Source organism: Dipodomys merriami, unplaced genomic scaffold, assembly GCF_024711535.1.
Source record: "Dipodomys merriami isolate MVZ:Mamm:240054 unplaced genomic scaffold, mDipMer1.0.p SCAF_7, whole genome shotgun sequence".
NCBI lineage: Eukaryota > Metazoa > Chordata > Mammalia > Rodentia > Heteromyidae > Dipodomys > Dipodomys merriami.
Window position 1 is genome coordinate 39556682 of NW_027206290.1, and position 140791 is coordinate 39697472.

General features: G+C 54.1%; 2 protein-coding genes across 5 annotated transcripts; one reads left to right on the plus strand and one right to left on the minus strand.

Moving 5' to 3' along the window:
- Nucleotides 1-23483: 23483 nt before the first annotated feature.
- Igsf3 (immunoglobulin superfamily member 3) lies at nt 23484-79777 on the minus strand. 3 transcript variants are annotated; one of them, XM_070006427.1, is made up of 11 exons: nt 79177-79777; nt 48938-49315; nt 46587-46997; nt 42082-42471; nt 40613-40672; nt 37014-37415; nt 34322-34726; nt 29158-29568; nt 28311-28718; nt 27167-27670; nt 23484-25987 (listed from the first exon to the last, which is right to left on the minus strand). In XM_070006427.1, exons 1-11 carry the CDS (start codon nt 79217-79219, stop codon nt 25737-25739), a joined length of 3663 nt encoding a protein of 1220 aa, XP_069862528.1. In that variant the 5' UTR covers nt 79220-79777; the 3' UTR covers nt 23484-25736. The 3 variants fall into 3 exon arrangements, with proteins under 3 accessions (XP_069862528.1, XP_069862527.1, XP_069862529.1); XM_070006426.1 differs by having other exon boundaries at nt 48938-49318; XM_070006428.1 differs by lacking the exon at nt 40613-40672 and having other exon boundaries at nt 48938-49318.
- Nucleotides 79778-119480: 39703 nt separating this feature from the next.
- Nucleotides 119481-127223, plus strand: Cd2 (CD2 molecule). Of its 2 annotated transcripts, XM_070006429.1 has the most exons (6): nt 119481-119711; nt 119812-120114; nt 122793-123029; nt 123150-123230; nt 125256-125378; nt 126034-127223. In XM_070006429.1, the coding sequence occupies exons 1-6, from the start codon at nt 119543-119545 to the stop codon at nt 126345-126347; spliced, it is 1227 nt and encodes a 408-aa protein (XP_069862530.1). In that variant the 5' UTR covers nt 119481-119542; the 3' UTR covers nt 126348-127223. The 2 variants fall into 2 exon arrangements, with proteins under 2 accessions (XP_069862530.1, XP_069862531.1); XM_070006430.1 differs by lacking the exon at nt 123150-123230.
- The last annotated feature ends 13568 nt before the right edge of the window (nt 127224-140791 follow it).

Here is a 140791-nt window from a genome sequence, read left to right on the forward strand (position 1 = left end):
GGCAGAAGAAAGCCCAGCACAGTAGTCCTAGAATCCCAGCTACATGGAATTCTAGTGCCTAGAATCCCAGCTACAAGGAAGATCTGGAGGCGTGTGATTTAAGGCCTGGCTCTAAGCAGAAAGTTAGCAATAGGACCCCAATCTCAACCAACAGCCTGGGTATAGTGGTGCATGCCTGCAATCCCAGCTTCATGGGGTCCTTCCCTCCCTCCTTTCCCTCCCTTTTTTCCTCCCTCCCTTCCTCCCTTCCTAGACACAGGGTTCCAACCTCACCTGTGTACACCTGGCAGCCTCAGAGGAGAAGGTGTGAGCTGCGGGATGCTGTGCATTGCTTAGAAAAGAATAAGATGCTGAAGGAGCCAGTGCCTGTGTGGCCCCGCAGCCGGCCCCCAGCCCAGAAAGGCACCAGGTGAGCAGACACGAGTCCTGCCAATGTCACCCCACAGGTGCCCAACTTGGGGCAGCTCATGGTGTCACCAGAGCTCCGTCTGCTCTTCTCAGGCCTTTAGGTCAGGCATCTGTGCTCACGCCTGTCATCCTAGCTACTCAGGAGGCTGAGATCTGAGGATTGAGGTTTGAAACCAGCCTGGTCAGAGAAGTCTGGGAGAATCTTGTTTCCAGTTTATCAGCAAAAAGCCGGAAGTGGTGGTGTGGCTCCAGTGGCAGAGCACCAGCCTTGAGCAAAAAAGCAAAGGGAGCTGAGTTCAAGTCCCAGTACCAGCACAAAAACACAAATGACTGGGGCTGGGAAGGTGGCTCAGTGGTAGAGCACTTGCCTTGCATGCCTGAGGCCCTGGGTTTGATTCCTCAGCACCACATAAGCAAAAAGAAAAAAGCCGGAAGTGGTGCTATGACTCGGGACAGCGCCCAGGACCAGCGTTCAGGCCCCAGGACCGGACCCTCCCCCCCCAAAAAAAAACACAAATGACCCACTTACAGTTTGAGTAGGAAGCGTGAACCAAAAGGCTGGTGGTGGAAGGCTAAGTCTCAAAGGTGGATGTGGGCCTGGACAGGTGATGTCCAGCAGGCTCTGGCCTATCCAGCGTCGTCCCCAGCAGGGTGACCCATCTCACCACAGCCTGGCATTATTTAGCTGGGAGGCTGGACACTGGGGCAAACCCTTGAAGATATACTCACGTCTCCCATCTCCCTACCCTGTGCTCTCCTTCTCTCTCTCGTTCTCTCTCTCTCTCGTTCTCTCATTCTCTCATTCTCTCTCTCTCTCTCTCTCTCTCTCTCTCTCTCTCTCTCTCTCTCTCTCTCTCTCTCTCTCTCTCTCTCTCTCTCTCTCTCTCCCCTTCCTGGCCACCATGAGGACAGCTGCTCTGCCATGCTGCTTTCCCATAATGCTTTGCTTTCCCTCAAGCCCCAAACACCCACTACTCTGCTCTTTGAGAGTTCTCGAGGGGCAGGGTGGCGGCTTTGTCCAGGTCAGGGGAAGTGCCAGCTGCAGGTCAGTGCCCGGCCTGCCAGTCAGGTGGAAATGACCGGTCCTAGGGCAACCGCAACTTCCAGTCGGTAGTTCTGCTCCCAGAAATGTTTTGTAGGTGAAGTAATGAGTATCAAGAACGTAATGGAGCCTGGCGGATAACTCATATGCAGTAAATTGGAGACACTGCTATGGAAACCAGAGACATACCCCTCCCCCCTCCCACCACCTCCCAAATGCCCAAATGCCGGGCTTCCCACCCACTGTGTACAACAAACAGACACGGTGGAGGGCAGGGAAAGGAGATTCATCGTGTGGCATGGGCCTGGCCAGGGAAGACAGGCCTGCAGCCCACCTTAGGGCACAGACACGGAGGGGACAGGAGCAGCCTAGCAGACAGCTGTGTTCCCAGCATCCCACGGGGCCTTCGCTACCCGTCCTGCTCCTTCTTAGCTTCTAAGAGGGCTGCAGGACAGAATGGCTCAGGCAAAGGACACGGGTACAGAGGAGAGGAGGCCAGAGGCCCAGCTCTTGTCCTGCCCTTAGTTCATCTTTGGGCCCAGGCAGAGCTTTGGTGCCCATCAGGCAGAACAGCGGTTAGTCCCAGTGCTTCCGTCTGTCTCCAAGCTGTCCTCAGACACGTCTGTGCTGCACACTCTCCTGTGAGAGGTGAATTCGCAAATGAAACTCCAGCATGCTGGGCGCGGTGGCTCACACCTGCAATCCTAGTGACTCAGGAGGCTGAGATCTAAGGATTGCAGTTCAAAGACAGCCCAGGAAGGAAAGTCCACAAGACTCTTATCTCCAGTAAACCACCAGAAAACCGGAAGTGGCACTGTGGCTCAAGTGGCAGAGCGCTCGCCTTGAGTTGAAGAGCTGAGGGACAGCGCCCAGGCCCAGAGTTCAAGCCCATGATTGACAAAAAAAAACAAACAAAAACATTCTAGAAATCCCTCTGAAATAAGAACTATCAACCTTTGCATACATTGACCCAGGAACCAAGACGCACAGAAGTTGGGGATGACACCCCTGCAGCTCTGTAACCAGAGCAGGGGCTGTGGTGGCTCCTTGCTGGGCACTGGCGCCACATTCCGTCCCCTCCCGTCTCACAGCAGGTGTCAGGCCAGGCAGCTGCCACGCCACCACCCAGGGAGAGTGATTCCGTGTGGCTGCAGGCCACGGCTGGCCACTGTCCAGTGGGTCAGTGCTCGAGCGTCCAGGCTGGGCTCCCTGGTGGCCAGCGGCCCGGCCTGGCCCCAGCACGTGCGCCTGGCCTGAGGGGCGAAAGCGGAGAAGAGCAAGGGCGGCGAACGAGGCCAGGCCAGGACGCTGTGCTCCCGGGGGCGGGGCCGAGGGGCAGCTGCACCATGGTGAAGAGGAGAGAGAGCAGCTGGCCCCCCGCGCGTGGGGAGTGTCTGCAACCACAGACGGCCTGTGTCCCCAGCCAGACAACAGGCTGCATTCTTCTCTGCTCGGATGACGATGACTCGCTTCGCGCCAAGTCCCCAGCTCACATTGTTGTGGGGTCAGATGATACGCCCCCCCCCTCCACTGCCCCCTGCAGCCAGGCTGCTGCTTCTTGTCTTTGAACACAGAGCTCTGGCGGGCCTCAGCCCTGCCACGGGATTTCAGGGGTCTCGGGACAGCTGCGGGCTCAGCAACTTCAAGGAGCACAAATCTCAGGACATTATTCGTGTGTGTGTGTGTGTGTGTGTGTGTGTGTGTGTGTGCACATGCATGCTTGCCACTCAAGTCCTCAAGAGCTTAAACTCAAGCTCTTGCTTCATTCTTTCATTTGTTCAAGCCTGATGCTCTACCACTTGAGCCACAGCTCCACTTCCAGGTTTTTGCTAGATAACCAGAGATAAAAGTCTCGTGAATTTTTCTGTTCCACTCTGGTTTTAAAAGATCATCTCAGCCCCCTGAGTAGCTAGGTTATAGGCAGGAGCCTCAAGAAATAGTGTTTTTTCATGTTTCTTCATAAGATACCTAGGGTCCAGGGTTGTGTGGGGTTTCTCTGTCCTTGTGCTCTCCTGTGGTGAGCGCCATGCGGGGTCCACGTCTGGACCGTCTCATCCGATGGTTGACAGACACAGAGTCTAGACACAGCCTGGGGCTGTGGGAGGGGGAACAGAGTCCCTGGTTCTGTGTGCATTCTGTGTGTTCTTTGGAGAAGCCCATGGGGAGGAGGCCCACAGGGAAGAGGCCCATGGGGTGAGGCCTATGGCAGGGGGAGGGAAAGATGAGGCCTGGAGCTGAGGGCAGCCGGCTGGGCCCGGGAGTGGACGCTCACCTCAGGTGTCTGGAGGTGGCTCAGCCTCCGCCCCGTCCCCCCCCCTGGCCCCAGGGCACAGGAGCTGGATGTGCCAGTCGGGCACACAGACACTGCCATGCCAGATTGGGGAGCACTGTAACCGCTCCGAGCATGCCCAGCAGGTGGAGAGGGATGGGTAAGTGCCTCCGCCACCCCAGCCCCTGACTCTACCTGGAAGTTGGCAGAGGAAGAAAGGGGAGGAGGAGTGTAGAGGAGTGGGGGCAGGGGGAGAGTTGGATCTTCTGCACAGGGGCCTGCTTGTGTGGACTGAGTCCTCACCCAGTGCTAGCACCTGTGAGCACTGAGCAAGGGCCTGTGAGCACTATGCGGGGCCTGTGAGCACTGAGCAAGCACCCGTGAGCACTGAGCAAGCACCCATGAGCACTGTGCGAGGCCTGTGAGCACTGTGCAGGGCCTGTGAGCACTGAGCAGGGCCTGTGAGCACTGAGCAAGCACCCGTGAGCACTGTGCGGGGCCTGTGAGCACTGAGCAAGCACCTGTGAGCACTGAGCAATCACCTGTGAGCACTGAGCAAGCACCCGTGAGCACTGTGCGGGGCCTGTGAGCACTGAGCAAGCACCTGTGAGCACTGAGCAATCACCTGTGAGCACTGAGCAAACACCCGTGAGCACTGAGCAATCACCTGTGAGCACTGAGCAAGCACCCGTGAGCACTGTGTGAGGCCTGTGAGCACTGAGCAAGTACCTGTGAGCACTGTGCGGGGCCTGTGAGCACTGAGCAAGCACCTGTGAGCACTGAGCAGGGACTGTGAGCACTGAGCAAGCACCTGTGAGCATTGTGGGAGGACCTGTGAGCACTGAGCAAAGCCTATGAGCACTCTGGGAGGGCCTGTGAGCACTGTGCAGGGTCTGTGAGCACTGAGGTTAACGCAGCTCTGAGCACCGCCATCCTGTCCAGTGTCAGTGCCCAGCTCAGCAGACGGCCTTCATGCTCCTGGGACGTGTACTTTACTTTGGAAAAGTTGAGGGGCTGGGAAGGTGGCTCAGTGGTAGAGTGCTCGCCTCGCATGCGTGAGGCCCTGGGTTCGATTCCTCAGTACCACATAAACAGAAGAAAAGGCAAGTGGTGCTGTGGCTCAAGTGGTAGAGCGCTCGCCTTGAGCTGAAGAACTGAGGGACAGGGGTCAGGCCCAGAGTTCAAGTCCCACGACCAACAAAAAAGAAAAAGAAAAAAAAGTTTGGATTCTAGAAGAGCAACTGGGGGGGGGGGAGGTGCTCTGCAGGGTGGTGGGAAAGCAGGCTGGCCAGTGCTCAGTGGATTGTTTTAGCATTCCCTTGAGCCTCCCCTTCCTCCTCCCTCTCCTCCTCCCTCCTCTTCCTGCCTCCACTCTGACTGTGCTAATTGCAGGTTGCTGAATAAATCTACCATCGTTTCTTTTTTTTTTTTTTTCTTTTTACTGTAATTCCACTCAGAGCTTTTCCGCAGAACAAAGTCATTGCTCACAAAGGTCAGCCGAGGCCCAGGCCCAGGCGCCGGGGTTGAGGCCTGGCTCCAGCAATTGTGAGCTCAGCCAGGGGGGCAGGGTCTAGGGTGTTGCTAATTTTTTTTTTTTTTTTTTTTTTTTTACCAGTTCTGGGGCTTGAACTCAGGGCCTGGGCGGCACCCCTCAGCTTTTAGGCTCCAGGCTGCACTCCACCATCTGAATCACACCTTCACTTTCAGCTTTTTGCTGGATCCTGGAATCTCATTCTCCTGAGTAGTCAGCCAGGGTTACAGGTGTACGCGCAGCACCAGGCTGTGTTCACTGAGAACACTCACAGAGCCCCCGCTGCATACAGTGCCAGGCAGGAGAGGTGAATCCTCTTGGTCGGTACTGTGACTTGAACTCAGGACCCTGTGTTCCCACTGGGCTTTGTCCATTCAAGACAGGCTCTACCACTTGAGCCTACAGTCCCGCTTCTGGCTTTTTTTTGTTTGTTTTTTTGGGGGTCCGGTTGTGGGGCCTGAACTCTGGGCCTGGGCGCTGTCCCTCAGCTCTTCAGCTCAAGGCTAGCGCTCTACCACTTGAGCCAAGCGCCACTTCCGGCTTTTTTCTTTTTGCTTATGTGGTGCTGAGGAATCGAACCCAGGGCCTCATGCATGCAAGGCAAGCGCTCTACCACTGAGCCAGCTTCCCAGCCCCCCGCTTCTGGCTTTTTGGTGGCTCATTGGAGATAAGAATCTCACAGGCTTTCCAGCTCTGGCTGGCTTTGAACCAGGATCCACAGATCTCTCTCCTGAGTAGTTGGGATTGCAGGTGTGAGGCACCAGACTTGGCCAACAAGATTTTTATTTCACAGGCTTTATGACTAGAAGGGCCCCCTTGGCCACATAAGAGTTACTGGGAAGACTCACCACTTGGAAACTAGGGTGCCAATCCCTCCTTAGCCTTCAGAGCCACCCCTTATCTGTGTCCCGAGACCATCTCCCTACACAAAGGCCTAAGGCTGTCTCTATTTGCAAGACCAGATATTGGGATATGTAGCTCTGTGAGTGGTTTCAAACATCCCTGGGGAAGCTGGGGGAAGAGGGGGCCAGGGAACTTGTGGCGGCACAGCTGGGCGGGGCTGGGCGGGGCCGTGACGTCTGGTCCCTCAGGGGCCGGCCTGGCATCCAGAGCAGCCTGCCTCATGGATTCTTGACACACCTGTCCCTGGAGTCACAGAAGTCCTGACCTGAGGGAGGACCTGGGGGCTCCCGCCTGTAATCCTAGCTGCTTAGGAGACTGAGATCTGAGGATCGAGGTTCAAATACCCCAGCCTGGGCAGGAAAGTCTGAGATTCTTATCTTCAATTAATCAGAAAAAGTTGGGAGTAGCTGCCGGGTGCTAGTGGCTCACACCTGTAATCCTAGCCATCGGGAAGCTGAGATCTAAGGTTCAAGGTTCAAAGCCAGCCCAGGAAAGTCCAGCAGACTCTTATCTCCAATAAACTACTCAGAAAAATTCAGTAGTGGTGCTGTGGCTCCAGTGGTAGAGCTCTAGCCTTGAGTAAAAAGTAGCTGAGGGACAGCGCTCAGCCCAGGACCGGCAAAAACACACAAAAACATGCTGGAAGTGAAGCTATGGCTCAAGTAGTAGAACACAAGCCTTGAGTGAAAAAGCCCAGTGAGAGTGCAAGGCCCTGAGTTCAAGGCCTCGCATCCTCCTTTCACACACACGCACACTCACACACACACACACACACTCACACCACACACACACACACACACACTCACACGCACACACACACCACACACACACACCACACACACACACACTCTCACACACACACACGCACGCACACACACACACACATCATGGACAGAGCGAGAGGTAGAAAGCAGCACGCAGCAGCTGTGTCTGTTACACACTTCTCCCGATGGTTTAGTGCTGCAGAGCTCCAATGAGATGGATGTCTCTTGCTGACACTGCCAGGCATGTCAGTGGTGAATTTCCAGAAGCAACCGTCTTGGTCTAATGGCAGAGTGGGCCAGCATGGAGCCAGGGGAGCGGGAACTCAGCAGCCCCGAGTGCTCTGGCTGGGGGGGGAGGGAGGGGAAAAAGGGGGGTGGGCGGCCGGGCCCCGGGGGGGGGACAGCAGAAGGGCGGCTGGAAAAACTTCCCAAGCAGAGGGGGCAGGTCTTCACCTCCAGAAAACAAAGCTGGATAAATAAACCAGTTCTGTCTCATCTTGCCAACGGGAGCAGGAAGCCAGGTGTGGTCATGCACCCCTGTAATCCTAGACCCAAGGATCAGGAGTTCAAGGCCACCTATGCTGCACAGAGATACATTTTCCAAAAGAAGGAGTGAGAGAAGCAATTTCCCCAGCTACACAGCTGGGGCAAATCTGGCCCTGGGGTCAATCTTCAGGGCTTGTACTTGGTCTGCTGATGGCAGCAGGAGGGGACCAGCTGTGGGGCACCTCAAAAAGTCAGAGCCCTGCCTCGGCCTTGCCCTTCCCCATGCAGACTCATTTCCAAGGATGTGCGTGCGTGTGTGCACACATGCATGTGTGTGCATGTGTGTTTGTGCATGCACGCGTACATGTACGTATGTGCATGCGCACCGGCACTCAAACTCAGGGCCTCACTCTCACTTTTCCACCCAGGGCTGGTGCTTTACCACTTGAACCACACCACCGTTTCCAGCTTTTTGGTGATGAACTAGAGATACCATTTCAGGGATTTTTCTGCCCTTTTGGTTTCAAACCAGGACCCTCAGTTCAGCTTCCTGAATAGCTGGGGTTACAGGTGTGAGCCACGGCTCCTGGCTCTTCCCAGGCCTTTTGCCAAGCCCCCACGGTGTCCTGCCCGGGTCTCAGACCCTCCTGCTGCCATGGCCTGGCTCGAGGCCAGGGCCTTGGGTGGTGTGCCCGCCGGCCCTGCCCAGCACAGCTGAGCTCCACTCCCGGCGGGTGTGGCCGGGGCATGGGAGCCAGGACGGGCGGGGGAGGAAAGGTCGGTGGTTTGCTCCGTCCGGGGCACGTGAACCAGGCCTGTGCCGACACCAAGGGCCCAGGCAATGTTCTCAGGCCAAAAATCACAGCTTTTCTCTCAGAGGAGTCACTGGGCAGCAGATTCCTGGCATTCCGTGAGGCTTTGTGGACAGGCCCCGTCCTGAGACCTCCGGCCCACACCGCCCAGGGCCAGCCAGGCAGCGTTCCTTGGAGCCTGGTCTCAGATCAGCCCAGAGTGGCTGCCGGCTGGGGCTCAGGGCTCCATGCTGGCTAGGGTGGCCCACGCTGGGGGCGGGGGGGGGGGAGGGGAGGGTCCACGAGGGAGGGAGAGGAACTATAGGATGAAGGCTGGAGGCATGAAGGTATGAAGGTATGAAGCTCATACCTATAGTCTCTACTGCTCAGGAGATACACAGTGTGAAAGGTGAGCAAAACAGCTAGCAAGACCCCATCTCAACAAATCAGCTTAGCATGGTGGCACACACCTGTGATCTTAGCTGCACTGGGAGAAGGAGGATCACATGTCAAAGTTGACCTGGCCAAAGAAAGAAACAAACAGCAAGAACAAGATCCCTGTCTGAAAAAGAACTGAAGCATAAAGGGCTGGAGCCGTGGCTCAAGTGGGAGAGGCCTGCCTAGCCAGTGTGAGGCCCTGAGTTCAAATCCCAGTGCCGAACATAGAGCAATTCGGGAGGACAGTTACCAGGACCTGCTCCCGCCACACCCTCTATAGCCCCGCCTCGGCCTTCACAGGACCAGGGCAGGCATCGCGTGCCACGGTTCACAGGTGTGGAACCCTTGGCTCAGAGCTCCCCAGCTTGCCTGACCCGAGTCTTCTCACACCCAGAGCTCAGCTCCAGACCTGCTGAACTCCGCATCCTGTGTCTCCCCGTGCCCAATTCCAGGCAGGTAGAATTTTCTAGAACGATGGGGTAGCAGGTTTGCCCCGGCACTGGCCTCTGCAGACCCCTCTCCTCTTCCTGGGGAACTGTGTCTCCCCGGGGGAGCAGGTCCCCGAGTCCTGACTTTCAGGGGGGGAGGGGATGAGCGGTGTGATTCAGAAACTCACTTTTCCACCATCCTGGCTGATCTGATGGCGCCGTTTTGCTTGGAGTAACAAGAGATTGTTCTGCTCTGAGACAGAGAAACCACACACTCCCCTTGGAAAGGGGCAGAAAGTTAAGTGGTACTTGGAAATCCTTTTTCAGGTTTATCTTCTGCTCCGTTCATCCACACCAACGCCACCCTTGGTTTCCTTTTCTTCCCTTTCCTTTGGTCTGAACTCAAGTTCTGGAGCGCTACCATTTGAGCCACACTCCCAGCCCAGTGTTGTGCTGGTTTGGGCCCTCAGATCTCAGCCTCATGAGTAGCTGGGATTACAGGCAGAGACACCGGTGCCTGGCCCACACTCAGATTCCTTATTATTTGTTAGATCAAAACACCCCAGTGTTCTGGGACCTTATTTAGCTGCTACTTCGCTTTTCGCTCTTGTTTTCCCTGTGGCAAGCACACCCTGTGAAAGGTGTCATCTTGCCACTCCTGGGTTGATGGATGGATGCTGCAGAACATTCTAGATTATCCCCTGAGCTGCTGGTGGTCCGGGACCGCTCTTCTTCCTCTTCTCTGAGTTCTCTCCCTCCCCATGCAGTCTTCTGCCTGATCAGCAAGGCAAGTCCTCACGGGGGGGGGGGGGGGGGCACCCAGCCCTGACAGAACTGGGCCCTGCCCTGCCAGTGCTGGCTGCGTCCAGTCCTGCCCTCCCCCTCCTGTCCCCCCCCACGGGCCAGTCCCCTGTCCAGCCATGTGAGATTGCCCATGTCATTAGGAGTTAGGGTCCAGCACCACCATCCACACTGCCACGGCCCGGGGCTGCTGCCCGGTGCAGTCCCACATTCCCGGGGACAGACACTGTCCCGTGGCTTCTCAACAAAGTCTCCTTGCCCATCCATGCCATCCCACGTTCCCGGGAAGCCCGGATGATGGGCGGGAGCTGTGGGCGCCCGGCTCCCCACGCCCTCGGTGTGACCCTGGGCATCTGGGCGGGAGAAGGAGGAGGCGTGGATTCATTGAGCCAGGCAGGGCCTAAGGAAAGTCAGTTCCTGCCGCATGCACCGGCTCCCAGGATGGGGCCTCTGCGAGACCCCGGCCCGACAGGCCGGCCAGTGTGGGCAGTGTCCCGCTAGCCTCTGCTTCCAGGCACGGGGGGCTGCCCGGAACATTTCCCAGGAGCCACAGCTCACTCATCAGAATCCAACATAGCTTGAGAGAGACGGATATAGAGACAGAGACAGACAGACAGACATAGAGACAAAGACAGAAACAAACAAGACAGAGACAGAGACAGAGGCAGACAAAGGGAGTTATTACCACTTGGTTGTTTTCAAATGCTGCCCAGCAGTTGTTTTTTCCCCCCGCAAATAGACCAATAATTTGGTTGTCTTAAATACATCAGACGATTCAATCGCGTGTTCTATGTGGTGAAGACATTTTCCTTTGCAGTATCATTCCATATTCCTGACGCCACCCAGTCCCAGAATAAAACCACGATGCTTCAATGCATTCCTTTCAAATATTTATAAACAATAGTGGAACTTCTTATAGCCGACCCCATGCATATTTAATTCTTCTTTTTAAGCAAGTTTTGTTCTCCCTGAGTCATTTATTGACTCTTTTCAAATTCTTCCAAAGTAGTCTGTGTGTGCATGGGCACAGAATGCCTGCACCCCCCCCCCTCACCCCCCAGCCTCTCAACAGAATGAGAGGCTCAGGAGCTACAAATGCAAATTACCCAGCACACCCACTGTCCATTATCACACCTTATCACACACGTGCATGATCAGATTACCATGGCAGATTCACCACGTCCATAAATACCTACACCTGGCCACGTAGAAATGCAGACTTTAAAGGTTTATTGGACAGAGGCTCTATCTAGCGTTCACACATTAGATCATATTAGATGAATGCAAAAGGAAAGCAGATGGGAAATGGGATGTAAGTCATTCACCTCGTTGCTTTCACCTCCATTTATTTATTTATTTATGTGTTGAACAAATACCATTCTGACTGCTGGCCCTGGGGCCGCTGGGCGGGTGCAGTGAGGCCAGCAGTCCAGCAGGGGTGCGGATGGGGCCTGGGTGGCCACGGTGTGTGTGGGGGCAGTCTGGGCAGCTGCAGCAGCTGCAGGTGTGCTTAGACTACCTACAGAGTCCTTCCCAGCTGCCAGCAGGGAGGGTGTGGAGGCCTGCCCCGTGGCCCATGGCCCTGTGGCCTTGAGGCCCACCCAGGACTGGGGTCAGGCCCCGTGTAGTGGACGTCTGTTTTCTCCACACCAAGCAACAGTCTCTTGGATCGTAAGAGCTTTGCCAGCTGCATTGTGAGCTTTAAAGTCGGGCTGATACAGAGGTGGGAGATTGAACAGATACAAGGGAATAGACATTCATAGAATAACACACACACGTGCACATGTGCATGTCCACCAGCACGGAAGTCCTTCAGTCTAGCTTTCATGTGTGAGTGGAAACATGGTATTTCTGAGCTTGGCTCCTGTCTCTCAACATGTTCTCTACGTCCATCCACTTTCTGGTGTGTCATGTGCTTTCATTTTCCTTTTATGGCTGTGTGATATTCCAGTGTAAATGTGTAATTCGTTCATCCACTGGGAGCCTCAGATGTCTCCGTTTGCCTATAGTGGGAAGTCTTGCACTAAACATGGCCTCTTGCCCCAAGAAGCCAGATCACAGGCAGGGTCCCCAGTACCTGGATTCCTACGTGTGTGTGTGTGTGTGTGTGTGTGTGTGTGTGTGTGTGTGTGTGTGTGTGTGTGTGTATTGGTAGTGGGGCTTGAATTGAACTCTCGGCTTTGTAATCTTGCTTGGTTTTTGGCTCAAAGCTGGCATTCTACTGCCACGCCGACCCCAGTAGAGTCTGCTTAGCATGGGAAACCATCTATCAGACCATGATAGGGGCCTCGAGACCCATCTCTGAGTTTTGGGACTTCACCGAAGTCTACCTCAGAGAATGGGGCTTTACAGAAACCTATCTCCAAGTTTTGGGACTTCACCGAAGTCTACCTTGGAGAATAGGGCTTCTAAGAGGCCTACTCCTGGGAAAAGGCTGGCAAAACCCCTGGAAAAGATGTGTTTCTGCCTATCTTTTCCTCATAAGAGTGCCTATTAATCTTTTACTGTTTCTACTGCTTATTGTACTTACTCATTGTCAACGTTCCCTTATTCAAAGCTCTTTCTTAAGAGTGTTGACGACTCCAATATCTGATGAGTGTCTTAAAAATATGACTAACTCACCAGAGTTAAGTGCTACCCTGAAACCCCTCTTATGGAGGCTAGTAGACAAGTTATAAGTAAATATAAAAGTATTGGGGGTTTCACAAAGTCACTCCAGAAGGAATTGTAAGATTTACAAAAAGTTGTAGGCACGGCTAGAACAGAAAGAATGTATGGCAATTGCTGAGATAACTACTTAGGAGAAAGAACTTCCTCATTTACTAAGAGACTTGCTAAATCTAAGTCTCCTTGGTGCTTACTATTAAAGAAGGAACAGGAAAGATCTTAATGGGACAGTTAAGGCCTCTATAGAAAAAAGTAGTGGTTAATTGGTGACAATCATCGAAACCCATTGTATTTCTTAAAAATAGAGGTAAAGCTGGAAACAAGTGCCTATCAGGCGACCAGTTGGTGACCACCCAAGAATGAAGCCCTGCAGCAAGATTATGTAACCTTTTGCCCTTTCTTATGGAGACTTTTGCTATAAAAGTTTGTTATCCTCTGCATTAAATCGCACTCAGCACTCAGCATCCACTCCTAATGTGTGTGAGTTGTCTGTTTGCCATCTCCCCGTCCTATTCCAGGTTCCTCCCCTAGGTATCCTTCGTCGTCCCGACAGAACCCGGTCCGCGGCATTCTACCACTTGAAACACACCTCCAGCCTGGCCCTTTTGCTGATTATTTAGAGGTAAGAGTTTCATGGACTTTTCTGCCTGGGCTGAGTTTGAACTACGATCCTCAGATGTCAGACTCCTAAGTAGCTAGAATTACAGGCATCAGCCAACATTTTTATTATATATATGCATATATAATATAGTATAATATATGATACTATATAATATAATACATTATACATAAATATGTTATATTTAATATACTATATGTTAGTTATATATTACAATAAAATATATTAATATTGATTAGTTAAATTCAATTACAATATAGTGTTTTCTCATCTACATCAAATATCCATTTATGAGGACTTCCATTGGGACATAAACACTTACAATGAGTCACCTGCATTCACTCCATCATCCCTTCCCTCCACCTTCCCTAACTTTTTACAACAACTGCAATTGATTTCATTACTCTATTTTGCATAAGTCCATGTGGTGTGTGTGTGTGTGTGTGTGTGTGTGTGTGTGTGTGTGTAAATGAGGACATTGATCCCAGAGCAACTGGATCACCTAGCACAGGTCACGCAGCAGAGGAATTCAGATCACGTGCTCCGGAGGGCGCTGCCTGGCAGCCGAGCTTAGGAGCATAGCCGCCAGATAAGGAGGAAGGAGATCAGATACAAGAAGCCCCGAGGCAGGACGAGGGGGAGCAGGGGCCATCCAGTGGCGTCCAGTGGCGGAGGGCCGGCCTGCATGGATCTCCTGTCTCAGGCAGTAAAGCCACTGTGCAGGTGGCAGATTCACGAGCTGCTCGCCAGGCCCGGCCCGCGCCCCCCCCCCCCCCCCGGGAATCTAGCAGAAACCCCAAGCAGCCATCTTCATTTTGTGGCTTGGAGGGATGGAAAATTCCAGATCAGCAAGCAGCATTGCCTCTCCAGATCTCCTTCCGCGGGCTTTCAGGCCCGTTAATGTTTCACCTGGGCGCTGGCCGTGCCCTTTGCCTTCCAGCAGCGGCCCTGGCCACAGGGCCAAGGGCGCCTGTGATCTGCAGCGTTGGATTAGCTGCCCACCTCACACAATGCACGTGGACCAGCAGAAGGAGATGTGGGGGACTGGGGATCCCCCCCCCCGGCCTGGCTCCTCAGGATGGTAAAGCTGACTTGTGGGCCGCAGCAGCTGATTGTCCCCCCGCCCCCCACTCCCTAACTTCCCCTCTGACACTGGGGACGGGACCCTCCCAGGGACCTCTTCCACCCCACAGCCTGCACAGGCTGCCTGGCCCCGTGGGAAATGGGTGCCCCTGCCCTCACCCCGCAGTGTCACCCACCGCGAGCGCCTGTGCCTGGCGTCTGGCTGTGTTGGGGTCGCTGTGGGGGGCCGGCGCCCCTCTCAGCCCTGCCCCCCATGGGCTGACGTCCTGCCGGGGGTCCAGCCCGGTTCCTAGTCAGGACCAAGCCGTATCAAGCCCCTGGTGGTCCTAGGAGGCCCAGGCCCCGACATCTGCGGCCCCAGAGCTCTGGGAAGGGCTGGGGTAGGGGGTGAGGTGGGGGCGGGGTGAAGGGGGTGTGTGTGGTGTTTCAGGCCTGGAGACTCAGGTCGGCCTCAGGCCCAGGAGACTCACAGGGCTGCTGAGTATCAGCAAGGCCTTCCCCATGGGGGACCTTGCCCTGCCCAGCCAGTGGGGGGCCGGGACACCTGGTATGGAGACAGGGGGGTAACCTTAGCCCCCAGAACTGCTCAGCTGTGAGGTGTCTGTTCGTGAACTTTCTAGAAGACAGGCTGTGTCTATGCCTTTCTGTCAAGAACTCTGTGGTTGGCTCAGGGCTGTCATCCTACCTACTGAGGCTGAGATCATGGTTCAAAGCCAGCCAGGGCAGGAAAGTCCCTGAGACGCCTTAGCTCCAATTAACCAGCAAAAAGCCTGGGCTGCTGCCAGGCACAGATGGCTCACGCCTGTCATCGTAGCTACTCAGGAGGCTGAGATCTGAGGATCTCGGTTCAAAGCCAGCCCAAGCAGGAAAGTCCATGAGACTCTTATCTCCAATAAACCACTAGAAAACTGGAAGTGGCGCTGTAGCTCAAGTGGTAGAGCACTAGCCTTGAGCTGAAGAGCGCAGGGATAGTGCCCAGGCCCAGAATTCAAACCCCACAACTGACAAAAAAAAAAAAAAAAAAAAAAAAAAAGCCTGGGCTGGCTTTGAACCATGATCTGTAGATCTCAGCCTCCAGCCTCCTGAGTAGCTAGGATGACAAGTATGAGCTACCAGCACCTGGCTAGAAGGATGTATTTGGTGGAAAATTGAGTGTTTTGGGTAGGAGGTTAAGAAAGAAGAAAGGCTGGGCACCAGTGGCTCATGCCTGTCATCCTAGCTACCTAGGAAGCTGAGATCTGAGGATCTCGGTTCAAAGCCAACCCTGGGCAGGAAAGTCCATGAGACTCTCATCTCCAATGAACCACCAAAAAACCAGAAGTGGCGCTGTGGTTCAAGTGGTAGAGCGCTCATCTTGAGCTGAAGAGCTGAAGGACAGCGCCGAGGCAAGGCCCAGAGTTCAAGCCCCACGACCGACCAAAAAAACAAAAACAAATAATAATAATAATAAGCAGCAGCAGTAAAAAGCAAGGCCCTTGGAGGCTGTGTGAGAACCAATTCCCCCCATTCCCTTGCTGCATTGAGGGGTCCTTGGCAGCCCAAAACCCAATGGGGTCCTTTGGCCAGGCCCCAGGGAATTCACTTCGAAGCCAGTTCAATCCCCAGAGCTCTTCCCAGCAGAAAATTAACCACCAGGATTCATGTCCCTGTCCCCACCCAGGCTGGGGTGGGGACACGTTCACTCATAGGGTCACAGCCAGGTGTGACTCCCCCACAGAGGCCTGGCCCCTCGGGGTCTCCCCATATCACACAGGAGCTGTAAAAATGCTCACCTTCCCCCTTACCAAAGTCCCGTCCCCTGCTCCTCACAGTGGATTTTACAGCCCGGCCTTGGTGACTGCGTCCTTGCTCAGCACGCTCAAGGTCTGAGGGCCCTGTGGAGGGGCCTCCTGCTTGTTATTCATGGAAACGGAGAACTTTCCACTCTCCTGGACCCTCGGGGGAGGAGGGGAGGTTCATGGAGCACAGTGGAACTCGAAACTGTTGTAATGATTAATAAACAGGTGAACTCAGTATCACAGGACCTGCAGGCGGGAACCTGGGCTGGGGGCTGAGGTGGTGGGGGATGGCAAGGAGAAAGAGCTACAGGGCCAAAATCGGGGAGATAAGAAGGCACTGGAACGCCCTTGTGAAATTGGTTCTCAGGCTCCAGGCCTGAAGCCCAGCAGTCGCAAGCCAGGCCCAGCCCTGGCCCCCACAGGCCGCAGAGAGAGACAAGGTGAAGGTGGGGAAAGGCAACGGCACCCAGGGCATCGCCAGGCCTCCGGGCGCAGACCTCGGGCACGGGTGGAGTGGGGAGAGTTGGGACCAGGTGAGAAAGGCCGTGAGGTTCATGCAATCCCTGGTCCTGGTGCGGCCGGCTGGGCCCTGAGCTCCGGCTCTGTCCTGGAAGGATCTGGATCTGGAGCCATCCTTGCGTGCTCCTTGGAACAGAGCAGAACGGGGGGAGGGAGGGAAGGGGGCGCTCCTGCCAGACTGTCTGTTCACTTTAACGTGATCAGAAGGAGGCCCTGACCGTGGGGGCCATCCACACGAGGTGCTTGTCTGAATCTTCTCTTTCCTTCTAGAACAGGGTGATGGTGAAGGGTCTGGGACCGAGAAGAGCTCAAGTCCCAGGTAGAGAGAGAGAGCTGGGGCGTTAGTGCATTCCCAGGGCTCGGCAGAAGCAGGTTCTGGGCCTCCTGTTATAATCTAAATTGGGGGAGGGTGCCACATTCCCTGGGGAGCCCAAGACCACAAAGGTGGAAAGGGGAGGCTAGCACCTGCAGAGAGGAGTGGAGGACACCAGATTCTGCGTCCTGAGAGCCAGAGCGCTGGGACGCTTCAGGAAAAGGCACTGCTTGGGGGGTGGGGGTGGGGGGGATTTGGGGAGTGGTGCTGTGCCTCAAAGTGGTAGAGTGCTAGTCTTGAACAGAAAAGCTCAGGGACAGAGCCCAGACCCTGAATGCAAGCCACACAACCACCAACAAAACAGCCAGGCAGCGGTGGCTCATGCCTGTCATCCTAGCTACTCAAGAGGCTGAGATCTGAGGACTTTGGGTTGAAGCCATCCTGGGCAGGAAAGTGTGAGATTCCTATGTCCAATGAACCATCAGAAAATCAGAAGTGTGGGGTTGGGAAGGTGGCTCAAGTGGTAGAGCGCTAGCCTTGAGCCGAAGTGCTGAGGGACAGCTCCCAGGCCCAGAGTTCAGACCCCACGACCGGACCCCCCCTCCAAAAAAAAAAGAAAATCAGAAGTGTCACTGTGGCTCAAAGTGGTAAATAGGTCACTTGTCTTGGGCAAAAGAGCTCAGGGACAGCCCCCAGGCCCAGAGTTCAAGCCCCTCGACTAACAAAACGAAAAGGAAGGCCCTGCATAGTCCTCACCACACCATACAAGCAATGTCACCGCTCCTGACTCCAGTGGCCCAGCAAAACCAGGAAATGGACATCTGTACCATGCGAAGACAGTTCAGACTCCACTGGGTGTGCAAGCACTCTGTGCGCACATGAACACCCACACCAGGGCTTCAACTCTGGGCCTCTCGCTCTTCTTTTGCCTTTTTTTTTTGCTCTACCACTTCTGGCTTTTTGTTGGCTAACTGGAGATAAGAGACTCAGACTTCAACCTCCTAAGTAGATGTGAGTAGGCATGGGCCGGCTCACTGGCTCGGAGTTTGTATATTTCCGCCACTCACCACAGTCTAAGTTTGCCTATGCCCGGGGAGAGCAGCTTCCCTGACTGTTGACCTTAGGGTGGCAGGAAGTCCCCTAGCCTGGCACGGTGCCTCCCCCCCCCCCCCCCCCCCGTGCTGGCGTCTGCAGACATTGCCGTAGGACGAGGTGTGGCTGAAGGAGGGGGCCTGGTCAGCTGGGGTTACAAAGGTTGCCAAGACTCTATTCCTCATCATTTAAAAACCTGCTTCCTTGGCTCTTTGACAAGAGGTGGGAGCCAGAATGTTCTAGAGGGGGACAATAAACCAGTCCTTTTCTTCCTCCTCCTCTTGTTCCTTCTCGCGTCCAGCTCAGAGCACCCTCCCCACCTCAAAGCCTTCATCCCAGACTCAGAAAGAACTCTGTGTTCTGAGTTGGGTGGAGTTTCTTACAGAAAAGCAGGTGGCAGGGTAGGGTGGGGGATGGGGACGGATGTGGATTAGAGGTGGCAGATGGGGGGGGGAGGGAGATTCTCCAGCCACCTAGACAGGAAGGAGCAAAACTACAGTCTGTGTGGGCATAGTGACACACACCTGTAATCCCAGCACTCAGCAGGTGGGGGCTGGAGGACTGAGTTTGAAGCCAGCCTGGGCTGGAGAGCAAGACCCCAGCTGTGAATAGATGACCGATGGATGGATGGATAGATTATAGCCATAGAGAGATAGGTGATAGATTATTATAGCAACAGAGAGATAAATGATAGATAGATACATAGGCAGATAGGATAGCTAGCTAGCTAACTAGCTAGATTCCCCCAAACCCCTCCTCAAAAGAACCAGAGTAAGGCTGGGAAGGTGGCTCAATGGTAGAAAGCTTGCCTTGCATGCATGGGGCCCTGGGTTCGATTCCTCAGCACCACATAAGCAGAGAACCGGAAGTGGTGCTGTGGCTCAAGTGGTAGAGCACTCCCCTTGAGCTGAAGAGCTGAGGGAAAGTGCCCAGGCCAAGAGTTCAGGCCCCACAACTGACCAAAAAACACACACACACCCCCCCCCCCCCCGCACCAGAATAGAGGATCTTGGTTTTCTACCACCACCACCACGCCTTCGTTTGTTGGCCTTTGGCTTGTTATGGGGGCAGGGTGGGGCACCGGCCTTGCAGGCTGGGCTCAGAGGGGCTCAAAGAAGCAGGGTGTTTGGTACTCCCCTCCCCCCAAGGATACCCTGGGCAAACCTGGCCATGGTGGGCATGGGTGCTGCGGAAGGCCCGTGGCCCCTGCTGGCCCGCCCTGGCCCTGCGCTTGGCTGGGTCCTTGGAGCTCGACCTTCAGCTCTGGTGGCCAAGGTCAGCGGAGGACAGGCCAGTGGCCTTGCTCTAGGTGAGCCGCCTGTGACTCAAAACAAAGGACCCCAGTGTTGCTATGTGTGCGTGTGTGCTGCCCTCTGCTGGCCACCAGGGTGTTGCTCAGGGGCCCTGAGCCAGAGACGTGGCGATCAGGCCCCAGACTCCCAACACCAGCTCCTTCAGCAGCCTGGGAGCTGGTGGGGCTGGGGGAGTGTGGAAGCAGCTACAGCAGGGTGGGAGGCTGCCCACCAAGTTGGGGCAGAGGTGGCAGATGAGCGCCATCAGGCCTGACCCCGAGGCTGCTCAGGAGGCTGAGCGCTGAGGATCGCGGTTTGAGGTCAGCCTGGACAAGAAAGTCCAAGAGACTCTTATCTCTAATAACCACCTAAAAAACTTCGCTGCTTCCCCTCGGCTGCTCACTACTGATTCCCAGGGGCAGTGTCACCCCACTTTCTGACTTGCTGTTGGGACTGAGATGTCTCATGGGGTCCCCCACCTCTCTCTGCTCTGGGGGCCGAGGGGCCACAGCTTTGAGCACTTTGCTCACCCCGCCTTCTCCCTCCCCTGCTAAAGGCGGAGGCGGGGCAGGGGGGGCCCAAGGCCCTGGGGCGACAGGGCCAGCACGAGCCACCCTGCCTGTCCCCCGCAGCCTCTCTGTGGGCCTCCGGGCCCGGGGCGTGTGGCAGTCGCCTGGCTGGCCTGCCAGGACAGAGAGAGCATTGTCAGGGGCCACTCAGGAAACCCCAGGTCCGGACGCCAGCATGCGTGGGCCCTCTCCCCAGCCCACAGGTCCCACACGGCGCCTCCGCGTCCCCAGAACCACGGGAGGGGACACCGTCCATGGCCGCAGCATGGAGCTGCCACATGGATCCACGCTGTGGACGGGACGCTCACGCAGGGCAGCTTACTCTGCAGCCACGGGGTCACGTGGGATCTGCACCTGAGCCCACATCCACGCCCTGCTGGCCCCACCCCTCTGACCTCATCAACTGCCCCCTCCGCCTCCCAGTGGCCACACACTCCCTGGGCCCACTCCCCGGGCCCAAGAAAACAGCCAGAGGCCAGTTCGGACAGACCCTCTCCTTCCTGTCTGACTCTGTCTCTGTCTCAGGGCTCCTGAAGACAGTAGTAGTATATAATTAAGCTCCTTGGCTACCCTCAAGGCACATGGGAATGGCCTTTCATGGAGTCTGGAAACTTCTTAGCACCATGAGCTCTCGAGGAGTTGCTGGAGAATGCACGTCGGGTCTAAAATTGCTTTTGAGGAGAGCTGTGGAGTCCCTGTGATTGTGGTAAGCGGCGCCGGACAGAGACCAAGGAGCCAGCGGCTCCTGCGTAATCATGGCCCACTGCTGGCCGAAGGGCTTCCTCCTCCCCAGGTCTTTCTGGTGACGTTGTCCTGCGTGGGCCTCGGCCCTCTGCCAGCTCTGGGAGGAGGCGACCAGACAGGAGGGCCAGCAAAGCAGCACGCCAGGCTTGGTGGCAGGTGTGTGTGTGTGTGTGTGTGTGTGTGTGTGTGTATGCAGGCCTGTGAGTGTGTGTGCGTGCCAGTTGTGATGTGGGGCTTGAACTCAGAGCCTGGGAATGGCCCTGAGCTTTTCACTCAAGGCTAGCGTTCTGCCACTTGAGCCACAGCACCACGTCCAGCTTTTTGGTGGCTCGTTGTGGGTAAGAGTATCACAGGCTTTTCTGACCGGGCAGGCTTCAAACCGCGCTCCTCACTCAGATCTCAGCCTCTCGAGCAGCTGGGATGGCTGTCTGGCGCAGTGGCAGTCTCCAGGTTCCCTGTTTATACCAGCCCACCGGCCACAGCTGTCCTGGCAAGTCCTGTCCTTGCCCTCCTGGGTGCCGGCTTCCTGTCCCTCCGCTCTGGGTAGTGTGGCCATCTTGGAGGGAGAGCGGCCCGCCTGGCATATCTGCTGCCCCGAGAAGCCCCGGGCATTTGGGACTGGCTAATCTGGGACTTCCTCCTGGCAGTCCTTCCCTGCCCAGCCCCTGGCGGCTGTGGCTCCTCCTGGGGGAGAAGGGGGAGCCCTGTAGCCAATCACAGAGCCAGGTTTGCTCCGGCCACACCCCCCCCCCCATGCCAGCCTGGACCTGGGGCTCAGGTCCCGCCCTCTCTCGTCCTTCCTGCCTTCCAGGTGTCTGGGAGCTTCAGGTAGCAGCCCTGCTCCATGTGTCACATGGCAGCCGTCAGTGGAGGGGGTGGGGGGAGGAGGGACAGGAACGGCCTCGACTGTGCTCTGTCCATCAACCTGACATTTCCACTTGAAGCTGCTACGGGGCAACCCAACCGCCTCGTGACAATGAGGACCAGAACAGGGGCCCCCTGTGCGGCACGCTTGTGGGATCACGGTCTGAGGCCAGTTTAGGGCAAAAATGGACCTCAGTGCACGTCATTTCAGGAGAAAGGGCGGGGGGGGGGGGGAATGTGGCCCCAGCTAAAAAGGCCATCTTAGCAATGCCAGGCCCTGGCATCACCACCAGAAACAAAAAAAAAAAAAAAAAAAAGAGGAGGAAGAGAGAGAGAGAGAGGACAGAAGGCAGATGCAGCCGCTCTCAGCTAGATGAGACCGGAACCCAAACTCCAGCCATGGAGGCTTCCGGCAGCCATCTACGAGACAGAGCCACAGCCCTCACATGCCCAGTGGGAGCATGAGACAGAGACCAAATGTTCCCTCACCACGCACCCCCGCCAGGCCACATGCTCCCCCTTCTCTACTTCCAGAGAGTTCTTCCCAAGGGAGGGAGATAAAGCGTAAGGACAGGAGCCTCAGCAGCTGCCGCCCGAGGCTCACTAGCTGTGACCAGCCACAGCCACCTCCCCACGGGCCCAGTCCTCACAGGCCAGACCCCAGGCTCCGGCGTGGAAGTCAGGCCTGGCCGGGGCTGGAGGAAGCGGTGTTCTAGAAGGCTGGGAAGGTTAATAGGAAGCAGTGGAGGCAGAACCCCGCCACGAGGCAGCTCAGGCCCAAATTAGATCAGCATCGCTCCAGCTTGCACGAAAGCACCCGCTCGGAAATTTTTTCGGTGGATGGCTCTAGGTCAGGCTCTCTTGGTGCTTCCCGGTCCCTCTGGAAACTGAGAAATGACTTCCACCCTCCCACATCTTGTTTGGAAAATGATTTTCTTCAGGTCCTGGAATGATGTGTGGGTACTCACACTCGCCTGCTTGATTTTCTTTGCTCAAGACTGAGGCTCTATCATGTGTGCCACAGCTCCACTTCTGGCTTTTGGTGGGCTAACTGAAGATAACTTTCTCAGATTTGTCTGCCCAGGCTGGCTTTGCCCTGTGATCCTCAGATCTCAGCCTCCTGAGCAGCTAGGATGACAGGTGTGAGCCAACGGTGCGGTGTGAGGCTGGAACGCACTTCCTGGGGAGAGGTGAGTACCCTGGTGCCAGGCCCCGCCCAGGCTCTTCATTGAGCCCCGGGGCCGGCAGGCTCCTCAGGAACTGCAGCTGGTCTTGTGCGAGAGTGACACCCAGTGTACACTCACGGTATTGCACTCCAGCTGCAGCTCCAGAACCAGCCCCTGGCTCCTAGGTCCCCACTTCTGAGGTCGAGTTGGTGGGTACTGGTATGGTTGTCTTGAGGAGCTGGGGTGTCCCATCAATGCCCCCCACACACACTCCCAGCATGCCTGCCCAACAGTGCCCACCAAAGGACCTGCTGGATGGCTTCCTTTGATTTCATGTACTTTTGAGACTTTCTTGCCCGGGCTGGCTTTCAACTGTGATCCTCAGATCTCAGCCTCCTGAGCTGCTGGGATGACAGGCGTGAGCCACCTGGTTGGAAATATGAAGCTTAGAATGTCACTTGTCACTCATAGTGGGCAAGGCCCTGCCTGCACACTGCACAAACTGTCATTTTCACTGGGCAGCTCATGGGAAGACATGCGTTTCTCTATGCTGACTGGACTTTCCCAAAGGGACTCCGTCTGCATGCCACTCCATTTCTTTTTTTTTCTTTTTCATTGTGTAATTCCTAGCAAGAAAGTACATGGGGAGAAAAAAAAAATAGGTAAAAATAACACCTAACAGCCAGGCACCAGAGGCTCATGCTGAGAAGCAGAGGATCAAGGTTCAAAGCCAGTCCAGGCAAAAAAATCTGGACTCTATTTCCAACTAGATAGCAAAATACTAGGCTGGAGGCACAGCTCAGGTGGTAGAGCACCAGCCTAACAAGCAAGCTGAGCAATTCATGGACACTGGGTCTTAGCAGGCCAATGCTAAGGGCAGAAATCTAGGTGACGAAGCACAGGCGGACTCCACAAGTATCATCAACATAATTTACTACACTTCTCTGAGGTTATATAAAAACGCTTTAGTGCAACATCTTACAAATAGTTTTTCCTTTAAAAAAAATAAAAACACAAAAACCAACAGCTCTCTACCACGAATGGGTTCTTACCCCATTTTTTTTCAACAATTAACTGCAGAGAAACCATTGTAAAGAATATGAAAACTTGCTACGGAAGCACCCCAGTGAAAGAGGGGCGCGGCTGGGTTATCTGCCTGTCCTGGGCAGGCCTCGGGGCGCAGGGCACAGGGCATACCGCACACAGTACACTGCAGGTCTTCACCAATGCCACCCCGCGGACAGAGTCGGCAGTGCCCGCTTTACCTTCCAAGGCTGAGGCTCGGGAGGATGATGTGCAGGGAGGCCATGCAGCCACCAGAGGGCACCACCGCCAGCAGGACGCCACATTTCCATAGAAATGCTTACAGAACCAGGGTCCTGGGGTTTTTTTTCATAGAAAGCTCAAAGCTCAACCTCTTTCCCCCAGCCCCATAGAAAAGACAGGAGAAAAACAAAAGCACAATTGTTAAAATACTGGAGTCGGGTTTTTTCTTTCGAACTTCCTGCACTGTTACACACTCGACTTCACGGCTCAGCTCCAGTCATGGCACCTTTCCACTCAGGCAGGGAAGAGTCATCCTCATCTCACGAGAGCTGGCATCTGCACCCCTGAACTGAGTGAACCGGGCAAAAGCATTCTGTGCACTGGCCTCCTGAGGCCCCATATCCGCATGCGCCTGGGGCCTGACTCCTTCCAGCCTCCTCTCAGACCCGGATCCACAGGGCTCTCCTCAGACTCCGTTCCACAAGTCTTTTCTTTTTCTCCCGAATGGATGTGCGGCGTGGCCCGGAGGGGGCTCAGCCGTCCCTCCAGGGGACAGCTGATGGCATTCACCCAACAGGGGCACCCAACCTAAAACCAGGACCCGGGAGATGGAGATTGGAGGGTCGCTGCCTGAAGCCAGCCCCAGCAGGAAAGTCTTGACTTGAATCTCCGCCGAAGCAGCACCACGCTGGGAGCAGAGCTGTGGCTCATGGGGCACAGGCATAGCCTCAGTGGGGAAGCTAATGGACAGAACCCAGTTCAAGCCCCAGTACCGGCACAAAAAGGGGGGAGGGAAAAAGGGAAGGACCTGCCTCCCCCCACCCCACAGCACCCCCAGCTGACACGAGGCGTGAGGAGCACCCTCCCCCTCCCTAGAGACAGGGCCTTACTATGGAGGCCAGGTTGGCCTCTAACCCTCCACCTTCCTGCCTCCCCCTCCTGCATGCTGGATGACAGGCGTGTGCTTGGCTACCAGCCAGGATCCTGATGCCCGTTCTCTCTGGGCAGTGAGCCGTGGGGACAGGGGCGTGAGGAACAGGAAGACATTACTGTCTCTGGGGATGGTGGGGGGAGAAAGGAAACACGGGGCTCTGTCCCCATCCATGGTCCCTCCATGCTGGGTGAACAGTGGCGGCCTGGCCCCAGCTCAGCCCTGGCTGTCTCTCTTCCAAGTCTGACAAAGCACCTGAGGGCAGCAGCTCTGGTCCGAGGCTCGGGTGTGTGGTCACTACGGCAGTCTTGGCCGCGGAGCGCAGCAATTTCCTAGAGACTTTCACTTTCTTGGCAAGGATGAGATGCCCCTGTTCTGTTCGCTCCCTGACAGCTGGCCGGGCACCGCTGGCCCTGATGGTGCAGGGCTGGTCCTGCTGAGTTCCTGGAAGCCACACTGGAGGGCTCCTGCACGGCAGCCCACAGACAAGCCATGCAGAGCCACATCACGCGGGGCCACACCACCCTTTTCAAGTCTTGTTAAGATACAACCCCCCCCAACCAAACATGTCTGGGCGTGTTTGGGTTCCGGCACGGCATTTTCAAGTGTGCAAATCCAGAAGGCTCTGGAAGGCCCCCGGTGATGCCGCCCGCCATCCCTCGGCCAGGGGCGGTCTGGGATTCCGCCCGCAGCACCGTGGAGGCTGAAGAGGAGCCGGAAAGGTCTAGAAGGGGCCGTGGTGAAGGTCCAGCGCCGGTGGTGCATGGCATCCCCGGGCTGTCTCGACACACACGGACCCCAAACTAGGAAGCTACAGCGGCCAAGTCCTGCCATGGCGCAGGGGCGAAGGGCGGGGCCTCCGCCGGCCGCCGTGGCACATCATACCGTGGTGACATCACGGGGACGCTTTCCAAGTGGTGTTTTCCTGGCAGCCGCGGTGGGCGCCGGCACTGCCGGGGGCCCCATGGCCTGCTAGTCGATGGCCCCCGGGTGGATGCTGAGCGCTGGGGGCTCCAAGCAGGTTGGGGAGTAGTTGAGGTGCGGCTCCTTGATCCACAGCAGCGGCACCCCGTTCTTCCCCTCCGCGCCACGGCCCGCGCCCCGGCTCTTGAAGCGCACGAGCAGGATGGTGATGACCAGGATGCCGAAGATGGGGAATGGGTAGAAGAAGACGAAGTAGAAGAGCGCGTCGTTGGAGCAGATGAGGGACTGCAGCGTGGGGCCTGGGAGGACACGGGATACGGCTCGGTGAGGCCGGACGACCACATACACGCCAAAGGCCACACCAGCCCCACGCGTGCAAGCGGGCCTCCCCCCAGAGGGCCACGCTCTCCCACTCACAGTGGCAACTTCACACAGCCAGCGACCCCACGCTTTGCCCCATCTCACAGAAGGGAGCTGGCTGTGACCTGACCGCATCTAGCAGGCCACAGAAGCCACGGTGGCCCATGTGGCATGGGTCCCCTGACACCCTTCTCTGCCACCATTGCTTTTCTTGGGGCACTGCACATGGCCCCTCCCACTGCTTTCCACAGCAGCGCCGGATGTGACTCCAGACTAAGGATGCCAACCCTGACACCACTGTGACCTGGGGGCGGGGGACACCCGGAGGCGGGGGAGATGTGCCCCATGCCAGCCAGCGGCCGTGCCATAAAAACTGCAAAGGAGGGGCTGGGAATGTGGTTCAGTGGTAGAGCGCTTGCCTTGCATGCCTGAGGCCCTGGGTTTGATTCCTCAGCACCACATAAGCAAAAAGAAAAAAGCTGGAAGTGGTGCTGTGGCTCAAGTGGTAGAGCGCTAGCCTTGAGCTGAAGAGCTGAGGGACAGCGCCCAGGCCCAGAGTTCAGGCCCCACGACCAGACCACCCTCACCCCCCCCCAAAAAAAAAAACAACAAAAACTTCAAAGGAGCTCTTGAGAGCCTCCAGCCTGTCAGAGCCTGCGGATTTCTCTGGAAACTGGAGCTGCCCAGCCCATCTCTGAGCCCCCAAAGCTCAGGACCCCGTCCACGTGCCTGCTTCCTCCACTGCGGGAGGTGTTCTCATCCTGCTCTGCTTCCCTTCCACTACCCAGCATGACAGAGAAAAAGTGCAGTCTGGGTTCAGTGGCTCACGCCTGTCATCCTAGCTACTCAGGAGACTGAGATCTGAGGATCGTGGTTCAAAGCCAAGCCAGGCAAGAAAGTCTGTGAGACTCTTATCTCCACTGAACCACCAGAAAACCGGAAGTGGTGCTGTGGCTCAAGCGATAGAGCACTTGCCCTGAGCTGAAGAGCACAGGGACAGCACCCAGGCCCAGAGTTCAAGCCCCAGGACTGCCCCCCCCCCCAATAAGCACACATGAACCCTGGGGTCAGCTGTGGATGTGAAGTGAGCTGTGACCCTCCCCCAGGAGAGGACTCACCGGTGTCCAGCACTCGGATGCTGACGGGGGCCGACTCCTCCTCCGTGAGCCGGTACCAGTCCTGGGGGCCCCGCAGCCACTCCTCTACTCGGCAGGAGTAGTTGCCCGTGTCGTGGGGGCTGGCGCGCAGCACGGTGAGGCGGAACAGCAGCGGTGACAGCCTCTGGAAGCGGAGCCGGCCCTGCCAGGGGCCACCCTCAGGGCCGAAGACGGCATCCGGGTCCACACTCAGCAGCACAGTACGCTCTGTGGGCTCCTCTGGCTCCTGCTCCTCCCTGTCCCGCTCCTCCTTCAACTCCTCCTCCTCCTCCTCCTCCTCCTCCTCCTCGCTCTCCGGACCAAGGCTGCCCCTCCTCCCTCCGGCTCTAGTCCTCAGGGAGTACCAGGCTACGGCAAAGCGTGAGTCCTGGCTTGAGCGGGACACGATGCTACAGTCCAGCTGGAAGGTGGCCTTCTCCGACACAGTGGTGTTGGGGACCACCGAGTCCACCTGCAGGGCCGCATCTGGTGGGAGAGGGCAGGGAACAGAGAAGGGAGACAGGCTGACTTACTGATCCACACAAACCAAATGTGCTTCATCCGCTCCTCAGACACCACGTCCACACACCAGCTCCAGCGCCCACCAGCAGCATGGGGCGGGGCTGTGTGTGGAGACCAGTCAGTCAGGAAGTCCCCAGCCCAGCACCAGGGTCACACCTGCATCCTCCTAGTCACTTAGGAGGCTGAGATCCCGAGGATCGCAGTTCAAAGCCAGTCTAGGCAGGAAACTCTGTCAGACTCTCATCTCCAATTAACTACCAAAAAGCTGTCAGTGGAGATATGGCTCAAGTGGTAGAGTACCAGCCTTGAGCAAAAACAACCCGAGGGGCAGTGACCAGGCCCTGAGTTCAAGGCCCAGTAGTGATGTGCTAGAGGGAGCTGAAAGAATCCTGTGGGGAACTGCCACCCCATAGGGAGCCACAGGCGCTGCGCCCCACCTGCTGTGCCTGTGCCCCGCCTACCCACACCTGTACCCCACTACCCACACCTGCGCCCCACCTGACCGTGCCACAGCCCTCCTGGCCATACCCACCCACACCTGCGGCGCTCGCTCCCCGGCCGGGCCCCTCCCCGGGCCGCGCCCTCGCCCGGCCCGGCCCCTCACCTGGTCGCAGCACCGTCAGGGTGGTGGGGCCCGCGGTGTCCTCCGCGCGCTTGTACCAGGCGCCGCCGGGCCCGGGCAGCCACTCCTCCACGCGGCAGCTGTAGGCGCCGCTGTCCTGCACGGCCACGTCGTCCACCTGCAGCCGGAACACGCCCGGCGCCGGGCTCTCGGCGTGCAGCCGCCCGCGCAGCCGCTGCCGCGCCGCCTGCTCGCCGTAGCTGAAGGTGTGGTCGCGGCCCAGCAGCGCCAGCGTCTCCCGCTCCGGCTGGTTGGGCTTCCACACGAACCACTCCACGGCCAGCTGCGACGCCGCGCTCGTGCGGTTCAGCACCACGCACTCCAGCTGCGCGCGCCGCGTCTCCAGCACCGACAGGTTGCCCTGCGCCTGGCTCAGCTTCAGGCGGCTGTCTGCGGGGACGCGCGGCCGTGAGGACGGAGGGCGCACGCGCACGGAGGGCCCGCCAGGAGACCGCACCCGCGCCTTCCACGGAAGGGCCTAGTGCCGTCCCGCGCGAGCCCCATGCAGGCAGCACCCGTGCCCAGGCCGAGCTCGCGGGCCAGTGCTCCGCGGAGCGTGGCCCTGGCCCTGAGGGCAGGCCGCAGGGCGCGGGAAAGCCAGAACCCCCCCTGTCCCGCCCTCAGGGCGTAGCCCCGCCCCGCAGAGCGTGTCCTGCCCCGCCCTCAGGGCGTAGCCCCGCCCCCAGGGCGTAGCCCCGCCCCTCAGAGCGTGTCCTGCCCCGCCCTCAGGGTGTGCGTGCCCCGCCCCGCCTGCGCGGCCCCGCCCTCAGGGTGTGAACCCCCGCCCCGCCTGCGCGGTCCCGCCCTCAGGGTGCGTGCCCCGCCCCACCTGGCTGGCGGACGGTGACCTCCGTGCGCCCCGAGACCTCCTCGGCAAGCTTGTACCAGGCGTAGTTGGGGCTGAGCAGCCACTCCTCCACGTGGCAGTAGTAGCTGCCGCTGTCGGCCAGCTCGGCGCGGTGCACCGTGAGGCTGAAGAGGCCGCCGGCCGCCAGGCGCTCGAGCTGCAGGCGCGCGCGCAGCCGCGCCTCCTCGGCGTAGGTGCCGTACTCGAAGGCGGCGCGGTGCGTGGTCTTGAGGATGAGCTTGCCGTCGGCGTCGGCCGCGCGGTGCACGTACCACAGCACGGCGAAGCGCGAGTCCGCGCTGGTCTGCGCGCGCACCGAGCAGTTGAGCTGGATGGAGCCGCCCTCCACCACCGACAGCGTGCGCTTCCACTTGCTCACCTGCAGCTTCGTCACTGCGGGGGCACGGGGTGGGGGGCGCGGGGTCAGCGGGGACGTGCAGGGTCGGGGGGGCACGGGGTCAGCGGGAACGAGCGGGGGGGCAGGGTCAGCGGGGACGCGTGGGATCGTGGGCGCGGGGTCACTGGGGACGAGCGGGGGGGGGTGCGGGGTCAGCGGGGATGTGCGGGGTCGGGGGCGCGGGGTCAGCGGGGAGGTGCAGGGATATGCAAGGTCGGGCAGCGTGGGGTCAGCGTGTGACATAGTCAAGCATAGGGTCAGTGGGGGACACGGAGCCAACGAGAACATGGGGTCAGTGGGGGCCACGGGACCAGAGAGGACACGGGATGGGGGGGGAAGCACAGACCCCAAAATGCAGCGCCCCACGCTGGGCCGGAGCCTGCTGTCCGGCACTGTCCCTGGTGTAGGCCCTGACCACCTCTGGCCCCCTGGCCACCCCAGGCCACACAGCTACATCATATTCCTGTTCAGCTGCCGCCTGGCTTAAAACTGTGGCAGCAGCCACACCTCCACTTCCAGGTTTTTTTTTTTTGGGGGGGCGGTTAATTGGAGACAATAGTCTCACAGACTTTTGCTCAGGCTGGCTTAAAACTGATATCCTCCAAACTCAGCAGTCTGAGTACTAGATTACAGGCGTGAGGCACAGCATGCAGCTGTCTCTTTCCTAAGACCAGATTGCAGCCGAAGGAGCAGAAGCTGCACCAGAGTCGGGACACACCCCTGGTGTGACAACACAGCATCAAGCCCAGAATCCCAGGAGTCAGATTGTTTCACATCTCTGGCCTGACACCCATCAACCTTGGGAATATTCTGGATGGATGCAGTCTTTAGCCGGCTAAAGCCTGGCTGCGCCCTGAACCCAGCACCTTTATGCGAAAGCTCTGAGGACGCATCTCCTGCTGCCTGACAGACCTCCTCTCCTCCAAGGACTGAATTCTCACACAGACCTCTAACCAGAGAGAAGCGCTGGGCGCCAGTGGCTCTTGCCTGTAAGCCTCACTATTCAGGAGGCTGAGATCTGGGGATGGAGTGTCAAAGCCAGCCTGGGCAAAAGTCTGTGAGTCTCTTATCTCCAATTACCCCCAAAAAGCTGGAAGTGGAGCTATGGCTTAAGTGGCCCAGTCCTAGCCTTGATCTAAAAAGCCAAGTGAGATCATGAGGCCGAGTTCAAGTCTCAGTACTGGCAAGTGCACGCACACGCACACACAGAGAACCCCACAGATAGCACACAAACACCCACAGAGAGGCGGCCCACAGCCCTCTCCTCAGGTTCTGTCTTTCTGTCCCCACTTCATCCTTTCTACACACAGGAAGAAGTCCTTCAGGACAACGAGACCCGGGGCAGGGTTAAGGGGAGGCCCCCAGCCCTCCAAGCTGGATGACTGGCTGCAGCTGGGCCAGTTGGCTCTGTACTAGGTTCTGCAATGCTGTGGAGCACTGGCCCCTCTCATCCCTTCTTCCCACCCCATTCACGAAGCGAACCACTGAGGCAGCCCAGATCACACCTCCCGCATAGCCTGTGCTTGCCATTGTTTACCGTATAGAGTAGAAAGCACTTTGAAATGTATTATTATTTGTGGTCAAAGTCTATTTGCAGCTGTTACTAAGGAGACCTCTGTTGCCATAGTAACGGCCTCCTGTGACCCAACTCTAGTTCAGGCACAGGCTCTGAGGATGAACTAAGAAAGAGTGGTGGAGCGGGGCGCTGGTGGCTCACGCCTGTAATCCTAGCTACTCAGGAGGCTGAGATCTGAGGATCGAGGTTCAAAGCCAGCCCGGGCAGGAAAGACCGTGAGACTCCTATCTCCAATAAACCACCAGAAAACGGGAAGTGGCGCTGTAGCTCAAGTGGTAGAGCGCTCGCCTTGAGCTGAAGAGCTGAGGGACAGCGCCCAGGCCCAGAGTTCAAGCCCCACAACCGACAAAAAAAAAAAAAAAAAAAAAGAAAGAGTGGTGGGCTTCAAAGCAATCCCACCCCCCTTTCTCATGTCATGTCAGAATACTGTGAAGTGACCGGAACTGGAGAGGGGCACCATGAGGTGTGCTGCAGGCCCAGCTCAGGACAGGGTCAGCTCATGACTGCCCACAGCTCAGGAGCGAGCGAGGGCCAGCCCTGACGCCAGCAAGGCCCACGCCTGTCACCTGCGGCTAGGGCCTGGCCAGCGGCCTCACCTTGACCCACAGCCCTGAATCCTGGCTATTGTCCCTCAGTTTCCATCCCTTCCCTCCTTCCTTCTTCCCTTTCTGTGCCCTGACTGGGGCTTGAACTCAGGGCTTGGACACTGTCCTTTAGCTTTTTTGCTCAAGGCTAGCACTCTAACCACTTCACCCACAACTCCACTTTCAGCTCTTTAGTGGTTAACTAGAGATAAGCATCTCATGGGGCTGGGAATGTGGCTTAGTGGTAAGGTACTTGCCTAGCATGCATGAAGCCCTGGGTTCAATTCCTCAGTACCACATACACAGAAAAAGCTGAAGTGGCACTGTGGCTCAAGTGGTAGAGCCTTGAACAAAAAGAAGCTCAGGGACAGTGCCCAAGCCCTAAGTTCAAGCCCCAAGACGACCAAAAAAAAAAAAAAAAAAGTCTCATGGACTTTCCTGCCCGGAGTTGGCTTTGAACTGCAACCCTTAGGTCTCAGCCTCCTGAGCAGCTGGGATTATAGGTGAGAGCCACAGCACCTGATTGGTATTCTGTACTCATGGGCTGTTCATTCCTCTTTTGAATTGTACACCAGCATCACCTGGTTTCCTGCTGATTTTCCTCAAGCTGCACAAACACTCTCCAATTATATATCGTTAATACAGAAGCAATAAGCGAAATGTCAGCCTCATTTTCCAAATGTTTACGACCATCTCTTGGTCTGGCTATTCAATATTACACATTAAAATTGACAAAGCAATAAGCTTCAGCAGAACAGCTTCCTGTGCAGAGCACTACCTTGTGTGTGGGGGGGTGCGGGGGGGGTGTGTGAAGGGGGAAGGGGAGGGGTCCCTGTGGGATGGCGTGAGGGGAAGTCAGATTAATCTTTAACACCCAAATCCATGGGCTTCCACTTGTCAGTGCTGAGCTGGCAGCCTGGGTTGGCCAAGGGAGTTTTGTTTCACTTGCTTAGATGGCTGAAGTGATAGAGTGTCAATCTTGAGACAAAAAGCCAAATGAGAACACAAGGCCCGAGTTCAAGTCCCAGTACAGTACGAAAAAAATTTTAAATATGGAAGTAAAAACTGGCTCCTTTGCCTTGAGTAATCGGATAACGTTAAGAACTTGGACCTGGGGCCAGACTGCTGCCTAGACTTGAATCCTGTTCTGCCACTCCATTGTGGGCCACCAGGGCTCCCCCTGCCCCCCACCTCCACCCCCCGACATAGCTTGTGGCAGTGGGGCATCTGCTACAGTGATACAACCTCCCCCCCACACCTGGCACTGTGTGGGTGGGAAAGGAACTAAGTCACCAATGACTGACTTGCTAGCATCTAGGAGGGTGAGCGGCACACAAGGTGTCTAGTACAAGCCAAAGACTGCTTCACAGCAAGGAACCTGATTCAAATCCTACCCTCACCCATCGCTGCTGACCTGAGCTTGGAACCACAGGAACCAAGGCCGTCTCCTGGCTGCAGCCAGGCCCTGGCGAGAGTTGACATGCCTCCAGCACTATCAACCTTCACGCAACCCCTATAGGAAAGCACCAGCACCCAAGCACAGTGTGTGCGTGCGTGTGCGTGTGCGTGTGTGTGTGTGTGTGTGTGCGTGCCAGGATCCCAGCTCCTCAGGAAGTTGAGAGCTGAGTGAGGATCCCATTTCAAAGGGAAGTCTCTATCTCCAATGAACCAGCAAAAAGCCAGAAATGGGTGTGATCCAAATGACAGCACCCAGACCCTGAGTTCAAGCCCCAGTAATGGCAAACGTACATGCACACACGCACACATACACACGAGAAATAGGAAGCTTCTTGGAAAACATGCAGTGCTCAATGTATAATTAATAAAGGAGACAGCAATACTTGAGGAAGTACTCAGGTACTCGGGGGCCAGGCCTGGGGCACCAGCCTCCAACCACCAGGTGACAGACCTGACCAGGGAAAGTCTAAGTCTGCAGGCCAACCACAGCTTGTCCCCACATCTCAGAGAGAATGTGAGAGCAACAACTCCATGTTCAAAACCCCAAGACACAACCCAGAGGGCTGAGGGCTGAGATTGAATAAGAGCTAAGGGAGAGTGCGAAGCTGTGTGTTCAAGCCCCAGTATAGTACTGGCACAATGAAAAAGAGAAAGAGGAGAGGAAGGAAGGAGGGAGGGGACACCACAGAAAGGCACTGCTGGCACACGCTGGGTGGGAGTGTCCTGGGAGGAGTGTCAAGGTAAGTGCAGCACGAAGTGCCCCATGGCCACACTTTGCCCTCAAATGGTTCTAAAGCAGCAACCAAAGCATGCAAGAGGGCGCTGGGCAGGGCCGGGCCATCAAGGAAGGGAGGAGAAAGTGCTATAGGACTCACAAGATGAAGAGACACACCTGTGTGGGTGGGTACGCAGGTGCCTGTATGTATGTACATACACGTGCACGTATGTTCTGTGTTTCACACTAGAGGGGTTCTTCCTCACTGTCTTCTGCATTCTCCCCACCCCCAGGCTGTCCCATCCCCGTCTCCTGTCACTTGATGTGAGCATGCCCCCACACGTCTCCTGTGGACCCCCGTGCACCCCACATCCCTTGGCACACACCCACAGCCCCAAGCCTCGTTGGACACACACCTGGCTGCAGCACCCGGATCTCCAGCAGGTTGGAGGTTCTCTCGGCCAGCTGCGTCCAGCTGCTGTTATGATTCCTGCGCCACAGCTCCGCCACGCACTGGTACTTGCCCGCCTCCGTGTCACTCGCCCGGCTGACGCTCAGGCGGACGCTGTTGCTGGCCTCAGCCTTCTCGATGGCGGTCCGCGTCCGGAAAGTGGAGGACCTGTCCCCCCACTGGACGCCGCCATCCCGTGTGAAGGTCACCAGGTCGTGGAAGGCCCCGGTGCCCACGGGCTGGAAGCGCCACGTCACTGACAGGGGGACCCGGGTGGGGTAGTGCGGCTTTATGATGCACTGAAGGTCAAACGAGTCGCTGTAGGTCACTCCTGGTGTCCTCGAGATGGCTGTCACTGCAAAACCTGTGTCTAGAGGGTGAGCAGGGGTCAGCTGGGAGCTCTGGCCTTTAGATCTGGCTTGTTCCCCACGATCATCCCTCCACCCCGAGGGCGACCCCATGGGGGCCAGCAGCAGAGTCCCCAAAGCCTCTCTTGGGGCTTCCCTCTCCCACGTGTGCATGCTACGTCAGGGGGACACACCAGCCCAGCCCAAGCCCCTCCCAGAGACCCTGTGTGCATGCATGGTGAGCCCCCTTCTAGAACCAAGGCACCAAAGCCTCCCTTGGGGCGGGCCACACAAGGCCCTCAGAATCACCGATGTGTGCCAGTTTCCAGGCATGCCCTCGCTGGCTGCCCACGGCTGCTGGCCTGTGCTGATGATATTTGTATGGACTGAGAACAATGTGAGAAATACCCATATGGCTGTGCCAGGAAGGAGGTGCCACGCCAGGCTGGTGCCACGCAGTCTGAATTATGCGAACCCTGGGATTCCACATCTAACCAAGTCTACAAAACCAACTTCCTTCATTGCTTTGGGGTGGCTCCCCCACCCCACCCCAGGGCGTCAGTGCCCCTCCCGGGGCACTCGAGGTCACCAGCCCCCCCCCCTCGGGCTTCCCCACAAAGCCTGGGGGTGAAGGTGAGGGGCCACAGCAGGAGATCTTCAGCAGGTGGCGATCTTGGATGAGAGCCAAGTCTAAGCTTTGGGGTTGTGCAGTCTCAGTGGGCTGAGAGACTCTCGTATCCCTCATCAGCACCCGGCTCCTCACGGTGCCAGTGTGAAATACGAACCCCAATTGGGGCACTGACTATAACCATAGGGCATGCTGTGTGCCAGGCTAGCACTGCCCACGTGCCGGGCACAGGCACGCTGGTTTGCTCTCACCCCCTTTCACTGAGCCAAACAGCCTTGTGAGACAGAAGCACAGCTATGTGTCGGTGGCTCATGCTTGTAATCCCAGCTACTTGGGATGCTGATTTGAAGGTTGCAGTCTGAAGCCGGCCTAGTCAGGAAAGTTCATAGACTCTCATCTACAAGTAGCCAGCAAAAACTGAAGCCTTGGGGGCTGCTCCTTGACCATCAGGAGGCCACGGCAGTGCCTGCGTATCTCTGTGCAGAAGAGGCTCGGAGGGGACAAGACCTGTCCCGGAGCCCCCAGCCGGGAGCCTGTCCCTGCTGTGCAGTGCCCTGGCCCGGGTGAGGGCTCACCCCAGGCACAGGGGATAGAAATCCAGGAAACACAGACACTGGAGCAAATCTGTAGAGACAGAGATAGGAGCTGGGTAACTGCTGTAGGAAGTACCAGCATCCTTGGGATTGGGATTTTGGAAAGCAAATCCAATGGGACCAGAGGAACCCGCTCCAGGGAGCACTGTTCACAGCTGCCATTATTTACTGGGAACTCCAACAGCGCCACCTGCGGGAAGGTGATTGCGTGGTCCCAGAACGGGAGGGAAGGTGCAAGATGACAGCATTAGGCTCCAAATCCACAGATGTTGCCTAGCAAGCCGCACTGCTCCCTCACACGTGAATACACTGACTATATCTCAGAAGCATCCTTACCTACCCCATATTCTCTGGAGTTTGCCAACCTCAAGGTATCTTGTCATTTCATGCTAAAGAGGAAATGGTTTTCTCAAGTAAGGGGTCTCAAGGAGTAGAACATTAGGATGGGCACCAGTTTTCTGGGTTCTGACTTTCTGGTGCAATCACTTGAAAGCTGTAATCAGATGCTGAAGGCTCACACCGGTAATCCCAGCTACCCTGGAGGCTGAGGTCTGAGGAAGCCAGTTTGCTCACACCCATTATCCCAGCTACCCTGAAGGCTGAGGTTTGAGGAATCCAGTTCAAAGCCAACCAGGACAGACAAATCCAGGAAACTCTTATCTCCATTTAATCAGCAAAGAGCCAAACGTGGAGCTGTGTCAAGTGGCAGAGTGCCAGCCTTGAGCACAGAACCTCAGAGAAAGCACAAGGTCCCAAGTTCAAGCCCCAGTACAACACACAAAAGCCATAACCTTGGGCAAATTCACTAACCTAGTAGTCTTCCTTTGCTTATGAAATAAAAAAGACTATCTCATGGCTAAGTGAGGACTTAATGAAGACAACTGAGTTCAAGAGCTTGGGCCCAGCCAGACTCGAAGTAACTACTAAATACTCTACAAGATGTTCTACCTTGTCCTGTGCCAGGACCAGCAGCTGCTAGCCCCAGATACCCTGCACCCCCTGTGGGGTCCCCGGGCTCATAAACACTGCTAAGTCCCTTTGAAGGAGTCAGGGGAAGGGGTGGGACACAGGGCCGTAACCCTCACTCACCCAAAGCTGTGATAGAGACCAGGGTGTTGGCTCGGCGCTCGGCCACGATCTGCCACTCGCCGTCCACGGCCCGCACCCACTCGGTCACATGACACTCGTATTGGCCCTCATCCTCCTTCCTGCTGTTGAAGATGGCCAGGCTGAAGGCATTGGGCTGCACCTGCTCCATCTGCACGGCCCCAAAGCTGCTGCGCTCCCAGTAGGTGGAGCCTGGCTGCACGGTGCCGTCGCGGTCCAGCCACATAACGTTGTTGCGGCGGTGCTGCCTGTCCACCAGCTGCCAGATGACAGAGAAGCGGCCCTGCGGCCGGCCCGCTGCACGCACGCTGCACAGGAAGCGCAGGCTCTCACCCTCGAGGACTGTGCTGGCGTTGCTGGACACCTCCACGGAGATGCTGCTCTCTGGGGAGGAGAGAGGCCATGCTGGGGCTCAGGGCAGTCATGCGTCCTCCCATGGAAGATGGGAGCCACTGGAACCACCGTCGGGGACAGGACGCACAGAGGATAAGGCCCTTTCTGGGGCCTTGAACTCAGGACCTGTGCTTGTGCTGTCCCTGAGTTTTTTGCGTTTTTTTTTGGCTCAAGACGGGTGCTCTACTACTTGAGCCACAAGTCCACTTTCAGCCTTTTTCTGGTTAAATGGAGATAAAATTCTCGTGGGCTTTCCTGCCTAGACTGGCTTTGAACCATGAGCCTCAGATCTTAGCATTTGAGTGGCTAGGATTACAGGGGTGAGCCACCAGCACCCAACAATGAAACACTCTAGACCTGAATGGCTCTGGGCATTGACTGCTGCAATTATAGAGCTGATAACCTAGAATGTTCCTTGCTATGTGCAGAGGCCTGGGATAATGAGGTCCTAAAATTGAAAAGGAACTAGAACCTAAGAAATACAACACAATGACCTGATGCGCAGGGTAAGACCCTGCTTAGGAGGCCTAAACTTTCAACTTGACTTTCAGCAAGATGAAAACTCACCCATCCTCTTCCTCGTCAATGGCCACAGTAGCCACACAAGCAGCTCGTGTGTGGCATTTCAGTCAGTCAGGGTAAAAAGTGCCAGGAAGTCCTTGGGAGGCTCGCTTGTGCTGTGTGGGCAAATGGACCACAGTGCGTGGGGCACCAGCTTCCCACTTCTACAAGGAGGAAGGTGCTGAAGCCAGCAGCTTCCATCTCTTCTGCCCGGCCTAGCCTGGCACTGGTCTTGCTTCCTCTGCTCTACCTTGCAAGTCCTCCATCCAAGTCTGGGAGAAGGGCTCTGCTCCCGCCCTGCCTGGGTCCAGTGGCCTTTGCCATCCCCCAAGTTAGCTGATCTCACTCATCTGAATTTGTTAAACCCTAGAGGTTTCAATCCCCTCTGGTCAGATAGGGAAAATGCTACCTTTCTTTTACTGAGTGTGAGTGTGTGTGTGCACACACGCGTGCATGTGCACGCTGGTACTGGGGCTTGGGCTCAGGGCCTGGCTGCTATCCCTTACTGTTTTTGCTCAAGGCTGGTGCTCTACCACTTGAGCCACAGCTCCACTCCCAAAGTCTCACAGACTTTCCCACCCAGGCTGGTCCAAACAGGGACCCTCAGATCTTAGCCCCCTGTGTAGCTGAGATTACAGGTGTGAGCCATCAGCAGGACCTGGCTATTAGTACAGAATTTTTAAGAGATCAAAAAGTGAACATGACAATGTACACAGATCACCTACCACATGGCAAGTTTCCAAACACAAACAGTGATGGTCAGGATTAATTTTATTATTCCCATTACCAGCAGGGTATCTTAATCTGTTTTAAGTATGCATCAGTGATTATACACTACCTATATTGAGTTTAAAAGGTGAATAAATCTTAAAGGCACAAACTATAAAGCCATAGCTAATTTGGGAGCGCCACTCATGAAACATGTTCAATCGTTTTAACCAATCAATGAAATCAAATCCCAAATTAAGAAGCACACCAAATCACAAAGGAAAACACAAAACACACACAGAAGGGTGCCGTCAAATCGACTTTTGTCCCCCTTGCCTCCCCGACAGGCAGAGACAAAGATAGCGCCAAGCATGGGCATTCAGCTCTGGCTGTAATGACTGTTCTACAAGTCTAGGTCTGTTTCTCATGAAAATGGCGGTGGTGGGGAGCAATTCTCAAGGACACCACTCCATTCCTGGAGACCGCAAGGTTTCTCCATCTCTAGCATTTGTGGTTAAGAGCAAGGAGTTGGAGGCTGAGCGCCAGTGGCTCATGCTATAATCCTGGCAACTCAGGAGGCAGAGATCTGAGGATCTTGGTTTAAAGCCAGCCTAGGGCAGGAAAAACTGCAAAACGTGAAACTCTTATTTCCAATAAACTACCAAAAAGTCAGAAATGGAGCCGTGGCTCAGGTGGTAGAGCACTGGCCTTGAGCAGAAAAGCCAAGTGAGAGCTTGAGGCCCTGAGTTCAAGCCCCAGCCCCAACACAAAACAGAACAGAACAAAACAGAACAAAAAACAGGGCTTTGGAGGGCAGGTTCAGGACTTCCTAACTGTACCACCTAGGGCTCTGTCTTCAGGACATGCCACCAGAAGGATGAGATAGGTGTGTGCTTTCATTATTACCATTATTTAACAATGGTCCTCTTCAGGTTACAGACTGAATCTCCCCAGAAGCTATTCAAAAGTGTTTGATAGCCTGTCAAGGCTGGCTTTGAACCTTGATCTTCAGGCAAAAACCCTTCTGCTTGCCTTAAGGGACGCCACACAGGGCCTCATGTTTTTGTGCTGGTCCTGGGCTTGAGCTAGTCCCTTCACACACTTAGATGTTCACGCAAGGCTAGCATTATACCACAAGCTACAGCTCCACTCTGGATTTTTGCTGGCTAATTGGAGACAAGGCTCATGGACTTTCCTGTTGAGGCCGGCTTTGAACATTGATCCTCATCTCGGTTTCCTGAGTATTTAAGGATTACAGGTGTGAGCCACAGATGGCGACTTCTGTTGGACTCCTATATAGTTCTGAACTGTTCTTTACAAAGGGCTAGTCTGCTGTTTGAAGTAAGTCTGGAAAAACCACATTGTTAAAAGAAAAGCCACTGGCAGCTGAGACAGAAGCCCAAACCTGGTACTGCGCTGCTCACTAGTAGAGCTTTCATGGGGTTCCCGGGCAGATACCAGGCAGATGACAAGCAAGATTCTTGGATTGAGTGAAAAGTGGATGGAGCTAATGAGCAAGGCAGGGTGTGTTCACCAGGAAGCTCCTAACCAGGGGGCTGTGGGTCGGGGAGCAGAGGCCGGGCCAGGGCGGTGGAGCTGGAGTTAGTAAGTAGCTAATGGTTTCAATACCATTGCAAGCCTGATGACAAATCCTGAGTGATGCTCCCTGTGTGATGCTCCCTGTGTAGTACTCCTCCCTGTATCGTGCTCCGGCTCTTCCCTGTGTGGTGCTCCCTGTACAGTGTTCCTCCCTGGGTTGTCCTCCCTTCATAGCTCTGCCCTCTCCGGGATGGGAGAGAGGTTCACTTATGTGGAAGCACTTTGGACTCGTGGGGAGGAAAAGCACCATTAAGATCTGATTTATTATTAGCATCATCATCATTACCGGTGTGATTGCGGTTGGTCTTTGGTAGACTTACCCAAGTGGCCTTGGGGCAGGTTCTGGTGGTGCTGGGGGACTTTAACTACCCAGTCATCTGCTGGAAAAGCAGGCCACAGATCACAAACAAGTTCTTGGAAGGGGCTGGGGGCGAGGGGCGTGTAGCATGGGAGAGGACGGAGGTGAGGAGCAGCAAGGCTGCCCTTTGCTCCGTCCTGGCCAGACTGGGAGGAGTTAGTCACAGATGTCAGAGGAAAGTCTGTGGTTAACGCAAGGTTAGGCCGACAGGGGCAGAGACAAGAGCAGGGCAGGCATTCAGTTAGTTCAGTTACGGAGCAAGCACCTGGTCTGTGCCAGGCACCGTGCTGGGCACTGCAGGGAGAGAAATGGAAGAGGCAGACGAAGTTCAAGGTGACAAGGCAGCGGCATGTGTGTGTGTGTATTTAATAAACAGTATGCATCCTAGTATCCTGTTACGAGAGAAGAAAGAGCGCTTCCGACCTTACACTTTAAGGACATACTGGGGACATGTGAACGCAGAAATGAAACGTCATCATTACAAGGCTAGGAGGAAGGACAATCTGGCAGCGGAGGGAAGGTTAAAGGTTAGTCGTAAAACTTCACTCTCTTGTTGAAATGGGGGCATCTTAAGTGTCTATTATTATTTTACTAAAAACAGAACTGTGAGAGAAAAGAAGTTAATGAGAACATCAGACACAAAGGACATTTGAAACACATGAATCAACATGGTGGCTGCCGGGGTCCCCAGCAGAGGTCCTCCTCCCTCCTCTATCCCTCCCTCCCCCCCACCATGCCAGGAGCTGCCTCCAGAGGTGGACACTCTCCCAGGCACACGCCAGAAAGACCCAGACCCTGACCACTGAGTCTTATTTTACTTCTAGAATCAATCTAGGCTGGCACATGCTTACCAACTGCCTAACTACACACTTACTTGTGGGTTTTGTTTTCTTTTTTTGTATAGTACTGGGATTTGGGCCAGGCTCTGGGTGCTGTCCTTCAGCTTTTTCCATTCAAGGCTGGTGCTTTACCACTTGAGCCATAGTTCTACTTCTAGCCTTTTGGTGGTTAACCTGAGGTAAGTCTCATGGACTTTCCTGCCCGGGCTGACTTAGAATCGTGATCCTTAGATCTCAGCCTGCTGATCAGCTTGGATTACAGGTGTGATCCGCCAGTGCTTGGCAACCCACTCACTTTTAGTAATGTGATTTCAGTGGGCAAGAGGCTTATGCCTGGAAAATACCCAGGCAGCAAGCCCTTAGTAATTCACGTGTGGACTCCACACCCCTGTGAAAGGTTAACTCTCCTCAGGGTCTGAGGGTCTCACCCCTTTCCTCTGGGGTCTGTGGCTGGGCAGGCACAGTGATGTCTCCACTCAGCTAGCTGCCCCATCTCAGGTCTGGGGTCCCTGTCTGCAGTATTTCCCTATATTCTCTGCCATGATGCTGGCCAGTCCACGAGGCCCGGCACACACACTGTGTCTCTACTTACTGAGCGGGAGCACGATGATGGGGACGTTCTTGGGGCGCTTGCTGTCCTTGTCCAGGAACTCGCCGGTGACAGTCTTCTCACGCTCCGTCACGCGGCAGTTGTACTTGCCGCTGTCCTCCTGGCGGAGGTGGAAGATCTTCAGCACGAACACGCCATCACTCTCCTTGGACACCTTCAGCTGTCCCTTGGCCTCCCGGTGGGCGAACTCACTGTTGAGGACAGGCACGGCGTTGGGGCCCATGCTGGCGATGAGCGAGCTGTTGAAGGCCCAGGAGACAGCAAAGTAGCGATCCGGAATGTTCTGAGCCTCCAGGATGCACCGGAACTCCACCTGCTCGCCCACTGTGTGTAGCCGCTTGTCAGTCTCCAGCCGGACTGTGAAATCTTTGTCTAAGAAAACAATCATACATGCATGGGGGGGAGGGGCCAAGAAACAGACTCGCCCCAAGGGGCTGCAAAAGAAGAACCCTGGAAGCCATCCCCCAGCCTCCTTCCCTCTGCTCGTGGGGCAGTCAGCACTCCCCCCTCCCCCCAGCCCCAAGTTTATGGACAGTCTCATGCATGAGGCGGCCCTCCCACCAGAAGCTGAGAAGCTTACCTCAGTTTCCCTGGCACATTATTCTCACTTTCAAACCGCCTTTGCCTCTGCTTCCCCACCCAACCCTGAAATGTCAGAGTGCCATCCAGGCCCAGAGCATCTAGGGAGCTTGATACTCCTGTTGAGACCACTGGGCTGGGCTTGCCATGCCCCTGAGAGCCTGCCAGCCATGACTGGCATCCCCTACAAACAGCCTGCTGGGCCCAGCCTGACATACGCTCTTGGAATTCCTTTGAAGCAACAAAATCACAAGTATTTTCATCTGCTATTGCAGGACTCCCCCCGCCCAGGAGATCTGTGAGGCAAAAACCACAGAGTGGCATGGGTGCTGACCTTAGTCCTAGAAAACACCAGTGACAATGCCAGCATTCCTTCTACCACATGTAAAGGCAAGCCGGGCAGTGGCTCAGGAAGCCGAGGTCTGAGTATGCCAATTTGAAGAAAGCCTGAGAGTTATCTCTGATGAATCCGCAAAAAGCCAGAGGTGGAGCTGTGGCTCAAGTAGTAGATCGCCAGCCTTGAGTGAAAATGCCAAGTGAGCGTGCAAGGCAAACTAACAGCGCTACGTTACTGGAAAAACAAAAACTAGCCATGTGTGCTGACAGCCAGAGGTCCTCTAACGGGCCAAGGAACCGGGCAGTCTCCAGAAGGGCACTGTGGAGGCCCAAGTGGGGCTCCAGCAACTGTGTCCAGCGACTGGCACTGGATCTCAGAGGTCCTGTGGAAGGAGTGAGGAGCAAAGAGATGGAGCTGAGTGCCAGAGGAAGCGATCACAGAGCCTGGCCAGGGGAGGTTGAGGCAGGGACCGTGGCCTGAGTATACAAGAGATCCTGGAGCACACACCAGCCTCAGCCTCAACTGCGTCCTCAGGAGGCAGATGAGGGCCTTTCCTACACCTCAGGACCTGGGTCCGTCCACCCACCTCCCCCTCTCCAGGCTCCACCCACCCGGTCCACATCCTGCCAGGCGCTATTCCCCAGTGACCAGCCTCTTCCAACCTTTTCCAGGAGCCTTCCATCACTCCACGACTCATCTCCCAGCGTGGATGCCATTGCCCCACCCAGGAGCCCAAGGCCCCATCTGCTAGAAGAACACCCTGCGGGACTGAGCCTGTGCCCACAGCTGTCATTAGCCCTCAGGTCAAACAATGACAGTGACTCATGACCAGACAACAGCGCCACGACCCCATGGGGCACGCCCCACAGACCACGCCCCCAAGCCATCCTCACTGACCACGACCCTGGTGGAACCCCTATGGACTTGTGGATATTCAGACCTGTCATTTGCCCTGGGCTGGGCCTCCTCACTCTCTGATTGAAGTCACACCCCGCCCTTCCCAGTGCCCTCTGCTGGCTTGCTGGCTTGGTCTGTGAAGCTTCTGTGTATGGCTTTGGCCTCTGTTGGCGTCCAGCTCCCGGACATGCAGCTGTGGCTTCTCGCACTGCAGCACCCATGGCTCGTCTTCCCCAGCTCCACCAGGAGCAAAACCCAGACCATCCTGACCGCACCCCACCCCCTGCCTCTCCTCTGACTACATCCTATTTCGGCCCTGTCCTGGGCTTGCTCTGTGCGGTCTAGTGGCGCTGCCCAGACCACAGCCTGACAGCCACCCACAGGAGCCACACCCTGCTAACACTAAGAAGAGCCAGACAGGCAGAGCTCTGCACACGGAGCCCCGTGGGCACCCTGACCCAGGATCCTCCACCCTGGCCACCCACCTGCCCAGCCACGCGCACTTCTCTACCGGCCCTTTAGCTGCAGACCCAACAGCCTTCCAGATGGCCTCCACATTCTGCCTCCAAAACCCCCATCTGCTGTCATTCCTGCTTGCGAAGCTCCTCCTCCATGCCCAGGAGGGATGGGGGGGCGGGGGGAGGGACACTTCTTCTTCCTTGTTCTGTTCTGTCCCAATTAGCACGAAAGGACAGCTCCAGATCCTCCCACGACAGAGCCAGAACTCAGGGCTCAGCAGGTCACACCATGACCTGGGACTGCGTGAACCCCATGGGCCTTTCTCATCCTGCCTCGACTCTCCCCACTCCACCAGAGCCCGAGGTCTGTACCCAGAGGACTGGCGAAGCCCTGGGCGCCATCCTCCCGCGGCTGCCATGGAGAAAATCTCCTTTCTCCGCCTTCACTGCGTCTCTTTCTGTGGCCTGCGGGGTCAGGGCCGGGGCTGGCTTGGAACTGCTGGACCTTAGGCCTGGCATATAAAAGCCCAGTCTTGGGCTGGGAATGTGGCTTAGTGGTAGAGCGCTTGCCTAGCATGCATGCAGCCCTGGGTTTGATTCCTTAGTACCATGTAAACAGAAAAAGCCAGAAGTAGCGCTGTGGCTCAAGTGGTAGAGTGCTAGCCTTGAGCAAAAGAAGCTCAGGGACAGCACCCAAACCCTGAGGCAAAGCCCCAGAATTGGCAAAAAAAAAAAATCAAAAAACAGTCTCCCACAGAGCCAAGTGCCACCTCCGACCCCATGAGATGCTCCTGGGGCTTCTGGAAGGGCAGCTGGAACACCTCAGTCCAGAGTCCACAGAGTCCACTCTTTGCTCCAACTCAGCATCTGGACTCAGGTGACTTTTCTTTCTTCTCCCCTGACTCAGCCCAGAACTCAGAAGTGTGGCGTCTCCTCTGCAGACACGTCCCAGCACACAGCCTTTCTGCTCGGTTACTGGTTCCCAGGCCTGCAAGCCCCCCAAGTGCACAGACCAACTGCCCCCCACCCGGCATCTCGTGAAGCCTCAATCCAGCCCTCCAGGGCTGCTGGGGCTGGGTATGAATTACAGAAGCAAACCAGGAGCAGGGAAAACTGGGAGATGCAGACACGGAGCCGGCACAAGATCACACAGGGAGCTGATCCACTCCATTTTTCCCCTGTTAAATATCTTCCCTTTGGTAGCTTAGTCTGGATTCATTTGTAGGGCAAATTCAAAAAGTCCTAATTCCAAATTGGTAAGATTAAAATAAAGAAGATTCCACTGTTGCAACCTAATTTTAAAGCATTAAGATTCAAAATGTGGTGCAGACTTTTGAAGCTGCCTTTAAAACCCTCCAAGAAGGGAAATGATAAACAGGAACTAAAGCCTCTTCAGTGGACTTCTTAATGTGAGATGGTCTAGAAGCTTCTAAAAGCCCTAGGTCCTACAGAGCAGATTAAGTGCTCCTTGACTAGGAGCCACTGGTAGGAAGAAAGTTCCCACATCCATTAGCTGTCCAGGGACCCTGCCTTGCCCAGCTCCTCCTAGAGCTGCGCTGACCACAGAGAAGCAGAACAAATACACCAGGAGCTCAGCTTCTCTGCTCACCAGGAGTTGCCTCCACTATAACCTGGAAGTCTCCCCTCCCCTCCCCTCCCTCCCTGGTCAACCTGGGCCTCAGCAGAGAGGGAGGTCAAACCAGGGAAAGGGTCAGAGAGGGAGGATCAGAGGAGCAGGCCAGAGTCACAAGATAAGACAATTTCAGTGAACCCTTTCAAGTTCTTTTTGGGAAGAGCAGTATGGGGACTTGAACCCAGGGCCTCATACTCTCACTTGGCTTTTACTCCAGGCTGGAGCTCTACCAGTTGAGCCACATCTCTACTTCTCGCCTTTTGCTGGTTAACTGGAAGTTAAGAGTCTCTCAGATTTATCTGCCTGGGTTGGCCTCCAACAGTAATTTTCAGATCTCAGCTTCCTGCATAGCTAGGATTACAGGCGTGAGCCACCAATGCCAAGCTCCAGTTCTTAAAGGAATGTCTCTAATCAAACACACAGGTGGTGTAGGTAAAGGAAAAGAAAGCCCAGCACCAGGATCTGCCTAGGAAGCAGCCCCAATGCCTGTTCACCCTTCTGTCCCCCTGCCCGCAGGAACCCACCAGGAAGGTGGAAGCCCACATCGTCCTGGTATCCCCAGGGACGAGGCTCGGAGACTCACCGGTAGGCTGGACGTTGACCACGGCTCCCTCAGAGCGCTTCCGGGTCATGGCGTACCATGAGCCATCGGGGTCCTGGATCCACTGGGCAGCCTCGCAGTAGAACTCGCCCTGGTCAGAGGGCTGCAGGTGGAAGATGGTGAGGCGGAAGGTGGTCCTCCCCAGCTTGTCCAGCCGCACCTCGCCCAGGCTCTGCCGCTGGGCGTAGTCGCTGCTGGAGTGCAGCACAAAGTCCCGGCTCAGGGAGATGACCTCCACTGGCATCTCGCCTCCGTTCTGCCGCAGCCAGGACACAGACACGTGGCTATGCTGCTCCGTGTCCGTGCCCACCTCGCAGCTGAGCTCCAGGGCATCCTGCTCCACCCGGTGCAGGGTCTGGGGCACGGCGGTGGCCTGCAGGGTATCTGGGATCACTGCAATGCACAACATCAACAGCAATGGTCACAGGGCGCTCTACCACTCGAGCCACACCTCCATTTCCAGCTTTTTGCTGGTTCACTAGAGATAAGAGGCTCATGGACTCTCCTGCCTGGGCTGCCTTTGAACCACGATCCTCAGCTCACAGTCTGCTGAATACTTAGGGATAACAGGCATGAACCACAGGTGTCCAGCTAGTAACTTTTTTAGATTACTATCCAATGAAAGCTCAGGTTTCATTGTGACATGTCCACGCCTGCATAGGACATACCTCTGGATCAGAATTACTGTCTGTGGGATTTTAATAATACTCAGATTGAACACAGACTGCACTTGGGAATTTCTGGCACAGCAAAGGACCGCCCCATGCACCAGTGGGAAAATTGCTTTCTTTTCACCTGGTAAGATCTGTCGTTGATTATGATATTGCTCTGAGAAGCCTGAACTTCCCTTCTGAGGAATCTGCAGGTGGTATGAGGCTGCTTGGAATTTTAGTATTAGCCTGCCTGCCTTCTTCTTATACTGGAACTCAGGGCTTTGTGCTTGCTGGGCAGGAACTTTACCACTTGAGCCACACCTCTAATGAGAGAGAGAGAGAGAGAGAGAGAGAGAGAGAGAGAGAGAGAGAGAGAGAGAGAGAGAGGAGAGAGAGAGAGAGAGAGAGAGAGAGAGAGAGAGAGAGAGAGAGAGAGAGAGAGAGAGAGAGAGAGGAGAGAGAGAGAGAGAGAGAGAGAGAGAGAGAGAGAGAGAGAGAGAGAGAGAGAGAGAGAGAGAGAGAGAGAGAATGTGTGTGTGTGTTTTGGTCCTAGGGCTTGAACTCTGAGCCTGTATGCTGTATATTAGCTTTTTCACTCAAGGTCGGTGCTCTATCATTAGAGAACTGAGACCTTCCCACTCCTCAGTACCTAGGATTACAGGAGTGTGCCACCACGCCCAGCCTTAGTTTACATTTCCATACACTATCCTATTTCTTCTTCTCCTCACCCCACTTTTCTCCTCACCCCTCAATTTATTTCCACAGTGCAGTGCCCTGGGGGAGCTTTTGTTGTTCTGAAACAGGCTCTCCCTACTCACCCCAAATCATGATCCCCTACCTCTGACTAAGTGCTGGGATTACAAGCATGTACTATCATGCCCAGAATGGAGGTTATTTGAAAAAAAAATTTTTTTTGTACAGAAAAATCATCATCCTAATTTTTTTTTTGCATTTTTCATCTTCTATTTTTAGTAAGTTAATTTTTACAGAACTCATCAAAGTGGTCCTTGGTAGGGAGAAGTCTCGACATGAGGACAATTCAGACAGGTGAAGCCTCTACCTCCAGGTCCTGGGCTTGGATTTTAACCCCACCCTCCCGTTCTGAAGAGGAAACACCTCCTCCCGCCGCCCTCCCCCCGGGGGGGGGGGGGGCAGATGAAGGCAGTCTAGCCTCAGCTAGGTCTAGAGAGAGTTTTCTCCCAGGACTGGGTCTGAATGTCCTCCTGTTAGAACACAGACAAGTTAGAGAAAGGAAAAATAAGTAAGGACAGTATTCAATCAACTAAAGGACAAGTCAGCACCAGTGGTTCACGTCTGTAATCCTAGCTACTGAGGAGGCTGAGATCTGAGGATCATGATTTGAAGCCAGGCCAAGCAGGAAAAGGCCAGGAGACGCTTATCTCCAATGAACCAACAAAAAGTCAGAAATGGGGCTGTGGATCAAGTGGTAGAGCCCCAGGCTTGGGTACAAAAGCTCAGGGACAGCACCCAGGCCCTGAGTTCAAGACCCAGCACTGAAACAAAATAATAAACTAGAATACAAAGAATAGAATAGAATGAAATGAAAAAGAGCTAAAATGAAAATGACAGAATACAAATTAAGTAAAACATCAAGTAATCACATGACTATGTAAGACAATCAGGGTGTGGTGCACAGTGGGGTGGGGGGGCAGGCCTCACCCACGAGGGTCATCTTGGCGCTGTAGCTCCCGAAGTAGCGCTCATCCGTGTTGGGCGTGTGGCACTCGTATTCGCCTGCATCTCGGGCCTGGAGGTCGGTGATGTGCAGCAATGCCGCGTGGCCCTGGATCCTCTCCACAAAGATCTTGCCGCCTCGGACACGCTGCGTGTAGATGGCGTAGGGGAAGGAGGGGTCCACTGTGCTGACGATCTGCACCTCGCGCTCTGGGGCCGATGGCAGGTAGATGGACCACTGGAAGTTCTGCTCGGCTGGGCCCTGGAAGCCACTGACGTTGCACCAGATGGTGATGTGGGAGCCCTCGGTGCGGTACAGGGGACCCTCCTGCACGGCCACCTGCCTCTGTGCTGACACCACACCTGCTGGCCGCATAGACATAGGGGGTGAGGCCTCGGAGGAGAGGACAGGAAGCAGGGGCCACAGTGATTGGTCAATGCTAATTATACCATTCAGGGGGTGGGGCTGTCTCTAATTTGCATGCATGGGAATCTGAGGACCTAGGAATGTGGTCAGCCTCTCACCCTTGCTAATTTCATGGAACCCTTCACCACCACCGCCCCGCCCGCCCCCCCCCCCCCCCAGCAACACACACAGAGTTTGAGTTCTACTTTTCCTTGTTCTTTACAAAGTTTTTGGTAAAACTGCATCCCTGGCACAAACACAGTGGAAACAAATCGTGATTAAGAAGAGAGGTGTCAGGGTTGGGAAGGTGGTTCAGTGGTAGAGCGCTGCTCTTGCATCCTCAGTACCACATAAGCAAAAAGAAAAAAGCCGGAAGTGGTGCTGTGGCTCAAGTGGTAGAGTGCTAGCCTTGAGCTAAAGAGCTTAGGGGCAGTGCCCAAGCCCAGAGTTCAGGCCCCATGACCGGACCCCCCCCCCAAAAAAAGAGAGGTGTCCAGAGGGGCCTTATATGGGGGTCGCTCTCTTCGTTTTCAAACCTACCCACGCCATAACCCCTGCTCTAGGAGAATTCCTCAATCTTCTCCCTCCCCAACTGGGGCAGGGGAGAACCCCAGGTTGTAGCCACAGTGACTGGCACAGCCCCAGAGGAATGAGAGGGGCCGAGGTGGCCCCAGCCTGGACCGAACAGCAAAGGCTCGCACAAGGGTGGACTGGGTGGCTGCTATGGCTTGCGTCTGGTTTGTGTGAGTCCCCTGGGAACTCAGGTCTTGGTGGCCCAAGACAGGACCTCTGAGGGGTAAGCGCACTGCGAGCTGAGGGGGGCACTGGGGCCAGGCTGCGGGGTGCGTGCATGGCTGTGACTCTGTGGTCTCCACGTGTGTCATCATGGGATGTGGTCACTGCCGGCTGTGCTGTGACACGGCCCAGGCCCTCTCAGAACCAGAAGCCATCTGTGAACCAGCAATCGGGCTCTCAGCCGCTACCCTAGTACCTCAAAGAGCTACTTTAAAAAAAACCAAGTGCCCCACCCCAGGCATTTCCCTACAGTGATGGAAATGGAACCCACACCCAACCTACACCAAGCTGGAGCCACTCCTGGATAGGAAGAGAACATTCCTGCAGCCCCACTGCTGGGGCGGCCGAGACCTGTCGCCTGTCGGCAGTTGGCACGGCTGTGGGGAGGGGCGGGCTCCAGCCGCAGGAGGGAAGTGGGCACCAGATTGGCTGACATTTAAATGGCAGGGCTGCTTTCCCTCTCCAGACCCCGATGACACGGCCACTTGCTAGCTGTGACCTGGGGTAAGTCACGCGACACTTCCGTCCCTCCGTGTCCTCGGTACTCAGGTGCAGGACAGATGAGTCCTCAGTGAAACACTGCTGGTCCCCTAGAGCCTCTGTGCCAATCCACAGACTACAGGCCTCCGCCAGGGAGGGGCCTAGGACATTTCAAGCCAGGCACCTGTGGCGCTCTCCTGTAATCCTAGCTATTCAGAGGGCTGAGATGTGAGTACAGAGGTTCAAAGCCAGCCCAGACAGGAAAGATGGCGAGACTCTTATCTCCAATTAACCAGTAAAAAGCCAGAAGTAGAGCTGTGGCCCAAGTGGTAGACTGCCAGCCTTGAGCAAAAAAAAAAAAAGCTCAAGGAGAGCACACAGACGCCAAGTTCAAGTCCTAGACCAGCACACAAAAAAACCCACAAGTGAGGGGAAAACTGGGGGAGAGCGAGGGAAGAGGTAACATTGTCCAAAGAGAAGTGTACTCTTTATCTGACTATGTAACTAATCCTGCTATACATCACAGTTACAATCACAGTTTTAACACTTAAAAAGACAACACACAAAAGGGCGGTTTAGTAAGCTCCTGACAATGCACATGTCCACTCGTCCGCTGGCCTGGCCTCCCTGCTCAGAGGTAGCCAGCCACCCCAGGAAGCCTTCCATTCCAGACCTGAAAGAAGGGCTGCTCAGCAGACCCTGTCCCAGGTGGATCCCTGTAGTAGACAGGCCAAGGCTTCAAATCCAGAGAGAAACTAAGGCCAGGCCCTGCCCAGCCTCACCCCACCTGGCCAAGGCCCTAACCAGCCCTACCCTGCCCAGCCCAGAGGTCATGGTGCCCTGGCAGCTGCAGATCTACCCTGCAAGATAACAGCTCCACCTCTCCAGCACTCACAGAATTCTACCCTGAAGAAGCTTCCCCCAACCCTACTGAGAACTGTACCCTGGGAGCAGGGAGAGAGGAGGAGAAGGGGGGATGTGAGGTGGGAAAAGAGAGAGAAAGACAGCTAGATACAGACAGCAAAGTGCTATGTCAGGCAAGGACAGTCATTACTATAGAGGTGTGTGTGTGTGTGTGTGTGTGTGTGTGTGTGTGTGTGCGTGTGCGCACATGCAGGTACACACACATGCACTGAGGTATGGAGCTCTGAACTCAGGGCCTTGAGCTCTTGCTTAGCTTTTCTGCTCATGGCTGGCACCCAGGTCCCTAGGCCTCGCTTTTTGTTTTTTTTAAATTGGAGATGGCCTCTCAAGGATTTGTCTGCCTGGGCTGACCTTGAAATGCAATCCTCTGGATCTCATTCTCCTCCTGAGTAGCTAGGATTACAGGTGTGAGCCACTGGGGCCCAGACTCATTACTGTATTTGAAGTCATGAGCAGATGAGTCACTGGTAATTTTCAGTACTTTAAAAAGTTGATGGAGGCTGGGAACAGTGGCTCACACCTGTCATCCTATCTACTCAGGAGGCTGAGATCTGAGGATCACAGTTCAAAGCCAGCCCAGGCAGGAAAGTCCATGAGATTCTTTTTATTTATTTTATTTATTTTTATTTTTATTTTTTGTGTCCGGTCGTGGGGCCTGAACTCTGGGCCTGGGCGCTGTCCCTCAGCTCTTCAGCTCAAGGCTAGTGCTCTACCACTTGAGCCACAGCGCCACTTCCGGCTTTTTTCTTTTTGCTTATGTGGTGCTGAGGAATCGAACCCAGGGCCTTGAGCATGCAAGGCAAGCGCTCTACCACTGAGCCACCTTCCCAGCCCGTCCATGAGATTCTTATCTCCGATTAACCACTCAGAAAACTGGAAGTGGCGCTGTGATTAACCACTCAGAAAACTGGAAGTGGCGCTGTGCCTCAAGTGGCACTGTGCCTCAAGTAGCGCTTGCCTTGAGCTGAAGAGCTCAGGGACAGTACCCAGGACCAGAGTTCAAGCCCCATGACCACCACCACCACCAACAAAAAAAGTTGGTGTAGAACATCAGTGATGTGTGCATTTTCCATAACAATTTGAACACACTTGCACGAGCGTGCACACACATGCATACACACACACACACACACATACACACACACACACATTGTGACTGCTGAACGCAATGGCTGCAGCTTTCCTGAAACCACTTTGTAACCACTGAAGCCTGGCCTGCACATTTAGGTACTCTGCAGTCAGTGACCCATCCTGAGCAGCAGCCAGCTGGCCCCATGGCAAAGGGGGAGATGTCGTTGAGTGCCGTGCACCCCGGCTCCTTCTCAACCTGGGCCTCACTAGAACCTCAGGACACTGGGGGAGGGGTGCCTTAGAAGACAACACCGCCTGCCCCTTCCCATGTAAGTGCCCTGGGGTACAGCCTTAGCAGCAAGGCTATTCTCAGCTTCCCAGAGGATTCACCAGGCACCAGTACTAAGAATGTGTTGTTTCCCCTCCTGCCACACCCCTCTCTCCCCGACTGCCCTCAGGGGAACACGCCCAGCCTCTAATTCTCCACACTTGAAAGCTCCTCCCTTTTAGAGACCCAACAATCATTCACTTCAAGACAGTTTCAGGGGCTGGGAAAGTGGCTCAGTGGTAGAGGCTTGCCCTGCATGCATATGAGACCTTGGTTGGATTCCTCAGTACCACATAAGAGAAAAAGCCAGAAGTGGCGTTGTAATTCATGGTAGAGCACTAGCCTTGAGCTGAAGAGCTGAGGGACAGTGCCCAGGCCCAGAGTTCAGGCCCCATGTTTCATCGCACTGGTGGCTCACAGCTGTCATCCCAGAGGCTGAGATCTGAGGATCACAGTTCAAAGTCAGCCTCGGCAGAAAAGTCGGTGAGACTATTCTCTCCAATGAACCACCAAAAAGCCAGAAGTGAGGCTGTGGCTAAAGTGGTAGAACATCAGCCTTGAGTGAAAAAGTTGAGTGCAGGAGGACCTAAGTTCAAGCCCCTGTAACCAGCGCTTGCATGTACACACACACAAACGCTGTAGTGTCCTCCTGGCCCTGGTGGGCTGGAGCAGAGTGGATACTAGGCACTCAATGAGCAGAGGGGTCTGTGCACTCCATCCCAAAGTCAACAGTGTTAAGTGGCCCGAAAGAGCTGGGCATCCCGCCAGAAGCTGGCTCTAAAGGGCCCTTGACTAACAAACCCGGGGCTGAGCTTTAACACACACACATCCACTCACCTGTCCTGGACAAGCTCCTTAACCTCCTTCCTGCCGGGGCAATCCACTCTGATCCCAGAACTGGGGCAGCTCCCAGAAACAGAAAGGAATCAACTTTCTCCTCCACAGTCCTTGCCTTCTCCGCAGGGCCCCTCTGGGCTGCATGACCCTCCACCCACACACCGCAAAGGTTCCTCTTGGCAAGGCCCATTTCTTTCTTTTTTCTTTATGCTGCTCCTGGGGCTTGAACTCACAGCCTGGCCACTGTCCCTGAGCTTTTCTGTCTTAGGTTAGCGCTCTACCACTCTGAACCACAGCACTACTTCCAGTCTGGGGGGGTGACGAATTGGAGAGAAGGGTCTCACAGACTTTCCTGCCCAGACTGGCTTTGAACTGTGATCCTCAGATCTCAGCCTCCTGAGTAGCTAGGATGACAGGTGTGAGCCACTGGTGCCCGGCTCGTCCACTTCTTAAAAACAGTAACTTTCACTTCAGGTACTCTATACTCTACAAAACTTGGCAATCAATACACAAATGACTTTAGCAATAAAAAGAGACAAGAACAAGAAAAGACTGGAGGAAGACGCTGGGGCTTTACCCACTCCCTTCAGTCCTCCAAGGTGAGCATGGACCAAAAATAAAAATGCCTGATTGCTATGTAAGCTTTTTTCTGTATTCAGTACCATTGTATGTGTTTCTTAAAAAGAACACACATGTTGGTTGTGTGTATGTTGGGACTGGAGTTTGAGCACAATGCCTCACCCTCTCCCTTGACTTCTGCTCAGGTTGGTGCTCTACCACTTGAGTCAGAGCTCCAAGTGGAGATGAGTCTCACGGATGTTCCTGCCAGGGCTTCCTTGGAACCTGGATCCTCAGATTTTAGCCTCTTGAGTAGCTAGGATAACAGGCACTGAGATTATTGCGCACCAGCTGGCGGTTTAAGTCGTAGTTTTTTTGTTTTTGTTTTTTTTTTTTGTCAGTCGTGGGTCTTGAACTCTGGGCCTGAACGCTGTCCCTCAGCTCTTCAGCTTAAGGCTAGCACTCTACCACTTGAGCTACAGTGCCACTTCTGGTTTTCTGGTGGTTCTTTGGAGAAAGGAGTCTCATGGTCTTTTCTGTCCTAGGTTAGCGCTCTACCACTCTGAACCACAGCGCTACTTCCAGTCTGGGAGGTGGCGAATTGGAGAGAAGGGTCTCAAAGACTTTCCTGCCCAGACTGGCTTTGAACAGCGATCCTCAGATCTCAGCCTCCTGAGTAGCTAGGATTACAGGTGTGAGCCATCAGCGCCCGAAGCTGATATTCCCAACGACTCACTCGCACACCACAGTAGGGGACACAGAGGCAGTGGTGGCGAGGGCCCAGGGCCGCACAGGACACTGGGATTGCACTGGGTCTCTAGGAATCCGAGGGCTTGATCATGCCGACAGGAGCTCTGCCCTATGGGCCTGTACTAGCAAGGGTGTGCCAACATGGACCACCTCAGCTCTGGTGGAAGAGGTCCCAGGGGAGCACTTTAATAGGAGCAAGCGCCTTGTCTGGGAACGGTTCTCGGAGGTGAGCTCGGAGACCTGTCAGGTTCAAGTTCACCCATCTTCAGTCTGGAGGTCGCTGGGGAGGTGCGACTGAGACCACTGAGACCAAATTAGTATTTAAGGACGACGCCAGGATCCCAAAGGCAAAAATACCATTCATTCATCTTTTCAAATCTTTTTTTGTATCTGAAACTCCAGCGGAACTTAAAATAGAGCCAGCCTTTAGATGATTAATGGTTGTTAAATTATTTAAGTGTGAGTACTGCACTGCCCTTCTATCTTCCCGCACCTGTGCTGCTGTGGGCCCACGCCACCCCAGACCCTGGGTTCTGCATATCTGGGCCGGCCCCACCTCCAACTGTGCCTCCTGTACACAGGGTGCTTCCTCCTGTACACAGGGCTGCATGTGCATGCCTCCATGCAAGCACCATCCTGAAAGCACGTGAATGCCCTCACCCATACACACCCTGGCTGTCCTTGCTGGTCCTGGAGTCCTGGGGCTTGCCCTCTAGGCTGGACACTGTCCCTGGGTTTTTGTGCCAGCCTTAAGCTTCTGGCTTTTTTTGGTGGTTAATTGGAGATAGGAGTCGCACAGACTTTGCTGCCTGGACTGGTTTTGAACCATGATCCTTAAATCTTAGTCTCCTGAATAGCTGGGATTACAGGCATGAGCCATAGGCACCCGGCCTCCTTGATGTTTTTGACCAGATAAAGTCCTAGTTCTTTCTTTTATAGGATTTCCAACATAGGATTATCCCAGTGGATGTGTTCCTTCCCTTCCTTTCTCCCTCCCTTTCTCTCTCTTTTCTGTAATAAGCCCTTCTCTTTTCACACACCTCATCCATCCCTTCTCTTCTCCTCACCGGAAAGTATCCAACTCCTCAGCATCTCTGCCCACGAACACTTACATCCATGGCTTAGCATCTCTCTTTACCACAAGCTTGAAGTGAGTTCCAGCAAAAGCTATCAGTCAAAAGCAATCAGGGCATTATCCCCTCTTCCATCTGACCCCAGGAAGAGCTCTCCAAACCAGCTTCCTGCTCTCCTGCCCCTTCCCACCTGTCTCCCTGAATTCTCTCCAGAAAAGGCTGGGTCCCCAGGCCCTGGGGGGACTTCTGGTTGGAGGCAGCACCAGGTTCTGCCTCCAGCTTCTAGAGGAGAAAGAAATTAAAAGGCGGATCGCATTACTTGCCAGTCAATGCTTCTCTGTAATCACCCAGACCGCCGCCTCCTTCCTGTCTCGGAGATGGAGATGGGGTGGGCAGGCAGCCTCCGTCAGTCCCTTGGGCTTCCCGGACCCCGGGCACCGCAGGTTCCAGGAAGGGGCCTGGGTCCTGGTCAGAACCAGCACCCCCACCCCCACCCCAGCTTTTCTGCTGCTATTTCCAGCTTCATTTCTAAACCCAGATTTCCAGTCTGGTGTTCAGGTGGAGGCCAGGCTTCTAGTCTCTTCCCACTGTGGCCCCTCCCTGCCCAGCCTGGGGCCTCCACCCCTTCTTGTTTCCACTGGAAGCAGGCAGGCTCCATCGGACACCCTTCCCCAGCCAGGGGCTTCCTGAGCACAGGCCACCTCCATGCTGGTCTACATGCTGCCCACCTGGGCAGCAGAGGGAGCCTGGGTGGGGGAGGGCAGCGTCATAAATGGCCTTCGCCAAAACTACACCCCCCCCATTCACCAAGCCAAGAAAGAGTGCATCAGCTGGGTGTGCAGATGAAAAGCCATCCCTCTGAAGGCCAAGGCAGGAGGACTGGGGGTGCAAAGCCAGCTGGGACTACTAAACCTCAAAAACACAAATGGAGGGAGGGAGGAAAGGAAGAAGGGAAAAGACATTGTAATAATTGTTACATAGCCATTAAAAATCAGAAGAGCAGGGTGCTGGTGGCTCACACCTGTCATCTAAGCTACTTAGGAGGCTGAGATCTGACAATCCTGGTTCAAAGCCAGCCTGGGCAGGAAAGTCTGTGAGACTCTTATCTCCAATTAACCATCAAACAAACAAAAGTGGAGCTGTGACTCAAAGTGGTAGAGTGCTAGCCTTGAGCACAAAAGCTTAGAGACAGTGCCCAAGTCCAGAGTTCAAAACCCCACAACCAACCCCCACCACTGCCCCCACCCAAAAAAAAAAATCAGAGAAGACATGTTCTGGTGGCTCATACTGGAAATCCTGGCTACTCAGGAGGCTAAGATCTGAGGGTCACAGTTCAGAGCCAAACAGTGCAGAACTAAGTCCATAAAACACTTATCTTCAATTAACCAATAAAAAGCCAGAAGTGGCTCAAGCGGTAGAGTGCCAGCCTTGAGGAGAGGAGGTCAAGTGAGAGCATGAAGTCCTGAGTTCAAGCCACAGTACATTCCAGCCAGCTGGGGAAGAAAGTTAGCAGGACTCCAATCTCAATAAACAAACCAGGCATAGTTTTACACATCTGTGGTCCTAGCTACATGGACGGTGGACACAGAGGATCACAGTCCAAGGCCATATTGGGAAAAAGTATGAGACTATCCAACAACAAAACTGAAGCAAAAAGTCCTGGGATGTGACTCTCAAGTGTATAGTGCGTGCATAGCAAGCATGAGACCCAAGTTCTAGCCCCGGTACTGCAAAAGAATTTTAAGAAGTGGCAAGGTTAAAAACATTTTTGCAAATAAAAACACTCCCTTTCCCCAGCCAGGTGCAATGGCTTAGGCCTATAATCCTAGCTACTCAGGAGGCTGAGATCTAAGGCTCACAGTTCAAAACCAGCCCTGGCAGGAATGTCCATGAGACTCATCTCCAAAGAACCACCAGAAAACCGGAAGTGGCGCTGTAGCTCAAGTGGTAGAGCACTAGCCTTATGCTGAAGAGCTGAGGGACAGCACTCAGGCCCAGAGTTCAAGCCCCATGACTAACCAAAAAAAACCCCCAAACAAAAAAACACCCCCATATGCTTCTACTTGTGAGGACTTTCTTAGCATCAATAAGATCTTCTGTCTGGCAGGGTCCACAGCAGGTCAGCAGGAAGACCTCCGAGGCACCAGGAGGGACAGGACAGGGCGTGTGGCCCATAGGGGACAGATGTGCAGTAGCAACTGCTGAGAGGGAAGCAGCCGGTGCCCTGGGGCACGGAGGGTCAGTGTGACTGTACCCTTTCCTCGAGCCTCCACCTGCTCGGGGCCTAGCTGGACAGGTCTGACCTCTTTTACTTTTTAAGCTGTTTTAGTCCTTAAAACGACTTATTTCCCTTTCCAAGTTATTAAACGTTCAATTCCAGTTGATCCCTTCTGAGCCTCCTAACACCTCCCCTCTGCTGAGCGCCCTCCCAGAGTGGAGAGGAGGCGCTGCGGGGACAGATGGGCTGAGAAATCCCAGGAGACAGAAGTATTGGTACTGGCAGGCTGACTGCCACAGAGCCAAGGCCGGAACCCGAACGGCACCACTGCATCATCTGAGATGTCAGGACGCGGCTCTGAAAATTAAGCCAAGAGAGCTCAGAGCCTCTGCCTGCCGGCAGACCCACCTCAGATTCTTCAACTCCAAGTGACTTCCAACCTCAGGCTAAGATCTGAGATGCCATCATCTTTGGTTGGTTGGTTTGTGCCGATACTGGGACATGAACTCAGGACCTTGTCTTCTCACTTGGCTTTTTCTGCTAAGAGCTGCTACTTTACCTCTTGAGCCATACCTCTACTTGAGGCTTTTTGCTGGCTACTGGGAGATCAGACTCTCTCAGCTTTGTCTGCCTGAGCTGGCTTTGAACTGTAGTCTTCCTGTTTCAACCTCCCGAGCAGCTGGACAACTGGCATACCAGATTCTAACTAGGAGACGTAGCTGCTTCCAGTGGACGGAGCCAAGGAGGCAAGCCCCATGGGGGCTGGGTGACAGGGACAGAGGAAGACCAAGAGAAAGCAGTGGGAAGCCAGGCGCCAGTGGCTCATACCACTGTCATCCTAGCTACTCAGGAGACTGAGATCTGAGGATTGTGGTTCAAAGCCAGCTTGGGCAAAAAAGTCCGTGAGATTCTTATCACCAATAAACCACTCAGAAAACCAGAAGTGGAGCTGTGACTCAAGTGGTAGAGCACTCACCTTGAGCTGAAGAGCTGAGGGACAGCGCCCAGGCCGAGTTCAAGCCCCACGACCAACCTCCCCAAAAAGCAGTGGGAAGTGGGCAGCTCAGGGTGGGGCAAGGACCATTGGCCAAGGATGCGCTGACCAAGGACCTTGGGGGTATAGGGGTGCACATTAGACAGCAGGAGTGAGAGGAAGGGAGCGGGTCGGAACTGAGGGCTGCCAGAGGTGAGGGGAGGATGTCTGACACAGGAGATGCTGGAGAGAGCACGGTGCACACAGGGAGGGGGCACGGCACACACAGGGAGGGAGCACAGTGCACACAGGGAGGGAGCAGGCGCACACAGGGAGGGAACACAGTGCACACAGGGAGGGAGCACAGTGCACACAGGGAGGGAGCACAGTGCACACAGGGAGGGAGCATGGTGCATAGGGAGGGAGCACAGTGCACACAGGGAGGGAGCATAGCGCACACAGGGAGGGAGCACAGCACACAGGGAGGGAGCACAGCGCACACAGGGAGGGAGCACAGTGCACACAGGGAGGGAGCACAGTGCACACAGGGAGGGAGCACGGTGCACAGGGAGGGAGCACAGCGCACACAGGGAGGGAGCATGGTGCACAGGGAGGGAGCACAGCGCACACAGGGAGGGAGCATAGCGCACACAAGGAGGGAGCACAGCACACACAGGGAGGGAGCACAGCGCACACAGGGAGGGAGCACAGCACACACAGGGAGGGAGCACGGCGCACACAGGGAGGGAGCACGGCGCACACAGGGAGGGAGCACAGCACACACAGGGAGGGAGCACAGCGCACACAGGGAGGGAGCACAGCACACAGGGAGGGAGCACAGCGCACACAGGGAGGGAGCAGTGCACACAGGGAGGGAGCACGGTGCACACAGGGAGGGAGCACGGCGCACACAGGGAGGGAGCACGGCGCACACAGGGAGGGAGCACAGCACACACAGGGAGGGAGCACAGCACACACAGGGAGGGAGCACAGCGCACACAGGGAGGGAGCACTGCACACACAGGGAGGGAGCACGGTGCACACAGGGAGGGAGCACGGTGCACACAGGGAGGGAGCACGGTGCACACAGGGAGGGGGCACAGTGCACACAGGGAGGGAGCATAGCGCACACAGGGAGGGAGCACAGCGCACACAGGGAGGGAGCACAGCGCACACAGGGAGGGAGCACGGTGCACACAGGGAGGGAGCACAGTGCACACAGGGAGGGAGCACGGTGCACAGGGAGGGAGCACAGCGCACACAGGGAGGGAGCATGGTGCACAGGGAGGGAGCACAGCGCACACAGGGAGGGAGCATAGCGCACACAGGGAGGGAGCACAGCGCACACAGGGAGGGAGCACGGTGCACACACAGGGAGGGAGCACAGCGCACACAGGGAGGGAGCACAGCGCACACAGGGAGGGAGCACAGCGCACACAGGGAGGGAGCACAGCACACACAGGGAGGGAGCACAGCGCACACAGGGAGGGAGCACAGCACACAGGGAGGGAGCACAGCGCACACAGGGCGGGAGCAGTGCACACAGGGAGGGAGCACGGTGCACACAGGGAGGGAGCACGGCGCACACAGGGAGGGAGCACGGCGCACACAGGGAGGGAGCACGGCGCACACAGGGAGGGAGCACTGCACACACAGGGAGGGGGCACGGCGCACACAGGGAGGGAGCACGGCGCACACAGGGAGGGAGCACGGCGCACACAGGGAGGGAGCATTGTGCACACAGGGAGGGGGCACAGTGCACACAGGGAGGGAGCACGGTGCACACAGGGAGGGGGCACAGTGCACACAGGGAGGGAGCACGGTGCACACAGGGAGGGGGCACAGTGCACACAGGGAGGGAGCATTGTGCACACAGGGAGGGGGCACAGTGCACACAGGGAGGGAGCACGGTGCACACAGGGAGGGGGCACAGTGCACACAGGGAGGGAGCACGGTGCACACAGGGAGGGAGCACGGTGCACACAGGGAGGGAGCACGGTGCACACAGGGAGGGGGCACAGTGCACACAGGGAGGGAGCATTGTGCACACAGGGAGGGAGCACAGCGTACACAGGGAGGGAGCACGGCACACATGGAGGGAAGGAGTACAACTACGCTTAAGGCTCTACAGGTAGTCAGCACTGGGCACAGTGGACCCCAGTGGCCTCTGGCCACCAACCTGAGGGGGGGTTGGAGACTTCCCTCCCCTCGCTGCTCTCCAGACAGGAGGGGCCTTGCTAGGCCAAGACACCCCATGGCTTCCAGGGGAAGAACACCAGCCCTGAGCAAAAAGTCCACAGGTTAGCACTCAGGCCCCAAGTTCAAGCCCCAGTCGGCACGCTCACTTCTGTGAGGGCTCTGGAGACACGGTGTGAGGCTGGCGAGGAGCCAGGCCCACATATCACACAGCCAGTCGTGTGGCTCATGAGCCGCCCTGCCCTCCCCCACCGTGACAGCTGTCCAGTATTTAAGCGTCATCCGTGTCACCACCCCACCAAATAACAGCACACAACACCCAGCCATCAGAATGAGGCGCCCTGGACCAGAGGCAGAGGTGCCAGCAGACCCGCCAGGCGAGGACGGCAGCCGGTGACAGGGAAGGAGCAAATTAGGGGCTAAGCCCTCCCTGGCAGGCACAAACCCAGGAAGGAATCAGAGGCAGTTCACACCCAGGGGTAAAGAAGAGACTGTCCCCCAGCTGGAGGTGCCGCTGGAGGGCAGGGTTAACTTACATAGCAGCGCAGGGCAGGCTGCAGGTCAAACTCCAAAAAAACAAAAAGTTGTCTCGAAGAACAAGGAAGAGCCAGGCACTGGTGGCTCACGTCTGTGCCCAGCCAGCCCAGGCAGGGAAGTCTATGGGACTCTTACCTACAATTAACCAGCAAAAAGGCAGAAGTGCAGCTGTGACTCAAGTGGTAGAGTACTAGCCTTGAGCAAAAAGCCAACCAAGAGCCCTTAGTTCAAGCCCCAGGAGCAGTGTGTGCTCATGAGTAAGTATGCAAACACACACACACAAAATTCTCTCATCTCCAATTAACCAGCCCAAAGCTGGAGGTGTGGCTCAGGTGATAAGAGTACCAATCTTGAGCAGAAAAGCAAACAAGAGTGGAGTGCCAGGTCCTGAGTTCAAGCCCCAGTACTGGCACACACACACACACACACAAAGAAATCCTTTACAATCTCTTTCATGTCCAAGATTATAAATGTGGGGTACAGTATTCAAGGTTGCTTGCTGTGCACCACATCTAGTCAGAGTCGTCTCTGAAGACCCCACATTTCAGACCCCTGATCTCAGAGCTCAGGAGCCCTGAGAAAGCACACAAACCCAGAATGCATCTGACTTGAATCAGAAGCAGCACTTAAGACCATAGGTTTAAAAAGGCGTGATAAGCCGGGATGGGGCAGGGTGAGCTCTGTCTCCTGGAGGGGGGGGACAGGAAGAGTCCCCCCCTTCCTCAGGAGCCTGGAAACCAGAGACTAGACCAGGAGGTTCACCCTGCTGTGTGGGCCATCCACGTTAACAAGGGAAAAAAAGGCACAAGATGGTTTCCACAAGACCCACGGAGCCCCTGGGAGGGAGGGGCGAGGCTGGCTTAATTTGTACTATCTACGCATTCTCACTCTCCTTCTAAATTAAACATGGCATGAACTGCCTACTCAAAAAATAAATGAATTAAAACACACGCCAAAATAACATCGGGAGACAGTAAAAAAAAAATGATAATTTAAAATTTCTTCAAATAAAATGCTATTTAGAAATCCAAGGCAGGGCTTGGGGTGAGGGGGTGGCTGAGCCAAAGGGAAACCACTAGAAACAGGAGCCGGTGGGCCTCCCACGCCCTCCTCCCCATCCTGGCTCACATCTGCCTGGCAGACCCGCAGCCGGCGTCATGCCCAGAACACAGCCCCTCCCCCTCCATCCCCGACATCTGGGTCACTTGCGCCTTCCCACTCTTGGGGTCTTGGGATGTCCACCGAGGATCGCGGGCCTGCAAGCTGCCGTGACCACTTGAAGCTGGCTGCAGGGGCATCTATCTCTCTCCCTTCTGCGGGCTGTGACTTCAACCCTTGTGGGGGGGGGGAAGTTCCCCTGGAATCTCGAGGGGCCATGACTGGCACAGGTGACACGCTAGGATCCCAATGCTAGGTGTCCAGGACACTTCCTGAGCCAGGATCTGCCGTGTGGCTGCTGAGCCCCCAGTATACTAAGGAAGCCTCAGCCAGCCTTTGGGGGTGACCCAGGAGGAGAACAGGGTGCTCCAAGTCCCAGGGGTCCCCAGCACAGCCATGTGACCAAGGCTGACTGCAAGCCTGAGCCTGAATGGCCAGCCCCGCCCCTCCCTCTGCTGACCTCCAGATCACGAAGGGAACCAATGATCTGTTTGCGGGCACCTGCTCCACAGCCCAGCTGCCACCCGCTCCCCGCTCCACAGTCGCCTCCCACCCTCGAGGGAGACACTGGACCCACGAGGCCCTTGTGCAGAGCTGTCCGCGTGTTCTGCTCACCCCTGACCCCAGTTAGCGCCGGTCCTCCATGGTCTTCCCACAGCCGCCGCCTGTCCACCGTCCACAACTCTGCACCTGGGGTACCTTGGCCCTTCCCAATGCCACACACAAGCAAAAAGGGCTGTTTTCTATTTCCCACCCACGGTGTTCCAGAAAAGACAAGGCAGCTGGAGTACAAAGAATTCTAATGACTATCATGGCAGGGACCGACACAGCCCCGCTGGGAGAACCAAGCGGAACCCCCACCCGGCTCCGCGTGGCAGAGGCGGCACACAAAGCCTGCCAAGGCCTCTGCCCGCAAAAGCACCCCGCACCCTCCACCCTGCACCCAGCAGGTCTAATTAACCCAGGCCTGCTGGTCATCTCTGCTAGAAAACTCCTACCCACTACACACAGTGAGTGCTGAAGAGTTCCCGTAGGACGAACGGGCGGGCTGCTGTCCTAGCAACCTCTTTCCCAGTGCGAGACCCTCTGAGATCCCCTTCAGCCTGGCTGGGCCTCTTGCCAAACAGCCCACATGAGTCCCGAGTGGCAGCACTTGCTCCCCTTCCCTGTGGAGAATCCCCACCCAGAGCTCTGCCACTCTTCCCAGCACCCACTGCACTTGTAACCATTTCTTTGGGCCTCCACACCCTCCTGCTTGGTCCTTCTGTCCATGCCAGGGCTCAAGCATGTCAAGAACAAAGGCTGAGCCAGAAGCTGTGGTTCTCACCTGTAATCCTAGCTACTCATGAGGCTGAGAACTGAGGATCTTAGTGTGAAGCTGGGACACCCATTTCCAATGACCAGCAAAGACCCAGAAATGGAGGTGTGGCTCAGGTGGTAGACTGCCAGCCTTGAGTGGAAAAAAGCCCAGGGACAGCGTGTAGCCCTGAGTTCAAGCCCTAGTACAGACACACAGAAAAGGAAACTGAGGCTGGGCGCCAGTGGCTCACACCTAGCTACTCAGGAGGCTGGGATCTGAGGTTCACGGTTCAAGGCCAGCCTGGGCAGGAAAGTCTGTGAGATTCTTATCTCCAATAAAAACCACTAGAAAACTGTAAGTGGCATTGTAGCTCAAGCGGTAGAGCGCTCGCCTTGAGCTGAAGAGCTGAGGGACAGTGCCCATGCCCAGAGTTCAAGCCCCATGATCAAACAAACAAAAGAAAAGAAAAGAAAAGGAAACTGGGGCTGGGAAGGTGGCTCAGTGGTAGAGCACTTGCCTTGCATGCCTGAGGCCCTGGGTTCGATTCATCAGCACCACATAAGCAAAAAGAAAAAAAAGCCAGAAGTGGTACTGTGGCTCAAGTGGTAGAGTACTAGCCTTGAGCTGAAGAACTGAGGGACAGCACCCAGGCCCAGAGTTCAGGCCCCACGACCGGACCCCCCCCCCCCCAAAAAAAAAAAAGAAAAGGAAACTGAGAATAATCTCTGAGGGTCTGAGAGCTGGATCCTGAGAGTGGTTTGAGAGTGTACATCTCCTGGCTTCCAAATACACGTTGCTGTTCCCCCAGACCTTCTCCCCACCCCTGCCCCCAATGACTCCCCTCAGTGTTGGTTCTGGAGTCACAGCTACTTGGGGTCATGCAGGAGTGGCCTGCCTCGGGAGGACGCGTTGTGTCCGGGCGGCTCTCCCACAGCCCTGCCCTCCTCCTGTACTTGGTACTGTCACCCTGAGGAGCCAGATGGAAGGTTCCAGATCAGTGCTCAGATGCCATCTGGGGGCTGGCCTGCCCTAGTCACCCATGCTAGCCAGGTCCTCCAGGCACGCAGGCACCTCAGGGGATGGGCCAGGAGAGGAGTGGTAGGTGGCTGCCTGGAGCCGGTGTGGCGTCCCTGGCCGCACACTCCTTCAGCACCAACCGCCCTGGCCCTAGCGTCTCTCCACATACAAAGCGGTGGAATCCAGAACCATCCGTGAGTAACCCAGGGTCAGAAAGACAGCAGGCCAGCTCCTGGTGCTCACACCTGTCATCCCAGCTACTCAAGAGGCTAAGATCTGAAGATTGAAGTTCAAAGCCAGTCCAAACAGATAAATCTATGGGATTCTTATCTCCTCTCCAATTAACCAGCAAAAAGCTAGAAGTAGAGCTGTGACTCCAGTGCTAGCCTTGAGCAAAGTAGCTCAGAGACAGCATCCGAGCCCTGAATTCAAGCCTTAGGGGACACACGGACACACACACGGACACACGGACACACACACACACACACACACACACACACACACACACACACACACACACACACACACACACACACACACACACACACACACACACACACACACACGAGTTACCCAGGATCTTTGAGCCAAGCAGGTGGCCTCCGCCCCTGGGGCTTGGCCCTGAACACTGGACATTGTGGAGAGGCTGCCCAGCCTCAGAGCTGTGGGACAAGCTTCTGTGCTGACACTTGGGCAAGTGACATCTTCTACCAAATACCCTGGTGCCCTAATGAAGAAACTCACAACCCACCCACTCCTGGGCTTTCTCTCCCTCCCAGGCTGCACTCAGCCTGGCTGTAACTGGACAGCACCATGCACTGTGCACCCTTTCAAAACACCAGGGATGCAACAGGGACACACAGCACTGAAGGGCTCCAGCCCCCCACCATGTGCCGTACGGACATGGGGCCCCAATCTCTCAGATCCACACACCAGCCCAGGGTGGCAGCCAGGGTGACAGGAGAGCCAGGAGTGGCTGGTGCTGGGCTGGCGGGGCTCAGGTCAGGCTCCACATGGCCGGGTCTCAGTGCGGGCCACTAGGGCCTTCCCACAAAACCAGCACACCCCCCTCCACCCCCTGCCCGGGACAGACGCAGCATGGTCTCCTTTATGATCCCTGGCCGCGTGACCCTGGGGGCCCTGTGACTGGGGCAGGGCACGGGTCCTCTGTCACTCATACGGGGGGGGGGGGGACAGGGCACTCTGACCCCATCTGGGCACCTGGGGAGGTGCGGTCCGTTACTACTCTTTAGGAGGAGGAGAGTTCTGGGGTGAGACCAGAAAGTAACAGACCCGAAGCCCCTCCAGGAGCTTGCTGGAAAGTTCATACGTCATGCCACTTCAGGACCACAAGAGCCCCCTGTGCACAGGCGGCCTGCCAGCCGGGAGATGTGGAGGCGGGTAGGTGGCCTCCAGGCGGATGGCGCCGGGCAGGGCAGGGAGGTGACAGGAATAAGGTGGCCGAGTTCATCTCAGGTGCCAGGGGTGACTGAGGGCAGGGCCTCTGCCTTCATGGGACATCTGGAAGGCTGACCGGTGTGTACTTGCCCGTGGTTGAGCACTAGCCTTCAGCACAGACCCACAGGGACAGTTCCCAGGCCCTGAGTTCAGCACCAATACCTCTCCCGCCCCTCCCCCCCAACTCACAGAAAGCTAGCTGTCCTGCTCAGGGCTCACAGGGTTTCAGGGGTACTCAGGAGGCGGGGTGTTCAGCTGGAGGAGGGAAGGCACCTGCCCGTAGCTCACACACAGGAGGGGAGTCATCATGGCGCTTCCCCTCCCCTCCAGTCGGCTTTAAGAGAGGACCAAATTTCCGCACACGCCTCTGCCTCTGCCTCTGCCCGCAAACCAGATGCCAATGCTGCCTGCAAACCAGACGCCAATGCAGCCTCAAAATCTCATCTCAGGCTGCTAGGAAAACCATGGGACGCAGCCAAACGCACAGCATCTCACAGAGTGTGCAGACCCAGGCACAGCTCCCAACTCCTGAGCCTTTAAGATGCAATATGCTGGGCACTCTGGTGGCTCACGCCTATGATCCTAGTGACTCAGGAGGCTGAGATCTGAGGATTGTGATTCAAATCTAGCCCAGGCAGAAAAATCCACAAGAGTCTTATCTCCAAGGAAACAGAAAACAGCAGAAGTAGAACTGTGGCTCAAGTGGTAGAACACCAGCCCAGGGACAGTGCCCAGGCTGAGTTCGAGCCGAGGAGAAATGGCACAAGAATGAGAAGACAAGGCACATTTTGGGGTCTGTGGCAAACAGGAAGAACACGCGGGAAGCAGCAGCTGGCAGAGGCCTGCGCTCTGGGGCTTTTCCCCAGGCTGCGCGCTGAGCCAGTCACATAGCAACAGATCCAGGCACTAGGCAAGTCATCAACCCTGGTGTCCCGTGGGGAGTGCACTGCTTCACTGAGAAGCAGGGACAACCTCCCCCCCACCCCACTAGAGAATGGCCAGCAGGCTCTAGCCACTCACTGACCCTGGAGCAAAGCAGATGAGGAGGACCACACCTCTCCCATGGCACTGCTCCGAGAGCTGTGTGCTGCATTCCTGTAGGCCCTGGCTCTCATCCCAACATCTTCCCTGCATCTTCAACAAACTCAAGGTTGCATTACATAGACCTTCTAGCATTACCTCAAAACCCCAACATATTCTCCAAATCTACCTCTTCTCTCAACGTTCCACTGTGTGACATTTTTCAGATAATCAAGCCACAATCTTGTAGGCTTTATCCCTCTCTAACCCTCTTCCAATCAACTTGTGCCAGTAGTGGGGCTTGAACTCAAAGCTTCATTCTCTTGCTTTTTTTTTTTTTTTCATTTGCTCAAGGCTGGTGCTCTATCCCTTGATCCATTGCCCTACTTCTGGCATTTTTTGGTGGCTAACTGGAGATTAGCGTCTTAGGGACTTTTCCGTCCAGGCTGGCTTCTGTGATCAGATCTCAACCTTGTATGTAACTGGGATTGCAGGTGTGAGCACCTGCACCGGGCTATTCTGACTTCTTAAGATGCCTTTTCCAACAGACTTCTCACACCTCCGTGGCCCGTCCCACGTCACCGGCCTGCATCTGCGCGGGGACCTATGCAAGTGGCTTAGAGCCATCCTCATTTTCCCTAGAGCCAGAAGCAGGTCAGCTTTCCTGGCATGGCGTGAGGACCAAGTGCCTCTGCTGTCAGCAGGATCGATTGTGTCCGCCATGTGCAGGGCAGGCTGCGTCCTCGGGCGTCCACCCCCATCCTGTGCTGGCACAGGCCGATGCACACAAATAGCTGCAGGACTGAGCTGAACCAGGAATTATCCTGAGGGTGGGGGAGAAGGCTGTATATTGTAATACAGGCACAATTACCCATGTGTGTACAGAGACGGCCAAGAGCCACGAGATCCAAACAGGTGCAAAATCGCCCCCGGCACAGGAGGCCTGGGCCCAACAACTCCCGGTTCCCCAGATAGCAATGGCCAAGGCCCCAGCGCAGGCCCAGCTGGGGCTTCACCTCAGCTCAACTCCCACCCGCCTCGGTCTTCAGCTCATCCACAAAAAGTCCAGGCCCACGGGCACTCGGCACAGTAGTTCAGTGCCTGTCATGCAGCATCTGAGAAAATCAACTTAAGAAGATGAAAGGGCCGGGCACCGGTGGCTCACACCTGTAATCCTAGCTACTCAGGAAACTGAGATCTGAGGATCACGGTTCAAAGACAGCCCAGGCAGGGAAGTCCGTGAGACTCTTTATCTCCAATAAACCACTAAGAAACTGGAAGTGGCTCTGTGGCTCAAGCGGTAGAGCACTCACCTTGAGCTGAAGAGCTGAGGGATAGCGCCCAAGCCCAGAGTTCAAGCCCCACGACCGACACACACACACACACACACACACACACACACACAAAGATGTAAGGATGGGCTGGGAGTGTGGCTCAGTGGTAGAGTGAGTGCCTGCCTAGTATGCATGAAATGCCCTGGGTTCAACTCCTCAGTACCACATACACAGAAAAAGCCAGAAGTAGTGCTGTGGCTAAAGTGGTAGAGTGTTAGCCTTGAAGAAAAGAAGCTCAGGGACAGCATCCAGGCCCTGAGTTCAAGTACAAAAAAAAAGACACACCATTTATGTTAGCCCCTGGCATCAGGGATTTTCAAAATGGTCACCTGAGCACTGCCTGTAGCAAAGCAGAGGATCATGGGAGAGGAAATGGTAGGGCCTGCTTCATGGAGGAGAAACAAGTGGCCGTTCCCACACTTCTTTCAAGAGCATGCCCAATGCCCTCACCTCCTCTAGACCCCGCTCCTGACGCCCACCTTCACATGGGCCTTTGGGGGACATTCACGGTCCTGGCCATGGCTCTGTGGGCTCACAAGCATCTGTCAAGTGAAGGCAGCTGTACATGAGCACTCGTACAGAAAAGCTAGCACCCCATCACCTAGGCTGACAGAGACAGCACCCTCGGCCTGCCAGTCCACTCCATCCTCTTTCCCCTGCCCGTCCTCCCCTCTTTCCCCACCCGTCCTCACCTTCCATCCCAGCTTCCAGCACACGCTTCCATTTCCTGAGCTGGTGACAGCACGATGCTGGGGGGAGTGCCCGGACACCATGAGCCATACCCAGGACACAGGGCGACATCAGAGAGCCACACGTTCCACCTTTATTTCTGTGCCAGTCCTGAGGCTGGAACTCGGGTCCTTGTGTTCTTACATTTTTGGATTTTGCTCAAGGGTGGTCCTCTACCATGAGCCACACCTCTACCTCTGACTTTTTGCTGGCTATCTGGAGATAAGAATCTCAGACTTGCCGGGCGCCGGTGGCTCACGCCTGTAATCCTAGCTACTCAGGAGGCTGAGATCTGAGGATCGCGGTTCAAAGCCAGCCCGGGCAGGAGAGACTGTGAGACTCCTATCTCCAATAAACCACCAGAAAACCGGAAGTGGCGCTGTAGCTCAAGTGGTAGAGCGCTCGCCTTGAGCTGAAGAGCTGAAGGACAGCACCCAGGCCCAAAGTTCAAGCCCCACGACCGACAAAAAAAAAAAAAAAAAAAAAAAAGAATCTCAGATTTCCCTACCTGGGCTGGCTTCGAACTGTGATCCTTAGATCTCAGCCTCCAGAGTGGCTAGGGGATTATAGGTATGAGCCACTGTGCCCAGCCTTCGTTCTACTTGATACTGGCTGAGGGGGTGGTGGTGCTTGGAACTCCATCACAAAGCCTGTGCTTTGAGTAAGAGTCATTGGCATCCAGCCCCTCCACTGTGATTAACTACCTGTGCCTCCTGTGTCCACCCATGGGCCTGTGCCCTGCACGTTGTGCATATGTACCACACAGGACCTGGATGCAGGTGAGCACAGATAGTTCCGGTCCCTTCGGTGCACACAGAAAAACATACTTCAGATTCGTTGAGTATGCCAACCTGGGCACTAACCAGCATGCACACACGCACGCACGCGCACACACACACACACACAGGTCCTCTGGACACACCTGGCTGAGAAGGCTAAGCTGTGCTTGGTTGACAAGACAGGTTATTAGTAACTGGGCACTTCTGATATTGCTGAAATGGTGAAGTTAGGTCTCCTCAAAAGTGTTCAACTACAGGTGAGGCTTCACAGGGACTATTCACAGTATGTGAAAGGACAAAGGATTCGCTAGCATTCCAGAAGGTTCATTTACATAAACAATTGGTAACCTAATTGCAAATCACTCTACTTCTCTCCCCAAGCAGAATCTTCCCCAGAGGATGTTTATTAGACATTCTATTAGCCTCATTTGAGTTACAGTATTTACTTAGAAGTATTAACAACAGTGAAGTTCTTGAGGAATATTTGGTTATTCAGGCATTTTACTAATTTGAACTAATCTTCCTCATTAGTATACATTGAATGGGTTTTTATCATTCTATTAAGAGAAAACAGCGCAGTCTGCAGTTCATTCTAACTGCTTTCGAGGGACACACCTCAGGTAGCAGAAACCTGAGCAAACATCAAAGGAGTGAAAACAAAGTAAACAGGAGCTGGGTACTGGCTGGTGCTCATGCCTGCAATTCTAGCTACTCCCGGAGGCTGAGATCTGAGGATCCAGGTTTGAAGCCAGACAGGGCAGGAAAGTCCGTGAGACTCTTATCTCCAATTAACCAGCAAAAAGCTTTAAATGGCACGATATAGCTCAAGCGGTAGAATACCAATCTTGAGTGAAACAGCTTAGGGACAGTACCTGGACCCTGAGTTCAAATCCCAGGAGCAGTAAGAATGAATGAGTAAACTAATGAACAAAAGCTTGAGAAGCAGCTGTCACAGATGACCTACCAGGGTACATCTGAATTATAAGCAAAGCTCACAACAATCTCAGATCCTGAACCCCAACCTTTCAACTTGGTGATGTAGTTTCATGAAAACTGGCATAGAAGACCAGCAGGCCTCAGGCCTCTGAACTGATCCCCAGGATACACGCAGCTACTCGAGGGTCGTGGTGGGATCTGTGTCTGGGCCCTCCTGGGTCCCCGCTGCCCTCCACCCTTGCTCTCCTTGCCAGCATGCAGGTGTAGTCTCAAACCTCTCCGAAGCAGGAGAGTCTCCATCCAGCCTCCCCAGAGAGCCTCACACATCCCCCAGCCTGTGGTAGAGGAGCCTTGGGTCTGGGAGGCAGATTGTGCCCTGTGTGTCTTAAGAGATTAGCTAAAATCCTCCAGGACTTGACAGGCCCAAGCCAAGATCTGACAGTAAGCCACTCCCCCCCCCCCACACATACACCCCGTGGGTCCCAGGGGACCCAGGGACAGATGGGGAGGGGGCAGAAAGGGGCAGGAGGAGAGACAGGAATTAGGAGAATGAGGATCAATGATCTATCCATCATAAACCCTATAGCCACAGGGCTCAGCCACACGATTGAATCTGCCTCTCCCCTCCTCCCTCCTCCTTTCTCTCCTTCTCTTCCTCTCTCCCTCTCTTTCTCTTCCAAATAAGGAAAACTACAGCTCCTCTGTGGGGAGGGGAGATAAGACTTGAAAAGCAAAGTTTGTATTGTATCACGTTTTAATTAAAACAAAGACTCAGTGCAGCCCAGTTCTGGCATTCTCTAGTCCTGTCCCACAGGTTCTCCACCCACCTCCCACCCTGCCACAACCCCCAAACCCCACCACTTTTCTTCACCCTCTTTGCTGAGCACCAGCTGAGAGCAGAGGACCCAGGTTCAAAGCAAGTGTGAGTAGGAAAGTCCAGGAGACTCTTATCTCCAACTAACTACCAAAAAGCCAGAAGGGGAGCTGTGGTTCAAGTGGTAGAGCATGAGGCTCTGAGTTCAAGCCCCAGTACTGGTACCAAAAAAAATCAGTTATTTCATTATTTCTGTACAACTAAAATTCTGTACGTGTTTGAATATATGCATAGAAAAGAGTCTGAGAAAAGCACAGTTTAAATTATTTAAGGCCAGGCACCGGTGACTGCCTATAATCCTAGGAACTCAGGAGGCTGAGATTTGAGGATCCAGGGTCAAATCCAGGCCAGGCAGGCAAGTCTGTAAGACTCTTACCTGCAATTAACTAGAAAAAAGCTAGAAGTGGAGGTGTGGCTCAAGTGGTAGAGTGCCAGCCAACGTAGCATGTTGAGTGAGTTCAAACCACATTTGTTCTTAAGAAGCCAAGATGGTTGTAAAATAATTCCATTCTTTGGAAGTCTCTCCCTCCCTGCCTCCCTCCCTCCCTTTTTTGGATTGATATATAATCCTAGTACACACTTATGAGTTACGTGATACTCTGATTACATAATGTGTACCTTCTCTAGAAGTCATAAAAAAACAAATAAAAAGGAGTCATGGGCCCCGGGGGCGTGGCCTGACCCTCCTCCAGGTGTGCGCTCCACTCCCTTCTTTCCCTCTTGGCCCAAAGCGCTTCCTGACAGGAAGCAGCTGCAGGGGCTTACAAAGGCAGACAACTCTGCACCAGCACCACACAGACTTATGTAAGACCCAAGCAGCATCTGGGGCCGGGAAGCTGGTCACCTGGTCACCTGGCAGAGAGAAACAGCACTTTCCACAGACGCTTGGAGGTGGGGGTCCTGCAGCTGGCACCCTGGCTTAGCTTTCAGCTTGACTCCCTCAGGTGTGGCGTGATCGTGCTGGTTATCAGTGAGGAAACACACTCATGGCTACATAGTAAGTGTTGTCTTTCTGGAAGACAGATTTCTAGCTGTGGGGTTCCTGGAGGCAGTAGAAGGAAGCCGGCCCTGAGAGCAGGTGGCAGGATGTCTGCCACCTACCACAACCTGCCACCAGCCATGCCAGAGGTGGATCAGAGCGGCTGTGAGTAGTGATGGTTTGTGCAAGCAGCGGCAGCACACTCCATAGTGGGTGCCAGAAGCTGAATGGATTTGCTATACAAAAATAACAGCAACTTTTTAAGGCAAGCCTGGGCAGACACATCAGATCGCCATCAGCAGAAAGAATACAACTTGAATGGCTCACGCCTGGGACCCCAGCTGCTCAGAAGGCTGACATCCAGAAGAGAGTGGTTCAAAGCCATCCAGGACAGAAAAGTCTATAAGACCCCATCTCTAAAATAAGCAGCAAACAGGGTGCTGGAGGCGTGTCTCAAGCGGAAAGTGCCAGCTGACTAAGCAGGTTGACAAGTGTGAGGCCCCGAGTTCAAATCTCTGAATCAGCATACACATAAACACATACAAAATGAAATAACACACAACTGGGATCAGATTGCTTTTTCCTGCTTTAATAAGGGGCGGAGCCAGGCACCCATGGCTCATGCCTATAATCTTAGCTACTTGGGGGGCTGAGATCTAAGGATTGAGGTTCAAAGCCAGTCTGGACAGGAAAGTCCATGAGACTCTTATCTCCAATAAACCACTCTGAAAACCAGAAGTGGCGTTGTGGCTCAAGTGGTAGAGCACTTGTCTTGAGCTGAAAAGTTGAGGGACATCGCCCAGGGCCAGAGTTCAAGCCCCACAACCAACAAAAAACAAAAGGGTGGGTGGGTGGGCTGGGCATTAGAAAGTTGATTAAGAAGAAAACTGGGAGGCTAGGTAATAATTTGAGTTTGACAGTTTGTTAGAATGTCATTGCTCTAAGCAAGGAGCTGGTGGATCACACCGGTCATCCTAGCTTCTCAGGAGGTGATATCTGAGAATCACCGTCAAAGCAAGCCCAGCTGGGGCTGGAAAGAACCTGAGATTCTTATCTCCAATTAACCACTCAAAAAGCCAGAAGTGAAGGTGTCCCTCAAGTGACAGAGAGATAGCCTTGAGGGAAAAAGCTCCACCACCGCACAAGGCCCTGAGTTCAAGCCTCAGGACAAGGAAGAAAAGAAGGAAAAAAGGAGAGAGGGAAGGAGGAAGTGAGGGAGGGAGGGAGGGAGGAAGGGAGGAAGTCCCCAAACCCCACCTAACTGAAGATCCTGGTGAAGGAAGGCCCACCACCGAGGGCTTTGTAAAGGGCCTGCCACGGTGGCTCACAATTAGTCACTTAATAGAGGGTTTCATGAGATAACTTGGCAACGTGTAATTTCCCACAGCTATAAGCTCGATTCTAATAGAGCCACTTTTGAAAACCAGGTGTCCTGAATTTCCTTACACTAAAAGCCAACCCTTTTTTACACCAGGCACCACACCACCAGTGGCTCACACCTGTTATCCTAGCAACTCGGGAAGCTGAGATCAGAGGATCCCAGCTCAAAACCCCCCCCCTCCCGCCCCCCATAGACAAATCCAAAAAAGCCAGGTTAGAGTTGTGGCTCAATTGGTAGAGCACTAGCTTTGAGTGGAAAAAACCAACCAAGTGAGAGAAGGCTCTGACTTAGATCCCAGTACACACACACATACACACACACACCTCTGAAGCACAGTATTCCACCTTGGGTGAGGGTGAGTGACTTAAACCTCCTTGGACTTCGATCGCCTCGTCTATAAAGATGATAAAGGCATGGGACTCTCTGGGTTGTTGTGAGGCCAGAATAAAGGGCTCAGGTCACCCTGCAAGATGCCAGAGTGGACCTGAAATGACCCACGGTCCAAAGGCTCTGTCCCCGGGGTGAAAGCAAGGGGAGGTGCAAGAAGTTCTAAGGAGCCTGAGGGGTCTTCGGGTCTCCTCAGTCATGACCCGGAAGCAGATAATAGGGACCCAGACCCTCCCTCTCATTTCCTGGCCATAAGATGAGTGGCTTGGCTTCACCACACCACACTTCCACACCCTGTGCAACCTCGCCCTGACCCAAAGCTGCCAGGATGGCACCTCTCATCCCCAGGGTTCCCCTGGGGCTCTGGGGAGAGCAATCTATAACACTTTAAAAGCCATTCTGATTCTGTGCTGTGTAACTTGGGCACTTGGTGGGAGAACTTCCTGGTCAATGAGACCAACGGGACCAAAGGGGGACCAAGTCTCTCCTGATCCTGTACCAGCCCGACACAAATTCCACACCCTTCCCCCATGACTCTCCCTCCCCCCTCCCTCCTCCCCCCTGCCCATTCAGACTCTCAGGTCCCTCCAGCTCCACCCCCTCCCTGGAGAGGGGTCCCTGATCTCACATAAGGGCTCTGGACCCAGAACAAGGGTGGTGACAACAGCCAACAGCTCCCAGCTGGGTGGGCACCAGGCCGGGACAGAAGGAAAGAGGGTGCCATGGCCAGGAGAGACAGCAAAAAGCCTACACTATGCCAGGAGGCAGCACAAAGGCTTGGGTCTCCAGCAGGACAAAGGACCAGACAGGTGCAGAATCCCAGTAAGAGGAACCCACTCCGAATCCTAGACAAGAGCCGAGAAAGGGAGAAGAGCCCAGGTCTGATGTCAGAGATTCAACACACACACACACACACACACACACACACACACACACACACACACACACACACACACACACACACTCTCTCTCTCTCTCTCTCTCTCTCTCTCTCTCTCACTCTCTCTCTCTCTCTCTCACTCTCTCTCTCTCTCCAGGTCGCCGTTTCTGGAGTCTGGTCCCTGCATGGGTCTCATTCCCACAGCACCACAGCATTGTAGCCTCAGACAACTCTGTAAAGGAGGCGAAATTTTGTTTTGGGCATGCAACCCACATAAGTAGGCTCAAACTTTGGCATCTTTTTTTTTTTTTTTTAATTTGTATCAGTCCTGAACTCAGGGCCTGCTTTTGTGCTCGAGGCTGACACTCTACCTCTTGAGCCACAGCTCCACTTTTGTTTTTACAGTGCTTATCTAGAGATCAGAGTCCCAAGGACTTTCCAACGATCCTCAGAGCTCAGCCTCCTGAGCACTAGGATGACAGGCGTGAGCCACTGCCCCATGGCAAAACCTTGGCATTGTTTACTGTTTTGAATTCACACTGCACATTATTAGCTCATTCCACAGACGGAATGCTACTACAGGAATCAGACCACAAGCAGAATGGGAGATTCGAACATGGATTTCCTCTACTCCCCAAATGCCTCTGCTTCTCCCAAGTGGAGACTATAGGAGGGCAGGCCTTCTCCCTTGCCCTGGTGATGAGAAAGAGGAAGTCCCCTTCAGTGGGGCTCTGCACCCCAGTGATCAGGAAAGAGGAGGTCCCCTCCAGTGGGATGAGCTTGGCACACCTGTCCCCACGTGCACCGCCATCTGGCCTTCTGCCACCTTAATGCCCACTTTCCTCCAGGGCATCTCTGCAGGTGTAGGGGTGAGGTGGCAGTGCCTCTGCTCCCCCCTGCCCCCCATGTCAGCCCCCACCCCCACCTAGGGCCTGTGAACAGCAGGGAGAGCAGCAGACAGCTTTACAGTTCCTGAACAGCCAAAAGAAACAAAAGACCCAAATGTTTCATGCCTGTTTTCCCTGGGATGGTTCCTTCTCCTCCCTGGCCCGCCCTTCCACTCAGCCTGCCTTCACCCCACCCCACCCCACTCCACACCCAGAGGCCTCCCAGGACACCCCAGGTTTGGTTCCTTTTGAATCAACATGAATCACTAATTGCTGATTCAAATCCAGATACTGAGCGACTGGGCAAACGCAGTCTAACAAATACAAACACAATATCAAGAGGCTGTGGGTAGCTGCAGGGCTCCTGGCCTTCCTGTCTGGGCCTGAGAAACAGAGACACTGTATCTGAACCCACAGCCAGCCAGGCAGAAGACTCCCTGCCAGGGGAGTGTGTGTGTGCTCACACTATCATGCATGGAACGTCCTGGGATAGCCCAAAGCCTGTACCTGGTTGGCACTCCAGAGAATCTGGTTTAAATGACCTGAGGTCACTGTGTGAGTATCACCAGCTTTTAAGTTCCCTTAATACTCCCAACCTGTACACAACTCTAACATTAGACACCGACGGAATATATTTTTTTTGGGGGGGTCCGGTCGTGGGGCCTGAACTCTGGGCCTGGGCGCTGTCCCTCAGCTCTTCAGCTCAAAGCTAGCGCTCTACCACTTGAGCCACAGCACCTCTTCCAGTTTTTTTTTCTTTTTGCTTATGTGGTGCTGAGGAATCGAACCCAGGGCCTCATGCATGCAAGGCAAGCACTCTACCACTTCCCAGCCCTGGAATACATTTCTTATGAGTTTCAAACACCACACGAGACGTTGGGAACACAGACACCTTTCTGAGGCTGCAGCAGCCCTTGGAGGTTAGACAGAACTAGATGGCAGCCAGGGCAAAGCTGAGGTAGAGGTCAGTCCTCCAGCAGGGAAGGACATCACATTCCACTCAGGGGAACTCGGACAGGCTGTGGTCCCCGTCAGGAAGCCGCCACATAGCCCCAGAGCCCAGAGGTGTACAAAGAGGAACCACCCTGCACCCCTCTGAATGCCAGAGACCCCGCCCCTAGAGGCCCAGGAGGCGTGTCCTCCTGGGAGGTGGAGGAGGTACTGGAACTGCCCGAAGTCACTCAAGACCTGAGATGAGACTCCATACAGGACCTCTGTGACAAGAAAGGGGGGTCAACCTTTAGAGGAACCAAGGGCCCCCTTCTTCCTCCTACTAGGTGTTCAGATCGTGTCTGGGGAAACGATGAAAACCAATCTCATCCCACCCCTCCCCAGGAAGCTGCAGCTCTTGCCATCTACTCTCTCTCTCCTCCCAGGACCTAGCTGAGCTTCCTTCCTAGCGAGGAGACTCAGGATTAGCATCCTCAAACACTTTTAGCCCACTGATGTCTTGGGTAAGACAAATCAGTCCTCATTCCTTCAGTCTACAACCTCCCCTTCAAAATAAAAGCGCCCCCCCATCATCACCGAACCCCCTTTCCCACAGTGGGAACTGACATTGCCTTCCAGAACGGACTCCAAGCAAGCAGCACAAATGATGAAAACACTGAAGCAGCATGTGGTCAGACTCTAAGAAGCCAGTCCACAGGGCGCGCGCGTGCGCGCACACACACACACACACACGCGCGCGCGCGCACACGCACACACACACACACACACACACACACACACACTCCACCCCAAGACCCAATCAATAAATGCTCCTGCTTTAAAGACAAAGTCCCATCCATCCTTTCTCCATCAGGAACAGGCCTGTAGGTTCTGAATTCCAATCTGTGACACCCCCCCCCCCTTCCAAGGTCTATGGCTTGATGGGACAGAATCAGAGAAATCACAGGAGGAACCCAGGGCAGGTTAGATTTCCACGGAGATTGCAGAGCTATGTGCAGGGCCACTTACCCAGCACAGCCAGACAACTCAGCACGGGGACAAAGCACTTCATGGTTAGGCAGGACTCAACGACAGCACTTAATCTCTCATTTCTGGCAATCCGATTGTAGCTCCCCAGGAGAGTTGGGGAGATGGAACTTAACTCAGGCGACGACGATCACGACGTCGGAAAGGAGCCACCAGCCGGAGGGGGTGGGAGACAGGGAGGGGGATTGCAGGGGGGCGCGGGGGTCCTGGGGGGTCCTGGTCCCCCCAGGCTAGGGGAGGCCCCCGGGGCTGGTCGAAAGCACTCCCGGCTCCCGCCACATGGTCTGCCCGGCGGTTTCCACTGGAACTGTAGCTGCGGTGGGTTAAATCCTCCAGGAGAACGAGGGGGGAGAGTCGCGAGGAGCCCCTTTCCTCCTCCGATTATACGAGGACGTCCTTGGCTCCGCCGTGAGGGTGTCGGTCTCCTCGCTGGGGCTCCGTTTCTGTCAAATCTCCCGGGCTGATCGGGCCGGTCTGGGTGTCCGCGGCGGCCCGCAGGGCTCCATCCCCCCCTCCCCCGGTGCCGGGTCCCGGGGCGCCCCCCCCCAGGGGGACACCCGAAGCCAGGCGGGGTTCGATCCGGGCCGAGTCCTAGGACAGAACACAGCCCGAGGGTCACCGCGCTCCGTCCGGCTCTGACCTTGGGCTCGGTCACCAGCCGCCCCCTGCCTCAGTTTCCCCCCTCGCCCCCAGCCAGGCGGCGACACGCGGGGCTTCGATCCGGGGGTTTCTCGGGCTCCGACCGACCGGGCCCGGCCGCCGCCCGCCCGAGCGAGGGGCTTCGCGGGGCCGGGGCTCCGCCGGGCCGGGACGCCGGGACCCCGGGCCCCGCCCCGCCTCGCGCCCGCCGCGGCCCCGCGCGCCGCCTCCCAGGTGGCCCCGCTATTGTTTCACCTCCGCCCGGGTTTATTTTCTGCCGACTGGAAGGGAAGAGCCGGGGAGGTCGGGTCCCGCCCGCTCGGCGGCTGCTCGGACGCGCCCGCCGCGCACGCGGCCGACCCGGGGGTCCCGGCCCGCGGCCGCCGCCTGGCCCCACCGCCGCCGCCGCCGCCGCCCTCGCCCCGGGCCCGCCCGCCTGCCCGCGCCAAGCCTGACCTCACCGGGACCCGCCAGCCCCCCGCGCGTCCGCCCGCCCGTGCGTGCGTGCGTCCGTCCGTCCGTCCGCGGCGACCCGTGTCCGACTCGCGCCTCAGAGGACGCGCGGCTTCCGACTCGCTCCGCCGCCGCACCGGCAGCCGCGCTCCGGCCGCGCCCGGGCCCCGCCCACGAGAGGCTCCGCCCCCGGGAGGCCGGGCCTCCGTGCTACCCCGCCCACCGACACGCCCCCTGCGTCCCTGCCCCGCCCCTTTGCGCCCGGAAAGGCCGGCTTGGTGGCCTAGTGAGGCCACGCCCTCAGACGCGCCCCTCCCTGCCAGGCCACGCCCAACTCCCCCACCCCTGGCTCCGGCCGAGGGCCAGGGCAGCACAGGGGGCAGGTGGGCCGATGACCCCGGAAGGTTACCGGGTCACACGCAGACCCCGGCCTGCAGGCGAGATGCATAGGCACTTCCCAGAGCCCAGCGAAGCACGGGGATTGCAGTTGGAACCCAGCCTGGGCGGGAAAATCCATGAGACCCCTTTTTTTCTTTTTCTTTTTTGTGCCAGTCCTGGGCCTTGAACTCAGGGCCTGGGCGCTGCCCCTGCTTTTGCTTAAGGCTAGCGCTCTACCACTTGAGCCACAACGCCACTTGGGGCTTTTCCTGTGTATGCGGTGTTGAGGAATTGAATCCTGGGCCTCAGGCATGTGAGGCCAGCACTCTACCACTGAGCCACCTTCTCAGCCAAGACTCTTAACTTCAGGTAACCTCAAAAAGCTGGAAGTGGGGTTGTGGGGTGGTAGAGCACCAGCCTTAAGCAAAAAGTTGCTCAGGGAACGGTGCCTAGATTTTAGCTCAAGCCTCAGGACCAGCACACAGGCACATACACACACACACTAATACCCACATGCACACACACCACGTGAGTCCTCGCAGAAGCAGCAGCAAAGCCCTCAAGCCCAGCCACACATGGTGGCCCAGTTTTGTGCTACACTCTAGGGTAAATCCCGACTCTGGAATCAGCCTGGTTGTGACCTCGGCTCCCTCATTTCCTCACTGTAGCCCTGTAGCCCTGTTATTTAACCTCTCTGTGCCTCATCTGTGACATGGGAAAATAACCCTCACTTGGTAGGGTTATGTGAGATGTCCACACTTGTAAAGCACTACATCCTAACCGCTGGGTAAATAAAAATGATGCTTCTTTTACGAGTAATGTTTTACCCTAGCAATGCTTCCTCATTGGCTCTGGGATGCTGACCCAGGTAGCACAGACTAGTGGACCTTCCCAGGCCCTGCACAGCACAGGGGACCAGACCAGAGAGGCTTGACGAGAGGCCTTTCCCAGAGGCTTCTGCTGGTGTGGGGTCCTGGACCTGAGCCGCACTGTCTAGCCATAGACCTGGACTGTGTTTGCCAGGAGGGAGCTCCAAGCATTGATTTATCCCAAAGGGAAAAATAAAATTCTATTCAGCCAACATTCTCCCCTCTCTACAAAACTTCAGAGTTGGCAGGGCACCAGTGGCTCAGGTCTATAATCTCAGCTACTCAGGAGGCTGAGATCTGAGGATCAAGGTTCAAAGCCAGTCTGGGAAAGAAAATCCATGAGACGCTTATCTCCAATTAACCACCAGAAAAAAAAAAACAGAAGTGGCACAGTGGCTCAAGTGGTAGAGCACCCGCCTTGAGCTGAAGAGTTGAGGGATAGTGCTCAGGCCCAGAGTTCAAGCCCCACGACCACCAACAACAAAAAGAATACCTCAGAGCTGTACTTACCTCTTTGCTGAGAGAGGACAGTGGCTCTCAGAACACTGCCTGGGTTTGTGTTACAGGTCTGTACTTTGGACACCTGGTCAAGTTATGTAGTCTGCATTGTCTGACAGTGTCCTCATTTGTAAAAGGGGGTTAGAGAGCAGCTCACCTCAGAGGGGGGTTGTAAGGATTAAGTGATCTGATGTATTGAAGGACTTAGCCAATTGCCTGATATTTAGTTCTCAGTACCCATTCTCTTTACCATGTACTTCAGATTGTCCAAGACCCCCAGGGAGGTGAGAAAGTTCAGCTTTTATTCTCAGTCATGCTATTTACAATGTATTCTACAATTCTTCTGTACAATGAAGTTGGTAAGGTTAGAAAACTTCAAGCTGTGCAATTAAAATGCAGATTCCCAGGCTGCCAGTTGTGTTTCTGAGGATCTATGTGAGACTGGACTCAGTCTAGACCAACATTTTAGGATGTTTCTGCTATGATTTTAAGGGAGTTATCTCCATCCAAACTTGTATTGAACGCTGATCACCAACACACTGGTGGTCAGAACTTGAAGAGGTAATTAGGGCTGGGCATTGATGGCTCACTCCTGGCTATTCAGGAGGCTGAGATCTGAAGTTTCATGGTTTGAGGCCAGCTTGGGTAGAAGAGTCCAGGAGACTCTATCTGCAATTCATCTGTAAAATGCTGGGCTGGAGTTAAGTGAAAAAGGCAAGCAGGTGTGAGGCCCTGAGTTCAAGCCTCAATACACACTCATATGCACACATACATGCACATATACTATATATACATAGTCAGAAGCTGGTGAATGCTGGTGCTGTGCTTGTGGACCGCCAGAACTCTGAGCTAGGTAAACCTCTGTCCCAACCATCCAGCCTTGGGTGTTATGTGATCACCACAGAAAACCGACTGGACATGGGGTCCTCACAGATTCATACTTGCAAGGCCTCTGTCCACGTCCGTGTGGGATGGGTACAGAAGCCTCTGGCTCACCCAGAGGCCACCACGATGAGAAGTGTGTCATTTTCCCCACGTTCATGCTGAGCCTGGGCCTTACCAGGGCCAACCAGTGGCCGTCTTTCCAGCCCTCCCATCTCCTGCTCCTCCTTCCTGAAGTCTCAGCAAATTCTGTTTGGTGTTCTTTTTTGGTTTTTTAACCTAACAGTGCTGGCTCTGCCTCCTTTTACACACAGCTCTGGCTCACGGCCCATGCTCTTCCCGCGGTGTACTCCCTCCCTTTGCAAGGGGGGAGACAGAGAGAAAGAGAGAGAGAGAGAGAGAGAGAGAGAGAGAGAGAGAGAGAGAGAGAGTGACCGCAGGTAGGCCGGCTGCCAGCACGCTGGTCACGGTGGAATGGCTCTCTGAGGTGGCGTGGCTGACCCTAATCTTTCTCCCTCTTTATGTCCACGGCACCTGGGCTGTGTGCCCAGGAAAGCTGCCACTTTCAGCCATGCGGTGGTCCACATAGAAGATTCAATAAATGTGTGTGTGTGTGTGTGTGTGTGTGTGTGTGTGTGTGTGTATGCGTGCGTACGCATATGCATGTCAAAAAATGCAGCTTAAACTCAGAGCCTCATGCACTCACTTGGCTTTTTTTTTTTCTTTTTTTTTTCTTCTTTGTCAGTCATGGGGCTTGAACTCTGGGCCTGAGCAGTGCTCCTGAGCTTCTTCCCTTAAGGCTAACATTCTACCACTTGAGCCATGGTACCAACTTCCAGTTTCCTGGAAAATTGGAGACAAGAGTCTCAAGGACTTTTCTACCCAGGCTGGCTTTGAACTGCGATCCTCAGATCTCAGCCTCCGTAGTAGTTAGGATTATAGGCGTGAGCCATCGGCACCCAGCTTCTCTTGGTTTTTTCTCACTCGTGGCTAGTGCTCTACCACTTGAGCCACAGCTCAATTTCTGGCTTTTTGCTAGATAATTGGAGATAAGTATCTCTCAGATTTGTTTGCTCCGGGGCTGGCTTTAAATTGTGTTCCTCATATCTCATCTTCCTGAGGAACTAAGATTAAAGGCGTGAGACTCCAGCGCCCAGTTAGGACTCCAGAATTTGTCTTGGCCCTTCTTAGTCTGATTGTCTGTCCTTGCATAAGGAAAGGCTTGTCACTGTGCATCCAAGATTCTAAGAAGCCCAAGCACCAGGAGTTGAAAGCAGAACAGAACCTTCTGGATAGAGTGCTCCATCAAAGACATCTGTTACTCTGTGATAGCCAGGGCTGTCTGGCCCTATTTGCCTGGCGTGTTGCCTTTCCCCACAAAGAAGTGCAAAGCCATTGGCGTGCCTCACCCAGTATCCACAAACCTGCCTGACAGTTTCTGAAGTTCACTTGCAAGTTAATCATTTGGAACTGAGAGCATATTTTCCCATAACAGTAATATAATAAATGCTAATTATATTCCCAAATTGACATGCATGCATGCTTAACCCTCCCAGTGCCTGAAATGTTACATATTCAAGAGGAAGAAAAAAGCAGTTTCAACAAGATAGTTGGAACATCAGTAGTCCAACCATACTGAAAAATAATACCAGAACAAGATATTTTATCTTTTTCTTAAAAAAAAAGAACCAATATTCAATTAACTTAAAGCATTGTTTTATGCCCTGGTGTAGTGAAGAAAGCAGGGTAGTTTTTTTGTCCTGGTGGGATTAGAATCTCATTTGTTTCTTTGGTTCTTGTCTGGCTCCCCAAGATTGGAATCTGGGCTGTTTTATTCTCTTGCTCAATGGCTAAAATGAAGCCTCACACTCAGCCTGTGTTCCACAAATACTTCTTGAGTCAATAATAAAATGTAGTTAGGGAGATAGCACTTGGGTGAGCAAATAAACATGCAATCAAACATCAGATAATAGCCAGGGCTAGTGGCTCACACCACTCAGGAGGCTGAGAGCTGAGGATCACAGTTCAAAGCCAGCCCAGCAGGAAAGCCTGTGTTAGTCTTATCTCCAATTAACCCCCAGAAAACCAGAAGTGAGGCCATGGCTCCAACTGTTAGAGTTCTAGCCTTGAGGGAAAAAGCTCAGGGACAATATCCAGGCCCTAAGTTCAAGCCCCACAATTAAAAAATAAAACATAAAACAATAAAAATTTAAAAATATATCAGTAAATTTCACAGAGAAAAAGAAATCAAGGTAGGTATTAGAGGTGTGACTCAGGTGGTAAAGTGTCAGCCAATGAGCAAAAGCCACAAGTCCCAGTCTGAGACAAGAGGAAGAGGAGGATGAGGAGAAATCAATCAGAATATGGAAGGACAGAGACAGTGAAGGAGAAAAAGAGGGAGGGAGGAGGAGAGAAGAAAGGAGGGAAGGAAAGAAGCAAAGGAAAGAAAGCTTACCCAGATAGATGAATGAAAGCTGGAGTCCTGGGAAATCTGGAATTCTGCAGTCTATGACACCAGGAATGTTCTCACTGAAGCCACCTAGAATCCCTTGGGAAAATTTGCATATTGCTTAATAATTTAGTGTGTGTGCCAGTATTGGGGCTTCAACTTTCCCTGAGTTCTTTTGCTCAAGGCTGGTGCTCTACCACTTGAGCCAGAGCTTCACTTTCGGCTTTTGGCTGGTTAAGTGGAGATAAGAGTCTCACATATTTATCTGTCCATGGTAGCTTCAAACCTCAATCTTCAGATCTCACGCCCCGAGGAGCTAGGGTGACAGGCCTGAGGAGCCTGGAGTGATTCCAAACGTGCTTTCTAGCATATCAAAAGCACCGGGGATAAGAATTATGAAGAGAGATGGCAGACAGCGCTCCTCCCCCCCGTCCCCCCCAGCTTGGAGATGCTGGAACAATCAGGCACAGCCCGGTAGATGCTCAAAGAAATATAGTCAAAACTGGACAATTCTGGCAGCAACTCAAAACTCTGTCAAAGCCTAGGGGAGAACGTTCCAGACTGAGAAGACACGGGTGAAGGCCCAAGGCAGATCCGGAGTGACACAAACAAAGTGGTGGGGCAAGAGGTAACTAGAGAGGAGTCACGGCCAGGCTAGGCCAGGCGAGACTCGGGGAAACCTGGGGTCCCTTGTTGGCAGCAAGAGAAACTGTAGTTACTTCAGAGAGGAACATCATGTGGCTTAACAGACATTTTAAAATTTCAGCCCAGCTTGCGTGTAGGAGATAGACTATAAACAAGCAAAATGGCCGGGGGTGCTGGTGGCTCACACCTGTGATCCTAGCTACTCAAGAGGCTGAGAACCAAGAATCATGGTTCAAAGCCAGCCCAGGAAGGAAAGTCTACAAGACTCTAAAAGGTGGAAGTAGATCTGTGGCTCAAGTGATAGAGCGCTAGCCTTGAGCAAAAAAAGCCAAGTAAGAGCTCATGGCCCTAGTTCAAAACCTAGGACAGACAGACAGGAACACACACACACACACACACACACACACACACACACACACACACACACACACACACACTTAAAGAAGGAGGAAGGAAAGGAGGAGGACTGATTAGTAGATTATTACATACTCCAGGTAAGAGATATTCCGAGCTTAGGCAAGATGGTGTACTTTAGATTGAGATGGTGTCTCAATCTAAAGTATCTATACTTTAGATAGCCACAGGCCTTCTAGAGAGTTCCACATGGATGTTGCCAGACTGAACACATCTCACCTGCAGCTCTTCCTCCACCATGAGTTTCCCCTAAACTACTTTTAGTTCCTCAGTTTCTTTGTCTGTGATGTCAATTTTTGCCCAGTCATTGAAACCAAAATCTTTGTTCATTTTATTGAACTTTTTTTTTTTTTGGTTGGTCATGGGGCTTGAACTCTGGGCTTGGGTGCTGTCCCTGTTCTCTTCAGCTCAAGGCGAGCGCTCTACCGCTTGAGCCACAGCGCCACTTCCCTTTGGTTCATTTTAGACTTTACAGATTTCTGTAACCAGCGATAACTATAGATTGTCGTTTTTTTTTTTTTTTCCTGTCAGCTATGGGGCTTGAACTCAGGGCCTGGGCACTGTCCCTGGGCTTTTTTGCTCAATGCTGGTATTCTACCACTTGAGCAACAGCTCCACTTCTGCTGTTTTCTGGTTCCTTGGAGATAAGATTCTTGTGGACTTCTCTGGCCTGGGCTAGTTTTGAACCACGATCCTCAGATCTCAGCCTCCTGAGTTGCTAGGATCACAGGCATGAGCCACCAGAGTACCCGGCCTGGATTGTTATTTTCTAATGTGTGTGTGTGTGTGTGTGTGTGTGTGTGTGTGTGTGTGTGTGTGTGTGTGTGTGTGTGATGCTGGAGATTGAACCATGACTTTTGCACATGCTATACAAACACTCTACCACAGAGCTACACTCCCAGACCTTAACATATCATTTATGTTTTGTTTTCTTTTGTGCTTGAACTCAGGGCCTGGGCGCTGTCTGTGATCTTTTATTTGCTCAAGGTTGGCACTCTACCACTTGAGCCACAGCCCTACTTCTGGCTTTGTGCTGGTTCACTGGGGATAAGAATCTCATGCACTTTTGTGTCTTGGCTGGATGTGAAATATGATTTTCAGATCTCAGACTCCTGAGTAGCTGAGATTACAGACTTGTGTCACCTGCATGGGCTGTGGTGTCATCTCCTCATGCTGTGCCAACACGCAGGGGAGGCACTGTAGCATGGGTCAGGGGCGTGGAAAGGAAGGGTGCCCAGGCCTATGTCCCACAGGCACACGCTGGGGACCTAGGGGATGGCCCCACCTCCACTTGGTGGCTGTCCCTGCACTACATCTCCTCTCTCCTTTCTGGCTGTGAGCAGGTGATTCACACAAACCAGTACGGGATGAAACTTTTTGTTTCAACTTGTACCAAGAACCTTAATTAGTGATTGCTCTCTTCAGTTCTGTCCACAGACGCTGGCAAAGATGGTCTTCCTGACATCTTCCAACCTACACCACCTGCTCCCCAGCCCAGTCCCCACCCAGTTCCCAGCCCCGTCCCCAGGTTGACCCCAGCCCCATCCCAGCCCCGTCTCCAGGACACACCAGCAGTATTTCCTGTAGGCCTGCACGAGCCCTCCTGGTCACTATGCAAATCACTGGTTGTGGACCCCAAAGTTACCCACCATGCATGCACAGTACACACCACTGCAGGCCAGCTCTCCTGCCCCCGTCACTCACAACAGCAGGACAGGGAGGAAGAGAGGGAAGAAAGAAGGGGGGGACAGCACAGAACAGAGAAGAGAGAAAAGGAGGAAGAAAGGGCAAGGGCAGAGGGAAAGAAAAGAGAGAAGGGAAGCTGGAGGGAGGAGGAGAAGAAGGACAAGGAGGAGAAGGAGGAGGAGGAGGTGCAGAGGGGGAGGGGGTCCAACATTCAGCCAGCAGTATCCGTAGTATCTGCAGTATTTCTGTCACAACTGGGAAGTCACACACATTTAGTGCCTGGAGACTGGAGGCATGGCAGGGTGAGGCAGGGCGGGGCAGGGTGGGGCAGGGCAGGGCAGAGCAGGGCTAGCAGGGCAGGGCAAGCCCGCTCTGCCTGTGCCCTCTCACTAGAAAATCCGCTGCAGGAGTTTCCAGACTCAACCGTAGCCATCCAGCACTTTTTTTTGGGGGGGGGGTTAGGTCGTGGGGCCTGAACTCTGGGCCTGGGCGCTGTCCCTCAGCTCTTCAGCTCAAGGCTAGTGCTCTACCACTTGAGCCACAGCGCCACTTCCGGCTTTTTTCTTTTTGCTTATGTGGTGCTGAGGAATTGAACCCAGGGCCTCATGCATGCAAGGCAAGCGCTCTACCACTGAGCCACCTTCCCAGCCCATCCAGCACTTTTAAAAACATTTGTTTTCGTAAATGTGCGTGTGTGCATGTGTGTGTGTGTGTGTGTGTGTGTGTGTGTGTGTGTGTGTGTGAGAGAGAGAGAGAGAGAGAGAGAGAGAGAGAGAGAAAGAGAGAGTGAAAGCCATCTTGTGGACTCCTCCATCACTTCTGGAGGCCAGATGTTAGAACCAGCACTGCCGACCCCCCCCAAGGGAGCCCCCCCCCGCCAGCACTCCCCCCACACCAACGCCCCCCCCCCCGCCAGCGCCCCCTTCCCTGAACACCTAGCTATGGTGGTGGATGGGGGTCACAGAACTCTGAGGGAGCCTCTGGCCTGAGGCCAGCAGTGGTGTGTGTGTGTGTGTGTGTGTGTGTGTGTGTGTGTGTGTGTGTGTGTGTATGTGTGTGTGGAGAGCAAACCCACCTGGTGAGAGTCGGGTGCTGCCCATGTGCCAAGAGTCAGCCACTGGTATTTATTAAAAGCTTGTGTTCAGTTGGGTTCCAGCCCTTACCACAAGGCAACAGGAAGGGTGTAGTGCAGCCCGGGAAGCTGTGTGTGTGTGTGTGTGTGTGTGTGTGTGTGTGTGTGTGTGTGTGTGTGTGTGTGTGTGTGTGTGTGTGTGTGCGCGCACGTATGCATAGGCACACAAGTGTGCATGTCTGTGTGCATCTGTATGGTATGCACGTGTGTGTGTGTGTGTGTGTGTGTGTGTGTGTGTGTGTATACACACAGCCTCTCTCCTCCATACCCTTGCTGGGTGGTCCTACAGCTAGTGTAAGCCAGAACCCACCCCGTGGCTTTCAACATCTCCCCTTTCCTTCTAGGTCTTTCTCCTCTTCCTCCTCCTCTTGCCTCACAGGTGATTTGCATTCGATGGAAGCCAGCAAGGCTTCTGGCCCAGAGCTGCAGGCCTAGCGCAGATACAGACGTGACCCGACCCACGGCAGGCTAGTCTTCTCCTCCCCCAGGCGGTGGACAGAGGCAAGCCTCCTCTTCCTCTGTGGGAGCTAGCCTCGGGCACGGGCACTGGGCAGACAAGTGGAGACAAAGGTAAAAGGTTGTGAAGTGATTGTTGGGGTAGGAGGCGGGCATGGTCTGGAGGCACCCACACAGCATGCATATCCCCGAGGACCACAGGTGGATAGTTAAGAAACTTCTGAGCAAGATCGGAAGGGGGAGGAAGGCTGATTTAGTATGCATGTGAAGTCTTTCCAGACAGGCCTGAGCCGGAGAATTGTCGTCAGTCTCTTCTTTCTCTGGGTATTTAACCTTTCCTGGATACCAGATAAGATTACTAGAGAAAGGGTTTAAGATAACTGACCTCTCCTTTACCCTCTCCTCTCCTCCCCTCTTCTTTCTTCTTTTGTGCCAGTACTGGGGCTTGAACTCAGGGCCTGGGTGCTGTCCCTCAGTGTTTCTGCTCAAGGTCAAGACTCTACCACTTCTCCACTTCTGGCTTTTTGCTGGTTCCTTGGAGACAAGAGTCTCATAGACTTTCCCACCTTTGCTGGCTCTCAGCCTGCTGAGTAACAAGGATTACAAGCATGGGACACCAGGCCCCAACAATCACTGATTCTTTTAAACATTGATCCATCCCCTCAATACACACAAAAGTCTAACAGAGATCATCTAAATAAAGGCTTTGTTCCAACCAAGAATTTACCATCTCAGAGTCAGGCAACATGGCCAGTGGAGCCTTGTCCTGACATTCAGCCTTCCTCCTCCTCCTCCTCCATTTCTCTGGACCCTATCTGCTTCTTCTAGTTTCTTTCTTTCTTTCTTTCTTTTTTTGTTGGTTGTGGGGCTTGAACTCTGGGCCTGGACGCTGTCCCTTAGGTCTTCAGCTCAAGGCGAGCACTATACCTCTTGAGCTACAGCGCCACTTCCGGTTTTCTAGTGGTTTATTGGCGATAGGAGTCTCACCGTCTTTCCTGCCCGGCCTGGCTTTGAACTGCGATCCTCAGATCTCAGCCTCCTGAGTAGCTAGGAATACAGGCGTGAGCCACTGGCGCCCGGCTCGCTTCTTCTAGTTTCTGTAGCCACAGAGGCCCCCACATCCACGCAAACCTGCTCCCCAACTCAGATTCTCACCAGGATGGAGACTCCCGGTCCTGTAGGCTCAGGTATTTTCATACCACTATGCCTCTGCCCAGCCTAAGAGCCATGAAATGCTAGTCTTGGCCAAAATACAGCTTATGAATTAGCCACAAAATCACATATTTAGCACCTTTATGCCCAAGTTGCTTAAAGTGTTAGATTTAATTACATTTTCAGACACTCACATAACAATATAAAACCACAACCGTAAGCCCAAACACCTGTCTGTTAAAAAAGTACCAAAAAAAAAAAAAAAAAAAAAACCCAACCCCAATCTGTCAAACTAAGCACCCACTGTTGCCTATGTCTGGTTCCATTAATATTCATTTGCTACTTGCTAATTCTTCCTGCCATCTGTTAGCACCGGTCAGCGGACAAGCAATAACAGGTGCCAAAGATTTAATAAAAATGTTGAGATGGAAAAAAAATGACACTAAAAGCTAAAGGGATTCTAGTCATTAACTGATTTTTTCTGGGAATTAATTTTTTTTTTTCCGGTCTGGGGTTTGAACTCTGAGCCTGGGCAGTGTCCCTTAGCTTTTCAGCTCAAGGCTAGTGCTCTATCACATAAGCCACAGCGCCACTTCCAGTTTTCTGAATGGTTTATTGCAGATAAGAGTTTCTCGGTCTTTCTTGCCCAAGCTGGCTTTGAACCGTGTTCCTCAGATCTCAGCCTCCTGAGTAGCTAGGATTATAAGCGTGAGCCACTGGCGCCCAGCCTAATATATTTCTTTATTTATGTAACAGAGACTGAGTAATTACTATATGCCAGGTACTGCACAGCCAGGGACACAATGTTTGTTCTTTTTTGTGCTGGTAATAGGGCTCGAACTCAGGGGCTCGTACTCTTCCTTAGCTTTTACACTCAAGGCTGGTGCTTTACCACTTGAACCACAGCTCTCCTTTCAGCCTTTCACTGGTTAACTGGACATAAAAGCCTCTTGAACTTTCCTGCTTGGGATAGCATCAAACTTTGATCCTCAGATCTCAACCTCCTGAGTAGCTAGGATTACAGATGCCTGGTTATGGCCTAATTTCTAGAACATTCTTAGGGGAGTGAGCACTGTGCCAGGGGCCAGAGAGGCTGAGGGCTGGGGTGAGGAAGCAGGAACAGGAGTCCTGAGAAGTATCAGTGTCTGTCAGGGCTGGAAATTGTTCCTGGCACTGCAGGAGAGAGTCTGGTCCCCGCCCACCCAAGGTCAGCAAGGCTCATCTGCTACAGCCACCACTTTATACAACTTTATACAAGAAAGGCCCTCCCCTGATCTCCCAAAGACAACACTACCACAGATTTAAACTTTTTAACTGGCTTTTTGTGATTGGAGAAACACTTCATTCCACAAAGGAGAGTAAATGTTCCCATTGAGCTGTGCAGAGGAGGTTGGTTTTATGGTCAGAGAAAGGCTGAAGAAAGCAAAAAAAGAACAAAAAGCAGATTGCTTACTCCAAAATGACTTTCCTTTTAAGGCAGGTGGGGAGACAGAACAATAGAAAAATAACTGATCCGTTAACTTCCGGCTATTTCAGTCTGAGTCTCTGTCTCTGTCTCTCTCACACAGGGATTAAAGCTCAGGAAACTTCGTTATTATGCAGACTGACGCTGGCCTCTTTAGAAAATGTGGCTGCCATCTTTCTCCTGATTTCTGACAAGCTCAGATAAACAGCTTAGTTTCGGTGTAGCGACTAGAACTTATACTAAAGTCGACTCCATCTTTTTTATTTTTGTGTAGTCTTTTGGGACCCCACGCAGTAGCTTACTTTAAAACAAACAAACAAAAAAGAATGCCCTCCTATAAAATTTATTTGCACAGTCTCTTAAAGTAAAAGGGGAAGAATTTTAGAAAGCGAGAGCTGTACTTTTAAATCTGACCTGCCTGCTTTGCTGCGGGTTCCTGAAGGTGTGAGCCGCGCAGTGGGCCAGGCCGGGAGAGATGCGCAGATGCTCAGAAAGAGCCTCAGACTGAAAGGAGCATGGGCATATGCGCAAAGGCCCGAGGTTGGGGCCTTCATCCTTGCCCTGAGGCTAAGGTTCTAGGTACCCTCAATGTGGGTAAAGCAGAGTCCTCAGGTCTGCTTCATGACTGTGTGTGTGTGTCGGGGTGGGGGTGGGGGGGAAGGACTTGAAGTCAGGACCTGGGCACTGTCCCTGAGCTTTTCCAGTCAAGGGGAGCACTCTACCACTTTGAGCCACGGCACCACTTCTGGTTTTCAGGTGGTTCATTGCAGATAAGAGTCTGATGAACTTTCCTGCCTGGGCTGGCTTCAAACCACAGTCCTCAGATCTCAGCCTTCTGGGTGAGTAGCTAGGGTTACAGGTGTGAGCCATCGGCGCCCAGCAACTTTTCACTTTTCCTGCATTTCATCTTGGATGGTTAGAAGGAGAACGAACAGTGCTTCATTCATAAACATATTAAAAATGTTTTTGTTTTGTTTTATTGAGATGCTATGTCAGCCAGGCTGGCCCCCATTTCACAATCCTCCTGGCCACAAGCCTCCCGAGTGCCAGAATTACAGGTTAGAACCACCACATTCACCAAGCTTAATGATCTGCTCATAGGGTGTTTGTTGGACTTCTCTTGTGGTCAACGTCTGTCTGCCTTTCTCATGAACAGTGACATTGCGGGGTTACTGTCACTCCTCTGACTACGAAAGATTCCATTTCCTGATGTCTTTGTGGTATTTTTACCGTTTACAGAACATTTTTACACATATTACTCCTCTACTTTCCTTATCTACGAAGTGAGCCAGTGGGGAATCCGTGGCTGGCCCACGCGTCCGCCCCCCTGGTCACAGCCATGCTGCTGGGCTGGAAGCAGGGGCTGCGGGGTGGGGTCTGACCCTGGAATGGAGGCCGCCAGAGCTGCCTCAAAATGTGAGTGACAGGTGGCAGGCCACAGCCCACAGGTGTCCTGGGACCTGCAGCCACAAGCGTCCCACCCAGCTGACAGGCCTGGTGTCCTTGGCCTTGTGTGTAGAGGGGATCGGGCCTCAGAAGTCAGGTGAAGCCAGGCGCCAGTGGCTCACACCTGCAGTCCTAGTTACTCAGAAGTAGCTGAGATCTGAGGATCCTGGTTCAAACTCCACCTGGCTAAAAAGACTCATAACTCATGGATGTGTCTTTACCATTAAAAAGCCCGTAGTAGCTCGAGTGGTAGAGTGCTAGCCTTGAGTGGAAAAGCTAAGGGACAGTGTCCAGGCCCCCGAGTTCAAACCCCAAGAAAAGCACAAAAAAAACCAAGGCAATTTCATTAAACTGAGTGTTGTTCACTGTGCCGTTAATCAACCCAACAGACAGGCCTAGCGTCTGAAGCCCATGATTAGTTCCTGCAAGGATGGGTGTGATGGCCAGGCACACAAAGAGAGAGCGGCTGGCGCTTGCAGGGAAGAAGAGTTAATGAAGGGGCAGAATCTATGGGGTGGAGGCCGGAGAACGGACTGAAGCAGAGGCGGAGGCCCAGCAGCCTTTGAAGCATGGAGCAATTAGGCCGGAGCTGTTTGCTGACAGGAGAAAGGTAGGCTGGGCAGCTCTAGCTGCAGGTGGCCTGTCATCCTCTGCGGGCAGAGGTCCAGGGGGTGCTGGGAGAGGCTGGGCCCAGGCTGGGAAATGCTTACAGCACATCTGGGCTTTCAAAGGAGCTGGTGTGGACCGCGTGCAACTTAAAGGTCAAGGATTCTAAAACCTGAGTGGCTAATTGTCCCACTTCTCCTTAGGCGACTTTGCTAGAAAGTGATGATGCAGCCTGTGTGTGTGTGCGCACGTGTGTATGTGAGTGTGCGCGTGCACGTGTGTAGGGGAGCTCGTGGGGGAGGGAGGGATTGCGATTGTGGCATCTTTTTGCCAGCATTTGCCTTTATCTTCCCCCCCTTCCTGTTCTCTATCCCTCTGATAAGCTGAGCCAGTGTAAGTTACAATTTATTAGCTGGTTGCTATGGCAACCCAGGCTCCAGCCCAGATATTCCCCTTCAGAAATAGTAACATTTAATGTAATGTAAAACAGAAGTAAGTGTATCACCACTGGCTGTTTTTTGCTGGCTTGCAATATTCTGCTCTTCCCTGCTGAGCTGGAAGCCTCTGGAAATGTGCCGGGGCTGGGGTTTTTCGCTGGGTTTTGGTCATGAGGATGGTGTCTGCCATCCTCCCTTGCATGAGAAGAGGAGCCTGCAACTCAAGGACGTGAGCGGGATCGGGGCTGACTTGTAGTGACTGGCTCTTTGTTTCCTCGGCCGCTTCATTACTGAGGGTGGTTTTCTCCCATCCAGTCCCTATGGGCATGCAGCCTCCTCAGAGCTGCCTGCCTGCGGGTTCTGTTTATGTATTTACCTTGCACTCTGGGTCATATCTGAGGAAGGGAGGTGAGCAAACACCCGGGCTCAGTTCAGCGCTGGTGGCTCACACCTGTAATGTTGGCTACTCAGGAGGCTGAGATCTGAAGATCATGATTCAAAGCCAGCCCAGGCAGGAAAGTCTTGAGACTTCTTTCCCTGTCTCCCCTCTCCCTCCCCCCCTTTCTTTTTTGCCATTCCTGGGGCTTAACTCTGGGCCTGGGCGCTCTCCCTGGGCTCTTTTTTTTGCAAAGTTAGCACTCTCCCTCTTGAACCATAGTACCACTTCTGGTTTTTCTGTGATTAATTGGAGAGTCTCAGGGTCTTTCCTGTGTGGTTTGGCTTTGAACTGTTATCTTCAGATCTCAGCCTCCTGAGTAGCTATGAGTACAGGTGTGAGACACTGGTACCCAGCCATCTCCAACTAAATAGCCAAAAGCTGGAAGGAGCTGTGGATCAAGTGGTAGAGTGCTAGCCTTGAGAAAAAAGAAAGAAAAACAAAACAAAACAGCAACAAATAGCAAAGAAATTCAGGGACAGTAGCCAGGCCCTGAGTTCATGTCCTAGCACTGGCACATACACACAAAGGGCTCCTGAGTCTGGGATCAAAGCCTACACTGCCCCTTTCTGTCTGGGAGGCCTTGGTTGTGTCACTGAGCCCACTGCAGCCTCAGTTTCCAAACACAAAATGCCTTAGAAGGCTTCACAGGGGAAGTGGTGATGCTCTTGGCATAGTGCCTTGCTCACAGTAGGTGCTTCAGATGTGGCCGTTTGCTCTGGGACACTGGCTATGGCTTGGGAGACTTGCCCAGCCTGTTCCCTGGGCCACTCCTGCTTCATTCAAACTCGGCTGTAAACTCTGCCCAAACCAACACTGGCTCCGCCCTCCTCTGCCTGTCAGGCACTGGCTCCGCCCTCCTCTATCTGTCAGGCACTGGCTCCTCCCCCCTCTGCCTGTCAGGCACTGGCTCCGCCCCCTCTGCCCACCGCAGTGGCCCCCACCTGGGGTCCCAGGCTGTGCTCTGTCAGGGGAGGGACCGTGGCTTCTCTGTCTACAGTGGTGTCCAGAGTACCGGGTCCTCGGGGGCTGTAAGTGTCAGGGTGACGCATGGGAGGACCAGTTCAGGCCCTCAGTGCAGCTGTCACTGGCCAGCACCCCAGGGCCCGCCCTGTGCCACCCGCAGCCCAGGGAGTCAGAGCCTGTGGGGTGCCTCACAGTGGTCTACAAACAAGAGATTCACAACGCTCTGTAACCCCAGGCCTTCAGAGCACCCTAGAGCCCCAGGTCCCCATGCCACCCCGGGAGGCGCTGGCAAGCCGGTGCCCTGCGCCCTGTCACATGGCCGTGGCCCCGGCCACTGGGCCTCTCCTCCGGCTTCAGAACAAAGCCACAGCCTTCCCAAATCCAGCCACCGGGCCTCTCCTCCGGCTTCAGAACAAAGCCACAGCCTTCCCAAGTCCAGTGAGGAGCAGGGAAAAGACACAGAATGAACAGCTTAGTAAAACACATGTCATGAGGAAGACAGGCCATCAAATAAACCACAGGGCTCCCAGGAATCAGGCGCTCGGGGGAAGTCAGCTCAGGGGCTACAAACACATCCATCCATCATCCATCCATCTATTATCCATCCTCCTTCCCTCCCTCCTTACACCATCCATTTATCCATCGTCCATGCTATTCCCATCTGTCATCCATTCATCCACCCATCGTCCATCCTTCACCCTTTCATCTTCCATCTATCCACAATGATATTTCCATCACCACCTGTCTATCCCCATCCATCTATCCATCCTCCACCCATCCATCCATCCTTCCTCCCTCCTTCCATCATCCATCCTCCACCCATCCAACCATTCTCCTTCCCTCCCTCCCTTCATCCACCCACCCTCTATCAATCTTCCACCCATCCATTCATCTTCTATCCTCCCATCCTCCACCCATTCATACTCCATCCATCGGTCCTCCCATCATTCATCCATTCATCCATCCTCCTCCTCCACCCATCATGCATCCATCCATCATCTGTCCTCCATCTGTCATCCGTCCACCTATCCTCCATCCATTATCCATCTTCCACCCATCCCCTCATCCTCCCTCCCTCCATCCATCATCCATCTATTCATCCATCATCCACCCATTCCTCCATCCATTATCTACCATCTACCCATTCATCTTCCTATCATCCATCCATCCATCATCCATCCATCCATCATTCATCTATTCATCCATCATCCACCCAATCCTCCATCCATCATCTACCATCTACCCGTTCATCTTTCTACCACCCATCCATCCATCCATCATTCATCCATCCCTCCTACACCCATGGATCTATCCATCCATCATCCAGCCAACCATCCACCCTCCAGTCAGCCATCATCTATCCATCCAGTCATTTTGTTACAGAACGCTAATGAATGCATATTGTTGTGACCCAACATTGAAGAATAGCAGAGAGGGAGCAGGTGCTATTCCAGAAACGGTCATGGATGGCCCTGCTGAGACCTTCTGTAGTCTTTGATGTATCAGGGAGCATCTAGTCAGGCAAAGAACAAGAAGAAGCATATGGCAGGTAGAGAGAATAAAAGTGCAAAGGTCCTGAGGTACAGACGAGGCAGTTGTCGTGGCTGGAGTAAAGTTTTTGCCTAATGGTTGATCAACAGTTGCTCAAGGCACTTAGCCCAGCGTGTGTCTCCCGGGCTGCAGACAGATCATCACATCTTTTGCTTCCCGAGCTTTTCCTGCCCAGACTTGCAGCTGCCCCTGTGCAGAGGCTCGGCTGTGAAGAGCTCAGCCCTGGGCAGCGGGGCAGGACATCACGGTTCTGACGGTGGTGTCCATTTGACCGAACAATAGGTTGAAAGATTGGCTGGGCTGAGTGGTTGTATGTCTGTGGCCACATCTACTTGGAAGTAAGAGACTCAGGTAAGTACCTGTGAAGCTACTTGGCCTGTTTATTGATAACCTTCTCCCTCCTCCGCTGCCTAGCTCCCCCATTGCAGAAGGGCAGCCGTGGGGGGGGGCTCCCACATACCCTCCCTGGGCCAGCACTGTCTGCCTGATGGCTGGTGTGAGCACGTGTTGCCCGGCTCTTTTCATTGGTTGAGCTGGAACTCAGGGCATCATGGGAAGAAGTGTCTGAGTGGACACCCAGAGCATCATGGGAAGAGCAAGAGCCCAAAGCAAGAGCAGCATGGCAGTCTACCTAACAGTGCCCCCTTCCTTCCCTGATTTCCAGGCAGGCATTGATTTGCAGCCTTCGGTGAAGAGGAATTCTGCAGCGGGTCCTGCGTGGGGATGGGGTGGCTGGCAGATGGGGACTGGTAAGTCCCCTCTCCTAGGTCTCATGTCCTACTCCTGCGGGGTTCTGGCAGTCGAGGCCCCCACAGCCTCCAAGGCCCTTCCTCACTCCACCACGGAGTCCCTGCACCAGGCTTTCTCCCTGGGCCTTCTCCCTGGGCCTCCTCCCTGGGCTTCCTCCCTGGGACTCCTCTGCCACCTGATCTCCTACAGTGGTGAGTGTAAGCTTTCTGCCACAGTGATGCAATACTTGAAAGAAACAACTTACACAGAGCAAAAGTCTAGAGGCTCAGCCCGCGTTTGCCTGTCCATATTGCTTGGGGAACTGTGGTGACATCTTGGTAGAAAATGGGAAAGACATAATCTGTTTCTCTGATAGCCAGGAGGTGGGAGTTGAGAAGACGGGGAGAGGGAGGGGAAGGGGAGGGGGAGGCGGAGCAGGGCTCAAGTCCTCTCCAACATGCCCCCAATGGCTTAATTTCCTTCTTCTAGGCTCCACCTCTTGAAGGTTCTGCCATTCTCATGATGCTACAGACTGAGTCTATCTTCCCAACCTGGGTCTCTCCAGAGTCATTTCAGAGCCAAACTACAGAGATGACTTTTTTGTTTTGCCCAGATAAGCTTTATGAATTAGAAAAGAGAGCAATGTTGAAGAAAAACTAAAAAGCCCTTGCCAGGATTCTTGCCTGTGATCCTACCCCCATGATGAGGGATTGACACATAATTACTCTATTGGCCTAATTCAGGCACAATGTACCACATATTCTATAGTATAGTAACAGGATAGTTATTATCGTATAATATATGTTAGAAATAGCTAGGGATGCCGGGCGCTGGTGGCTCATGCCTATCATCCTAGCTACTCAGGAGGCTGAGATCTGAGGATCACCGTTCAAAGTCAGCCCAGGCAGGAAAGCCCGTGAGGCTCTTATCTCCAATAAACAACTCAGAAAACTAGAAGTGGTGCTGTGGCTCAAGTGGTAGAGTGCTAGTCTTGAGCTGAAGAACTGAGGGATAGCGCTGAGGCCCAGAGTTCAAGCCCCACAACTGACCCCAAAAAAAAGAAAGAAAAGAAAAGAAAAAGCTAGGGATGTTAGGATGTCACATAGGAATAAGGAACTCAACTAGGTAAAGTTTACTTCTGTGGAAGATGCACCATCAGCCAACACTGGCAAGCAAGTACATGGAGCAGGCAGGCTGCTCCCTTTTCATCCCGAACCCAGCAGGCCCCGCCCCTCTGCTCCCATTGGCTGAGCTCAGTTCACCATCTGCAAAAGGATGTGGGTTAATTAACCCTATGTAATTAAAGTTCAAGGAGCAGAGTTCTAACAGGATGTCTTAGCTAAAGTGCTCAGGAAAAGGATGTATATAACTAAAATGTGACTAACAGGGGCTAAGCCATCTGGCCAGAGCAGGACCCCTTCAGAAAAACAATTCTCTCAGGATCAACAGAAAGGAAGCAAACTACTTCAATGGAAAAGAAGCTTTTGTCATGTACTATACACATCAACAGGACTACTATAAAAACACATATACCTACTTTTCTGCTCACAGAACTCATAGAGCCAGCTTATCCGGGCTGCACATAGAATGTGATTATGACTGGCCAGTGTGACTCAGTCACTTCGGGGGTAGCCCTGTGAAATGGGTGCATGGAAAATTCAAAATCCCCTGCCTTCCCTCTGCCTGGCGAGGCTCTGGGTCTCTGGGGAAGCTAGGACTCTGCTCAGTGCCAGGGACGGGCTGCAGTGGGGCAGAGCTGAGCTCCGGGCACCTCAAGATGACATGGGAGGGGAGGGGAGGGGAGGGGAGGGAAGGAGAGGGATCCCAGCTTCCCGTGCCCCGCTTCCTACAGCCCTGCTTTGGGCCCATGAGGCCAGACATGAAACAAATCTGTCTTCCTGCAGACATTCTTCTGGCTTTCCTTTCAAGTGAGATTTTTGACTGCAGGATCGGGTTTAAACATTGAATTTTAATTTTGTACACACCCCCCAGAGGCCTGGAGCAGTGTGTGTGTGTGTGTGTGTGTGTGTGTGTGTGTGTGTGTGTGTGTGTGTGTGTGTGTGTGTGTGTGTGTGTGTGTGTGTGTGTGTGTGTGTGTGTGTGTGTGTGTGTGGAGGGGGAGGGGGATTGAAATAAACACCCATCCAAGTCTTCTTCTACCTGCCAAGTGTTCGATTAAGCTACTTAGGTCTCTTTCCACTATCCTGTCTTTCAAATATTTATATGGCAGATTATAGGCCGGCTTCAAAGGCAAGGAGATGCAAATCTATTCTATAAATCATAGAACAACACAGCTGCTGTCTTCCTCAGAGTGACAGCTTACGGATGCCAGAGTTTCTGTCTGCGCAAGGGATGCTGGGAGCAGGCTTCTTGTGTGCCACTAAGCTTGGTGTGTGTGTGTGTGTGTGTGTGTGTGTGTGTGTGTGAGAGAGAGAGAGAGAGAGAGAGAGAGAGAGAGAGAGAGAGAGAGAGATGGGGAGGAGATTGTGAAGTTCTAAACAAAATGAATAGTTTATAAAACAGCAGAATGTAGTTTTTGTGCTTTTCGATTTTCCAACAGTTAGTGAATGTATTTCATTGTTAATCTTCAAGAACAGGTGACCTGGCGTGGAGAAGGAAATCTGGGAGGATTGGAGAGGACAGGATGGAAGAGGCTCTCCTTTTGGGGTGCGTGTACCCGGAAGATAAAGGAAGTGGAAGTCAACCAACAATGACTTTGAGAGTTCCAAATGAATTCAATTTAGTCTGAACGAATAAGAAAAAGAAACTGTGCATAGCAAATAGTTATGCAAATGAAGTTCTGCCCCCAGGGCCTTAGCAGTCTGCCAGCGGAGGGTCCAGAGTACCAGGGATGAGACTTCTGAGGCTCTCTGCGGCTGTTGCCATGAGAACATCGGCGAGGGCCGCTGGCGCTGGGTGACACGTTCCCTCCCGCCAGACCCGTGCTGGAGTTTATGGGCCTTGCCACCAGCTGGCTCTGAGCCTGGCATCCGCCTGTGGAAACACCTGGGGAGGAGGCTCCCGTCAGGGGCTCCGGGCTCCGGGGAGGCAGGGCTGGGCCGGAGTGGGGCGAGGAAGGTTTGCCAGGCATCAGTCAGGACATTTGCGCAAGCATCTTAGGCAACTGGGGGGATTTTCTGGGTCGTGGAAGGGAGCGTGGGAAAGAGAGGACATGGTTGGATCTGGGAGCAGCTGGGACAGAGACAAGACTCTTCCCACGCTCTCTTCCATCACCTGTCTTTTGAAGATGACTCTCGGTGCTGGCTAGCCAGAGTTGCCAACAACTAGTAGGACGTTTGCCCCTGGCCTCTTTGGCCAGCACTGGATCCTGCTTTGAATTGCTCCAGGGAAGAAATGTGTTTGGCTGGGGTGTCGCTGTGTGGACCAATCAACCGTGGATGAGAGAAAACTTCAAAAATGTGTACAGCCAGGGGCTGTCATGCAGGCAACCCTGGAGGCTGAACGCTGAGGACTGCGATTCAAAGCCAGCTCAGGCAGACAAATCCAAGAGACTCTTAACTCCGATTAAAGAGCAGAGAGCCAGAAGTGGAGGCATGGTGCAAGTGATTGAGTGCCAACCTTGAGTGAAAAGTTCAGTTGAGAGCATGAGGCTCTGAGTTCAAGCCCCAGCACCGACACCCGAAGTAAAAGATTGTGTGGCCTCCTGCACGGCACAGAAGAGGTACTCCTGGGTGCAGGGGAGGCCAGAAGGCCACGCATAGGTCACAGCAAGTGGCCCCAGGGCCTTGGCACATACCGAGTGGAGGGCCAGGCAGCAGCCCGCAGCCAGCTAGGATGTGGGAAGCAGGCACAGGCATGCCTGGGAAGAGGTTCTGTCAGAAGCAGCATGAAATGGCTTCAGAGCACACAGACTTGGCTTCAGGGTCAACGGAGGAGCAAAGGCCTGGCAGTGGGCGTCAGCGGAATCTAGGAGGCTTGGGCCGGCACAGGTGAAGCAGATGGCAACTCCCGGAATCGGGGGTGGGGTGGGGAGGAGTAGGTGGGGCCCATGACTGATGCAAGCCTTCTCCTGGAACTCTACTAGATGGCCTTGGCTGCAGAGGCCCTGCCTGTGGCTGCGTGGTGGCCCTGCCCTGGGGACAGGGGTGAGGGCAGCCCACTGTGGCCGGCCTGTCCATGCTGGCTCAGTAGCCAGATGGAGGGGGCCGTGGCTGAGGACCTAATGCTCCAAGACACAGGGCGGGTGCCTGATGACTTGTCACAATACAGTCCACTGTGTGTGTGTGTGTGTGTGTGTGTGTGTGTGTGTGTGTGTGTGTGTGTGTGTGTGTGTGTGTGTGTGTGTGTGTGTGTGTGTGTGTGTGTATGGCATGCATGCACACACACGCTCTCACTTGGCTTCTTCACGCAAAGACAGCGCTTTACCACTGGAGTTTCAGCTCCAGTTTTTTGTTTTTTTTTGCCGGTCATGGGGCCTGAACTCTGGGTCTGGGCGCTGTCCCTCAGCTCTTCAACTCAAGGCTAGCGCTCTACCACTGGAGCCACAGCGCCACTTCCGGCTTTTTCTGTTTATGTGGTGCTGAGGAATCAAACCCAGGGCCTCATGCATGCAAGGCATGCACTCTACCACTGAGCTACCTTCCCAGCCCCCACTTCCAGTTTTCTGGTGGTTAATTGGAGATAAGAATCTCACAGACTTTCCTGCCCAGGCTGGCTTTGAACGATGATCCTCAAATCTCAGCCTTCTGAGTAGCTAGGATGACAGGGGTGAGCTTCATCTTTCATGATTGGAGGGGAGGAGCCCAGTGCCCTCGCCGGCTGGGGGGGGGGGGGACTGTGGGGAGCATGCGGGAGGAGAGGTCCCGTCATCATTGTGGTCCTTCCTGCCCATCTTCTCCATCCAGAAGGCTGACCTTCAGGCTGCAAGCAGCAGCCCAAATGCCATGGAGCGGAAGCTAAGGCCTCGTGGCACTGCTGTGCCAAGCACCTAAGAGTGCAGCAAGACTAAACTCACTCAAAGCGGTCCTGCACCTGTCCCCAGGGTGCTGGGTTCTGAGTCTTTAACCACCATGGCTATGATGTACCTGCTAGGAGCAGCCCCAGTAAGAGAGCCCTGGCTGGCCTGGTGGGCAGCCTCAGCAGGGAGGCCGGGCTCCGTTGTAACCCGCTATGGAAACCACTCAAGCCTCCCTCCTCCCCCACAGGCTGCCCCAGGCAAGAGCGGGTCCTGGCAGCTAGTACGTATTCTGTAAGCCTGTGGCTCATCTCAAGTCCTTACCAAGCATTCAAAAGTAAAAGTGGAGCTGGGCTGGGTGCCATGACTCATGCCTATAATCCCAGTGACTCTGGAGGCAGAGAGGGAAAGGTTTATGATTTGGTTGGAGGCCAGCCTGGACAAGAAGTTAATAAGACTCCCATCTCAATGCATAAGCCGGGCTCGGTGATGCACGCCTACCATCTTAGACACATGGAGGCTTTAGCTTGGTGGCTGGGCCGGTCTCATCAAATGACAGAGGACTGGGTTTGTGCCTCAAATGTAAGGCATGAGGTCCTGAGTTCAAACCCCCGCATAGCCCCAGACAGACACCAGAGTCCAAGGCAGAGCTTAATGGGCAACCAGGGAAGGGGAGAGAAGGAACTTCTGTATCTCTGAGCTGGGGGCTCCACCTGCCCCGCAGCGGGGGAATGTTTGGTTGGTAGAGGCAGCAGAGCTGCGCCTGTGTTCCAGCCGGGGCAGCCCACGCTTGACCCTGGCCCGACCCGCAGCTCATAGGCCATCCCGTGTTCCACGGCCCATGGTGGCTTGCGTGAATAAGCAACAGCCTGAGGCCCTGGGTTCAAGCCCCAGGGCTGGTGTGTGCATTTACCCCCCCACCCCAGATATACACACTCCCAAGGTCAGTGGGGTCACTGGTTTTCTGAGTGAGGCTGGACCTGGTGAGCGGGGCCTTTCCCGGGCCTCTTCGGTGAGGGCTCTGAATGCCCTGGCATCTGGGCTCTCGGGTCCGGGAGAATAAGCAAACACTGTAATTCACTACCTCCCCACAGAGCTACGAATTACCTCCCTTGCCTGGAATGTGGGGGAACTGTACCAGGCGGCCAGCGAGCGAGCGAGAGAGCCAGGCTCAGCCCCACGCACCAGGACATGACCTGTCCAAAGACCAAGTCCATCTCGGGAGCTTAAAGGCTGTCCAGGCTTGGGTGGCTTTGTCAGTGCTTCAGAGATCATGCTTCACACCTGCTTCCTGGGTGTGTCTGCCACCAGACCCCCTCCCCCCCAGACTCCTGTAGGGGGACTCTTGTACTGTTTTATTGTGTGTGTCATGCACATGTGCATGTGCATGATCCATGGTCTGCTCCGCAGCCCAGGCCACCTGTGGCTGGCTGGGTCAGGCTGAAGGCAGGGTTCCCCCTCCAGGTTCTGACTGACCTCTGCGGGGGCGGGTGATGGTGCTGACCCCGCTGGTGGAGATGTTTGTTCAGCTCTCCGAGGTGGCTTCCTAGGTTCCATCTGATCTGCCTCTATTTCCAGACCTCCCTCAAGCCACAGGAAAACAAGGGTTGTGTGGGTCTTCTTCTGGCTGCCATGACTCATTGCTGGAAGGCAGAACTCCCCCCTGGAGGCCATCCTGGCTCTGTGCACCCCTGCACCTGTGCTCCTGGGTTGGGAGGGACGAGGAAGGATGGGAAGGGAAGAATCTGGACACAGGAAGACCACCAAACATCAAGAGCAAACCATGAACCTCATGGGTATCTGCTGCAGGGATTTGGGTAGCTACAGCCCAGCCACCAATGTCTCCCCCTTTTGCTCAGCCCCTCCTGACCTGAGTGTTACCCCCCAATGGTCTACAGTGCAGGTGCAGTGTCCACCTGCACGGTCTCTACTCTGGACACCCTCTGAAGCTCAACTCTGAACACTGAGATTGCAGCAGCCCCGGGTCTCAAGTCTGGGTCTTCCAAGTGGCCGTGACCTTGGACCCTGCTCAAGACACAGTTATAAGGTCCTGGCCTCCCCTCCTGGTCCCCCTGGAGGGTCCAGGAAGGACCAGGCCACCATCAACAGAGCTCTGAGAGTCACTGCTTGACATCACTCCAGGTTCGTGAAGTAGACCTGGACAGCTCTGTCCTCAAACAGAACAAGCTGCCCGGGATCCCAGGGGCTGGTAGTCTCATAGTTTGAAGCATCCCAGTACCAGCTGTGGTCACGTGGTTTGCAGTGTATCCCAGCACTTGAGATCCTGGACCATGGGGCATGGAGGGAGTCATGTGACACATGTGTGTCATCCAGTTTTCCTCTCCCCTGTTCACCATGTACTCTAACATCTGGAAGGGTAGGAGGACTATGAGTGACTCAGGCCAGACTACCTGTAGCAGATTGAGTCTCTGTATTAATTACATCTCAGGTGGCTGTGACAAATACTTCAAAGAAACAGTTGGAAAGAGGAAAGATTGATGCTGGCTCATGCTTTCATTCCAAGGTCAGAGGTAGGAAATTTCAGCAGCATGAGTGTACTGGGAATGAAGCTGGTCACCTCATGGCGGCCAGGAAGCGGAGAGGGGGGAAAAGGAAGGGGTGGGGCCAAGGCCACCCTGCAAGGTGTGTCCCCAGCAAGGCCCACAGGACCACTGCCTCCCAACGCTCTATTTAAAATTTGAATGGGTCAGTGCTTGTAATCCTAGCTACTCAGGAGGCTGAGATCTGAGGATCGAGGTTAAAAGCCACCCCAGGCAGAGAAGTCTGTGAGACTTTTACCTCCAATGAACCGCTAGAAAACTGGAAGTGGCGCTGTGGCTCAAAGTGGTAGAGCGCTTGCCTTGAGTGAAAAAGCTTAGGGAAAGTGCCTAGGCCCTGAGTTCAACCTTCACAACTGACAATAAAATAAAATAAACTATACATAAATAATTGATCAGAGCAAAGCTCTCATGATCTAATCAAGTCTGGAAATGTCCCAGGGACACACGGCCACCCAGCATCGAGCTTTACTAATCTCCCAGGAGTATCAGCCCGAGCTAGTTCACAATCAAGATTATTGATCGCAGGCCTGTGTGAGCAGGGTTAAGGTTGTTATTTGATTTAGAGCAGTCCGGGAAAGACTCTTGGATCAGATGGCATTGGAAGGTATTTCAGTTTTTTGCTTATTTTGTTTTCATTTTCTTTTTCTTTTTCATCTTTTTAAAATTGTTATTATAAAGGTGATATATGGAGAGGTTACTGTTACACAAATCAGGTGATATGTATATTTCCTTTTGGACAGTGTCACCCAGATATTTCATTTGTAAGATATTAATTTGTTAGTATCTTTAAGTCATTGTACAGAGAGGTTTCAAGTGAGCAAATCAGTTTACAAGCACAGCGCCATCTCAGTCAAGATCACCCCTCTCAGCTTTCTCCCTGATCTGCCTGCCCCCACCCCTCCCTTCAAGTTGGGGAGCCTTGGTTTGTTTTGGGCAGTGCTGGGGATTGAACCTAGGGCCTCAGGCATGTTAGGAAGGTACTCTACCATGGCGTGAGAACTGAAAGCTGATGTGGAAAGTCATATTAATATTTGGGGAGAGCTGGGCATCAGTGGCTCACACCTGTAATCCTAACTATGCTACTCAGGAGGCTGAGATCTAAGGACTGAGGTTCAAAGCCAGCCCGGCCAGGAGAGACTGTGAGACTCTTATCTCCAATAAACCACCAGAAAACTGGAAGTGGTGCTGTGGCTCAAGTTGGTGGAGTTCTTGCCTTGAAGAGCTGAGGGACAGCGCCCAGGCCCAGACTTCATGCCCCATGACCGACCTCCCCCCACAAAAAAATATTGGAGGAGAATGGTGCATGCAAAGGAAAGACCCTGTGTGAGTCAGAGTATAAACACCTGCGCAGGGCTGGGAAGGTTGGCTCAGTGGTAGAGCGCTTGACTTGCATGCATGAGGCCCTGGGTTCGATTCGTCGGCACCACATAAGCGAAAAGAAAAAAGCCAGAGGTGGTGCTATGGCTCAAGTGCTAGCCTTGAGCTGAAGAGCTGAGGGACAGCGCCCAGGCCCAGAGTTCAGGCCCCACGACCGGACCCCCACAAAAAAACAAAAACAAAAAAACACCTGATAAACCTAGACTTTATAATACCTGGGGGAGCAGATGTGGCTTGGGCCTGGGGCCTAGAAGGTTGATGTGAGTTCCTACAGAGACACACGGAGCCCCTGTGCCCCCAACCCTGCCTGCAAAGCCAGGGACCACACACTCAAGTCTAAAAAGGGCCAGAGAGAGAATGTGACACTTTCCCAGCCATCGGGGGCCTCCTGCTCCTATTCCACTCTACCACGAGAAATACAAGTAAGGAATGAGCCAGACTGTGTCCCAATAAAGTTTATTAACACAAACAAGCCCCTGGCGGTGACTGGAGGTGGCTGATCCAGGGCAGAACGCATACAGCTGCTGCTGGCCCTGGTCCCGTCACATGTCACTCATGGTCAGGCTTTGGCTCAGGGGCACGGGGGATTAGAAAATGACAGAGGACCCTGGGCTATTCTGTCACTGTGCCACAGCCACATGCAACACAGTGAATTACTTGTTGTGACACCTGTGGCGGCCAACGAATCCCAACTTCACTTGTCTCTGAGCAGTTCCTGTTCTCTCTTGTCAAAGGAAAGGGCTCTTGGCAAGACCTTTCTGCCATAGTTCAGGCTCATCAGCTACTTACCTAGGATGGAATCCCTTTATTGTGCATATGTGCGAAAAGATACAAATGTGTTCTTGACAATCCAATTGTATAGCAGCTAAGACTTTTGCCATCTTTCCGAAGAGCTGATTTAGATAGGCCCTGGTGGCTCACACCTGTCATCCTAGCAACTCCCAAGGCTGAAGTCTTGTCACCGGACGGGGGTGAGGTTTTGTGAAGTTTCCCTTTGAATGTAAGAATTCTTCACTTAGGGTCCTTGACTTCGATTGCAGAAAATAAGGATTTCTGGACAAGTCACGATGGTAAGAAAACCTGGTGGTGCTTTATTGAATCAGTAAGCAAGCAGGCAGAAGGATGTGCAAGCAAATTCTTAGGTAAGAAATGCATCCCTCAGGGAGGAACGCATCCTGTGTCCCTCCCTGAAGCAAAAGATAGTACTTTTAAGTTTCTTTTTTTTGGTTGGTTGTGGGACTTGAACTCTGGGCCTGGGCATTGTCTCTCAGCTCTTCAGCTCAAGGCTAGTGCTCTACTACTTGAGCCAAAGTGCCACTTCCAGTTTTCTGGTGGTTTACTGGAGATAAGAGTCTCATGGACTTTCCTTGCCCAGGCTGGCTTTGAATGGTGATCCTCAGATCTCAGCGTCCTGAGTAGCTAGGATTATAGGCGTGAGCCACTGGTGCCCGGCAGCACTTCTACGTTTCTAAATACCACAATTCTGAGTTGCCTTTGCCAGGCCTCAGTTTTCTGAAGTGATCCTGCTTCATTTCCCCTAAAACGACTTTTGTTCCCTTCATCTAAAGAGAAGTACATGGAGGAATATCTCCTGTTGTTACTGTAAGCTGATCATACCATTTTTTCCTGAGTCTATCCAGCTTCATTTCCCCTCAAATCACTTTGCTACCTTCATCTTAAGGGAAGTACATGGAGAAGCTTTAAGCTTGAGTTTTTGAATTCCTGACAGCCATTTCCCACGCCTCATTTTCTCTAGGTTATCTTGCTTTAATCTGAGGGCCGTGGTTCAAAGCCAGCCTGGGCAGAAAAGTCTGTGAGACTCTTATCTCTAATTAGCCACCAAAAAGCAAAAGGTGGAACTGTGGATTAAGTGGTAGAGTGCTGGCCTTGAGCATAAAAAGCTAATGGACAGTGCCCAGGCCCTGAGTTCAAGCCCCAGTACTGGCACAAAAAGGGGAAAGAGTCCCTGAAAGTCACTTTGGATGGTCTCCCTAGAGTTTTGCCTCTGAGTGAAGGATCAGGAGTTTAGGTTTGACTGGAGGGAAATGTCCCAATGTGCTTCACCCCATGTCCCCATCCCACAAGCAGAGTGGCAGCTGGGGACCTCCACATCCCTCTCCCCAGTCCCTCAGGGCCCTTTCCATCTGCTCTGCGAGCAGCTGACATCTTCCAGTCCTCAGCTGACATCTTCCAGTCCTCGTGTTTCCTGCTTGAGTCAACCTGACTTGGATTCCCATTGTTTGCCATTTGGCCTGCCACTCTGCGGATTGGCCTGACTTTGCCAGCGTTACCGCGGGATTGACGGATTGACGTCATGCTGACCACTCCAATACATGACATCTGCAATCCCCGGCAGCGTGTGTGTGTGTGTGTGTGTGTGTGTGTGTGTGTGTGTGTGTGTGTGTTCTGGGGCTTGAATTTAGGGCCTGGGCACTATCCCTTAGCTTTTTCTCTCAAGGCCAGTGTTCTATCCCTTGAGCCACAGCTCCACTTCTGGCTCTTTGGTGGTTAGCTGGAGATAAAAATCTCACTGACTTTCCTGCCTGGGCTGGCTTCAAACCTCAATCTTCCTGATTTAGCTTCCCAAGTAGCTGCGATTACAGGCCTGAGCTACTGCGTCATGCTTGGCTGTGTGGTTCTCTCTGGCTTTGAAGGCCCCCAGTTCCCCATTCCTTCCAGCCACCTCCCTCAGAGCAGCAGCTTTGAGTAATGAACCCTGGAAATACATTTGAAAAGGCACTTCTAATTGTAGACACTCAATTTACAAAGATTAGACGAGCACGCAATGTTGAGAATACATCCATTGCACAAAACATTGTGCAATAATACAAACAACATTGATCCCACGCAAAAAAACAAAAACAAAAACAAAAATAAAGGAGGCAACTAATAGAAGGAGCGTGGTTAATGAATGCAGCAGAAGCTGCGGCACTCCAACGCAGCGCACATGCTCCCAGAATATGGTACTCTAAGGGGTTTCATTAGGAAGACCATTTATGTGGTAAAAGAGATAATAGCAAGACATGGAGGCAAATGTAAACACAAATTAGTGCACTAAAAAACACTAATTCGAAAATATTTCCTAATGATGGACTTGATTTGTAATAAATCTCTCTGTAATCTGTGTGTGTGTGTGTGTGTGTGTGTGTGTGTGTGTGTGTGTGTGTGTGTGTGTGTGTGTGTGTGTGTGTGTAGTTAATTGGAGATAGGAATCTCACAGACTTTCCTGCCTAGGCTGGCTTTGAACTGTGATCCTCAGATCTCAGCCTCCTGAGTAGTTAGGATTACAGGCGTGAGCCATGGGTGCTTGCCTAGGAACTCTTTCCTTCCTTCCTTCCTTCCTTCCTCCCTTTCTCCTTCCGTTCTTCTTTTCGTCTTTTCTTTTCTGGTACTGGGGATTGAAAGCAAGATGTTGCACTTGCTGGGCAAGTGCTTTGCCACCAAACTACATCCCAGCCCAAGGAACTCCTTTCTTGAAGAGATAAGAAAATAAGTCAGCATGGGGCTGGACAGGTTTAGGTGTGATTCTTCCTTTGCAGGGAAAAAGGGCTGGCTGGGTGTTTTCAAAGGCTCCCTTTAGTTCACCATTTTAAGGTTGAACTGGTGGGCGATTTCTTTTTTTACTATTGTTCCTCCCCCCTCCCCCCATCTAACTTCCCTGGGAGGCTGTCAGGGTCTGGGGCTGCGGGCTGGCACAGGTGTTCTTCCTTCCGAGAAAGGAGCTGAGACACAGGGGCCACCGCCCACATCCACATCCACCAGACGCAGGCAAACCCTCCCTCCTGTGTCCCGAGCTCTGACGGTGGCTAGAGAGCTTGCTTCTCCCTTCCATGGGCTCGAATGCCATAGCCCGGGCTGTTTGCTCTGGAGATTTTCCTTTTCCTTTGAAACTCAGTTTCCTCCTGGTGTTGCCAGCGTCCATGGGTGGATCTGGTCTCTTCCATGCCCTGTCACATTGAGTTCTCGGAGTTCTCTATTTCCAGACTTGCCCAGAATGACAATGGGAAAGCCGGATATGGTGGGGACCACTGGAGGACCACCAAGGGCGAGGCCTACTTCCAACCAGGGCTGGGGGTGCACAGGGCCCCCAGGCTCCCCAGGCAGGGGCGAGGTGAGTGGCACCGCCAGGCCCACTCTGGGCTGTCTGTCACCCAAACCCTGAGTGGCCCTTCCTGGAGTGGCCTCCCCACCTCCTGGCCCTTCATCCCCGGTGTGCGGACTTTCACCCATGTCCCCGCCTCCGCCCAGCCTGGTTGACTGCCCGCCCGGTCCTGGGCCAGCTGGGTTCATTTAGAGAGAGATCTTGATGCCAAGCAGCTGCTGCCCCTTAGCCCTTATATATGGGCGTCCTGCTGTTGGGAAAGCGCTTCCTGCCAGGTACCGGAGGCTCATGCCTGTCCTCCCAGCTACTCAGGAGGCTGAGATCTGAGGATCATGGTTCAAAGCCAGCCTGGGCAGGAAAGTCCAAGAGACTCTTATCTCTACTAAACCACAGAAAACCGGATGTGGCGCTGTGACTCAAGTGGTAGAGTGCTTGCCTTGAGCTGAAGAGCTGAGGGATAGCGCCCAGGCCCAGAGTTCAAACTCCATGACTGGCAGAAAAAAAAAAAGATGAGCAGAAAGGCAGGGGCATGCTCTAAGCGAGTGTGGGCACTCTCAGGGAGAGATGGAGACGCAGGGCTCTTTGCTGTCAGGGTGCTCATAGGGTAAAGGCAGGGGGCAGTGAAACACCTGTTTCACCTCTGCTCTAATCACTCCCGGCGTTATACTTTGTGAGTTTTTAGATGTTTTAGGCACTCTTTGCAGGTAAGAATGCATTCTGCCATGAAACACTAGCTTATCTTCGAGATAAGGAAGGCGCCCTGTTGTCTCTCTTGGAAGCAAAGATAGTGCTTCTGTTTTTAACTACCTTGTTTCGGAGATGCCTTCACCATTTTTTCCTAATTTGCCTCACTTTCCTCCTAATTTATCCTGCCTCATTTTCCCCTAGCGTAATTTTGGTCCCTTCACTTTAAGAGACGTAGATGAATGGATATCTCCGTATCTGCTGTAAGCTGACTACGCCTCATTTCCCCTCATCTACCCAGCCTCAACTTGCCAAACCAGAGGCTAACACAGGGACCTTTAGAAGCCCCGGCCAGACCTCAGGGTTGGGCTGCCCCTCCTCCCCGCTGTGCATTCCATCGCTACTGCCAGGGCACCATGCCAAATTTCAAAGTGTGTGTGTGTGTATGCACGTGCATGCATGGGTATGCATGTGCATGCATGGGTGTGCGTGCATGGGTGTGCGTGCATGGGTGTGCATGCATGGGTGTATGTGCGTGTGTATGCATGCGTGTGTGTGTCCTCACTGCATGGTGTGCTCTTTGCCAGTGGTGCCCACATCTGACCTCTCAGTCTCCCCCAGGCCCTGTCATAGAAGCTCTCTGTATTACTTTAGACCGTTGAAGTTGCAAGTTACAGAAACTACCTTGTGTGGTGGGGGATGCAGAGGAGGGGGGCAGGAGTAGAGACGTGGTTCAGGTGGTAGAGCACCAGCCTTTGAGCAAAAGTGTCAGGACCTGAGTTCAAGTCCTGGTCCTGGAAGGAAAAAAACACCCAGAAACCACTTTGGTCTCTTCTCTCAAGCAAAATACCCTGTTCACTCAATCACAGTGCCCTCCTTTCCACTCCTCAACAACACGGCCGTCCCTGGGAGTGCACCTCAGTAGGGAACTGAAGAACTGTGTCCTGGACCCTGGAGGAGGAGAGGGGACGGCCTGGAAGGGAGGCCTGGAAGGGAAGGCCACACTAAAGACTGGGAAGGTCTTCCTTTCTCACTGACTTGCCCCTCCCTCCTCCCCCTCCCTCCTTGTCCTGTCCTCCCCAGCTCTGTCAGCCTCCTGAGGTCAGGCAGCAGCTCACCAGCCAGGGCCGGTTTGGGGCTGGGGTGTACCGTGTGCTTCTGTTGGTGGTGGTGGTGGGGGGGAATGGCAGCCGCATTGAGAGCCTGGCAGCCCAGTATTCTTGGGCCACCTTTCTTTCTTTCTTTCTTTCTTTCTTTCTTTCTTTCTTTCTTTCTTTCTTTCTTTCTTTCTTTCTTTCTTTCTTTCTTTCTTTCTTTCTTTCTCCCCCTCCCCTCTTTATTTCTTTCTGTTGTGGGGCTTGAACTCTGGGTGCTGGGCACTGGGTACTGTCCCTCAGCTCTTCAGCTCAAGGCTAGCACTCTACCACTTGAGCCATAGTGCCACTTCCAGTTTTCTGGTAGTTCATTGGAGGTAAGAGTCTCATGACTTTCTTGCCTCTGCTGGTTTTGGGCTGCAATCCTCAGATCTCAGCCTCCTGAGTAGCTAGGATTACAGGTGTGAGCCACTGGCGCCCGGCTTGCCTGTACTTTCTAACCACCCACTGTCCTTCCTTAGTTTCCTAGGCGGCTAGAAAAGTAGGGGCTGGGTGTTTTGGTGCTTGTAGTCATGGTTAATTTCACGGTCCCCTGCATTTATCACCTTATTTCCTCTCCATATCTCCTTCCCGCCTGATATTTGTAAAGAAATCTTATTCTCCTTGATTGCTTTGCTGGTGCGCTGTAATTCTGGTTGTTCACCAATCTCATCTTTTCCCAAGGAACGTTTTACCTCTCATCCCCCTGTCAGCAGACGGGAGCCGTTCCTCCCACCTCTCCTGCCTTGGGAAGGGTCGCTGATTCTATTCCCTTCTCCTTCAGCCGGCCTGGGCTGGGCTTTCCTGAGGCCTGGAAATCACCCAGTGTCGCCAGTCTCTGCTCTCTGGACAAACCAGGAGCTCTGAGCCCCCTGGGGAAGGGCGGGCAGAGAACTCTTCCCCAATGCTGGGCTGGGCCCAGAAGGAAGGAGGGCAGCTGTGTCGGCAGGTGCATCCTATTAGCTAGCAGATTTCAGCCGTGAGCACTGGCAGGGACAGAGTGCAGAGACTCTGTGTGCTCCCTCCAGGGCTGGGCGAAGTTAAGTGCTTGAGGCCTAAGACACTGTCTGTGTCCTGTGGACAGCCAGGTCCTGCTGGTATCCTCTCCTCCTGTGACCCATGGGCCTTGAAGCGACAGCCTTCCCTGTGTATTTCCCTTGCACTTCTGTTTTTTTGTTTTTTGTTTTGGGTCCGGTCATGGGGCCTGAACTCTGGGCCTGGGTGCTGTCCCTCAGCTCTTCAGCTCAAGGCTAGCGCTCTACCACTTGAGCCACAGCGCCACTTCCGACTTTTTTTCTTTTTGCTTATGTGGTGCTGAGGAATTGAACCCAGGGCCTCTGGCATGCAAGGTAAGCGCTCTACCACTGAGCCACCTTCCCAGCCCCTCCCTTGCACTTCTGAATGTTCACCTCATTTTGACTTGGGGTTTGTCATGTATGTGTCTCCTGTACGTGCCCCAAAACGAGCTCCTGACAGATGCCGGTGGCCAACACCTATAATCCCAGCTACTCAGGAAGCTGAGGAGGAGGAGCAAGTTTCAGAGCCAGCCAAGGTAGGAACATCCACAAGACTCTAATGTCCAATAAACCACCAAAAAGCCAGAAGTGGAGCCGTAGCTCGAGTGGTAGAACATCAGCCTTGAATGAAAAAACTAAGGGACTGAGTTCAAGCCCCAGGACTCTCAGACACAAAAGACATCCCTGCAATCCTGTGTTATGCGGGCATCACTGGCCTGGCAGTGTTCTTCTACCCGCTAACTGCATGGTTTGTTCCCCTTTCCTTCTAGGCCTTTCCATGAGACACCCCTGACACTTCTACCTAGAATAGCACTTGGCTGTGCTTTTGAACCCTGTTGCTTTGCTTTCTTTTTGCTTGGTCGTGGGGCTTGAACTCAGGGCCTGGCTGTCCCTGAGCTCTTCAGCTCAAGAAGCACATTCTACCACTTGAGCCATAACACCACTTCCAGTTTTCTGGTGGTTCATTGGAGATAAGAGTCTCACGGACTTTCCTGCCCAGGCTGGCTTTGAACCGTGACCCTCAGATCTCAGCCTCCTGAATAGCTGGGATGACAGGTATGTGTGAGCCACTAGTGCTCGGCTTTAATTGCTCTTAATAGCAGCACACTGCCGTGGGAACACGGTGCACCCATGTGGCTACTGGCAGAACACTCCTTTAGCTCAACTTCCTTGAGAAACTTGAGAAGTGGAGCCGTGACTCAAGAGGTAGAGTACCAGCCTTGAGCAAAAACGCTGAGACAGCATGCAGGCCCTGAGTTCAAGCCCTTGTACCGGCACCAACCCACCAACCAACCAAAAAACCACACAAGCAAGCAAATGAGAAAGGAACTATTAGTTCAAATATGTGCCTGGTTTTCAAAGCAAACAAATGACAAACAAACCAGCGACACTGTCCCCCTGTGCCCAGGCCGACCTGAGCCTAGAATTAGGACGAGGCCATGGGGCCTCATGGAAGAGACCCCGTCTCCCCGCCTGCCCGGAGGGGCCTGTGGGCATGTCGGCATAGGAGAACCCCCCCTCCTCCCACGGCAGTGTCTGTGCCCAGACCACGCTGAGCAGTCCGCATGAGTCAACTCTCAGCCACTTCTGGCAGCTCTGTGGCTCTCCGCACACCTTCTCAATCATCGGGATCACCTGCTGTTTTTCTGTCTTGTGCGTGGGCACGTCTTGGGGGTTGGTGTGGACTGTTGCCGCTGGCAGCCGGGGGAGGGAGTTCAAAAGGGAGCAACAAGTTGGTGTGGGGGCTCACACCTGTCATCCCAGCTACTCAGGAGGCTGAGAGCTGAGGATCGTGGCTCGAAGCCAGCCTGGGCAGGAAAGACCGAGACACTCTGCTCTCCAATGAAGCAGCAAAAAGTGGGAAGTGAGGCTGTAACTCAAGTGGTAGAGCGCCAGCCAAATGAAGAGCATGAGGCCCTGAGTTCAAGCCCTAGAACAAGGCGGGGGGGGGGGGTGTGGAACTGGGAAAGGAAAATCCACTGTGGGAGAGAGGGGGGAGCTTGCAAGACCCCTTCAGACGGCGGGCAGGCCCCGGCGTGTCGGTGGCCCGTGGGCTATGGGGTAGGCCTGCCTGAGGGGTCAGCCTCATCTCCCAGAGCAGGCCGCATCCAGAGCAGACGCATGCTCCCTTTCCTTTGTCCCAGGAGCCCACAGCCCCATGGGGGGAAAAGCCAGGATGTTCGTGGCCCGCAGAGAAGGGAAGGAGCTGGAAATGTTAGGGAAGCAGAGGCCAGGGGTAGGAGGCCTGCTCTTGATGCAGCTGCAGCTCAGAGATGGGTACAGAAACGTGACTTAGGAAGTGCCAAGGATGGCCTGCAGGGATGAGCCCTAGGCCTGCACCTGATGCATGCTGCCTGCTGCGGGGGGGGGGGGAGGGGGCCGGCTGGGCCTGGTGCGGCCTTCCCCCCACTCTGTCCCCCGTGGGCAGTGGCGTGGGCTCCCCCAGGGCAGCAGGGCGGCCCTTACACTGGCCACAGACAAGGTGTTCTTCTGCTCCTCTTGGAAGCAAGTATTAATTGAACGCCGAATGAGGACATTTTGTCAGCAAATGGCAGACACCCAATTGAAAGTACCTGGCTGGAACGAGGCAAGCGATGAGCTCATGTTTAGCTCTTCCATCAAAGGGCTGGCAAAGCCACCCCGAGTTTCCTGTGTGTGTGTGTGTGTGTGTGTGTGTGTGTGTGTGTGGACTCAGGGCCTGGCACTTTTGCCTAGTGTTTGCTTTTGTGCTCAAGCTGGCACTTTACCATTTGAACCAAACTCCTATTTCCAGCTTTTTGGTAGCTCATTGGAGATAAGAGTCTCATGGACTTTCCTGCCTGGGCTGGCTTTGAACCGTGATCCTCAGATCTCAGCCTCCTGAGTAGCTGGGATGACAGGCGTGAGCCACAGTGCCTGGCTCTCTTGGCTACTTTTAAAATTTGGACCCAATTCCTTACACACCTGGTTGAATGAGCAACTGCACGTCCTGGCTCTTTTGCCAGAGTGTGTGTGTGGGGAAGGGACACATGTGTGGCTGCGTGTGTGGCTGCGGACTGAGTCCGTGTGAGGGTATGAGCTTGTTTGAGGAAGCGTGTGACTAGGCGCCAGGCTCTGTTACTTCCCATCAGCAAATCCTGAGCACCCTCGGCTGGTCCCCCCGGGGGGCCAGGCAGGACCTGGGTCAGGCCTACTGCCCCCTGCTGGCCAATGAGCACCCTGGGGCGTCTTCTGTCCTTGCACCTCAGGTGGGGTGGGAGGGGATACCCCCCCCTCCTGCGAAGACGCTGTGGAGGAGAGCGGAGCACACCCCCACCTGCTTTGCTGATTGTTTCCTGTGGAGAGGAAGCTCCTGAGGCCATGTCATGAGAGGCCACTACCTTGTCTCTCAGAGCCCTGGCCCTGGAGGACCTTGCCTCTGGACGTTCCTTTTGCAGCCTACCCCAGGTGGGGCAGCCCCAGCCGTTAGGGAGGTCTGGGGCGGCCTGTCCCTGTCTCCAGGTGCGGCTCGGTGACTGTTTCCTGCTTGGTTGTGCAGCCAAGGTGAGCAGAGCCACACCGGCCTGTGTGCACCCTGGTATATATTTTGAGACACTGTCTCAGGTATAGCCCAGGCTGGCCTCAAATTTCCAGTCCACTCACCTCTGCCCACTGGGTGCTGGGATTACAGGCGTGCACCACCATGCCCAGAAATACCCTTTTTGCAGGGGAAGGGATTATAAACAGACAAATACTTTGCAAATGCAAATAAGTAAATATTGGATATTCCATCTCCTGATGCTGAAATTAGCAAGGGTGCCATTCATGTGGTGGCCAGAGGGTGGCAGCAGCAGGCAGGGAGTGGGTAGGTGGGTGGATGGGAAGGCAGGTGGGTGGATTGCCCAAATTGAGCCCACGTTTCTGCTCTGGCAGCAGAGCACGGTCTCCTTCTGCCCCTTGGGTCCCCGCTTCCTACCTCACCAATCCCCAGACTCCTGGCTTTACAGCGGAGCGATCCTGGGACGAGACTCTGAGGGGCTTGCGAAATAAAATTTAAAGAAATTAGAAAAAAATGATTCTTTCTAAGCAGAGAAAAATAATACACACCTGAGAAAGCTCGGGTTTCCTGGCTGTGGCATGTCTGCTGGTCAGGGACTCCGTTGGTAAATGTCAGGTTTCTGTAAACACCACTGCGTCCGTGGCTGCAACTCGGTGCTCCTCCTCGCGTGGCAGCTGCGTGTGTGGGGGTGGCCATGGGATGGGGTGGTGTACCCAGCCAGTGGGGCAGTTGAGGTACAGAAAGCAAGGGGGCCCTGGAGTGTGAAGCACGGCCCAAGGGGCTGGGCCCAGGGAGGCACAAGTACCCCTAGGCCCAGATTCTCTAAAACCCCACAATCCGGAGGTTCACTGGACATGAACTATGGAAATAAGCCAGTCCACTTCCTAGTCGTTCCATGTTGTACACATATCCCCACGTAGCAAGGTAGATATTTAGTCAATTGCTTATTTTCCATGCCAGTATTGGGGCTTGAACTCAGGACCTAGGCACTGGCCCCTAATCTTCTTTTTGTTGTTGTTGGTCATGGGGCTTGAACTCTGAGCCTGGGTGCTGTCCCTCAGCTCTTTCAGCTCAAGGCTAGCATTCTACTACCACTTGAGCCATAGCGCCACTTCCAGTTTTCTGAGTGGTTTATTGGAGATAAGAGTCTCACTGAGTTTCCTGCCCAGGCTGGCTTTGAACTGATCTCAGCCTCCTTGAGTAGCTAGGATTACAGGTGTGAGCCACTGACGTCTGGCTTCTTAATCTTTTCACTCAGGGCTAGTGCTCTACCATTTGAGCCACAGCCCTACTTCCAGCTTTGGGGGTGATTCATTGGAGGTAAGAGTCTCACGAATTTGTCTTAAATTACTGAGCTCCTCAGATATGAGGCTACTGAGTGGGTAGGACTTCAGGGGTGAGCACCGGGACCCCGCAGGATAATCGCTCTTTGCTTTTCACCTGGGGCCAGGTCCCCACGTCCTCCTCGGCCCAGTTAGAGACACGGGAGCTGGGTGGTGAAAGACGCGCTGAAGAGTTGAACGTGAATCCAGCCGGGCTCAGCAGTGGCTGAGCTCTCCCCCTTGTGTTGAGGTTCTGAGAAGGGCTGCTGGGGTTGACGTCAGCCCCCCTCCCCCCTCGTTTCTTTTTCTTTTTGGGGTGAGGAAACCACACTCCCCTGGCCCTTTTCTTGAGGGCTGCAGTGTGGGAAGCCAGCGCGGCCGGGACGCACACCTGCTAGGCCAGGGAGGCGTGGGTCTGCCGAGTGCGCACACATGCGCGTGGATCCCGGCCATGGGCAGCGGGAGTGCCGTGGGACCCAGGGCCACTCCGGGTATGCAAGGGACACTGGGAGACCACCCACGAGGGGACGAGGCCCCAAGATGGGTGCCCCACGTGGGCTGCTGGCCGGCCTCCTGCTGGCTTTGCACATCTCAGTGCTGGGTGAGTTGGTGTGCCAGAAAGTTCCCCCGGGGCCATCTCAGCCTGGGCAGCCCGGAGGGCTCACGGCCACCCGGATAATGGCCCCACCCGTGTCCTCCAGGCTCCGCCTCACATGAGGTGCCAGTGGTCAGCGCCGCCGAGGGGCAGGACGTGGTCTTGGACCTCCAGGGCTTCGCGTGGCGCAATGACGTGGCAGAGGTCCTGTGGGAGAAGGAGGGCACCCTGGTGGCACAGCGCAAGGGGGAGCAGGTGGTCGGGTGGCAGCAGGCCTATGAGGTCCTGAGCCACGGCGGCCTGAGGATCCGGCAGCTCTTCGCCAACCACAGTGCCGTCTACAAAGTCCTCCTCTACAATGTGCACGGGGCCCAGGTGTTCCATGGGGCCGTCCGCCTTCGAGTCCTGAGTGAGTCTCCCTCCCTGCACGCCTTCCTTTCTGTGCATGTGTGCGTGTGCGTGTGTGTGTACGCGTGTGTGCATGACCTGGGGTGTGAACTCCAGGCCTCTCGCTGTCCCCAAGCTCTGTTGCTCAAGGCTGGCGTTCTACCATTTGAGCTACAGCTTTGCTTCCTCCCCCCCATCCCCAGTTCATTCGAGATAGGAATCTCCTGGATTTGTCTGCCTGGATCTCAGCCTCCGGAGGAGCTGGGATTACAGGCATGAGCCCTCTACCATGCCTGAGTGTCTTCTAGCAGCTTCTAAAGCCCCACCACACTGGGGAAGGGGTGGGGTGGGGCATTGAATGAGGTTGGAAGTGTACAGATGAGGTGTGCAGGGGAAGGGGGCAAGGTGGTCAGGGGAAAGAGGAAGGAGACTAGAAATGCCCCCTGCGGTCCTAAGTCCCGTAGAGACATGGCCGGAAGTGAGGGGAGATAGCCCCCTGACTGTGCACCTGCACTTCCACAGGAAGCCTGTCCCCCCCACCCCCAGGGACCCTTACCATTCCCTAGACTTGCATCTCTGACTGGAGAGAACTTTCCAGAAAGGGCCATGGCTTATGCAATCCTGGAAGGGGCAACCGTGTGGCTCTAGAGTGGGTTGGAGTCCCTGGGGACCGGGGACCGGGGACATCTTTACCTGCGTATTACGTTCCACTCGGGGTGGGAACAGCAGCCATTGCCAGGGGCTTTCACTTACATACGTGTTGTTTCTGGTGCCCGTACTGGGGCTTGAACTCAGGGCCTGGGCGTTGTCCTTCTGCATGTTCCTTCTGGCTTCTTTTTCAAAGATTTAATGTTTGAATTAGTGCAACCATATTATTTCATAGTGCATATCTTGCATTTTTTTGGTCTAGGTTGAGCCCTGGCACCACGAACACAATTTGTAACGCTGTACCCATTGCTCACCCAGCCCTGATGAATTTCCTGCCTGCACTGAGTCTGATGTTCCCAGTGCGGGTTAGCTACCCCTTTATCTGAAGGGCTTGGGACTTCACTGTGTGTATGTGTTTTGGGCTTGGTTTTTAGATTTGGGGACCTTAGCATGAACTGCATTTATGCGTCATACATCTCTACATACATGGCCCCAAAGTAACTCTGTGCAATACTGTTAATCCTTTTGTGCGTGAAACGAAGTCTCATAGTGTGGGATTTTCCACTCCTGGCGTCACGTCAGTGTTCACATGGTTCGGACTTGGGAGCATTCTGGATTGTGGACTTTGTAGGGGCGGCTCCACCCGTAAGGGGGAGGAGGCAGCGAGCGTCTCTGGCAGGGCCCTAATTGCTGAGAGCTGACAGCACACACCCCCACCCTTGTTTCTGGGCCCTTCCCTTCTCACAGCTGGGGCTGGCCACTAAGGTTTGGGTCACTGTTGGCTGTACTACCAGTTAGAACCTTATTACCTGCATCAGGAATGCAGCTAGGCATGGAGTCTCATGCCTATAAGCCCAGCTACTCAGGAGGCTGAGATCTGAGGATCACAGTTCAGAGCCAGCCTGGGCAGGAAAGGCCATGAAACTCTTATCTCGGATGAACCAGCAAAAAGCTAGAAGTAGCGATGTGGCTCAAGTGATAGAGCTTGAGCCTTGAGCAAGAAAAATATGGGACAGCACCCAGGCCCTGAGTATCAGGGCAAACAAACAGGTCCAGTATCAGGGCAAACAAACAAATAGGAAGAAAAAAAATACAGCCTTCTGTTAGGATTAAACAATATCACATATGTGGAAATATTCGAAGCCATACAACAATGTATAAGCATTAGATATAGTATTTTTTACACAGACGACTTTACCAGCCTATTCAAATAAATAAAAGAAGAATGATTTTCAAAGTTGCTAGGGGGTCTTTGAATTTGTTCCCAGGTCTGAAAGAGCACAGTTTTCTAATCTAAATAGGCAAATACATTAAAGTAAAAAAAAAAAAAAAAAAGCCACACACATGAGGATGTGTTGTTGTTTGAGTGGTTGGGAGGCTTACCGCAGGAGGACTGTGAGTCCAAGGCCAGCCTCGGCTACATAGTGAGACCTTGATTTTTAAAAAGGGAGGTGGCCATGTGCCTGTGGCTCTAGTCTAAAATCCTAGCTAATCTGAAGGGTCAAAGTTCAAGGGCAACTCAGGAAAAACATTTTTTTTTTTGGTTGCTCATAGGGCTTGAACTCTGGGCCTGGGCGCTGTCCTTCGGCTCTTCAGCTCAAGGCAAGTGCTCTACCGCTGGAGCCACAGCGCCACTTCCGGTTTTCTGGTGGTCAATTGGTGATAATGTCTCAAGAACTTTCCTGCCCGGGCTGGCTTTGAACCATGATCCTCAGATTTTAGCCTCCTGAGTAGCTAGGATGACAGGTGTGAGCCACTGGCGCCTGGTGGAGAAACAAACTCTTGAGACCCACCTCAACAGAGAAAGCTGGACATGGTGGCCCACACCTGCCATCCCATCAACCCAGCATTGGCAGGCATTATAAACAGGAGTATTAAACAGGCTTGCTCAGAAAAAGAGTGAGATAATATAACCAGAGCAGAGCAGACTGGAGGTATGGCTTAAGTGCTAGAGCACTTGCCTAGCAAGTACCCTGCCCTGAGTTCAAACCACAGAACTGTCCAAAAAAAAGGAAATTGCATACTAGGAACTGGAGGTTTATTTTCTTCTAGAGAAGGTCTCCAAGCCCACGATCTCCTGGGACTGCAGTAACGCCACGCTGACCTGTGAGTTACTGAGAGGGACCGACGCCCAGTTAAAGCTGTGTCAAAAGCAGAAATGTTACTACACAGACACCCAGGCGCTCATCCGGTACACCTGGGCCAACCTGGATGCGCCGTTCAAGTGCACAGCACGCAACAGCGTCAGCGAGGAGGCCATGGAGGCCACGGTCCACTGCCCAGCCACAGGTGAGCCTTGGCCAGCGTGTCCAGAATTACGTGTCCTCCATAGCTAGTGTCCCCAGAGAGGCCAGAACAGGGCCAGGGCTGGGAGGATGGATAGAGGAAATGTACCTCTTCCTTCCACAGACCACACCTACACAGAAGTGCCCTTCCCCGGTCTCCTGCCTGGGCACCCTCTGCGGAAGTCTGGGATTTGGCCTCACACAGGTGGGAAAAGTGTCTTCTAGGGGACAAAACTGCAGGATTGTTGGGTGAGAAGGGTCATCTCAGTCTAACCCCCACCTCCCAGACCAACAAACCAACTCACCCAGGGTTCCTGTGCCGTTACTGCCCATGAATCTGACTTCTCCCCTAAAGATGTCTTTTGGAGAGCATCCCTGTAATCCCAGCTACTTAGGAGGCTGAGTTTAGGAGGATCATGGCTCGAGGACATCCCGGGAAAAAAGTTCAAGAGACCCCCATCTCAATCTGTAGTTGGGTGTGATGACACACACGTCATTCCAGCTAAGTGGGAGCTGAGATTGGGTGGATCAGAGTTCTAGGCCAGCCTGGGCAACAGAGTCCTTGAGATTTTGGAGTGGAGTGGGGGCATATGCCTTAATCTCTGTTTGACAGAAAGAATTAAATAGGAGGCTCAAAGTCCAGACATGCCCAGGGGAAACAAGGGAAACCTTATCTCAGAACAATCATCACATAAAGGACTGAAGGCGTGGCTCAGCAGTATGTACAACACTTGCTTAGCCAGTGCAAAGCCCTGAGTGCAAAGCCCAGAGCTGTTAAAACAAAAAGTAAAGAAAAGAGATGACTTTTAAAGGAGCCAGAGTGGGCTGGGAAGGTGGCTCAGTGGTAGAGCGCTTGTCTTGCATGCATGAGGCCCTGGGTTCGATTCCTCAGCACCACGTAAGCAAAAAGAAAAGAGCCGGAAGTGGTGCTGTGGCTCAAGTGGTAGAGCGCTAGCCTTGAGCTGAAGAGCTAAGGGACAGCGACCAGGCCCAGAGTTCAGGCCTCACGACCAGACCCAAAAAATAAATATGTAAATAAAAAATAAAGGAGCCAGAGTGTCTGGTGTTGGGAATAAAGCAGAAAAGTCCTACATTGTGAACCTGAGACCAGAGAAGCTGGTACCCATTTCCAGTCACAGGGAGGGAAGATCCAGAAGGTTCAGAAACTAACTGATCCCTAGTGCCCAGACTTGCCAGGTTGGCCTTGAACTCACAATTCTTCCACATCAGCTTCTGGAGTGCTGGGGTCACAGGTATGTACCTCCAGGCCTGGCCTCCAAAAGTACCTTTTAAGAAGCCTCCTGCTGTGGTGGTTGAGCACAGGCCGGGGAGCCAGAGGCCTGGCTCCCAGTTTAGCTCTTGGCCAATGTAGTCCAACGACCCTGACAGGTTCTGGTCCCTCTCTGTGCGATTCTAAGCTCACAGCTTGTGGCGTGTGTGATGAGCCACTCTGAGGTCCCCTCCATGCTCACTGATGTGGGCTGTTGAGCTGCCTCACAATATGGCAGCCAGCTTCGCTCAGAGCAGCCTGAGGGAGGGCAGGAGTGGTGTCCGGACAGAGCCAACTTCCTTTGCAGCTTAATCTCAGGAGGGCTTTCCCATCCATGCTGCACTCTATTCATTAGACATGTCAGTGAGTCCAGCTCTCATCCAATCAGAGAGACTGACCAATCAGAGAGACTGTGAAGTTGTCTAAACTGAGAGACTGTATAAAAGATCGTCCAATCACAGACTGTGAAGGTTGTCCAATTAGACTCCGAAGGCCCAGGCCCTGGTGGCTAGTTCAGTGCCCACTGGAGTATTCCTGGTGGGGCCGGGGAAGTCTGGGAGGAGAGGGCTGTGCTGCACAAGCGTTTGCCAAGGAACTGCCTGGTCAGGTGTGGGCTGGACAGCAACACATGAGGCACTGAGGGAGGGAAGGACACGTGGGCAGGGATGCGGTATGCCCTCAGGAAGCTCTCCTGCCCCCTCTGGACCTTGTTGTTGCTGTCGTTGGTGCTGGGCATCAAACGCACAGCCTTACCTTGCTAGGTGGGCGCTCTACCAATTGAGCTGCACTCCCAGCCAGTCCTTTTGCTTCAATTTATTTTTCAGGGTAGGGTCTCGTGTGTTTGCTCAGGCTGACCTCAGACCTCGAGCCTCCTGATTCTGCCTCCTGTGGAGCACGTGTTCCCATGAGGCCTCATTTTCGAAATGAGAGGCCCCAGCCTCACATCTCTTCTTGTTGTAGACAGAGCTCGGTTCATCTGCCTCGTGGGGGGCATCGGCGGGGGAGGCCTTGTCCTGGCCATCTGTGTGGGGCTGCTGATCCTCTGTGTCAGCAAGAGGAGGAAGCGGAGGAGCAGGAGGAATGGTAAGGAGTGCTGGGGGAGGGGGCTTGAAGGGGGAGGGCAGAGGAGCGGGAAGGCGGGGAGCTGCGGGGTGGGCGAGGGATGTCTCTGTGGAGACTGGAGGGGCTGTTCATTCTCCCTGGGAACAGCCGCAGCTCCCAGAGCCACTTGCCAGGCGAGGGGACAGGAAAGAGGGCAGGGGCGCAGAGGCCTGTGGTGACCGCGACCTTCCCGCGTCCTATGCGGGCTCAGCACTCCAGGCAGCTGTGATGCTGGACGGGCTTGGTGGGCTGGGCTGCCGCAGCAGCCAGTGCTGCAGGCGAGAGCGCGTCTCTCCCGTTCTTGGGCCCAGTGGGGTTTTGCTTATGGATTTCCGAGGAGGAAGCAAGGACGAAGGTGCTCAGACCTCTTGCTGCAGTGGGGGTTCATCCACAGCAGGACGGGGCCCTGGGCAGCTTCGGACTCCTGGGATGGGGACCTTGCAGCCCCCCTGTGATGGCCATCACGGGGAGGGCATCAGGGCTCCCAAGCCCTCCACCCGGGGCCTCCGTCCATCCGTCCATCTGGCTCTTGCTGGCCCGGAGTCAGCTTGTGTGCACCCTGCCACTGGCCCAGGGCCTTGTGTGGAAAAGGTGCTCAGTGCCACCCAGATGAGCTCCTGAGGCTCTGTTGTTGCAGAGGAAGAGCTGGAGATGATTGTGCACAGGACCACGTCCCGGGAGGGAGGCCACCGGCCTTGCCAGACCTCCTCCACCTCCCCTCCTCCCCCGGAAGCTTCCGGCCCGCCTCTGCCCCCTGCGCCCCGGCGCCAGGCCCCTCGTGCCCAGCCCCCGCTGCCTGACCTCCGTACCCAGCACCTGCAAAAGAAGAGGCCTTCACCGTCGAGCATGCAGGCACCCCAGCAGAGAGGCCTTCCTCTGCCCAGACCTCGAGTTCAACCAGAGCCCCCACGCCGGGCCGCAGAGGGTGCCACGGCTGCCTCGTCCCCGTGAAGGGACGCGGGCAGTGTGGCCTCGCTAGGCCTGCCCGTCCACCAGCGCCAGGTGCGTGGGACGGAGTCCTCACACGCAGCCACGAGTGAGATCTGAGTGTCCACACGGCCTGCACCCCAGGAGAAGAGGAGCAGTGAAGTGTAACCCAGGTGTCCATGGTGAGCGGCTGAGCACCAACTTCCTCCTGGGTCTGGGTCCTTAGTGGATGCCACACTGGGCGGCCCATCCCCTTGGGGCCATGTCTCCCACAGGCTGCAGGGGCTTCGGGGAAGACACAGGTCCCTGACCCTCTGTGGTGACTTGGCCCCGAGTCTGCCCACACAGGGAGCCCCATGCCCAGGCAAGGCAGATGTGCCCCGCCCCCAGCCCTAGAGGCACAGCTGGGCAGGGTGGACCTCCATGAACATGCCTGGCCTCTGGGCCTTCCCTTCCTGGACTCCACATGGAGTCCAGATCCCTGTGGGAGAGGAGGGACAGCGCTGCTGAAGTCCACGAGCAGTGGCCGCCCGCAGGTCCCAGCCCTCCAGCCTCAGTGGTGGGTCGGCTGCCCCCTCAGCCCCCTCCCCTTGCTTTTGGGGGTTGGTAAACCTTGTGAAGCCTGGGCAGGAAGTTGGAGGATAAACCAAAACCACCCAGTGCAGTCAGGACTTCCTGTAGTGCGGCTGAGGGCGGGACGGCTTCATGCTTCAAGTCTGGGCATTTGTTCTTCTGAACCTATGGCTGATCACCAGGGTGGTGGTGACGGGAGGCATCTGGGAAACTGAGGCTGGGCACTGGAGGTCTGGTGGTCAAGTTGCTCATCACCAAGGGCTGGTCACACTTGGGAGTTTTAGAGATAATGAATTCTCCTAAGAAAAATAAAAAGTAGTGGCCAAGTGAACTAGTCCCAGCTCGGAAAATCTCCAAGAAAGCGTGTTGGAAAAAACTGTCTACCAGGCTCACAGGATTGGAAAACCCTATGGGGTCATATGAGTAAAATTGATTTATATTGATTTATTTGATGACTCACCTGCCCAGCCCAGATAGAATTGTTTTCCTCAGGTTTTGTGTGTGTGTGTGTGTGTGCGTGCGTGCGCATGCGCGTACGCACATGTACGTGCATGTGTGCGCATGTACACTTGTGGCAAGGGTAGAACTCAGGGCCTCATTTTCCCTCTTGGCTTCTTTGCTCAAGCTGCAGCTCCACTTCCAGCTTTCTGCTACTTATTAGAAGTAAGCATCTCAGGACTTTCCTGTCCTGACTGGTTTTGAACCACAATCCTCAGATCTCAGCCACCTGAGGAGCTAGGATGATAGGTGTGAGCCTTGGCATTTGTTAAACGTGGGAAAGACCTCGCAGGGAATGACTGAATTACGAGTAAATGGAGGCGACACCTGCCAAGCGACGCGTGTGCATCCTGAAATCCCGTGTCCGGGGCACATCTCATCACCTGACAGCCGAGGAGGAGGAAGGAGCTTCCAGGGTCACAGACACAAGGGGTGTAGCCACTGGAAAAGCCACCACCGATCTATTATATCATGAATGAGCACATCGGTGACCCCCGTGGAGACTTTGCTGTGATCTGATTCCTCGGGGTCACTTCCTAATACTGGATCATGTGGAGAGCGCTCTGTGCGGGAGGCATGAGGAGGTGAAGGGGTCTGGGGATCTGGGAGATCAGGCATGATTGCGATCCCTGTCCCATCCCGGGCATCTGGAGCCTGTGTGGACCTGGCCCCTGAGGCTGTTCACTGGCTTACACAGGTGGCACGGAGCTGGAGCCTGGCAGGTTCTGGTGGTAAGTGATCTGGCACTGGCTTTGTGCTCTAGTCCTCGGGTCGGAGGCAGTCATCGGGGAGGCTGAGGGCCGGGAACTCCACTCCCATGGAATAAGAAAATGGCCAGTGCGTCCTAGAGGGCCAGGATGGAGATGGCCAGCCACACGGGCCTGGGTGGCCACAGTGGCTGCGCAGGGCCGTCCTCAGGATGGGGTGACAGCAGGCGGATGCTACAACGCTCACAACACAGCAACCAAACCTACACATCAGCTTTTCTCCCCCCTAAACCCAATGGCAACCCCACTAAACGTAGTAAGCACGAGATGCAACCCACAGGGAAGACAGAATAGAGGAAACAACACGAGTGTCTTCCAGGGAGCTGGAAAAAGTACGTGGCAGGCGGGCCCCTGACCGCCAGGGTGGGGAGCCCCGCGGAGGGGCAGTGCGCTGAGCCCCAGTGCAAACCAGCGAACCCCGACAGTCCTCAAAAGGTAGAGGAAGCTGGTGCCAGTGGCTCACACCTGTCATCCTGGCTGCTCAGAGGCTGAGATCTAAGGATTGAGGTTCGAGGCCAGCCTGGGCAGGAAAGACTGTGAGACTCTTCTCTCCAATGAACCATGAAAAAAGCCAGATGTGGAGCTATGGCTTGAGTGGCAGAGCTAGGCTAGCCTCCAGTGAAAAAGCTCAGGCAGTTCAAGCCCCAGGACCGGCACAGAAACAAAAACAAAGGAAAGACTAAAGAGTTGGAAGCAATTCTCTCTGGAGCATGGGAAATGTGGAAAAGCGGAGCAGGGAGCTACAATTCATGACACAGTTGTGTCTGGTAACAAGCTGCTAGGGTTTTGTGACCCCCAAAGCTCATGGATTGCAACTACTATATATATATTGCCAGTTCTGGGGCTTGAACTCAGGGCCTGGGCACTGCCCCTGAGTGTCTTTTGCTCAAGGCTAGCACTCTACCCCTTGAGCCACAGTGTCACTTAGGGCTTTTTCTGTGTATGTGGTACTGAGGAGTCGAACCCAGGGCTTCATGTGTGCTAGGCAAGCACTCTACCATTGAGCCACCTTCCCAGCCCGCAAATACTATTTAATGCACTAGTGCAGTAAGGTGGGTCGTTTAGAGGCCACAAGGTCATGAGGCCATGTGGGGACCCTGCACTTCAGGACAGACTGGCCTCACCAAGAGCTGAGCGAGTTTGCTGCGTCTAGAGCAGATCTGGCATACCAGTGAGCTTGGTAGTCTCCTCTCTCTCTCTCTCTCTCTCTCTCTCTCTCTCTCTCTCTCTCTCTCTCTCTCACACACACACACACACACACACACACACCCTTCATCTTTGGCCATGGGACATCATAGATCATAGCAAGAACTCCCTCCTCAGATACCCAGCCCATCGCTTTTGTTCCCTCCCACCACCACCACCAGCCTGCAGAATAGAAATAAATCTGTGATCTCTATGCGTATACAGCGGCAGGAAGCAGACACGCAACTTCATTCTTTCCATTGCGTATTTCTGAAACCTTGACAGAAACAAAAGCTAAAGCCCAGAGAAGACGAAACAACAAAAAGAAGATTAAGACAGAAACATAAGAAAAAACACAAGGTGGGCCCGTGGGCAAGCCAAGGCTGGGCGTGGGGTGGGGGCTGACCCAGTATCAGAACGGAAGCAAGACTGAATGGGAACTTCAATGGCTCCAGAGACAAGACGATTCTAGAAGCAGCCCTGAAAGGCCGCTTTCTGAACGGGAAGCTCGGGGAGATTAGAGTTGCCAGTGGCCCAGCGAGGCCCTGCTTGTGTGGGTGGCACTGGTATGATCCCCAGATAAGCTCCACGGGGTGGGGAGGGGGTGTGAACTCGTTTCCACTTCCTCTTCTCCCTCTGTGGGTGAATTCACGCTTGAAGATGGCTCCCAGGAAAGTGCTCACCTGGGTCTGCTTCCGTAACAAAGTATCTGCTCACGTTTGTGATGCCGGAAAGTCCAAGGTTAAGTCAGTAAGTCACAAAGAGACCTTTGTCAGGAAATAAGGATCAAAATGGGAACACAGATTCAACAAAAAGTTGTGTTCGTGCATGTGTGTGTGTGTGTGTGCGCGCGCACGTGTGTGTGTGAGCACGCGTGTGCATGTGTACACTAGCCTTAAGTAAAACGGAGAGCTGAGAGAGTGAGTGTGAGGATTTGAGTTCAAACCCCAGTACTGGAAACAAATAAAATAGAAAAATAGAAAAATGGAAGAGGCTCTGATTTACGGACTGCCGGGGAGCTCTGTGAGGCTTGCTTGTTCTATGCATGCTGTGCCCCGTCCTCACTACCACCATGGTGCTGGGTGTATAATATTCCTCTCAGGACAGATTGCAGTGGGTGGGCGGCCCCTCTCCTCCCCCAGCCTGTGCGTCTCCTCTCACGCACGGCTCTCGGAGCCAAGCACGGGGACAGGGGAAGGTCAGAGCGACCTCACTCGCATCTGCTGGTTTTTATGCCAAACTCCTTTAGCTTAAAATATTTTAGGCCCCAACTGCACCAACCCCAGTGCTTTCCCTGTGGGGAAGAGCCCATGTTTTTTAAAAAAGGCAGCATGTCTATAGGCAGTGACAAGAACCTTCTTGACAGTGTTCTTCTCGGATCTTAGACCCCACTCTGAGCATGGCTGGTCCTGGGCACGTCCTGTCTTTGAGCTTCTGGGCTCTGGCGATCCTCCTCTCTTGGCTGTATGCAGGCCTGGGGCCTGGAGGCCTGCACCATTGTTGCGGCTTCCGCTCACCTCGGGCCAGGAGGCGCTCTGCACTGGGGCTGTTCTGGAACAAACTCCAAGAAATAAGCCAGGCAAGAAGAGGTTGAAATGTCAGAAGTTGCAGGGTACCCGTGGCTCACACCTGTCATCCTAGCTACTTTCATCTTAGCTGAGATCTGAGGATCGTGGTTCAAAGCCAGCCTGGGCAGGAAAGTCCATGAGACCTTTATCTCCAATAAACTACTCAGAAAAAGCCAGAAGTAGTGCTGTGGCTCAAGTGGTAGAGTGCTTGCCTTGAGCACAAAGAGGCTCAGGGACAGTACCCAGGCCCTGAGTTCAAGCCCCAGGATTGGCAAAAATATAAAAGGAAGTAGAGGAATGGCTTTCTCCCATCAACTCCATGGGCTCCTTTGCTTGGCATCCCCTGAGAGCCCCGGAGAAATGGGAAATGTACTTATTTATCACCCCACCATCTGCAAAGTTTGTTTCATCTCTGAGGCCAGGCACTGTACTGGGAACCGGGAAGAGTATTAGAAGAACAATGTTCTGGCTCTCCTAGCAAACAGCATGCAGTGTCCACACAATGTGTCACCTGCCCCTGATGGGGGTACACAAGGGACAAAGTATGGCACTTGGTTCTGAGTACCTACAAACCTCGCTGAGCACCAAGCCCTGCTCAGAGCCGCCCCCCCCCGCAAACGCTCCCCCGGGGTCCTGTGAAGGCAGGAACCCCCCTACCCTCCCTCCCCCTCGCCCCGCCCCAGCTCAGGGCTCAAGAGCTCAAGGAGACAGCCTGAGAGTCACTGGCTAGAGACAGACTGTGGACAGCGAGGAGATTCCAGCAGAGCTGAGAGGTGAGGAGAATGGAAATGAGCTGTGTGGTCTTTAGTTATCGGTAGTGTCGTGGGATACCAGGTGGAAAATCAGTGCGATTATTTATCTCCACGAGGCCGACCTCTCTCTGTTCTTTGTCATAATAACCTTGGCAGGAACCTATATAAAATCCCAACTGGAACCAAATGCTCATTTCTTATTTTTAACTGAACCACCGATCAAACCCAAATTGACACACACACACACACACACACACACACACACACACACACACACACACACACACGGAGCAAAACTGCTTCTAAGGTAGATCTTCATATTCTTAACCCCTCTACCCCCACCCAACATCAAGATTGAATTTATTCTGGTCGTGTGAGTTTGTAAACCTCCTCATTGGCTCACAGAACTCAGCCAGGCTGGACCACACATCATGACATTGATTTTGGCATGTGGTTTGCAGAATTAGTCTTCATAATGAAGCCTTTGCCCATTGCTAAATGCACAGGGCACCCATCGGGGTGGTAACTGAACACACAAACCCGCTCCGCTGGTTTAAGTGGAGAGAAAGTGGGAGTGGGGCCTGAGGTTTCCGCCCTTGCTCTCCAGTGTGCCGTGGGGCTTGAACTCAGGGCCTGGGCACTGTCCTTGAGCTTTTCTGTTCAAGCTGGGACTCTACCACTTGAACCACAGCTTCACATCTGGCTTTTTGGCGGTTCATTGGAGATAAGAGTCTCACAGACTTTCCTGTCCAGGCTGGCCTTGAACCCCCAATCCTTAAATCTCAGCATTCTCAATAGCTGGGATTACAGGTGTGAGCCACCAGCACCAGGCTCTTAGAGAACGTTTGATAGAGTTGCTGATGTTGAGACTGGCTTAGCACATCCTTGCACCAGTGATTTTCCTCTACATAGCCTCCTCGCCTCCCCATCCAACCCCAGCTCCTTTATATTAGGTCAACGGCTTCAGATAGTAGCCTCTGGCTCTAGTTCTGCATCACTCCTGAGGGTGGTCTGTCTGTCTGTCTGTCTGTCTGTTGATGGGCCTGAGAGCCTCTAGGCAAGGGGACCAGGTCCTGGGTGGCTGTGTCTGCTCTCCCTCCCGTTCCTTCCCTGGCACCTGGCCCTGAACACTGTGCGTTCTCAGTGCAGTCAGTGAATACTTGTTGCATTGACTTCTCTGAACGTCACTCATTAGCCATTCCGCTGGCGTTGCTGTGTCTGTGTTGGAATGATGGATTTCCAGACACCAGGACTGAGGGGTGATTCAAATCCTGGGGGGCTCACCAGACCTGCCCGGGGACCTGCCTTCCCCTTTCCACGTGGCTAAATGCGAGGCGCAGAGCTGCGCCCCCCAGGATTGCTAGACAGCTGCCCTGAATCTGATGCCATTTCTAGAATCCGTGGAGGGGCTGAAAACAAGCCCCTCCCCCACCGACTCTGTCAGCAGAAGAGCCAATGAATGGGAAATTAATGACTCATTGAAAGTCCCGGTATCCTGTTCCCAAGGGCTTGGAGGAAGTACACCCCAAGATTTCCAATTTCTCCTCTGAGCAGCTCCTTCAGACAACTGCAAGGGTGACAAGGTCTCCATTATTGGAGGCTCAGACCTTTGAAGGCATTTTCTTTTTTGTGTGCTGGTACTGGGGCTCGAACTCCTGGTACCTCTAGTTTTACTCTCTGGAGCAATCTATTTCCAACCCTTTCAGACACTGCTTCTGATATTTATATCTACATTGATATATGTGTGTATAAATAAATAAATAAATAAATAAATAAATAAATATATATATATATATATATATATATATATATATATATATTCTTTCTTGTTTATTTGTTTGTGCTGGTTCTAGTGCTTGAACTCAGGGCCTGGTTGCTGTCCCTGAGCTTTTCCAACTCAAGGCTGGGGCCAAAGCTCCACATCAGGCTTTTTGGTGGTTAACTGGTGACAAGAATCTCCTGGCTTTTCCTACGTGGGCTGGCTTTGAACCGTGATCCTCAGATCTCAGCCTCTGAGTAGCTGGGAGGTCAGCCCAGGCTGCCCTTGACCTCACAATGCTTCTGCCCGTCACTGACCCTACACCTGCCCTTCGGGTCCTCTTCCTCTCGGGGTGCAGCATCTGCAGGATGTTGTCCCCCCCTCAAGGTGCAAGTGCCACCCTGGCTGGAGAGCGGGCTCCATGGAGACTGCCCAGCTCCCCTCCCTTAGTGCTGCCCCGCGGCGTGGGGTCCCCTGGGGCAGTGCCCTCTAAGGAGAAGCCCAGCACGCTTCCCGTTCTCGTGCGAGTCTGCGCACCTCTCCCCTGTGGGCCACCCAGCGTCCCCCTGGGGAGCTCGAGCCTTCACCTGCTGCGAGCGAGCAGCGAAAGGAACATCAGCGGGTGAGTCACAGGTCTGCCGGGACCTGGGGCGTCCGCTGACGGCAGATGCCAGCCCGCGGGTGAATCAGCGCCCAGCCCACGCCCCGATGTTCAAACCGCTTACGCAAAGCGAAACCCTACCTAGGCTTTTGTTCCATTCCTAACCAGCTGACTTAAAGTGGGAAAACCAGTGCTCAACGGTTCCAGGAAAAGCTGAGGCAGAGACAGAAGCTTCTGGCAGGCAGGGCGGGGTGGGGGCCCCGGGGGAGGGAGGGGGACCGGCAATATCAGCACATGAGGTCCATCTGTGAGAATGGATGGGCAGAAAAAGACAAAAAGACACGCATGGTACCTCTGTGAACGAAGGTGATTCAAGCTAAGGGAAGAAAAGGCAGCAAACAGAAAAAAATGAGAACAAAATTTACCTTAGTTCTAAACTGCGTCGGTGTGAGTAGGAATGCTAGCATACTTCTGTCTAGTCTTTTCTCGGCACATCTGTGTTTTATAAAGTGGGAGTAAGTTCTTTAAGCTGGTTGTGCCTGGTTGTTCTGTAATTTGTTTTCCTTGGTCAGTCATGGGACTTGAACTCAGGGCCTGGGCGCTGTTCCTGAGCAGCTTTGTTCAAGGTGAGTGCTCTACCATCTTTAGCCACAGCGCCACTTCTGGTTTTCTGGTTGTTCATTGGAGATAAAGAGTCTGATGGACTTTCCTGCCCGGGCTGGCTTTGAACCGCGATCCTCAGATCTCAGCCTCCTGAGTAGCTAGGATGACAGGCGTGAGCCATCAGTACCCAGCTGTTCTGTAATTTTTTGTACACATATTCCCATTCTACAGATGTAAAGGCTGTAAAGCTGTACACAGTCATTTGGCTATACTTTGTTTCCAAGATGTGCTCCAGAGCTTTTTTTTCTGTAATAAATAACATGACACATAGTTTTTAATATAAAATTTGGCATACATTTATAGTTTATGTCTATGAATACTTAATTTCTTTTTGTAGTTGTTGTTGTTGGTACTGGACTTGAACTCAAGGCCTTATGCTCTCATCTGGATGCTTCATTCAAGGTTGTACTCTACCACTTGAGCCACACCTCCACTTCTAGCTTTTGCTGGTTAATTGGAAATAAAAGTCTCTCAGATTTATTTGCCCAGGCAGCCCTCAGATCCTCACCTCCTGAAGTAGCAAGGATTACAGGCATGAGCTACAAGTGCCAGCTCATTGCCTGATTTGTTGCTGTAGACCTAAACTCATGGGGTCTGGTCTCACGAGCCTGTGACTACAACACAAAATCACCTTCACTTGAAGGCCAACGTTTGCACTCTGCACTGCTGCCTCCCAACTACTAAGAAGTGTGCCCCTTCCCAGGCCTGCTCCATGCCTCCCCCTGCTGGGGGAGCAGGAACCTGCATCACCCCCCCATCCAAGGTGGGGTACACTCTGAGCCCTCCCCTCCTCCTGATGGAAGGCCTGTGCCCACCCTGACACGGAGGCAATCGGTGGGGAAGGGGAAGGCAGCTGTGGTGAGGCCCTGCAGGCCTGAAGAGATGACCCTGTGCCAGGAGTCTGTCTGTCTGTGCATGTGTTTGCATGTGTATGTGCATGTGTATATGTGTGTGTGCTGGTCCTGAGGCTGGAACTTAGCCTGGGTGCTTTGTCTTAGCTTTTTTCACTCAAGGCAGGAGCTCTACTACTTGAACCACAGCTCCATCTTTGGCTTTTTGCTGGTTAATTGGAACTTGGAATCGTACAGACTTTCCTGCTCGGGCTGGTTTTGAACCATGATCCTCAGCTCTCAGCCTCCTCCTTAGTAGCTAGGATTGCAGGTCTGAGCTGTGGAAATTGTCTTAAATGACGCTTCATTGGGACAAGAGCATGGATGGATGTGTGCGTTTGAGATGGAGATGGGCGGCACTGGGCTCAGCCAGTTACATAAGTGAGGCCTCTGCATTCCGTAACTAAGTTAGCATTTTTGTCCTGTGAGGCTACACAAACTAACAACCAAGAAAGCCTGAGACGTTTCTCCTGGGATGGGCAGTGGCCTCTTCCTGGCTGAGTCCAGTTCCTCGTGTTCACTGCTAACCACACCACGGGGCTCTGGGGGTGGGGGTGTTACTGCCCATCACAGATAGCATATTAGGAGTGCGCATTGATAATCGTGTCACACACTCACGTTGAGAGGCATGCGTTCATAGCTAAAGTCAGGTGCTTCAGAAATCCCACCCGAATGTGGTGGCTTCACAAGGTTTAATCTTCATTTCTTCTTTTTTAATGATGGTCCTTGCCATTAAACAAGCCTTCTATTTGGTGAAATACGGTACCGTGGTCATTGGGGAAAATCTAAGTCAAAGACTGTCCACAGGACGAAAGAGCGCATGACCTTAGCGGGAGGGGAGAGGTGTGGTGATAAACAGCAGGGCCCTGCATTTAAGTCCAGAAAATCAATTGCCAAGTAAACGATGAAGACAAGAGGCTGCAGATCAGCTTCTGTCAGGGTGACACCCGGGCTCGAAGCGATGCTAACGAGAGCCACTGCTCCCAAGAACGGAAGCCAGCGCTGCCCTGTGGACAGAAATACAGCCTTCCCAAACAGACCTTTCTAGATCTTGTTGATGGGGTTTGAAATATTTTATTGCCCCATTTGAAGAGGCCCATTAACAGATTAGATCGAACATTTTTATTTGAGATTGTGCTTTGGAATCAAGGGTTGAGAGTCACCATGAGAAAGGACTGCGAAGAAACAGCCCGTGTTAGTGTGCCGACGCACGTTAGTGGGTGCAGCGGTATTGGGTGCGGTGTTATTGGTGTGGTGTTATTGGGTACGGGGTTATTGGATGCACCATCAGAAGAACTGTTGGCTGGAACCTTTTCTGGCTGAGCCCAGCGGAAATGTGTCTGTTGTTTCCACATCCGAGAATAGCCATGTTTCCTGTTTGCTCTTATGAAGATGGACTGGTGTAACTGTCCATAGTTCTCTTTTGGCTATGGCTGCCAAAATGTTCAAAAGGCAAGCTTAGGACTATACACCTTGCCAGAGTTAGACGTGGACTGACACAGGTTTATACGCTGCACTTACCTGGGGTTCATATCGACTTATCTTCTTTTTACCAATTGTTCCATATCTTCTCTTAACTAATTGTTCCTCTCCCCTCTCCCCCACTTTGTTTGTAGTGGGGCTTGAACTCTGGGCCTGGGTGCTGTCCCTCAACTCTTCAGCTCAAAGCAAGCGCTCTACCACTTGAGCCACAGAGCCACTTCGGGTTTTCGATAAAAGTCTCATGGACTTTCCTGCCCGGGCTGGCTTTGAAGTGCAATCCTCAGATCTCAGCCTCCTGAATAGCTAGGATACAGGTATGAGCCATCAGCATCCGGCTTTCATTATTTTCAAAGTAATAATCCTGCTGTATCCATTATGCCTCTTTTGGAATAAATTGGGGTTGTGAACAAATACACACAATGTGGAAATGGATTCGTATTCACTGGAGAGCTGGGGAAGAAGAGGAACGCGGTATTCTTCCATAGAGCTAAGGAGCGGAAACTATTTGGAGAAAAGGAATGAAATCTCCCCTGGAATTAGAGCAATTCTACAATACTTACAGGCCTGTCTCAGGAAGAGGAAGATGGTGCATTTGTTCTATGGGAATTCATGGTGATAAAACTGGTGGAAGTCTGAGAGGAAAATGACCAAACCTGCTCAGGGCTCAAGCTGCACATAATGGAGAATACTGCTTGGGGAAATCATGTGAGGGGAAGGGCTGGAGTGAACTGCAGGTGAAGGGGTGGGGTTGTGAAGGGCTGGGTTCCCAACGGATCTGGAAGCTCTGGGCTGCTGTGGGCCAGTGGTTGGTGGGACAGAATCCAGGACAAAGGGAGGAGGGGGACTAGCTCAGAACCAGCCCTGGGTGGTGCCCACCTGAGGTGGGGGGTCAGCCCTGCCCAGAGAAGACCAGGGGCCTTCCCTTCCCCACCCTCCATCCTCCAGCACAGGGAAGGAGCTGCTCTCCTTCTAGTGTCCTCGGCTCTGATTGGCCAACAGTGCCCTCATTGTCCCCAGACTGGCTCTACCCTCTCCACCTCTGTCCTCCTTGCCTCGTTGCTTGGCCTCCAAAATGACGAGAGCCTGCCGGGCACTGGTGGCTCACGCCTGTAATCCTAGCTATTCAGGTGGCTGAGATCTGGAGATGGTGGTTCAAAGCCAGCCCAGGCAGGAAAGTCCATGAGACTCTTATCTCCAATAAACCACCCAGAAAACCGGAAATGGTGCTGTGGCTCAAGTGGTAGAGCGCTCGCCTTGAGCTGAAGAGCTGAGGGACAGCGACCAGGCCCAGAGTTCAAGCCCCATGACTGACAAAAAAATAAATTAATTAAAAAATGACGAGAGCCTTTCCCAGGCAGGCCCTGAGTTCCAGCAGGGGGCAGGGCGGGGGGGGAGCCTGGGCCAGGCTGGCAGCGATTCCTTTCCCACCTCACTGGCTGTGCGGATGCAAGCGGCTCCCTCAGCCCTCGCTGCCCTCCTCCAGTGTGAAGAGTCACACCTCCCTTCGGCACTCCGCTGAGTGGACCCCACTCCACCAAGCAGTCTCCACTCCCAGTTGGCATCCTCTTGTCCCTCCCCTCCTCCCCTGTCCTGTCCCCTCCTCTCCCTCCCCGTCCCCTCCCCTCCCTCCCTCGTCTCCCCCCACTGCCTTCCTGCCAGTCTTGCAGCCCCAGGCTGGCCAGTGTGGACTTTGAGGCTGGGGTCCCGGGCCCATACACAGGATGGGCGGGGGAGGGACCCCTTGTGGCCTGCCCTGTCCCCCCACCCCTCCCAGTGCCCCCACCTCTCCCCCCGACCCCTGCTGTGGAGGGATTTATGGTCTGAGAACCTGAGATCCCTGGGGCTGGGCCAAGGCTGGACACTGGGTTCTAAGTGTGGGGTGGTGGTTACGGCGAAGAACAGTGCCTGAGCAGCGCCATTCCTGCCGTTCCCGAGGGAATCCACCCCCTTCCCAGAACCTTCACAGGTGGCAGGAAGGGGGTGAAGGTCCAGGGGTCTCCACACACCCAGTCCTCACCACTCACCCTGGTCCTCACTACCCCGGCCCCACCACCCACCCCAGTGCTCCCACCCGGTGTCCATGTGTGGGGTTTCCTGTGCCCAGGACCCACCCAGGGATGGGCTTGTGTGTCCTGTCCCTGGACAGGTCCCCTGCCCCCCCCATCCTCTTCCTGCCACGTTCTCCCCTTAGAGCCTGCTGGCCGTGGGCTGCGACCTCTGAGCCCTGAGCCCACATCCACCTTCCCTCCTTTGGGCAGTGACGAAGTCCTGGCAGGGCTGGCTCCTGACGTGAGCTTGAGACCCCTCTGGACCTGGCTCATGGGAAGCGTTCGGGGAAGTCTTGAGAAGCTGACCAGAGAGAGTCTGGAGCTGCAGCATGATGGGAGATTCTAGTGTGAGCTGGGAATTCCAGAACAGTCCTACGAATGCTGCAGACTGGAAAGACTGCTCATTCCCCTCCTTTCCCCTCCCCTCCCTTTCTTTGTTCTTTTCTGTGTGTCAATACTGAGGCTGGAAGTCAGGGCCACACACTTTCCCTAGGCTGGCACTGTCCCTTGAGATATAGCTTCTCTTCTGACTTTTTGGTGTTTTAGTGGAGATGGAGTTACAGATTTTCCTGTCTGGGCTGGCTTCAAACAGTGATCTTCAGACCTCAGCCTCCTGAGCAGCTAGGAAGTGTGTCTAAAGTGGGTAGGGTATCTGTCTGGAGTTTTTTTTAAAAAAGCCAAGAGGGGAGCGCAAGGCCCTAAGTTCAAGCCCCAGTGCTGGCGCCAAAAAAATTAATTAAAAGTTAAATGCAGATGAATCTTACCACAAAGTATTTCATATTCAGTGGGGTGGCTAGAGTAGAAATATTAACACACCCAAATCTTGGCAAGAGCAGAGAGGAACAAAGGCGGTCAGAGCAGACAGGGCGGGGAACTGGCATGGCTGCTCCGGAGACGGAAGACGTGGCCTGGAACTGTGAGCAGGCACCCGGCAGCCTTGTCCCATCCCTGCACCTAGCACGCGAAGCTCTAACTTCGGCCTCCACCGCCTTCACACTCAGGACTTCTTGCAGCCGGCCCCTGAGTTCGCCTCTGGGATCGGAGCTGAACATTTCCTTTGCCCAGGTGATCTGATGCTGGGACCATGTTTTGAAATATCATCCTGGCTGGGCACCAGCAGTCACGTCTGTCATCCCAGCTACTCAGGAGGCTGAGATCTGAGGATCATGGTTCAAAGCCAGCCCAGGCAGGAAAGATTGTGAGACTCTTATCTCCAATGAATGACCAGAAAACTGGAAGTGGCGCTGTAGCTCAAGCGGTAGAGTGCTCTCCTTGAGAGCACTCTGTCTCTCAGCTGAAAAGCTGAGGGACAGCACCCAGGCCCAGAGTTCAAGCCCCCTGACTGACCCAAAAAAAAGAAGGAAAGAAAGAAAGAAAGAAAGAAAGAAAGAAAGAAAGAAAGAAAGAAAGAAAGAAAGAAAGAAAGAAAGAAAGAAAGAAAAAAAGCAAGCAAGCAAGCAAGAAAGAAAGCACGCTGATGTTCATCGTCTAAATTAATTTGCATAAACAAATAGAAAGTTTATTCCTAAACATGAAGTTGCATGGCATTGATGATAAAGCAGCTAAGTTGCATGAGAAGCTATAGATGCAGGGTTAGCAGTCGCTGTGGGGTGGGGTGGTGACATGGGGTGGTGGCTCACAATGAAGGGCATGAGAACCTTAGAGCTCTGGGAGACTGCGGC

Coding starts and splice junctions, on each gene's coding strand:
- Cd2 (XM_070006429.1), top strand. CDS start 119,543: ATGCGCGTGGATCCCGGCCATGGGCAGCGGGAGTGCCGTGGGACCCAG. Junction 120,115..122,792: donor CGTCCGCCTTCGAGTCCTGA/GTGAGTCTCCCT, acceptor ATTTTCTTCTAG/AGAAGGTCTCCAAGCCCACG. Junction 123,030..123,149: donor GGTCCACTGCCCAGCCACAG/GTGAGCCTTGGC, acceptor TTCCTTCCACAG/ACCACACCTACACAGAAGTG.
- Igsf3 (XM_070006426.1), bottom strand. CDS start 79,219: ATGAAGTGCTTTGTCCCCGTGCTGAGTTGTCTGGCTGTGCTGG. Junction 37,416..40,612: donor CCTGCCCCAAGGCCACTTGG/GTAAGTCTACCA, acceptor TCTCCTCCCCAG/AGAGCAGCATCTCCGTGGAG. Junction 25,988..27,166: donor CATCCGAGTGCTGGACACCG/GTGAGTCCTCTC, acceptor GTGTCCTCCCAG/GCCCCACGCTGCAGTCCCTC.